The sequence below is a fragment of the Girardinichthys multiradiatus genome, chromosome 6, assembly GCF_021462225.1.
Source record: "Girardinichthys multiradiatus isolate DD_20200921_A chromosome 6, DD_fGirMul_XY1, whole genome shotgun sequence".
Classification (NCBI taxonomy): Eukaryota; Metazoa; Chordata; class Actinopteri; order Cyprinodontiformes; family Goodeidae; genus Girardinichthys; species Girardinichthys multiradiatus.
In genome coordinates, this window is record NC_061799.1 from 4,181,604 (window position 1) to 4,294,085 (window position 112,482).

General features: G+C 42.1%; 4 protein-coding genes across 10 annotated transcripts in view; 1 reads left to right on the forward strand and 3 right to left on the reverse strand.

Moving 5' to 3' along the window:
* LOC124870203 (pyroglutamyl-peptidase 1-like) overlaps positions 1-7,290 on the reverse strand; it is a 9,531-nt gene extending 2,241 nt beyond the window's left edge. Inside the window, exons 1-4 of one of the 2 annotated variants that reach the window (XM_047368736.1) lie at positions 7,272-7,290; positions 3,363-3,497; positions 2,943-2,995; positions 2,196-2,312 (exon numbers count right to left, since the gene is read on the reverse strand). In XM_047368736.1, the coding sequence (XP_047224692.1) occupies positions 2,196-2,312; positions 2,943-2,995; positions 3,363-3,393 (201 nt within the window). In that variant the 5' untranslated portion in view covers positions 3,394-3,497; positions 7,272-7,290. Of the gene's footprint in view, positions 1-2,195; positions 2,313-2,942; positions 2,996-3,362; positions 3,522-7,271 lie in introns of those variants that run through there. The other variant, XM_047368735.1, reaches the window with a different exon arrangement.
* A 3,774-nt stretch (positions 7,291-11,064) lies between these two features.
* Positions 11,065-12,856, forward strand: LOC124869702 (transcription factor JunD-like). Its single transcript, XM_047367751.1, has one exon. The coding sequence runs from the start codon at positions 11,337-11,339 to the stop codon at positions 12,228-12,230; it is 894 nt and encodes a 297-aa protein (XP_047223707.1). The 5' UTR covers positions 11,065-11,336; the 3' UTR covers positions 12,231-12,856.
* A 2,639-nt stretch (positions 12,857-15,495) lies between these two features.
* On the reverse strand, positions 15,496-38,320 carry LOC124869703 (ras-related protein Rab-3A-like). The gene is made up of 5 exons (XM_047367752.1): positions 38,148-38,320; positions 35,723-35,947; positions 30,488-30,606; positions 26,373-26,497; positions 15,496-18,804 (listed from the first exon to the last, which is right to left on the reverse strand). Exons 2-5 carry the CDS (start codon positions 35,945-35,947, stop codon positions 18,614-18,616), a joined length of 660 nt encoding a protein of 219 aa, XP_047223708.1. The 5' UTR covers positions 38,148-38,320; the 3' UTR covers positions 15,496-18,613.
* Positions 38,321-44,400: 6,080 nt separating this feature from the next.
* On the reverse strand, positions 44,401-93,995 carry pde4ca (phosphodiesterase 4C, cAMP-specific a). Of its 6 annotated transcripts, none has more exons than XM_047368976.1 (16): positions 92,963-93,995; positions 70,193-70,384; positions 63,749-63,793; positions 63,256-63,292; positions 62,516-62,589; positions 62,355-62,407; positions 57,520-57,632; positions 51,959-52,052; positions 49,348-49,514; positions 49,141-49,239; positions 48,825-48,989; positions 48,612-48,711; positions 48,341-48,495; positions 48,122-48,244; positions 47,571-47,753; positions 44,401-47,480 (listed from the first exon to the last, which is right to left on the reverse strand). In XM_047368976.1, the coding sequence occupies exons 1-16, from the start codon at positions 93,034-93,036 to the stop codon at positions 46,995-46,997; spliced, it is 2,160 nt and encodes a 719-aa protein (XP_047224932.1). In that variant the 5' UTR covers positions 93,037-93,995; the 3' UTR covers positions 44,401-46,994. The 6 variants fall into 6 exon arrangements, with proteins under 6 accessions (XP_047224932.1, XP_047224927.1, XP_047224928.1 ...); XM_047368971.1 differs by lacking the exon at positions 92,963-93,995 and adding an exon at positions 81,518-81,913; XM_047368972.1 differs by lacking the exons at positions 63,749-63,793; positions 92,963-93,995 and adding exons at positions 63,844-63,888; positions 81,518-81,913.
* Positions 93,996-112,482: the final 18,487 nt, after the last annotated feature.

Here is a 112,482-nt window from a genome sequence, read left to right on the forward strand (position 1 = left end):
GTGTTCCACGGCCGGGACGAAAACCACACTGCTCCTCCTGAAGCCGGGGTTTGACTATCGCCCGGACTCTCCTCTCCAATACCCTGGCGTAAGCCTTACCAGGGAGGCTGAGGAGTGGGATCCTCCTGTAGTTGGAACACACCCTTCGGTCACCTTTTTATGAAGGGGGACCACCATCCCGGTCTGCCAGTCCAGAAGCACTGTCCCTGACCCCCACACAATGTTGAAGAGGCGTGTCAACCATGACAGCCCCACAACATCCAGAGATTTGAGGTACTCAGGGCGGATTTCATCCACCCCCGAAGCCTTGCCACCACAGAGCTTTTTAACCACCACGGTGACTTCAGCCTGGGTGATGAAAGAGTCCAACCCCGAGTCCCCATCCTCTGTTTCCACCAGGGAATGCGTGATGGCAGGATTGAGGAGATCCTCGAAGTACTCATTCCACCGCCCGATAATGTCCTCAGTCGATGTCAGCAGCCACCCACCCCCACTATAAACAGTGTTGGCGAAACACTGCTTCCCCCTCCTGAGGCGCTGGACGGTTTGCCAGAATTGCTTTGAGGCCAACGGTAGTCCTTCTCCATGTCCTCACCAAACTCTTCCCAGGTCCGAGTTTTTGCCTCTGCCACAGCCCGGGCCGCAGCACGCTTGGCCTCATGGTACCCGTCAGCCGCCTCAGGAGTCCCACAAGCCAACCACAGCCGATGGAACTCCTTCTTCAGCTTGACAGCATCCCTTACTGCCGGTGTCCACCACCGGGTTCGGGGATTGCCGCCGCGACAGGCACCGCAGACCTTGCGGCTGCAGCTATGGGCAGCAGCATCGACAATAGATGCGGAGAACATGGTCCACTCGGACTCTATGTCTCCAACATCCCCTGGGATCTGGTCAAAGCTCTCCCGGAGGTGGGAGTTGAATACATCCCTGGCCGAGGGCTCCGCCAGGCATTCCCAGCAGACCCTCACTATGTGCTTGGGCCTGCCAAGTCTGTCCGGCTTTCTCCTCCTCCAGCGGATCCAACTCACCACCAGGTGATGATCAGTGGACAGCTCAGCCCCTCTCTTCACCCGAGTGTCCAAAACATGCAGCCATATCTGATGATATGACTACAAAGTCGATCATTAACCTCCTGCCTAGGGTGTCCTGGTGCCAAGTGCACTGATGGACACCCTTATGTTTGAACATGGTGTTCGTTATGGACAATCCGTGACTAGCACAGAAGTCCAATAACAAAACACCAAGAATCCTTCATGAGGACTAATATATTGAGGCACGTGACGTTGCCCGGTAAGGCGGAGCTGGGGTCGCACCCTGGTGCCAGGTCTGGGGTCTGGACTCGCCGGAAAGCGCCTGGTGGCCGGGTTGATCCTCGCGGGACCCTGCCCGGCCAAGCCCGTGACACCATCCACCAGTGGGCCTACCACCTGCAGGGGGAACCGTGAGGGACCGGTGCAAAGAGGATTGGGTGGCGGATGAAGGTGGAGACCTCAACGGCCCGATCCCCGGATGCTTAGGCTGGCTCTAGGGACGTGGAATGTCACCTCGCTGGGTGGGAAGGAGCCTGAGCTTGTGCGGGAGGTCGAGAGATATCGACTAGAAATAGTCGGGCTCACCTCCACGCATAGTGTGGGCTCTGGAACCCATCTCCTTGAGAGGGGTTGGACTCTCTTCTACTCTGGAGTGGCCCACAGGGAGAGGTGGCGTGCTGGTGTGGGTTTGCTTGTTGCCCCCCAGCTCAGCCGTCTCGTGTTGGGGTTTACCCCAGTGGATGAGAGGGTCGCATCCCTGCGCCTTTGGGTTGGGGATAGGTCTCTGACTGTCGTTTCGGCCTACGGGCCGAACAGTAGTGCAGAGTACCCAGCCTTCTTGGTGTCTCTGTCAGGGGTGCTGGATAGTGCCCCTCCCGGGGACTCCCATTATTCTGCTGGGGGACTTCAACGCCCACATGGGGAACGACAGTGACACCTGGAGAGGCGTGATAGGGAGGAATGGCCTCCCCGATCTGAATCCGAGTGATGTTTTGTTATTATTACTGGGGCTGTATATGTATATTTGAGCCTGTATTTATAATTTAGTATGGTCTTTGAGGGATTCCACCCTGAAAAAGGAATAGTTCAAATGTTCCATTAAAAGCCCAAAATAAATATGACAAATATGAGTGTATGAGTGTATTCTGGCTGAACCTATAGTACCTGGGGTTGATGTTCTTTCCACAGAGATGGCAAAATGTTCTCAACAGCCTGATAATCGACAGGTAACTCACACACATGAAGATCTACTGTCTCCCCCAGTCCTAATCGTTCCAGTTCCTATGAGTCCACCAACAATAAAACACAGTTTTACTGTTATCCAAAAACATCTCTGCCCCACTCACCACAAGACTACACAGGAAAACCTCATATTATTTTAAAAATTCTTCGTATTTGAAAATTGCAAAAGTGACAGCCTGTTGCAGTTTTGTGTCATTTAGAGATATTCTGGGGAGCTCTCTCCTGTTCAGAAATATTTTTTTTTCTGCTGACTGATCTGATCTGGAGATGTTGTAGCTTCCTTGTTTTCAAATGAAAATTCACATTGTTTTCAGATTATACTGCTGACTGAAACTTGATTTGCTTAAATGTTGCAAAACACATTTCACTATATTGTAAAAATTAGCTCAGAGCAAAAAACTGCATCTGCTAATAAAAACCTCCAGCAGTTTTAAAAATGATAATTTAATTAATATGGCATATAAATATGTAAAATAAATAAAAATACTAGAGCAACAAAACTAAACATTCATGTCACTGAAAAACCTTTGTTCACGACTTTGTCAGTTTTAACACTGTCTGTTTTTTACTCCCCTTCATGGATGAATAAATTGTGATCAAATTCAGATAAGCTGGGTGCACATAAATGCTGCCAGCTCGTTCAGTAAACACAACCTGATGACAGATTACCTGCACCGCCACCCAGCTGGAGTTCACAGCATGCTCCCCAAAGGGCTCAAACCCTGCAGGAAAGAAAGGAGAGCTGTCAGCAGCTGCAGGAACAAACAGGACGTGTGTGAGGTGTTAGTGTAAACACAGAGTCTGAAGTTTACCTCAAGTTAAACATTAATTGTGGCAGGGGCACATGACAGCTGATTTCTTTCTCACTTTTTAACATTTAAGCTAGGAAATAGCAGCGAAATAAATCTAATGTGTATCCATGTTTGAAAGCTGTGCCATCCTGTAATTATGTTGCCCTGACAACACCTAAAGCCTTTTTACCACAGCTCTCATATGCATATTAATTCAATAGCATTGTAGAGAAATGAAATACACGCATCTTGACAAATATAACTGTGTTGCACCTGTAAACCAATCAGAACATCTCACCTGTCACCACTACTTTTTTCTTATTGGCCATTATCTTCGTATGCTGTGAAAATAACTGTTATAGATGAATAATAAAGAGAGCCCGACCAGGAATCACAGTGTGGTTTATGCTCTCTGCTGTCCTCTCCTTGTTCACTGAAAAGAAAGAAAAAAAAACACACTAAACATGAGTATACTGCCATCTGGTGACTGGGGGTGCTCCACGGTTCCTCTGTAATTTAAACGGTGATTCCCAACCTCGTATCCCTAGCGGCATATGAGCGCATTGCAGGGGGTACGTGGAAACATTTAATATTTTATCTCTAAGATCACGGGTAAATATCATCAGTTAGTAGGGATAATTCTTGGATTCTTGGATAATTCTTGGATAGGAGATAAAGGAGATGGGAGTGAAACTGTCTTTTAGTTCAAGCATTTTGAGGCAAAACATTGTAACCAAAAGCAGCAAAAAAAAAAAAAAAAAAAAATGGGAGTAAAAGGCAAACATCAAGATGATATTTTAAAAGGAAGGCAAGTTTAGTTCTATAGAACCATTAATACACAAGATAGTTCAAAGAGTTCAAAGGAACTAGGGCACTGAGTGGCTCAGTTGGTAGAGCAGATGCACCATGTGCAGAGGCTATACAGGTCCTTCTCAAAAAATTAGCATATTGTAATAAAGTTTATTATTTTCCATAATGTCATGATGAAAATTTAACATTCATATATTTTAGATTCATTGCACACTAACTGAAATATTTCAGGTCTTTTATTGTCTTAATACGGATGATTTTGGCGTACAGCTCATGACAACCCAAAATTCCTATCTCACAAAATTAGCATATTTCATCCGATCAATAAAAGAAAAGTGTTTTTAATACAAAAAACGTCAACCTTCAAATAATCATGTACAGTTATGCACTCAATACTTGGTCGGGAATCCTTTGGCAGAAATGACTGCTTCAATGCGGCGTGGCATGGAGGCAATCAGCCTGTGGCACTGCTGAGGTCTTATGGAGGCCCAGGATGCTTCGATAGCGGCCTTTAGCTCATCCAGAGTGTTGGGTCTTGAGTCTCTCAACGTTCTCTTCACAATATCCCACAGATTCTCTATGGGGTTCAGGTCAGGAGAGTTGGCAGGCCAATTGAGCACAGTGATACCATGGTCAGTAAACCATTTACCAGTGGTTTTGGCACTGTGAGCAGGTGCCAGGTCGTGCTGAAAAATGAAATCTTCATCTCCATAAAGCTTTTCAGCAGATGGAAGCATGAAGTGCTCCAAAATCTCCTGATAGCTAGCTGCATTGACCCTGCCCTTGATAAAACACAGTGGACCAACACCAGCAGCTGACAAGGCACCCCAGACCATCACTGACTGTGGGTACTTGACACTGGACCTCTGGCATTTTGGCATTTCCTTCTCCCCAGTCTTCTTCCAGACTCTGGCACCTTGATTTCCGAATGACATGCAGAATTTGCTTTCATCCGACAAAAGTACTTTGGACCACTGAGCAACAGTCCAGTGCTGCTTCTCTGTAGCCCAGGTCAGGCGCTTCTGCCGCTGTTTCTGGTTCAAAAGTGGCTTGACCTGGGGAATGAGGCACCTGCACACGCCTGTGCACGGTGGCTCTGGATGTTTCTACTCCAGACTCAGTCCACTGCTTCCGCAGGTCCCCCAAGGTCTGGAATCGGCCCTTCTCCACAATCTTCCTCAGGGTCCGGTCACCTCTTCTCGTTGTGCAGCGTTTTCTGCCACACTTTTTCCTTCCCACAGACTTCCCACTGAGGTGCCTTGATACAGCACTCTGGGAACAGCCTATTCGTTCAGAAATGTCTTTCTGTGTCTTACCCTCTTGCTTGAGGGTGTCAATAGTGGCCTTCTGGACAGCAGTCAGGTCGGCAGTCTTACCCATGATTGGGGTTTTGAGTGATGAACCAGGCTGGGAGTTTTAAAGGCCTCAGGAATCTTTTGCAGGTGTTTAGAGTTAACTCGTTGATTCAGATGATTAGGTTCATAGCTCGTTTAGAGACCCTTTGAATGATATGCTAATTTTGTGAGATAGGAATTTTGGGTTTTCATGAGCTGTATGCCAAAATCATCCGTATTAAGACAATAAAAGACCTGAAATATTTCAGTTAGTGTGCAATGAATCTAAAATATATGAATGTTAAATTTTCATCATGACATTATGGAAAATAATGAACTTTATCACAATATGCTAATATTTTGAGAAGGACCTGTAGTCCTCGACGTGGTTGTCTTGGGTTTGATTCCCGATTAGGCCATTTACTACATGTCTTCTGTTTATTTCCTCACCCTCTTTCTTGTCAAATTCCTGTTTAACCAAGGCCACTAGTGCCACAAAAAAAAACATTCAATACAAGAATGTGTATTGTAAAAGAATAGAAACATGGAAACATCATACAAACAGAAAGAAACTGCTGATTTAACATAAGTAGATAGCTAGGACATGATAGAATATTTTTTACCTTTTTGGGAAAAAAAATTATAGTCCTGGGAACAATGAATGAACAGATCTGAGACCCAATGAGTCTAGATGGTTAATATCTGACATGACCGCTAAACATATTTACTATTGGTCCAACCTTTCAGGTCCTTATAAACCAAAAATAAGAGTTTACAATCATGCCCATTTACACGAGGAACCAGTGCAGGGATATAAGGACAGCTATTTAATGATCTGTTTTTCTGGTGTTGGCCAGGACTCAAGAATCAGTATTTGGCATAAGCTGATTCAGTGACACACTTCATGTAGATGTTGGAATTTAAGTCTGACTCCATAATTAGAGCTTTTGTTTTTGCATTCTTTGGTTGTTTTTAGCCTCATCTAGTCTAGTTGAGGCCTGATTTCTTGCCAACTTGCATTTTGGGTGCTAGAAACAACAACTTTGGCTTTTCTGAAATAAGTTGAAGGAAAGTTGGACACATTTACTCATTGATATTATGGGCATGCTAAGTCACTGTAAGAGACAGTGGTCATGTGGTAACACAGAACCATAAAGTTATATGTCATCAGCATATCTATGGTAATAGATGTTGCAGCACTGCATAATCTAAGCAAGGAGAAACATAAATTATAGAATGTAGCCCTGAGGAACCCCACTGGATCTTTGGCCAGTCAGATTTTTTTACAGCACCCTACCACACAATCCAATGAAGTCTATCGACAGTTCATGATCAGCTGTTTTAAAAGCAGCACTAATTTTCAGTAATACCAACATAGAAGTTGTAATTTCAAGCATGTACAGTCTTGATACTGTCATGTGGTCAAAAACCTGCCTAGAAAGAACTTAAGATTGTCTTTTTAGCACAAATGAGCACAATTATTGATAAACTCCCTTTTTATTGATCTTTGTCAAAACTGTTATAAAGGTTAGATATGGAGCTTTATTACTTATGATTGTGACATCCAGATTAAGGTTTTTAAGAGGTTTGAATGCTACGGTTTTCAGGCCAATGTGGAAAAGGGCCACAGTAAAAAGGAAACACAAGGTGATTTCAGGTGCAACACACCCACCAAAAAACATTTAAGAAAACTGTGAGCACCACATTAACATTGAATGTGATTTTTGTAGCTACTAAACAAGCACCTTTCTGTTAATATGAGGTTGTCATGGCAACCCAGCAGTGAACCATGCCAGCTGTTCCCGGTAAGCTATTAAGTGGTTTCACTGTGTGCACTGAAAGGGCGTGAATATAACTGAGGGCGTTACTACACATCCACAGCCAGCGACTTTCTCTCTCTAGAGAGAGAGCTAGAATCACATTGGACAGATAAAGGACAGATTGAACCATTGTTTACAAGTTCAGACACAGTCCATTACCTGAGTGTAAAGGACTACTATTCTTTGCACTTTGCTATTATCAAGTCACAGGTAACCTAATAAAATCTCACAGGAACAACTCACCTTTTATTCTCTGTGCACGTGGAGGTCCACACCCTTGGGCTGCAAAATGACTCACATATTCTGGACTGTGTGTGGCAGGCTCTGGGGAAAATACATAAATATACTCTGCATGGAGCTTCAGAGAATTTCTATCATTCATGTTAACAGTGATTAGACTACAGGATGGATTACTCCTCTGAATCACACCCTTTACACACCCACTACAGCTCCATTTATTTTAACCTGCGGAGAATCCCAACGGCCCATCCGGCTTCGGCCCAAACCCATTCACCTTCCTGCATCTATCTTACCTGCGTCACTAAGCATGTCACTGTTTCCATGGAAATTAATGATGCCCTCTCGACTCCTTGGTGCTGATGTAGACCATCTGCTGATGTCTTCACCCTGTACGGGTGGAATAATAATGTTTGGTGTTCTGACTCAGAGCATGACTCTAATGTTCTGACAATGTGGTGGATATCACAGAATCAGACACAGAGATGTGGCCCTGGTTAATACTGAGTTCTTTCATTTTATCTGGTCTTGACTAAATATTAGAATTAAACAAACTTAACCTCAGGTAAACCACAGACCATTAAATATTAATTCATGTTAAATGCAGGAGTAGCAAAGGTTTAAAGAAGTACATTTTTTAAAGTTTAAAATTCTTTTAAGTAGATGCGAGAAAATTGCTGCAGTTTTCTCTGACTGGAGGCCAGAGTAAAGCAGAGTTGCTCGGCAACCTAAAAAGCTGCTTCCTACACTCTTTGCTTACAATCACAGGCAAGTCATGCTGTAGAAACTAAAGGAGTGCCATGCATCACATAAAGGACATTTAACAGCTGTGTGTTCTATATTCTTGCTTACATCCATGTATCAAAACTAAAATGGCAATTATTAAATGTCATAGATTATTATAGCTGCATTAATCGATGTTTTAAATGATTCTAGCAATAAGGAATAATGCTGCTTTTCTAATTTAAATAAAAGGAATTAGATAATAACCAATTTCGGTTCAAAGAAGTGTTGAAATACAGTGACACAGTCAAATTGTGTTTTTGTGTCATGATCCAATAGCGTTTGGGTTTTAGTTTTTTTGTGTTTGTTTTCTGATTATTTCTTGGACTATTATTGCTAGTAATGTCTTGCCATATTTAGTTCATTTCTCTGTTCTTTATTGTTGTTGCTAGGGTGTTACCATAAGTTCATTCCTTTGTGTTTTGTTACTTGTTCATTTTGCTCTGTTCTCTGGGCATTGAGGTTATTCTCTTACCGTATATTAGAGTTATGCTCTTTCCCTTTTTGACTTGTAGACCCCTTTGTGTGTAGTTCAACTCCATCTGTGTTCTCTGTGCTTATTAGTCTCATTTCCTCAGTTACATGCTCATTACTCTCACTCAGCTATTCAGCATTCCCCTGATTAGACTCATCAGCATTCCATGTCACTAATCACACCACTTCTGTATTTAAGCGCCCTGGTTTTCATTCGTCCTTTCTGGATTCTTCTGTTATGCTGCCCTTGTCTCATGTCCTGCTCACCTTGTGTTCTCCCTGGAAATTTGCTCAGTTCTCTTATTAAATTCTGTTTCAACTCACCATGTGGCTTCCGAATTTTGTCTGCAATTTGGTCCTGGTTTAACCTCACATTGCATGACATATTTTTGCTTACAATGGGAATCTCATACCAGCCTATCCTATGATTCAACTGCTTGCTAAAGCATCTTTAGCAACAATAAAATGAAATAATGATCTGTATGATACCAAGAGCCTCTTATTGATGTAAGAAAATTCTGTTACAAAACTGTTTTTTAAATGTTCATTTCTTGAAGTTTGTTGGCTTTTTTTTATGCATAGCTTTCTTAAGCTTGCATCACAGCCTTTCAGTCAGGTTGAGGTCTGGACTTTGACTGAGCCTTTTGAAAATTTAAAAGCTTTTGTTTTTCAGCCACTTTGTTTTAGATTTCCACACCTGCTATTATGCAGCACTACGACTGGGATTAAGCAAAGCTTTAGAAGTCAGATCAGTGTCTTCATACTTGACTCTGTTTTGGTTTACAGAATATTTTATGGTCAGCTCAGCAGGAGGGGGGCGTTTAGCAGGTCTTGTAGTAGCTAAACCAGCTCAAATGATCAGCTTTCCCCCTATATGCTTTATAGTTGATATGTGGTGCTTGTGTTAAATTGCCTTGCAAAAGTATTAACTCTCCCTGACCTTTTCCACACATTGTCAACCAAGACCGTCAATGTATTCTATTGTGATTTTACGAGACAGACCAACACAAAGTGGATAACTCTGAAGAGGAAACAGAAGGATACATTAAAACTAACACTGAACCTCACTCTGAAAAAACTATCTCAATTATAGAAGAGTGGCAAGAAGAATGCTATTGTTGAAAAAAGCCCTAAGAAGTGCTGTTTACAGGTTTGCTACATGTCATGTAGGGGACTCATCTGGTCAGATGACCACCATGTAACATGCCATGTGTGAAGAACACATGAACATCATTTTAAACAGGCAATCTCCAAAGTGAAACATGGTAATAGCAGCATGATATTGTTGAGAAGCTTTTCTTCAGCATGGACAGGGAAGCTTTCTAATGTTGATGGAAATGTGGATGGAGCCAAATATAGGACAATCCTGGTTAAAAACCTGTTAGAGTCTGCAAACACCATGGAATTGGGTGGAATTTTACCTTCCAGCAAGACAACAACCCTAAACATACAGCCAAAGCTACAAAGGTTATAGGTTTAAAGTATGTTCAAGTGTTTGAACATCCAAGTCAAAGTCCAGACATAAATCCAATTGAAAAATGTGGCAGTTTTTGGAATCTGTTCACATGCGCTCCCCAACCAATCTGACAGTCTAAACAATGTTGCAAAAAATGGACAAAACTTTCAATCTGTAGATGTGCAAAGCTGGTTGAGACACATCCTAAGGAACTTCCAGCTGTAACTGCAGTAAGTCATTGCTAAAAAGTATTAGCCCAGGTGGTCCAAATACAAACGTATGACCCTCCTTATTTAGAAAAAATATTGAAACCTTATATATTTTCCTTTTATTTCACAATAATGCACCACTTTGTATTTGTCTATCAAATAAATGTGTTTACCCTCCCTTGTATTGTGGTAACAGTTGATCATTGCATTTGACGAACAACATTTAGACGATGATTACCCACTTGCTTAATTTCCTAATATGATGGTTGAGGATTCATTGTTTCTATTCTGTTTTGACTAATGGATGCTTTGAGTTGAAGCAGTTCTTTTATTTAAATGAATGCCGAGAAAACACAGGGGGTTTGTGGCACCTGGCAGCGCAGCAGCCTTTCCACAGACTGCTTTCCTCATCCCACAAAGTTCCCTTCCCCTTTTAACTTTATACCCACTTGAAATTTTAGAACCACTTCCTTTATGTTCTTATTTGGGCTCATTTTAAATGCTGAATATCGGTACTCAGTGTAACATGAAGGAGCAACAGGGCAGGAGGTGTTATAGACAAAGTCTGGCACATTAAGTCCTGTTTTTAATAAAAAGCAAAGAAGCCAGACCATATTTGTCTTGCTCTATTCTATTCTATTTTATTCTTCCGTGCATTAAGTTGGACAAAGGAACATTTTCGAGTCCGTTTCCCAGTTCTTTCTTCCCTGGGCCTTTGCCTCTTACACCTTCCCCGCCTAGTTCTCTTATGGCCACCCTGCGTTTTTTTGTGATATGACATCAAACCACAATGCATTGCACTGTTTGTAGTTTACCCAAAGTCACCATGGCAATAAAAACCGGCACGGCCCCTTATTTAAATTGAACCGGAAACCAAGATCATTTTGGGCCAATCTCTGCGCTTTGGAGTGACATAATGGAATTTTTGGGGGTAGAACGCAAGCAAGGTCTGGCGCTGCGCATAGCAGACGTGCCATCGGGAAAAGACAATGTCATAGGCGCGCAGAAGAACACATCAGAACCCCCGAGGCGTACGATCTGAAGTTCCCGGCTGGCAGAGAGGCTGACGGCACGGAGAAAGTGTCAAGATCGTCTTTTTTCCTCCTGTTTGGATCAAACGACCCACAACCCCTCATGTGAGGGTGTAGGATGGAAACAACCCTCTACCCGGTCCCCGCGGTGAATAGCATCAAGAGCACGATGATGAAGAAGGAGATCAGCCTAAACCAGGAGGACCAGAACTCAGAACTGAAACCGAACCCACTCCGGGACACGGGCGGAATTATAAACTCGCAGGATTTGGGACTCCTAAAACTAGCCTCTCCGGACCTCGAGCGTCTCATTATCCAGTCACACCCGAACTCCCAGTTTATGTTTCCGAAGTCGGCCAGCGAGGAGCAGGAATTTGCGGAAGGCTTCGTCAAGGCGCTTGAGGATCTTCACAAGCAGAACCAGCTTAGCGACACGGGGTGTGTCTCTGTGGACAGGCTGGATCTCCTCGGATCCCCCAGCACCGCCGGACCCACAGGACTCCAACCATCAGACCTACCCGTCTACACCACCTTGAACGGCTATGGCGCGGCTCCGCTGGGCGCCACCGCCATCAACTACTCCACGGACACCATTCCTTTCTCGACGCCAACCCACGCAACCAGCGCGCAACAGCAAGCGGCCGCCGCGGTGGCGCTGTCACGGCTCCAGCAGTCCTTCAGCGCGATGAAAGACGAACCACAGACGGTCCCAGATATGCAGAGCTGCGGGGACAGCCCTCCGCTGTCTCCGATTGACATGGACAACCAGGAGCGCATCAAGGCGGAGCGAAAAAAGCTGCGGAACAGGATAGCCGCTTCAAAGTGCCGCAAGAGGAAGCTTGAGAGAATCTCTCGGCTGGAGGAGAAGGTCAAAACCCTGAAGACGCAGAACACCGAGCTGGCCTCCACTGCCAGCGTGCTGAGGGAGCAAGTGGCCCAACTCAAGCAGAAGGTGATGAACCATGTCAGCAGCGGATGCCAGCTTTTACCAAACCAGGTCCATGCATACTGAAGTTCTCCAGCGGGATACTGGATCCTGTCCTATAACCGACATTAATCTTCTGTAACTACGGATCTTACAAGATACTGAAGGTGAGGCCGTTATTGCGCATGCTCCCTGATCTTGACAAACCAAACTTGCACGGCGACGCACAGACACGAACTATCACCTGGAAATAAAGCAGGTGTGGATCACAGACTGCCTGGATTCAGCAGGAACTGACTGTTGTTTACCAAACTTTTTTAAAGCCATGTAGCAAGCCTCTATATCCGCTGAACTCATGTGGAAGCTGGACAATCTCTGCCAGAGTACAAACAAAACCCAGGGTCTCACCAAGTGCTGTCATCCACAATATAATATCTTACTTGTTTACAAGCACTTAGTAATGATAACTATATTTTATTTACTGAAACTTTGTCTTATTTCCAACTTCTTTATTTGGTAAAAATAAGCCGTACCATGTGTCTTGTTGCATATGTTGACAGTAACCATTGTATTCTTCACTGTTGGGACTGCTGCTCAACTCTTCAATCTCCACACTTTTACGAATGTATGAATGTGTATGAACGGAGAAAGTCTCTACATGCGTGTTGGACTGCTGTCCTTCTGACATCTATTAAATTCACTACATTATTTAACCTCAAGCGTCCTGTGAGTCAGTAAGGAAAGAGTTTGTTTGATTATAGAAACAATGCATCATTTCTTGTCATTAAAAACAGGGGAGAGGCAAACCATAGATGGCCTACAAAACCGCTGGGCATTCCGCTTCTGTCCCCTGCTGGCTACAATAATAACTGCAAGTGGTTCTAAAACCTTTTAGAAAATATATCAACCATGTTTCCTAAGTACCACCATACTGACATTTTAAAGAATACATCAAGAAGTGGAGTTTGTGAATTTCTTCTATTTAGTCATAAAAACAAAAGAAAAGGCAAATAAATAAATTAAATCTTCTGGCACGTGAGGTTTGTTGAAGGGCGTAGTTTGATAATGTAATGTTTTTACTCCTAAGTCACAATTTTCTAACTTTTTAATGTGGAAAAATATGTCAGATTTCCAAGTGGGAAAGTTTGAGGTTTCTCATTGATCTGGACGTGAAAATCCAACATGGCTGCCATGCATTTAATTTCTAATAGCAGCAGTAAACAAACACTGAAGAAAATGTGACCACAGTGATAAAAACTGGACTTTTTATCAAAACGTATAAAATAACAAGCCTCTTAAAAAGTCCGACAGTAACACAGAGGCAGCTGTATTCTCCATATGTCTAATTAGAATCTTCCAAAACTTTGTGGGTGTTATGGTCTGAAGAAACTAACCTGGAAATTTTGAGCCACGATTCCAAATGTTATGTTTGGCAGTGAAACAACACTGGGCATAACCCAAGGAACAGCATCGTGAAACATGGTGGTAGTAGCATCAGGATCTGCAGTTACTTTTCTTCAGTGACCTGGGGTTTTTGTTAAGGCGCATAACATTGTGAGCAGTTCAGAATTTCAATTATTCTTGACAAACCTTTCAGGTATTTGCTAAAAAGCTGAAGAAGAAAGCAGGAGCTAAAGGGAGATTTAATTTTTCATTGTCACTGTAAGTAAAACTCCACAAAAATGGCTTCTTCAGACAAATGTTCAATTATGAAAATGACTTTCAGGAGTCCAGATTTTTATCCAAAACAAAATCAATGAAGAGAGTTGTAGAACAGATATCCTCACAATCTGATAGATGTGGAGAATTTTGCCAAGGCAGAGTAGGCAACTATTGCCAATTCATGATGTGGGATCCTGATAGACTCGGACCAAAGTCTGAAAGCTAAAATTAAACCAAAAGTGTTGTGTGCACATTTGCAGGCAGGTTATTCCCACTTTTTTCTTTTTTTATATTTCCTCCTTTAACAGATTTATCTGTTTTGCAATTGAAAAGTACAGCATATATATATATATATATATATAACAATAAGGGTAAAAATAGTTAATGTGTTTTACATTTTAAAAAATCTGATATTTTAACGGGTGTGTCCACTTTAAGAATTCACTTATAAACATTTTAAACTATATAAGAAAGCAGAGGGAATGAATCATCTAAAACACAGATTTGGTTTTATGTTCTTTCTTTTCTTTGCAGTGGATGAACAAGACAATTAAACTAATGAACAAGACAACTAAAGGTCATTTCAGACCTAAGATATGAGTGTATTTAAGACTTTGTAGAACTTAATATTCGTTTTTTTCCAGCAAAGCAGCAAAATCAATGATCTTTGTGAAAAACAACAGAACCAATAAAAAAGTCCTGCTTTTAGAATTGTTTATTGATTCCTTACTTTAGTAAACCTGATATTACAGAATTACAATTACAATTAATATCTGATGGCAAGGTTGTTCCCTATTTACAGTTGGGACCTCTGCCATGGAGAAAGGAAAGAAAACAGGACTCATATGTATTTTACTCTTCAGCAAGTAACTGTAGCAAAACGCAATAAATTAACAAAAGAATAAATAAAATAAAAATCAGTAAACAAGTCAAATGTGAACAATATTGTCAAAATGCCTTTTTGGAGTATTCAGTTAACCTGCAGAAGCAGATGTATTCATAATACTTCTTCAAAAACGTCCTGAAAGTGCATTTTATGCAGTTGCTGTTACTCATACGGTTCTTGCATTACAAATGTTGTGTGGAGGAAAAAGTAAAAGCAGTTACAAGACTGATATCATGGTCACATAGCTTTCTTGAGGAGTATGTTTGTCTTTGATAAGATCTCACACTGGAATGTTTTAATGCCTCCCCAGCCAAAGGAACAATCCTACATGTTGCTCTGAAAACAACAGGAAAACTTCAGGCTACTGAATACTGCCAAAGAGCTCTTCAACATGTGCACAATGTAATGCATGATCTGCAAATACTACAACAAACAAGTTAAGTCATAAATAAGACAAAATAAATAATTCAGCTGAAACACTGTAGGTGCCTCAGTGATTTTGTGAATGCATGAGTTGGAGAAGCTCAGTACTGAAAACAAGCGCAGACAAGTCCTTCAGCTTAGCATGAGCAAAAAGAAACAAGACCTGCAATCTGACATTTAACATGCTTAAAAATTCCCAACATGTTCTGCAAAAACCAAACAGATGGATCAGTTCTAATGGCATTAAAGCCAACCTGGAGGTAGAGGGAGATAGAGCTCACTAAAAACACAGTCCAGGTGAATGTGCCCCCTCACCAAGTCATAACCTAATGTTTTCCCCACCTACATTTATTTTGTACCAGTAAACAAAATGTCTGTAGGTAATAATGTGTTTTAAAGAATTATGGAGATAAGATAAATAAATAAAAAAAAGATCAAATCTCACATATAGTCTAATTTAACTGAGTTGTATTTTCAGAAGATTTTCTACGAAACCCGTGGATTCTAATTCTTCTCCGTTTGGACCACATGGCTCTTATGAAATATGCCAGATTATCACCTTTGATCAACCAAAACAAGTCAAAGTGACCTTCTTCTGGAAGAAATTATTTATAGAAGTCACATAACCACAATAGTTCCCTCCAGCTGGCTGTGAGCAGAATATAAAAAGTTATTACTGTTGACTGTTAGAGTGGGTACAAAATGTACCCAAGCGGGGGAACAGATTGATACAAAGTGTTCCGCGATACATGGATCCTCTTCATGAAGGCTAAACCTCCAAAACTACAGAAGTGATGGGGAGAAATGACCAACACTCGCCATATGCATTAAATAAAAGTTAGAACAAAGTGAGGGGTGTCAAGAGATAAACCTCAGAAACGTTTTACCCCATCTGGTTTTGGAAAGAAGTAGCAGAGTGGGACTGATGAGTGCAAAACCAGTAAAAACAGCTAATAAAAATAAACTACTTTCATAAACTAAATTAAAATAAGATTAAAAACATCAATAATGTGCAGCTCTAACTACAGCACAGGTAGGAATCCACCCAACCTTAATTATTCTTACCATTTCAGAATAATTTTACATGTAGACTGTATATATCTGCAATTTAAAATGCATACTTATTGACATTCAGATATTTATCCACTATCAAGTGGCCAGAGAGACTCGATATTCTCCTACTGTGATGTTTGATCAAAGACAGTATCAAACATCCAGGTTATGCTGTTCCTTCGGTAAGTCCAACCAAGATGCTGACTTTCATAGAGATTTATTATATACATTGGCTCTCAAAAGTAAAACACACCCATGATAAGATGCTAGGTTTTTGCGGGATAAAAAAATATGACCATGATTAATAAGCTCAAAACGTTTTCCACCTCACCTAATGTGACGTGCATCCTGTACAAATCAACTGAAAACAAATATGTAAGGAAAAAATGTGAAACGAACATATAAAAAGTTGCAATTATCTGGTTGCACAAGTGTGAACACCCTGATAAGCACCTTTTTATTTAGTTTCAGCATGCAGTCTTCATTAGTTCCTCCTATCAATTTTAGTGAATCTGATTAAACTTGAATAAAGCTCAGATGTCCTTAAGAGACTTTTTTTACCCAATGTTCTTATTGGCATATTTTGCTTTAGCTCTGTAGTTTACAGAGAAGTTTCAAAAGAGCAAATGACTCCATTTCACAAAGGTATCAGTCAGGAAAAGGTTACAAACAAAATGCACAGCATTACATTCAAACCTAGGCACAATGAAGACAGTTAATAAAAGAAGGGGCAACAGTGATGTTCTAAAAACTGGATATTTCTATAAAACCAATGAAAATGTGACACTGAAACAGGCCTGGTAGGCTGCCAGGAGACCAACAGCAACAATGAAGGAGCTGCAGGAATATCTAAATGTCCTGGTTGTGTTCTACATGTGATAACAAGCTGTTTTATTCTACAAATGTATGGGCTAGGTATGGTTGCAAGACAGTTCCTGCAGACATCCAGGCCTCTGAACCTAGTGGGAGAATATTAATATCTGATAAAAGCCAAACTGATTTTTTTGGGCCACAACCCAGGTTTGTTTGGCACAATACCACAGTTTTAACAAAACACCATACCCACAATGAAACATGGTGGTGGCAGCATCATGCTCTGGAATCAAAAGGTGCTTCAGCAAAATATTAGTGTGAAAATTTATGTATCTGGGCTCTGGGTTATCAAAACTTTCACATTTTTTTACATTTTTACCAAAACAGATTAGTTTGTTTCCAGTTGGACTGTACAGGAAATTTCTTTTTGAATATTTATCATGGTCTTATTTTTGTAAATTGCAAAAACCTGGATTTTTTAAACAGTGGTGTGTTCACTTGTTAGATCCACTGTAACTATGTGTCTTGGAAAACAAGTATTTAAATGAATTCAAAAATCTAATTAATAGAGGAGAAAAAAACATTTAAGAACAACTTTGCCTGAACATCAAACCTGGGTCCAAAACTCTTAAAAAAAAAACCACCAGGACACAGAAAAGAGGATTACTGGGGCTTCATTTACCAAAGAGTGCACTGCTTTCATACTAATAGTTTGCAGTAGATAGAATTTCTCAAACTTGCGGCGCACAACAAAATTCAGATGTTTGAGACCGTGCATAGACATGTCACTGCACATGTTGCCTTCAAACATCCCGATCTGCAGTGAATTGGGCACAGCTGCAGGTGGCGCTTGAACCGCCCAGAATTCTGCTAAACTGACACCTTTTTGTTTTTCAGTGAGGATGAAAGTGCCCTGAGCATTTCCATCTACAGGTAACAAAAGCAGAAGAACGTTTACAGTTTTGTGAGGTGTGTCACATTATTGTACGAGGCTAAATGTGATTCAGTTTCACCCCCTAGGAAGCATAAAAGCTCAAACTCCAGCCAAAACATCAGGTTTGATGCTCCACAATTTAGATAAAACTGAATGGAGTTTTATTTCTCTGTAGTTTGTTATTGTGGATTGAAAAAGTTTGCTTGGCTGATGCACATTCAACATTTATTTTTGTACATGCCGAGTTGTGTTTGAAACATTGCGCCTCAAGGTTTTGTGAGTATGCATGCTTTGTACACGAGGCCCCAGATCCTCAAGAATGCAGCCAAACTGAAATGAAATCAGCAACAAACAGCTTTTCAGAAGGACAATAATAATAATAATATAGCTGAGTGTGTTTCAGGACTGTGTAAAAGAGAAGCTGGGATCGTCGCTCTGAAATGTTCTTCACCACTCTGACATAATCTGGAATGAAAATCTTTGGGGAGAGCAGTGTCATGCAGACAAAGCTCTTGGTGTGGAGAATTTAAGCAGCCAACTGGTGTGGCTCTGTGCATGGCAGTGTTTCTGTGCAGGAAAGTTTTGCATCTGCATATTAAAAAGAACATAAACACAAAGATCCAGACCAAAAAAAGTTGAAAAATCAGGACAAGCAGTGAGCGTGTGTATGCGTGTGTGTGTCTGTGTGTGCGTATGCATTCAGCAAGCACAATCTTGGTGAGACCTCTTGGGCTGCTCATTCAGCTGTGGCCCCTGCTTAGCTCCGGTGACAGTTGGGTCGTTGTTATCCAGAGTCTCTGTCATCCTCTCACAGATGATGTCCACCAGTCGCTCGAACGTCTGCTTCACATTAATGTTGTCTTTAGCACTTGCTTCGAAGAACTCAAAACCTGTCAAAGATGGAGGACAAAGCTCTGGTTATATGCATTGCAATAATATGTTGGGACCCACAGCCATGAGTTACAACAGGAAATGGGGTACAGACTTTTCTGGAACTTTCAAAATAAATTGCATTAACCTACTTCCGGCATAACTTAGGAATTGGTGGTAACAGCGAACTTCCCATGATGCCACTGTCCACATAAAACCCCCACAAGTCTTTCTCTACCATCAGGACTCTGTACGAGGCTGGCCGGTGAGGCAGCGCGCTAATGTCTCTTTGCTGGCAAAAAGACAAACTCTTCAAACCGGATCCAAGGTTATCATACGATCATCGGTCATATGCACTAAGATAAGTACAAATGAATCACTGTCTGTGTATTAGAGGCTGACATTTTTTCGGGAGTCCCATGGATCAAGGGATTCCCATGGGAATCCCGCGAGACGGGAGACAGCATCAGTAAAGATCACGTGATTGGGACGGTACAGGATAAAAAATGAACAGGAGCAGACGGGAGCGGGAGCTAACTAATAGGAGGGAAAATAAACTAGGATTAATTGTCTTTGGAAATGTAAAACTGAGACTTTGTTATAAACTTTAAGAAAAAAAAACTTGAATCAACGCCGCCATTGTGTAGTTTTTTTCCAAGAAGCCTATACTATAATGCGAGTCAAACGAACTACACAACCCACAAGCCAACAGTGCTTCTGCTCGATGTTTTCCACCTGCGTTCAGGATGGAGGGAGCAAACGCAGGTGGAGAACTGGACGTGGTAAAATTGGATTTGTAACATAAAGTCAGAAATAAGGACTTATTTATTAAACTCATAGAGCTGACAGGAAAGTCACAAATATTACCGAACTTCAGGAGAGTTGAATGTAGCGGTGTTAACACGCAGTCTGCTGCTTGTTAAAACGTGTTTAGTCGTAATCAAGTTCACCAGTGATTAAGGGACACTTGTAAAACAGATTCTGGATTAAATCAGTCCTGCTTCTCTTCATTCATCAAACCAAAAGTACCAACATGTGTCAAGTCTCATCTGACCAACAAAATTGCTGCATGTGCACTAAAGATTTAAGAGGTAAGGTACGGAAGCCCGTGAGGGGACATGGGGAAATTTATTTATTTTGCGTCCCCACACAATACTTTTGCGTTCGGCATTTTGGAACAGCAGCCCAGATGACAAACTGCTTATAAAACAAACAGCACTAATATGACATTGATATGGTTTATTTGTCATATGCAGGTTAACACGCAGTAAACAATGCGATGAAATGCTTAGGATAAGAAGAACCGTTCAAATCACGATAAAAACAAAAACTAATGGCGTACAAAAAAAAGTACACATCATGCAGCAGTAATAAGCAAACAAAGTGTCACAGATGTGGTTTCGTGCAGTATTATTGTTCAGTAGTTTGTTTGACAGGTTGTGGATAAAAACTGTCTTTTAATCTGATTTGAAGATAATTTTATTTAAGGCTGATTTCAAAATAAAACTCAATAAATCTCAAAACGGGTGTAGTGTTTGTTTCATTTTTGCAGTTATCTGGTTTGGAAACTATCCCACAAAGTATTGCGAAATAACGCAAAGACTATTGCGTGGAGACACAAAAAAGAAAAAAATCCCCCATGTCCCCTCGCGGGCTCCGTATAGAAAGGATTCATCAAAGGAAGATATTAAATAAATATGTTGTGAAATAGAAAAAAATTGAATGTACCATTAAATGTACAATTTATTTAATACATCATTAAATATTAAGTGTACCACTAATTACGTCATGTCGTCTTTAAAATTATACTTAATTATTCAGTGGCACATTTAATTGCATAATATTCCATTTCATGATATAATGGTACATTTATTGTTTCTAATGATGTATTAAATAAATAAATGGTACCTTTAATTTAATGGCACATTTAATGTTACATTTCTTTCATGTTACATTTACTTCACTTATGGGACATTCACAATATTTATTTATTTAATGATGATTTTATTGTATTAATTTTGTCCAGTTTGACCTTCCATTCTTGATGCCTGTATAGGAGGTCATGTCAGAATTTGAATCAGGTGTTCTGGAGCAGACACACATTTAAAACTTGCAGGGAAGGGGTCCCTGAGGACCAGGGTTGTGAACCATTGAGGTACAGTTTCTAAATTATGAAGGTTTTGCCTTTTTGCTCTTTTGTTCAACAAGTACAGTTCTCTTACTAGGTGCATTTTTCTTTCGTTCCAGCAACTTGAAACATAAAAGTGATGTCATTGTTCAAAGGAAACAATCACTTAATAAATAAGTTAAATACAACTATGTACATTTTGTTTATTCAGCTAAGATAGGCATGGTCTGTTTCCTTGTTTGATATTTTATTATTTCTTCATTATTATTCTTTTTACTTTAACTGGCCTTTACTACAGCTAAAAACAGGGACCTAACTGGTCCTTCAAACAAAGAAATTGCCAAAAGACTAAATGAAGAAAACAAAAATGGGAGTGGCACAGGAGTGGGAGTCGTTCTGAATGGGAGCGGGATGGGAGTGGGAGTCAATTTACCAGGAGTGGGACGGGACAGGATTTTTTTTGTTATGCTGGCCTGGGATTGGGATGGGACAAGACATTTTTCTGTGGGAGCGGGATGGGACAGGAGAGAAAATCCACTCCCGTGTCACCCTCTAGTGTGTATCTGGTAGATTCATTCATGAACGGGAATTAAGGCATAAGCCTGGCTTGACTTTCTCTCTGAGGCCTGCAGAAACAAACTGTGTTCCAGAGAATCCTCTGTAGAGACGCTGTCTCTACGAAGCCGACTGAAGCAGTTTCCCGATCGGAAGGACTGCATCACCGTGGTTACGGTAATGTGCAGTTGGTTGGCAGACAGAACGAGCCATTTTTCATCCACAGCTACGGAGGTTAGCTGGAAGCTAACCCTTTGTTCACAGAGCTTTCTTCAAACTTCGTTGTTTCCCGGACAACTTTTCCTCAGCATGGGTCAGAGGTTAGGTTTGGGCAGAATAATAGAGAAGGATTTAGATTGAAATGATCTAAACGTTTTTCATTTTATGAAGTTTGGTTTTGTTTGCGTTGAACTCTGCTATCTTGGTGATAGCAGCATATCTGCAGCACACGTGCTCAGCTTTGTGTTCTTTGTGTGTTTTTAAAGTTAAGACAAACTTTATTTAAAGGGTGATTTTAAACACAGAAGATTGATCATAACACGCCGTCTGTGCTTATGCATTTTAACCCTTTTATTGACGGTATTTTTAAAGGTGTGTGTTTAATTCTGGTGCTAAGCTATCAGCTTCTTTGTTAGCTTCAACTGCTAACAAGCTAAGAACACATGCTTGCCTGCTAGGGAATATTTAACAGAAAGGTTGTTAGTTTTCAAGCTAGTGAATAATATTTCCCTAAACGTTATTTTACTAAATCTGGTAACTAAGTAAACACCATTAAGCCCCATTTCTCCAGAAAGATTTGGCTCTTTTCCAAAATATTCCCTTAGTAATATTTCTTTAAATATTATTTTAATAAATAAAGGCAGCTAATTAAACACTGTTGATAATTAGTCATCCAGAAGGTTGGTTTTATTCAGCAGATCATTCTTAAAACAATATTTTATTAAAATAATACTTTACCTGATCTTGCATTGTGAATGGTTGTCTAAACGTTTGCTGATTATTGTCTAAGTTGGTTCCAAGACTAACTTAACTTCCAGATTCTTCAAGATAATCCTTGGTTCTCAAACATAAACATTGCATGTTAATGTTGCATCACTCAGTCAACTTGTTTATATTGTACATAACCTATTAGTCTTCCCTGTTCTTTAATTCTGCTTGGTAGTTTAGTTGGATTGTTGTAGCATAGTAAAGAGTTTGTTGATTGAAATATGTTTAACTTTGAGTTGACTTATTTTTGTTAATAAATTCTTGTATTTTAAGAAATTGTGTGAATTCATTCCATGTGTGTTCAGAGTTTATGCTGTTCAATAATGTCAGAGCTTGTCTCACACCTTTCTATTTTATCCTAATACCATCGCCTTACTGGGCCGGTATTCACAGGACAACCCTTAACAGACGAAAATATTATTTGATAAAATATTAAAATATTAATATTAAATATTCTCAGATTCATAATCACAACAAATGCAAAGCCACTTCATCTTCTGTAGGACCCGTTAATGTAGACAAATAGGGGCCTTTGATTACCACAATGCGGAAAATCCGGACGGGATTGCAAATTTAACAAACAAAATGAAATCCAGTAAAAAAACGTGGAATCTCACAGAATTTGCTGATATAGGCGATCAGTTCAATTAGTTTCAATTCAAAAATACTTTATTAATTCCAAAGTGAAAGCTACATAGTAGTTTCTGAAGTATTTCGGCCGCTGCAGGCCTCTGTACCTGTCATTACCTGGTTAGACGGGGGTTGGCTCGGCTCTTGGCAGGAGATCTCAACACGAAAAGATTGACAACCATGTATTTCAATGGAGACATCTGTGACAGATGGCAGTAGGTCCTGCTCATTATGCAAGAGTGCAAAAATGACAGAGAAATGCTTTGAAATATGTTGCAAAAGCTCTGCTGGACCAATGGACTTTGATATATTTATAAAATTGGAGAAACAGGAAATTTGGAATTCTTCAGCTCTTGATTTGTTGAATTATTTTTCCATCACTCCATAATTACACACTTTTGGGGTTAATAAACAAAAATAAAATAAGAAATAAGAAAAATAAAAATAAAAATGGGAAAAGTGGAATTTGGGAAAAAATAAATGGATTTCATAAGGCCTTAGACATTAGGAGTTGGTTACATGTCTCTGTCAGTATGAGCCGGACGTTAATTTACTTCACCTTGAGATGTTAAACTGCAAGTTCCAAGCTCAACAAATTGATGTACGGAACTTTTTCATTATGTGTCAACCACAACCTTCAATGTATTGTTTTGGGATTTTTAAACCAACTCAAAGTAACAAAAAGGTGAAGTGGAAAGAAAAGGACAAATGGTTTTCAAACTCTTTTACCAATAAAAGTCTGAGAAGTGCGTTAAATTATAGCATCAGGTTTTTTAGGGTATCTCTCTACCAGCTTTGCCCGCCTTCTTATCCAAAACTCCTCAAGCTCATATTGGATGTAGAACATCTTGAACAGCATTTTCTACTCTTACCACAAACCCCTTAGATGTATATAGAGCTGGTCTTTGACTTAGCCATTCAACCCATGGCTATTTACTGATCTAAACCAATCCATTGTTGCTTTGGTTGTATGTTTAGGGTTGTTGTCCTGCTGAAAGGTGAAGTCCTAAGTTTTCTGTGCCCCCTTTAACAGTTTTCATCCTGGACTGGCCTGTATTCACCTCCATCCATTCTAAAATCAACTCTGACCTGTCTGCTAATGTAAAGCAGGATGATTCTGCCACCACCATGTTTCAACACTGGCATGGTTTGTACATGTTTTTGTGCAAATGTGCAGCTTTGGTCTCCTCTAGGCAGAACACATTCTTTCCAATTTTTTCTGTGTCCCCTTCATGGTTTATGACAAACTGCAAATCGGACTTTTTATGGGTTTCTGCCTGCCAACTTTCTCCCTGACCTGTCTGCAGTGTTCCTTGGTCTTCATGACGCTGTTTGTTTACTAATGTTCTCTAAGAAACCTCTGAGGCCTTCATAGAACAGCTGGATTCATACTGAGATTAAAATTACAAACAGACGAACTGTTACTTAGATGACCTCTGAAGGTAATTAGTTGTTGTAGTTGCTGTGTTTTATTTAGGGCTACCATGAATAATGTTTTTATATTCTAAAATAAAATGATACTTTTTCTTGGTCTATAACATAAAGCCCCAAAACATACTGAAGTCTATGGTTCTAAGGTGAGGTATTTTGTTATTTCTAATCAGCCAATCACATGACACCAACTCAATGCATTTAGGCATGTAGACATGGTCAAGATGACCTGCTGCAGTTCAAACTGAGCATCAGAATGAGGAAGAAAGGTGATTTAAGTGACTTTGAACGTGGCATGGTTGTTGGTGCCAGACGGGCTGGTCTGAGTATTTCAGAAACTGCTGATCTACTGGAATTTTCACGCACTACCATCTCTAGGATTTACAGAGAATGGTCTGAAAAAGAGAAAATATCCAGTGAGTGACAGTTCTGTGGGCGCAAATGTCTTGTTGATGTCAGAGGTCAGAGGAGAATGGCCAGACTGGTTCGAGCTGATAGAAAAGCAACAGTAACTCAAATAACCACTCGTTACAACCAAATCATGCAGAAGAGCATCTCTGAACACAACATGTCAAACCTGAGGCAGATGGGCTACAGCAGCAGAAGACCACACCGGGTGTCATTCCTGTCAGCTAAAAACAGGAAACTGCTACAATTCACACAGGCTCACCAAAGTTGGACAATAGAAGATTGGAAAAACGTTGCCTGGTCTGATGAGTTTTGATTTCTGCTGCGACATTCGGATGGTACGGTCAGAATTTGGCATCAACAACATAAAAGCATGGATCCATCCTGCCTTGTATCAACGGTTCAGGCTGGTGGTGGTGCAATGGTGTGGGGGATATTTTCTTGGCACACTTTGGGCCCCTTAGTACCAACTGAGCATCGTGTCAACGCCACAGCCTACCTGAGGATTGTTGCTGACCATGTCCATCTCTTTATGACCACAGTGTACCCATCTTCTGATGGTTACTTCCAGCAGGATAACGAGTCATGTCATAAAGCACGAATCATCTCAGACTGGTTTCTTGTACATGATAATGAGTTCACTGGACTCAAATGGCTTCCACAGTCACCAGATCTCAATCCTTTGGGATGTTGTAGAACGGGAGATTCGCATCATGGATGCAGCCGACAAATCTGCAGCATCTGTGTGATGCTATCATGTCAATATGGACCAAACTCTCTGAGGAATGTTTCCAGTACCTTGTTGAATCTATGCCACGAAGGATTAAGGAAGTTCTGAAGGCAAAAGGGGGTCTAACCCGGTACTAGCAAAGTGTACCTAATAAAGTGGCCCGTGAGTGTATAAGCTGGTTAATTAGTAAGGCTCTTTGCTCCGATAGAAAATACAATTGGCTGCTCAACAGACTTGTGGGTTTCAGGCTGCAGGTTAAAAACAGCATTACTTTTATAAGATTGATGAGTAATAAGTTTCAGTTTCTGCAGCGATGGTATTTAACACAACTATAAATATTTTCAAGCAGTCAAATTTGTCTTCTAAACTAGGCAAGAATGCTTTCATTCAGCAGAAAATTTATTCAGCAGAAAGTTCAGAATATTTTAGCAGTTTTGAAACCGTAGCTTCTTAAAACTGCAGTATACTTTAATACAGGTAACTGACCTACGCTTAGCTTACATAAAACAAGCCAACATCACAGAATAAACAAAATAGTACCATCACAACAGGACAGAATGCTGTGCTGCAAATACTGTCTTAGAAGGATAATCGATGCAGACCTTTCCTTAAACCTCTTTCACAGATAACACTGATGTGCAACAGGAGAACATTTAACTCACTTTGAAGTTCTGTGGACTAAAAGAGAAATTCCAACATTTCAGTCAGAGCAGACTTACCAAGTTGTTCTGACAGCTGCCGACCCCTCTCTGATGCCACCACCCGCTCATCCTCCATATCACACTTGTTTCCCACCAAGAGGACTTGAGCATTGTCCCATGAGTATGTCTTAATTTGGGTCGACCTATTAACACAAACAAAAAGTGTCTTTCAGTATTTCAATTACTTGCGTGACTTTTTTCACAAGGGATATGATAAAATGAATAATGACTCACTATGGGAGAGACACTGTGATTGTAATGTTATGTATTTTTACAGCATTCTGGAGAGGTTGACAGATATTTAGAAGAATTTAATGTCCTCAGACCAGGAAGGAGTTGAATGAAATGATTAAGTAGTACTACTGAAACGTTGGTTACGTACTGTAACCCCAGATTCTATGAGTATCGGCGCAGCCCTTTAAGGCTATCGCTAGTGGGTTTATCCCTTCGCGCGCAACGCAGCACTGAAAACTTTAGTCCACGCCCACCTGCTGTGTGGTCCCCACCCCGGTCCGTATAAATTACGGTGAGACAGTGCAGCGCAGTGCAGCCGTGCACGCTATGTAACATGAAAGCGCGCGCATGGGACAGAGGAGATGAGAGGTGGCCTCCTCTTCAGAGTTATGAGGAGGAGGATAAAAGCCATCCAGAGTTATCAGTCTCGATCTGAACGAACTCGTAATGTTTTAGGTGTAAAAGCAGGGTTAGGACGCAGCACAGCTGAGCTGCCGTCGGCTCGTATTCTGAGACATGAAGGAGCGACAGAGAGCGCAGATAAATCATTCACTCTCTTCGCAGATATCAGAGCTAACAGCAGGGCTGTTTTAAAAGACAGAAATTTAAGTGGAACCTGATCTAAGGGCTCAAATGGGGCTTTAACCAGTGCGCGCAGGACGAGCGCTACGAGAATCACTGAGAGCTGTTCCTCTCGGATTCGGTCCAGGAGCCACGGGATCAGCGGAACTGCTGGAAAGGCATAAAGGAGGGTTTTCAGCCACGCGCTTTGAGCAAAGGCGTCCACTCCTAACGGTGGATCCTTCCGTGGGCTCAGTGAGAACCACAACTGGCATTGTGCGTTCTCCCGTGTGGCGAAAAGATCCACTGCTGCTTTCCCAAATCTGCTCCAGATCTGAACAATCAGTTCTGGGTGGAGACTCCAGTCCCCCCCGAGGACCACCTCTGGACATGATGTCCGGTCCTCTGTTCAAGGCACTGGGGATGTACACAGCTCTGATGGAGAGCAGGTTCATGCGTTCCCAGCACAGCAGCTGCCTGGAAATGTTTAGCAGCTGGGCCGAGCGCACACCTCCTTGGCGATTTATGTAGGCTGCTGCCACTCTGTTGTCTGTGTGGATCAGAACATGCTGATCCCGCAGCAGAGGAGCAAAATGCTGTGTCACCTTCCACACTGTGAGAAGCTCCAGCACGTTTATGTGGAGAGACATGTGGTCTGGCCACTGTGCTCCCACCGCCTGAGACTGACACGTTCCTCCCCATCCCGACAGGGTTGCGTCTGTGAACACTGAGACGTGTGACGTCGGTCTGCTGAGGGGAATTCCCTCTGACAGGATGTGGGGATTTCCCCAGTGGGCCAGGTCGGGTCCCACTGAAGGAGGGACTGAGATCATCCGCCTCTTCTGACGCACAGGATCTATGCACAGGCAGATGAACCATCTCTGAAGACGTCTCATATGAAGCAGACCCAGCGAAACAACCACGTGAGCCGCTGACATCATTCCCAGTAATCGCATAAGTGACAGAGCTGTCACTACGCTGTGAGGTTTGACACGGAGGAGAAGCGCTGACAGCACGTCTGCTCTCGGCTGTGAGAGCTGGGCTCTCATTGTGGCTGAGTTTAGCTCCTGATAAGCGAAACGCAGATATTTGCGGTGTTTCGGGATGATGGGGATGTGAAAATAAGCATCCTTCAGATCTATGGAGGTGAACCAGTCGTTCTGGGGAACGTTCTCCATCACCTGTCTGACTGTCAGCATGTGGAAACGTCTCTCCATGACCGCTTTGTTGAACAGAGACAGATCGGGAAATGGTCTCATTCCTCCTGTTTTTTTGGGAGCCAGAAAATACCGGGAATAAAACCCCGTGTTTTCCTCCCTGTGAGGAACCCTGGAAATGACGTTTTTTATCAGGAGTTCCTGCAGTTCTGACATGAGAACGGAACTCTGCTCCGGGGAGGACAGGACTGTCTCCAAAATCCCTCTGAACGGTGGGGGCGGAGACAGGAACTGCAGCGTGTAACCTCTGCTGATCAGTCTGTCCATCCACCTGCCCAGGGAACATACGCGCCGCCACTCTGAGTAGTGCTCTGAGAGCGGGCGCGCATTTATCTGTGGTGCTATGGTGCTCATGGATACGAGCCAGGCTAGAGCCCCTACCGCCGTTACCCGACTCGGATTCTGATCGGAGATAACCCATGGGGGGGCTCGGATCGAAAGGGCTGTAAACCAGCCTCACCAGGGGGGTATTCACCCAGGCTCGCAGCTTGGTGTTGAGTGGGGGCATCACTGGTGCGCTGCTTTGTGGGGAGCTGCTGTTGTGCATCCTCTGTGATCTCACCCGCTGACAGCTGGGGAGGACAGACGGAGCAGTGGGCGGAGGAACTTGGGGAGCTGCGGCAACGGCCGTGGAGCGTCTCTGCTGATGCCGCTGATCACGGCGATCCCGCCAACGGCCGGTGGTATGGGACGAACGGAAGCCAGAGCGATTAAGAGACCCATGTCTCCTGACCCGTTCAAGCTCCTCTTGAGAGGTCTGCATCTGGCCCAGCACGGACTGGAAATGAGGACCGAACAGCCCATCCGGGCTGATCTGTCCCTCCAGTAACTCCCTCTTAAAATCCTCAGGGATGGAGGAGGAGAGCCGAAGCCACATCTGTCGCTGTAGCAGGGTCTGCCAGGCAGCGATGCGGGAGGAGCACACAGCCGACGCCGCACAGAGGTTAAGGATGGTATCAGCGAAATTGCAGAATTCCTCCACATCTTCCGAAGGCAGCTCCATCTCCCGAGCCTTCCTGGAGATGGCGTAGGCCAGGAAGGCGGTGTTGTTGGTCGCCGCAGCGACCTGAACGGCACATTGGTGGGAGCAATCTGTCAGCCTGACCGTGACCTGGGGGAGGGGGGCACAGGCTGTCATCCGACGCACCGGGCCGACCTAACCCCAAAAACTGCCGACAGACTGGGCTCCAGAGCAGGAACTGGGGGAAACCCCTGATCCGTCAGGGACTCCACCCTCGTGATGGGTGTGAAGGTGGAGACCGGTGCCTTCAGCTGAAGCGGCCGAGACCCGACAGGTAAGCGGTTACCGCCGGAAAACGGGGCCAAACCGAATCTCGGCGAGTTAGATGAGCTGGAGCGAATTTCCCCGCCAGGTCATCAGTCGGGAGCTGGGCTAAAGGTGCGGGAACAGGGACACCATTAGCCTCAGCTACTTTAGCGATGATGTCCGGCAGCGCACTAACAAGTTTACCCATCGCCAGAAAGGGGGTGGTCGCCGACATCGGGAGGCCCTGGGCCTGGACTGATTTGGCATCTGCCTCTGCGTCCTCCGTCCGGAGGAAGGGAGGGGAGATATCGGTCACTTTCTCCGGGGTGGAATCGTCCGATTCCTGCCCAACATCGAAGATGTCCAATGCCTCCTCGAGGGAGCATTGGTCCACTACAGGGAATTCCCCTTCTAGCGGGGAGAAAATGGCTAGCCGCTGCTGCTTCTCTTCCACAGGTAGACGCCTCTAGGAAGGGCAGGTGGACTGCGGGGTCAAGGCCAAGGTAATGTGATCAGGACCGAGGCAGCCCTCGCAGATGACCTGCAGGTCATAGCTCATGATGTAGACGGTATTACAAGCCGGGCAAAGGCGGATAGTGCCGACGCTAGCCATTGCTCTTCTTCCAGAAATCAGTGCTCTTAAGTCGCTGAAGAAAAAATGGGGGAGCCGTTTGTCCGGTCTCACCGTAATTTATACGGACCGGGGTGGTGCCCACACAGCAGGTGGGCGTGGACTTAAGTTTTCAGTGCTGCTCGCGAAGGGATAAACCCACTAGCGATAGCCTTAAAGGGCGAAGCCTATACGAAATAGAACTGAGTTACAATCTTCTTACACAGACTCAGCTAGTTCTTACCAGTCTTGCACAGCGTTAAAGGACTCCTCATTGGTAATGTCGAACATGAGGATGAAGCCCATTGCTCCCCTGTAGTAAGCTGTGGTGATTGTTCTGTAGCGCTCCTGTCCAGCAGTGTCCTGCACATACACATACACACTTGCTGAATTACTTTGAGTATATGGAGCTGTGGTTAGAAGAGGGTGACTGATTATAAAATAAAAAACATCTAACAGTGTCCAGCCAGCACCTGGAAAGAATTTGGCTCGGTGCATACGCTTGATAAATCAAAGTGTGACATTGAGCAAACTTGTCTGAGCATTACGTTGCTGTTCCGCTGCCTTATGTATAAGCAAGCTGAACCAGGGTCAAGCTATGGTGCCTGTTAGGCAAGCTTCACGGGTACTGGCAATAAACCTTTACAATGTAATTATTCTGACAACCAAAGAGGTACAAATTTAACAGCTGGAAGGCATTACAGAGGTGTAATAAGACAGCTTGGCTCAGTAACAGATGATTTGATGCCCTTAAAAATCAGATGTTCTTAGAACATTCAGTTAACAGCTAATGAGCACAATTATTAAGAATATTCTTAAATTTAGAGCTCTGTTAAATTTAAAAGCTGAAGATTTCTAGTAACTTCTGAATGTTTGGGAAAACTTCACTTTACATTATTGTCTGGTGAAAACATCTGTGATTGGAACAGTTTAATAAATCATCACAAACCAAATGGTTTGGGGTTACTGCCCTACATTCGACAAAGATCAATTCAATGTTACATTTTCATCAATTTCTTTACAATTAGTGACACAATAATGAGTAATATAACTCCTTACAGAATTAATGGATAGCTACAAAAGCATCAAAATATCACATTGTTACATGGGACCATTGACCTCCAAAAAGGTAAAGTAACAAATTCCCTTTTACTGAGCAGAGGCTATATTTACCTGTAGTTAGAGGTTAGTTACTAACATCACAAGGCTTATGCCCAACAGTCTCTGAATGATTCTGATTGATGATTCAGTTACACACACACACACAAAAAAGAAGTGTAATACCAGCTTTCTAGATTTCTAATGATAGCTAGCCTTGTCTCTGAACAAAGTAATGAGCAATCCTGCTGCTTTTGTGACTTACAGCTGGAACTTTCATAAAAATGAATGACATGTATATGTATTGAAGTATGCTGGAATCTAAGCTTTTGAACCAAGTCTGGGGTGGTTAACCGGGATCATAGAGATATGATATAGTTTATTCTAATTGCAGACACCCATGAGTGAGAAAGGGGGGGTTTCCACCATGTGAGCTCGTCTTCTATTGTATGTAATGGGATATTATTTAATTGTGTCGGCTGATTCAGCCTGTTAGAAATATTGATGGCCAGGTACCTGATGTTACCAATTTGTAAAGGAATGGTTGGAAATAATTAAATATGAGAGGAGATAGGAAGGGCCTTTGATTTGTTCAAATTCTGAAATAATTAAAAATGTATTAATTAGGTTATTGTCTCTCTTAGGGAGGGGTGTGCATTTCCCAGAATGTAATGTAATGCAACGTATATGCTTTAGAACTCAATAGCTTTACAGAGCAGTACATTTACACAGTACATTTTATCAGTGTAATTGTGTCCAGCTTAACCTACTCATTAATGATGTGCTAAACAATGCATTCTCAGTTTTAGGCTTAGATGGCATTGCATTTAGGCTTACCTGTTCGATAATATCTGCCTGTTTGAAAAATAGGAAGTAAATTCATGTAAACAGGCAACATATAAGCAAAACTAAATCCTCAGTTCTGGTGCTCACCACTGGAGGGACACAAAGGTCCTGTCAGAACAGAACCTACCATGTACCCTGGGTAACACTAAATACAGGTAGGGACCACATAGAGGTGGTCTAAGACAGGGTTTTTCAAAGTGGGGACCACCAGGGGGGCCTCAGAAATCTGGATGGAAGATAAAACAAAAAAATGCAAAAACAAAAAAATAGAATCATATTATTTTTTTAATAATTATAATTAAATATAATCTAAAATAATGTCATTATTTTTTAATAATTAATATTAAATATAATTTATAATAACATAAGCTCCAGGAAGGAGTTACATAAATGTTCTCTCACCAGGAGCTGCTGTCATTGGGATGATTAGGGCTCTATCTCCATTGATCCAGTCCCACCTGGAACACCTCCCAGGACTAAGACTATTTCCCTGAGCTCGAAAACACACATTTAAACAGGGGTAGGAACCCCTCTGCCCCCTGTGTTGGTTCTAATCTGGATTTAAGGCTGCAGAAGGAACTGACTGAGATGACAAACTTGGAATTTGCTATATATAAGAAAGGACTGTACCACCTTGGCTGACAGGGCACTGAAATGCCTTCTCCCTTTTGCAAAAACCTACTTGTGTGAGCCTGGCTTTAAAAAGGTACTCAAAACAAAACAGAGCATGACTACACATGGACAATGACATGTGTATGGCACTGACAGATATCCGGAAAAAAAATGGGGGTTAGATAAGATAACCTTGTCTTAAACCTTTCTTTCTGAGCTTCTACAGAAAAGGAATCTTAGCCAGAAGTTGCATGGGGTAAACCGCTTCACTAATAATGTCAAGTGAAGCGGTTTACCCCACAGCCTCAAGAAGGCTTCAAAACCCCATCTCTGCTCGCCTGATGTGTGCCAATCCAGCATAAGATACTCCAGCTTCAAATTAGAACCGGTGCCAAGGTTCTTTGTTCACCTTCCGCCACGTAAATAATCACCTTTGGAGCTCCCATCGTACTTTCTTCACAACGGCTCATGTATGAGTGTTTAGACAGAGAAAATTAGTTTAGAATGACACAATCTAAAAATTTGTCCATTTTCCATTGCCTGTTTAAAGCCCCAGGCTTTGTAAAGCCCAAGTTGCGTTTCAATACAAATTTCCCCAGGTAATTTTACTTTCCCGGGGCTTTACTTTCAAGGGTAAATGGTCCTACTGTGGAGATGGGCTTTCAGCTTTTCCTCGGATTTGTTAAAGGGGCGGAGTTGTGTGCAGTGAGGCTTGGCTCCAGCAGCTTCAGTAATGGCAGAAGTTACCATACAAATGAATCGTTTTTTTTCACTAGAGGCCTTTTATTTTTCATTTTTCAACAGTAGGTAGACAGGAAAGAGGGCAAAGAGAGGGGGAGACATTTGGCATGGGTCCGGGACTCGAACGCCTACACCATCAGCGCCGCACCCAAATTAATCGTTTTTATACCATTAATTTATCACAAAAAGTAGTTTTAGGATGTTTTTCAGCGAGAAAGTAGACCAAAACTTCATTTGTGCAGTCAGTTCATCAAGAATGATCCTACTTTGAAATGTTTTGTCTGAGTTTTCGGAGCACCGAGTTCCGTTTACAGGCTGGTCTGGCTGCTAAACTAAGCTAAGCGGGTGGTTGGACTGGGACTTCCCAACTAATCGCTGCCTGATCTCGGCCCGGCACTCTGGGATTTCCTGCTACCCGTTATCTGTTTGTGGCGGCTGAAAGAAAATATAAAGCATTTAGTAGGTATGTGGTGAATAACCGCAAGTACCAGAAAATTTATATTTTAAATTATTGTAAATTAATTAATTAATAACGCCACAGTTCTATAAGACAAATGTTTTAATGCAGTGCTCATGATAAGAGCACTTTACCTAGTAAAGCTTTTGTTAATTGCACAACCACTGACTGAATCCTGGGGCTGCGGAGACGCGCAGTTGTTAGCACTGTTGCTTTGCAGAAGGTGGATAGTCTCCCTGTGTATGCGTAGGTTCCCAACGGATACACCGACTCTACCCGTGGTACAAAAACATGACTTAGATCTTAGATTAATTGGTCACTCTGAATAATCCTCAGGTATAAATGCATGTGTGCATGGCTGTTTCTCCTGTGTGTCTCTGTGTTGCCCTGTGATGAACTGGTGACGTGTTCAGGGCGTACCCTGCCTCTCGACCAATGACTGCTAGAGATAGGAACCAGCCTCCCAGCAACTCTGCTAGGATAAGTGTGTATAGACAATGGATGGATGGATAACTGAATACATGTTAATGGAAAAAAACAATCAGAAGAATATTAAGCAGTGGATAAAGACCCATTTAGGTGAGCTGACTCTGCTCTTCAGTGTAATGTTGGTTAGTTGTTAGAGTTAAATGTACCCTAGAGCCAATCATATCCTAAAGTCATGTGCCGAATTACTGATAAATTATACAGAGGTAATAGGGAAATAAAGCATTTTGCTGTGTGCAACTGTTTTAACAGATAAAACTGATTAAACACTCCTCTGTATTCATGTTCACGATGAGTCTTCAAATATTCTGATACGTTTTTCAGTAGATCACATATATTTTGTTTAAATAGCTTAATAAAAACAGGATGCGGGGTCATATTTTTTCACAGTAAATAATGTAGCACTTCTGAAAACCTTTTGCCGCTTGCTTTGCAGACAATAGTCAAGTGCACTGAACAGCTTATTTGATTTCCATATTTGTATTTCACTTAGAGAAAACAACAGTGTCTGCTTACTGTTTGGGAGGATTCAGTGGATGAAAAAAAAAATACAGGTATCCTTCCACTTTAAGACTAAATGCCTGATGAGCCATTCTGGTGCACCACTGATGACATTATTTTGAAAAAATAATGAGTGCAACTTTGATATCACAGGAAAGAAATCTGTATAATCAGTCTTTCCCAACTGCCTTCATTGAGTTTGTGCTTTACAGGCTTTGGATAAAAACAGACTTTAACAGAGAACTCAGCTGGTGACCAGAATCGGCCTATTTTAAGTTTCACTGGCCCTGATCTGTGACTGGCCAAACCTAAACATTCAGCCTTTTTCTGATCAGGAAACACGGCAAACTTAAGTACCACCGGGTCATCTTAATAACAACACTCAGGCATAGAAGATGTAGGTTTTGTCGGAATAGCTCAAGACCCATGTCTTGCAACAAGAAGTAGACATCTTCTAGCAGCCTCTTAGTTAAGAAGCTAGCAGGTTTACAGTCGGTTCGATAGCAGGCTGTGAACTCTGCAATCATTTCGTCATCGTTTTAAAATATTAGAACAATCCTGTTTTACAGTAACTGCTCTCGTGTATACAGCCTGATTTTGCCTCTTCATGTTAAGAATGAATAACGTCTCACAGCAGGAAGACTAGAAAAATTATTCTAAATGGTTTTATTTAATGTTTCTATATATAAATATAAAGAAAGGGAAATTAAAACTGACTGCTTTACAAAAAATCCTCACCCAGATCTGCAGTTTTATCCTCTTGTCGTTCCTATAGATGGTCTTCACCTTGAAGTCGATGCCCACCGTGCTGACAAACGCTGGGGTGAATGAGTCGTCGGCATAGCGGAAGAGGAAGGAGGTTTTTCCCACGCTGCTGTTGCCAATGATGAGGATTTTAAACATGTAATCAAAATTCTGGTCCGATGACTCCTTCTGTCCATATGTTGCATTTGCAGATGCCATCTATGCATTAACAAACATCCAACAATTATCACTTTTGGTTTACATGCTTAGGAAACAAAAAGCTGCCCTTCAAACAGGAGCCTGAGCAACTGCATGATGAGAAAATACACCCCAGTGCAACAATCAACAACAACCATATACAACAGTCACAAACCAACCAGTGTTACATCAGCCACAGAAGATTCATTGACTGTTATTTGTTCTCCAATCTAGGATTTTACCATCTGAGTTCGAGGTAGGATGTAAAGTTATGAGCAAAAGCTTGTGCCTTTCACAACTGTTGTGCTCTGCAGGCTTTCCATGTTCACTTTTAGTGCTGACAATTGATATTGTTATTATATCTTTGTGCAGAGTGATGTATTTCAGATTCATTTATAGCAAATCTTAGTTTAAATATTATACTTTATAGCAAAAACACATCTTTACTGTCATTTCCCCCTGCTCCAAAGTATCATCTAATTGCATTTTAGTAAAGACACGGCATAACATTGTCAGCACAGATAAAACTAATTGCTATAAAAGAGGAACAAATATTCCATAAATCACTATCCTCTTCTGTTAGCAATGGTCTTCTCCAAAACAAAATGGTGAAGTCATCATTCATGTGTATAGAAAAGACCTCTCATGTAAGGAAACGGCTGATAAGAATATTCCAGATAAAATTTTCTAAATGATCAGAAATTTCCAAAATGATGGACTGAAGAAGGCTTTTGGATCCATGAGCGTCTAGGCAATTGCTAAGACATATTTCCTCCTCAGGGGTGCACTACAGAACTGTGTTGCCACCAGTGCAGAGCTTGAATAAATTAGCAGCAGAATGGTGTGAGTGCATTTGCACACACAGTTAAGCAAACAGTTTGGACAACAGCCTTATGACAAGAGAAGCAGCAAAGGCAACATTTCTGTTCAACAAATTATTAAAAACAGACTGAAGCTTTGCAGGAAGTACAAGGGTGGACAGCCAAAGACTGGGACAAAGTTATTTTATCCCATAAATCCTGCTTCTGATTCTGGACGTGTGAAATAGTTTTTCTAAAGCAGAAAACGAGTAGTGCACAAAGTGAAGCATTCTGATATAATAATCAATGTGTGGGGTTTCTAATCATTCAAGGTTGGGGGCTTACTCGTAATTCTGCATAACATTGCCATGAATAAAGAGTGGGATCATGTCATCAGACAGCAACTTCTGTCAACAATCCAGAAAGAGTATGGTGATGATCTGTGTATTTCCAGCATGATGGAGCACCATGTCATAAGGAAAAGTATTCAAGTGGCTCAAAGACCAGAATATTCAACTCCAAGCGCCAAGGAGACAAGAATATTTCGCCATCACTCAGGATTTGGTTCAGAAGCTGATATCCAGCATGGCACAAAGAGTTACTGAAGTTATAAAAAATTGTGATCAGCATTGTAAATACTGACTCTTTGTTGAAATTTGGTGTAATTTGTTAGAAAACAAACTTTGCTTGAGACTGTATTCTGGCAATAGGCTTATTGTAACCAGGACCCCCTAAACCTATGTTGGTAATAAATCCTGATAGCATTATCTGGTTTAGGGGAGCATAAACACCTTCTCTATAACTCCCAGTAAGAGCAGCCACAGTATCTCAGCGATCCAGAAGTCAGACACAAACCGCACACCTTCACCTCACGGAGGATAAGTGGGCGGAAGTAGAAGGGCTTAACAGACTAAGCATCGACTAAACTGGCTAACCTATCGTCTCCCATCCAGGGATGGCAGGCAGCCTGAGTCGGACAGGCCATGTCGCTGGTAACAATATGCTTCACAACAACCTGTGCATAGGAGACTGACACATGGTTAATTGATATTTGTCTCATTCGACTGATTCTTTCTGATTTTATCCTACTAAATAAAACGGCCTGATTCCCACAGCCATCCGGTAACGGAGCTTAGCTTGAATTATGTAGCTGTACTCTCAAAGTTAGCTCGACAAAAACCTTATGACACTATGCGTTGTTATTTCTTAGTTACCGCAGTTCAACTTAACTGTTCAGAATTAAGATAATATAGCATTAACTACTAAAAACATGCAAGAAGCCGTGCATCCATCCTTTAAAGGCTAATTCAGCACAGTTACAGTCACCAATATTTAAATATGACAGCAGGAGCTAGCTAAGCATCCCAGCTATGTCAAATGAAGGTTACGCTTTCTCATTAACAACTACCTAAATCACTGACCTCGAAATGGAAAAATAAGCTCCGTTCTTTCTGTTTCCCCTGTTATAATGAACACGGCCCCGCTACGCAGATAAGCGCAGGGTTTAGCATGAAACGGGTATTTTCCCTAAGCTTCCCTGCAGCGGCTAGTTAGAGCCCAGCGTTGCACCTGCACACAACCAGAATGTAAGAGTGATTGGCAGGACAGCTGTCCAATCATAGCAGAGACTTGAATGACTCACCTCTAGAAACGTCGCCCCATTCCTGGTGAGGTCATTATTTATTCATCGGGAGGCGTTAGTAAAAAGATCTCTTGAGTATAAATGACTATATACTTAAATCTAACACATTTTAAGGTCTAACATTTTTAAAATAGAAAAGATTGTTACAAAAGAACAAAACATTTTTTTGTCAAATTGCTCTTGGCATGTTAAAATGTGCAAGGTGCATGATTCCAAACAACCAGCATTAGGAAGAACATATCATTAGATTAACTTTGAAGAAACTATTCCACCTAAGTGCTCTTTTCAATTCAGTTTATTCATACAGCACCAATTCACAACAAATTTACCTTTAAGGCACTTTAAAAGAGAAATTAATTCAATTTGTATCCAGAAATATTTAATCTGATCAAACCAAAACATTTAGAAAAAATTTAATTTAATTACATACATCCCAAGTCGATCCACATGATTCTGGAATGCTGTCAAATTCAGTGTATGATGCCAATTGACCAAAATGAATCAATCTAGGAAACAAAGTCAACTGCATTAGAAATCCCTTAGCAGTTATCCTAGCAGTTGGTGGGAGTGAAAAGGAATAATTCCCTTTAAACAGGGAGAACCTTCCAGTGGAACCCAGCTACGTATTAATACGTAGCACCTACCATGATAGACATGGAGTTGAGCATACTCACAAAAGTCACAGAAGCACTGAGCCAAGTGGACTTTCTAAGAAACTGAGTACACATAGATAATGGCAGCAGTGACTCCTCTAGTGGCTTCACCTAGAGAGAAAATACTCAACAGAGAAGCTCTGAGCCACTTGTTCTGTCTGTGGGATGAAAAACTGAGTAATTATAGTTAGTTGGAGCAGTAGCTCCTTCCTCCAATATTAATATCCTTTCTTTTATATCCTACAGAGTGACCCTTTTTAAATGTCTGTTACTTACTCCTGGCCATGTCCTCATATGATACCAGGATCTCATATTCAGGTCCAAAAAATTGAAGAGCTATAGTATTTTAAAGCCGTTGGTGCTAAATTTTGCCGGGGCTAAAAAAGCATGTTCTAAAAGAATAGAATAGAATTGAAATATTTTTTATTGTCCCACAGTGGAGAAATTCAATAAAGCAAATTAGCTGATTTGTATTATAAAGGTACATTAAAATATGTACTTGCAGACTAATTGTTAAAAAAAACATCTTTTCTAAACTTCAAGATGCGCCATAGCAACGTGTCAAAACTCCCAAAATTCCATGTGCCTTACTAGTTGCACACTTACAAATTTTGTCATTTACTGTATTGTTATTTACTTAATTAATATTTTTTGTAATACTGTCTCAGGGAGTAAAGAAAAAGAACATTTATAGTATTCTAGTTCAAAACATTGGATTTGTTTATTGCAAATGTCAGGAATGCATACATCTCTAATTCAAGACAACAGTCAGGTTTTTCTCTACTCAGAATATAAACCTCTTGTTCAGAGGCAACCTGTAATTAAAACAACTGTGAGCAAATGGTAACAGGAAGCTGAAGAAGCTCTGCAAGGTTGCTTTAAGGCTACAGACTGGGACACACTGTGCCAGCCACATGGAGACTAACTGAGTGTGTCACTGACTATGTAAACTTCTGTGTGGATGACACCATCCCCACCACAACGGTGAGACGGGGAGAGAATGCCCAAGAGAGACTCCTGTTGGGCCACCTGAGTAAGTAAACAAGCACTTATCAGGACTCCCGTCAGTTTGCTCATAACTGTGAAATTGGAGATGGCCGAGTGTCATCTGGACAAAGCCAGCAGCACTGTGAGGATAATGTTCTTTGATTTCTCCAGTAAATTTAACATGATGACTCTGCAGTCATGGGGTGGATCAGAGATGGACAAGAAGCTGAATACAGGGAGCTGTTGGACCGCTTTGTGGCATGGTGTAGAACCTATCATCTCATCTTGAATGTGAACAAAACAAAGGAGATTATTGTAGATTTCAAGAGAAACAGGAATAGGTCAAACACTATTGTATTTATGGGAGAAGAAGTGGAGGTGGTGGAGGAGCAGAAATACCTTCGTGTTCACTTAGACAACTGACTGGACTGTAGATTTTACAGTGAAGCCGTCTACCAGAAGGGACAGAGCAGACTGTACTTCTCGAGGAAGCTTAGGACCTTCAATTTTTGCACAAAGATGCTACAAATCTTTCAAAGGTCTGGTGTGGAGAGTGCAACCTCTTTTACCTTAACATGTTCTGGTAACAGCATCAGAGCCAGTGACTTAAAAAAGCTCAACAAGGTGATAAACAATGCTGACTCTGTTGGGGGGACTTCTCGGAATCTCTGATGTATTGCAAATTGAGGTCACGAAACCTCTGACTTTTAATGATGGATTCTGAATTATAGTTAATTTCCACATGTGTGGGGAAACTAGCCATGGGTCTATAATCTCACGTAGTTACATTAACATGTATTGCCACATTTTTCTAAATAAACTGAACTGAACTTCAGTTGCAGTTCCAGTTGACTTTTCTGGTATGAAAATTCTTCACATAATGTGTTTGTCTAAGTCCCCAGATGGATATTCTAAAGGATTTAGGTCTGATTTTGCCAATGTTCTCCATTAACCATCTCTATCTTTACTGCTGTTCTGTCTATTTATAGGAAATAACTACTAATAGGAAATAATAAAAACTTCCCAAGGCAAAGTTTTTTTCCTTATGTTTGTTCATTGCGGTTATTTTCTTTTTCTTTTTTTTCTTTTTTTAACCGTGTCCTGTAAAGCAGAGTAGAGCTCAGAAATGCTGTCTGAGTCTCAAGAAAAAGCCCAACAGATTTACTTTCACAAGTGGAGCATTACAGCTAATGCTTTAAAGCTCTGCTTTATATTCATAAAAAGAAACTTTATTAGAAACTGCTTTGGGATTATTTCAGTTGTTACGGACACTGAGACAGAAATGAAAAGTAAAAAAAAAAGAAGCACGAAAGGGTGGGCAAAAAGGAAAAGGGGAGAGAAGGAGAATAGAATGGAGGAAAGAAAGAAGGATGGAGAGAATACAAGATAACACCCTGCTTGCTTCTACACCTATCACTCCCCAAGCAGAGGCCCGACAGAGCCAAGGGGTCCAGGCAAACACCATAGCACCCAGCCCCGGACACCGAGAACCACAAGTACACCGGCAGGCAGGGACACCAACCACCGGCAGGTAGTGTGGTGGGAGGGAAAAGGCCCCACATTTGATGGGGGGCCTAAACTGATCCAAGAGAGGGAGCAGCCCAAGACCCAACCTAACACAAAAAACAGGCACACACAGTCACAATCACGCATTCCCACCCTCATGCGTACACATAAAAACACTCACACCCACACACCCAAAGTAAAAACAAGCAACAATGGATGTCATACACCCACTACATACGCTATACTCCCAGGTCTAGGTGCCGATACCCCCTAGGGACAACCAGTCCCCGGACCCAGGAGGTGGTCCCCTTCCCTCCGGGGGTGGAGACAGGCAGAACCCCCAGCACCTGAACCTGGTCCAGGCTAGCCCGGGCTTGTGCCCGAACCTGAGTGACCCCCGGCCCAGTCAAACCAGCCAGCCAACCAGAGCCGCCACACAATAAAATAGTCCCAACCCCCAATGAATTCCGATTCCAACCCCATGAGCCTCCCACCCCCAATGAACCCCGACCTGAATTTCCCCACAGGGCCACCCCCAAACAGGACACAGATATCGAACACATACCCGAACCCGAACGTCATGAATCCCCTCCCCACAGCACATGGGCACACCCCCGCAGGTGAGTTTCATCCCCGAAAAGCCGACGAAGAACACCCACACAGCACAAGCTCCCGACACAGCCCCACTCCAAGCACCCCCGCCGCATCCTGCCCCAACCACACAGCACGCCGCGACAGCAAGGCAAGGGCCCCGCGCAACGCCACCCCTGTCCCTACCCACAGGTACAACAGGGCAGACACCGTCGAGCACCGAGCTCACAATGGAACCCCTAACCGTACATCAAGATGGGACAAACTCCCCTGGCAAGAGGTCCCCGGCCAGCAGAAAGCACTCACTTTCGTCCCCTACCACGTCCCCGCACCCACACAGACACACCACATCACTGCCACTCCAATGATAGCCCAGGTAGAAACATTATCCAGCTCAGCTCTACCATTGCCGCTCAGCCGATCCAGATGCTGGTGACACCACATCCAAGAAGAGGACACAACCCCTCCACCCCACACGCTGAAGCCCCCCACGCCACCCTCTAGCCCGCCGCCTCGATCCCCCCCCGGACACAACAGCCAGCACAGCAGCACATCGCCAATCCTGCCTAAACATTCGGCCAGCGCAATCACTTCGTGAGAGGGAAACATGCATCAGCCGAGTAACATGGCCGGGTAGGCCAACCACTCCAGGCCAACCACATCCCACCAGCTGCCCCAGTGCAGGCATAAGACACCCCACCCACCCAACCGCCAACCGTAGCCCTGCGCCTGGCCAGGGGCAAGAGCCACAGAAGGCAGCATTGGAGGACCGGTCACCCTGCCAACCCCACACCCAAACCCCGGAGGTACCCCAAGATCCCGGCCACCCACCCTCCCCTACGGCACACCTTGCAGGCTGGCCAGCCCCTCCACCAAAGCAAAGCCACATCTCAATCAACACTGCACACCGCCCGGCCAAGATCCCCTCGTCGGAGCCCGGCGCCAGCCCAACCGATGGACCGGGCACAGAAGTCAGGGACCAAGATCGAAGGCAATCCAAACGATCCTGAGAGGGCCAAAAAGCCTAACCTAGCACCAGACAACCCCCTAAGACCCGAACCCCAGCCCAGATCCCGACCAGAAGGCCCGCTCCCTCTCCTGACCCCAGACAGCAAACAGCCCTTAGAGGCGAGCGCAGCCACCATAGGTTAGGGTAACAAAATACCCTCCATCTTGATGCAATTGACCGCGCTCATACATGTGAATGCCATCAGTTATTTTCTTTAAATACTAGCCAAGAATCAGTTCCAAGGATTAAGTAGTTTTGGCACTAACATATCAACAAGGATACGTCACAAAGTCATGTCTTTATGACTCTTGTCCAAGGATTACTCCACTTCACCAAATATGAGTCCTCAGTTTTGGCCTTTATTTAATGAAACAAACAGGGAAGTCCAAGATCCATATCCCCACAACAGGGAAACAGGGAAGAGAACTGTTCCGTGTAACTAAACATTACAACATTTTCTTCTCCCTTTTTTTTTCTATCAACTACTTAAAAATCCAAAGCAGATGTTTAGCTGAAGATTTTTGTGCCAGTAAACTTAAACATCATAAATGTAAAGCTAAATGGGTTAAGAATCTCTATTCATGCTCTCAGTTTGCACTGGTTTTATAAAGTGGTCTAGGGAAGTGACAGAGGTGAACTGGTGACAGTTTCACAGGCCAAGGCTCACTGATGTAATGGCTTGTGCAACCCAATCCAGTGACCACTGTCCATTGCCAGAAACATTAACTAAGGAACTGGACCACAAAGCAATGGAAAAAGATGGCCTTGCCTAATTATTTTCATTTACACATCATGGATGGCTGAGTGCATGTACAGCACTTTGCTGGTAAACACATAGCAGTAAGATTTGCAATAGGAAAAGCTGGAAGAGGCAGTGGGATGTTGTAGGGAATGTTCTGCTGGGAAACCTTGGGCCCTGTCCCCCATGCTGCTGTTGCTTTGTCTCATATCCCCTACATATGGATTGTTGCAGATCTTGTACACAGGCTGTGGCCTGTTTTATCAAAAATAATCTGCACAAAATGCATTTGAGGTGTGGACATAGCCTCTGAATTCCCCAGATCACGATCCAGTCCATCTGTAGGATGTAACTTCATGGAGGCCCCATCCTTACAATTTACAGAAGTGGGGTCCATGCCTCAATGGACCAGTGCTGTTTTGGAAGCAAAACTGGGACCAACATGCTATTTGTGAGGTAGTCATAATGTCATGCTTTATTTATGCATTTACCCATATATCTATGTTCAAATATTTTGACAAAAAGAAAAAATGCGAAGAGCATGTCATTGAAGAGTTTTTTTTTTGTTTATTGGGAAGTTGTAGTTTAAAATTTAGAGGAGAAACACACCCAGAGTTAAACAGTAGAGTCTGGATTGTCAAAGCTGCAGCATTACATCATATCAGTTCTGATCTGTGCATAAACACAGGTCAAAGACAACTATATGTTTCTGCCTTTAATATGAACTGAGGTCTCTAATTAGCACAAAAACTGCATGGTCTTCATGAACCATAGGGTGAGCACAGGGAAAACAGAAAAATGGGACTGAGAAGCTTCAGAAAACACAGGAGATAATCTGTCACTCAGTTACATCTGCAGAAAAAGCTAAGATGTTGCAAATAAGTTATATTATTAGCAGATTTTAAAGAAACAAAAGAAAAGAAAATCTGAGTAATAGTCACAGTTTGTCTTATTCAACGCACATAAGCCTTAAGTAAGGCACTGTCCATTTGTCTCATCGTGCTAACAGATAGCACAGAAAAAAATACATTGCACATAGATCTCTGTGAGGAAAATACAAAATCATTTAGGTAGAAGACAGGCTAAGTTATTGCATATTGTTGTGCTGGTTAAAATGGGATTAAATATTCCTTACTGTTGAAGGCACCCTTGAAGTTGGAGGGTTTGGTGTGGTTTAGGATTTGCAGACAGAGAATAAATTTACCCAGAAAACTAAAATATCAAATAAAATAAGGCTTCAATAGAAATGTGTAGCTTATTCACACATTAAAACATAACTTACAATTGTAATGGTAATAAAATAAAACAAATGTAACACAGTGCTAATTTTTAAGTAATACATAATAAACTATTTTTGTGATTTGAATCTTTTAGCCAATGTTACACATTTCAATGAAGTCCCTGCGACATCAACACTAACACCTGTAGTGGTCCAGCCCTTGCAATTAAACCACCAACTGAGAAAACAATAACACAGTCATGGTATACATGTTTAAGTGCACTGGAAGTGCAGAACTGTAAAAGTACCATTCAAAGTGCATCTGGTTTAACATAAAAAAATCAAAATAGTCAACCCAATCCCTCCATCACAAAATAAAATGACTGTTATAAGACAATAGCAGATTCAGTGATCTGAATATAAGTTAGAAAAACATAACCACAGACACCAAAGTCCGGTTGGCACACAGAGCGGTACAATCAACCAGCTTTATCAGCTGCTGATGGAAAGTAGCCGGTGGCAAAATGGAAATTACAGTGCTGCTTGTGTCATGCTTGCTTGGCACTTGTTTAGTGTCATTGACTGTTTCCCTCCAAAGAGCAAAATATTGATCTGTGAGGGGAAAAAAAGAGTAAAAATGTGGCATAGGCAACTCTCTATTGGTACCCCGCTGGATTTTTACAGCTACATTGATTTTATCTGTGGAATCTTTTAAAAACACATAGCAGATGCCGGTGACTAAAATAGACTTAAATGTAGTGCTAAAAGTGTTCAAAGCTGGTCACATTTTTGTAGTTTCCGCATGACATTCGTGCTGATCGCTTTTTGTCACAAACAGATGTCAGAATTCTCCTGTTTTGGCGTAAGCCCTTAAAAATCATTATCAGTGCTTGTCAGAGTAAAAAAAAAACTAAACAAATGGGAAAACAGGTACAATTTCATCCAAACATAAAAGATGCAAAATTCTATATTCGAATAGGAAAATAGGAGCGAAATAAAATAAATTTAAAAAAAAAAGAAAATGATACATTTTGAATGCAAAACCTTGCCTCCGCAAAGACAATTATTTCCATTTTTAGACACTAGGAGGCAGCACCTGCTCTCCCTGAACTTTGGATGTAATTCCTCAACAGCTCAGGAATGCGCTAAGGCTGGCTTAGTTTTCTTAATTCTCGATGAAAATGTCCAAGTTTAGGATTATAAAAAAGAAAAAAAGCATAATTAACATCATACCTGTCTGCTGAACACAAAAGACAGCACTGTGCATCACGAGCAAAAACAAGTATTGGTGTACCAGTATAGTAACAGTAAAGTAGTCAGTCCAAACATTTGCTACTTTTAGTTTTCCGCATATCATATTCCACATATTAGTCTGCCTACATGTCCATTTATTCCAATAACTTCACTCATCTGTGTTCTGTTAGGACCTACTCTTCATTTTGTGTATAAATAAAGATAAGAAAAACTATAACATCCTGAAAAAATCAACCAGAATGCTGCTGTCTTCAAAATCTGCATGACAAGAAGTCTGAAAAGACCTTTTACAGTGAATCATCACTTTCTCAGTTTCATCACAAATCCTCAGAAGACACATTTTTTACTTCTTGTCTTCATTAAATGAAAACAAAGAACACTGCAGACAGGTACGAAAGTGTTTCTGTGTCTTTCATGGAACGGTTTTCAAACCTGTCAGTCTTTTTCAGTGCAAGTGACCATTGTGTAAAGCTGCAGACCCTCCTCATCCTCCTCACATCTATCTGGACAGTAGATCCAGCTTGAGTCTTACTGTCACTGTGTTTGAGGAAACCCAAAGAAGGATGGTGTCCATTTGAAGTGAGGGAAGAACAGTGACAGAGGACAAGGCACTGACATAAATCTGAATGAAACAAAGATAGTCTGAGGGGAAACAGCTGTGGCTGGTGCTATGTGCCAAGTCTGAAACGTGGGACCTCAGAGAGGCCTTCTTGGTCGGTTTCTCTGTCTTCTGCCATATCCTTCTCAGAGTCCAAAGAAAATGTCCTACCTGAGTCACCGGTGAGAATTTTGTTAAGCCGTCGAGTTGTGACAGATCCTGAATCAAATGCACCACTGTGTTTGGCTTTGCTCCTGCTGCCCTTCTCTTCTTCAGGTGAGCTATTTGTGTCAGACTCACCCTCTTCTTCTAAGGTCAGCACGAACTGGAACTTCTCAGCCGTAGTGGAGCTCGGGCCTCCGCTGGGTGCTGAAGCTTCCTCCAGAGAGCCCCTTTCTTCATGCCCATCTGTGCTGGGCGATGGGCTTCGAGGAATCATGCTCTGATACCACTCTCTGTTGTCCTCCAGCGTGTCCAAGATCTCCTGAGCATCAGGATGCACCAGATCAGCCCACGTCTCCCAGAGTGGATGAACAACGTAGTCAATGAAGCCCACCTGAAAAAGAACAGTCAAATGCTGTCAGTTTTCTGCACAGCCAAGTGTCCTAACATGCTTTTCTTTACTACCTGGAGTATGTCTTCATACCTGGTTCTTCTCTATGGAAGCATTGTGCTTGTCACACATGGGGCTTATCTCCATTCCTTTGTCTCTCTCCCTGTCCCCCTGAGTGAAAAACTCCACCATGATGCGATCAGTCCAATTACGGTACAGCTCAAGAGGTTTGGTCGGGTTGCTCAGGTCAGCACAGTGGACCATGTTCTGAAGAACCTGCATTAAGAAGTTAGCAGAAGATTTAATAAATACAGTTTGTTACAGAAGTATTCAAAACTCTTTAACTATTTTGTGACATTACAAGCACTAACTCCCATGGATTTTATTGGGATTTTCTGGGACAGACCAACACAAATCAGTGCATAATTGTAAAGTGGACAGAAAATTATACATTACATTTCAATTTGACATCACGGACGCTTTTGTGTCGTTATATCACACAAAATCATAGTAGAACACATTGTATTTACAGAGTGACAAAATAGGGGCATGAATTATTTGGAAGGACCTGTAAATTCACACATTCTGCTTTTCTTTTTTTCATTCTATTTTTTTCAATTCTGTTGTAAGACACAATTTCTCACCTGTATGCGATCTGAATAGTTGTCCAAGAGGAGGACACCCAGACTGGTTACTTTTTTTGTCTCCACCATGGTTTTTAAGTCTGCTAATAGGTTCATGTGTTTAGACATGTCAGTGGCCAGCACCTGCAAGAGCATCGGTCAGATTAGATTACAGCTGATGGGTGAAACTCAGTAAAAAGGCAGCAGTGAAACTGAGCAGGGTTGACTCTTTGGGATTACCATGTCGATAACCATTTTACGCAGAGACTGTCTCTGTTTTTTACTCAGGTTCTGAAAGACGTCACAATTATCTTCCTGTAGAAGCTTAAATCCCACAGCCAGGTGATGATTCTCCAGAACGGACAAGTCATTGTACATCAGGGCCAGCTCTGAGTCTACAGGAGACATCAAAGTGAACCATATTGATGTGTAACATAGCATGTTCTGCACCTTGTCCATTTACAGAACCAAATCAAGCTTACACAATCCTTGTGAAACAATGTAAACTCACTGGTGTTGATGAGAAACTGGTTGGAAACTCCAGGGTGATCTACATCATGAATGGAGCTTGCAAACAGCGCAGCCAAGATCTCCAGATCAGTAAATACGGCCTTAGAAACCCAAAAAAGAGGACAATCAGCATGCATTAGTTATGGGTGAAACAAGACTTTGACAGATCCTACTGCTCAGGTTTGTTCATTGTAAGACATTTATGTGCAGCTACCTCCAGAGCAGGTGTAGAAAGAAGCACATGCGTGGACTGCACCACATCTGCAGCGTGGATGTTGTTATGGTAAGCCACATCAGAGTGGTAATGATCCTCCAGTGTCATCATGAAGTTAATAAAATGGTCCACAGGAATCTTGAAGGTTTTCAGCAAATCACGTTCCTGCAGAAGCAAAACAAAGCAGACACTGGCTCAATGGAGATAAAGACACCAGTTATTTGTTAAAACTTGAAAGATGTTTCATTCATTTAGTCCACCATGTCATAATTTGATGTATTATTGTTTTGCCATAACCATGGTTCTAACAGGGTACCTGAAAGATTGTGTACATTGTGACTGTCAGTGGGCGATTCCCAGAGTACTCTGCTACTTTGAAGATGTCAATACCCCATCTATCAATGTCTTCAAGCTCCTACCAGGGTATAAACATGCGTTTAATAAATAACATACAATATCTAAGGTTCAGTGTATTTCCTCATGTTTATAGGAAAACAAATAAGTGACGAACTTGTCCATGTACCTTTGCGAGGAGCTCTTCCTGGCTGGTGTTGACCCCAAACCGAGGTATGGTGGAGGGGGCAAGACTGTGGGTGGCCTTCTTGACGCCACTAATCTGGGACATGGGACGCTTTTTTTTGTCTTTCTCCTTGGTAGGAGGAGACATGATGTCCATGTCATGTGGCTTCTCTATTAGAATAGGTCGGACAAACAGTTAACTCTGATTTCTCAGTAATCACGTCAAAAAAAATAAAAATAAAAATAAACAGTCACAGTGCCTTACAAAAGAATTCATATAACTTAAACCTTTTCAGATTTTGTCACATTACAACCACAAACTTCAACGTATTTAAATAGAATATTATCTGATAAAACAACACAAATAAACACATAACTGTAAAGAGGTATAACAAAAATATACAGTTTGGTGCGGCATATGTAGCAAGCCCTTTACTCTAATACCCCGAAATAAAATCTAGTGAAACCATTTACGTTCAGAAGACACTTACTTTAATCTCAGTATAAAAGCAACTGTTCTGTGAAGGCCTCAGAGGTTTGTTAGAGAACATTAGGGAGCAAACAGTATCATGGAGACCAAGGCTCACAGGTCTGGGAGAACATCGTGTAGATGTTTAAAGCAAGGTTAGATTAGAAAACAGTATGTATGTAACTTTTTTGAATACCTGCAAAACAATATAGGCAGTGTAAAACCAACACTGCACATCACCCTGAACACACCTCTCCCTCCTTAATGCTGGTGGCAGCATGATGCTATGGGGACAAGGAGGTTGGTCAGATTTGATGGCAAAATGGAGGGAGCTAAAAACAGTGTGAACCAAAATGAAAATCTGTTAGAGGCTGCAAAAGCCTTGAAACTGGGGTGAAAGTTTAACTTCCAGCAGTACAATGATCCAAAACATACGGCTAGACCTACAGTATATTGGAATGACCCAGTCAAAGTCCAGGCCTAAGTTCAAATGAGAATCTGTAGCTTGAAAATTGATGTTCACAGATGTCCTTCTTCCAGTTTGACAGCGCTTGAGCTACTTTGCAAAGAAGAATGAGCAAAAGATTTGAGTCCATCTCTGGTTCTATGAAGTATTGACCCAAATGGGCAGATTTAAAAACAATGTATTATTTTCAGCGATTCAAGGACTTAGGGAACTTTTATTGTCATATTACCTCACACTTACATGTTAAGGTACAGAACTCAGACTCAGGTCCCAGTTAAGAAGCCTAATACCTAAGTAAAAGAAAACCAAGTATAACATGCAAAGCTAAGTATAACAATAAAAAGACAAAATATAGTAATAGAGTAAAATATATGCAGCAAAGAGCAAAAACAATATACATAGGTAAATAGTGACTGAGTGAAATATTGCACCTTTGGTGGGTGAAGTGTTTAGTGCAGGTCAGTGGGCAGTGAGAGAGTCTACAGAGTGCAGCTCGAGTTCAGCAGTCTGACAGCTTCAGAGAAGAAGCTGTTTCTGGGCCTGGTGGTCTTGCTTTGAATGTTCCTTAGCCGCCCAGGGCCCAGTTCCCCAATGTGGGAGTCCAAGAGATGAGAGCTTCTGCACGAGGGTCTGTGGGATGATGGCTGAAGAGAAATCCAGGAAGAAGAGACAAGCATAGGAGTGACTGTTCCAGATGGGTGAGGGCTGTGTGGACCACCGATGAGATGGCATTGTCAGTGGAGCAGTTCTTCCTGTAGGTGTATTGATGGGGGTTCACAGTGACGTTGATGGAGTCCTTCATATTAGTCATGACCAGCCTCTCGAAGCACTTCATGACTACCGGGGTTAGGGCTACAGGTCGGTAGTCATTTAGGCATGCCACTGTGGAACATTTGGGGATGGGGACAATAGTAGCAGTCTTTAAGCAGGTGGGGACAGATGCCAGTGACAATGAGGTGTTGAAGATGTCCGCCAACACATCTGACAGCTGATGTGCGTAGTTCCTCAGTACCCACCCTAGGATGTTGTCGGGGCCTGTAGCCTTACAGGGGTTGATTCCCTGGAGGGTCTTCCTCACGTCTGCTGTGGTCACACTGAGGGGCATGTCACCAGGTGGTGATGTAAATCTGGTGCTGAGTGGGTGTCAAGGTCCTCAAAGCGGGCATAGAACCTGTTCAGTGCATCTGGCAAGGAGGAGCCAGGGATCGTTGGTGGTAAAGTGACCCTGAATTTTCTGGGCTATGTGGCTTTGGCCCTCGTGATACCTGCAGTCATTCCCTTTCTCACGCCCCTGGGTGCTAAAGCCTCCCCTGCCTGAACGCAGCATCCCTACCTTTCAGCAGAGCTCTCACCTCAGCATTCGGCCAGGGTTTCTGGTTCGGATAGCAGGTTACTGTCCTGGTGGTGGTGATATCACCAGCACACTTGAAGATGAAGCCTATGGACAGAGGAGGTGTATACCTCCAGGTCCACCTCTCCCTCATCTGTAGCTGCCTTTCTTTAATCTTCACATTTATGCACTACTAAGTATTGTTGTATTACATAAAATCCCAATAAAATATGCTGAAGTTTGTGGCTGTAATGTGACAAATGTAAAAAGGTTCAAGGACTATGAATACTTTTGAACTGCACTGTACCTGCACATCTACTTGGAGCGCCGTAAATAGAGGAGCCATTTACCGAGAAAGGTGCTGGAGATGAACTCAGACACCTGGTTCCCCGAGCGGCTGGTCTCTGAAAGCTGACTGAGCTCCCGGTTCAGCATTCTCTTGAACTGAAAACAAATAAAAGAAGAATGCATGAGGCTGATCAAACAGAACACAAAAAGTTGGTTCAGTTAGAAGCTAGAAGTCACAAATCGAAACGAAACTTTGGTGGAAAACTACTCTTTAGGCATGCAAACAACCTATAGGTAAATATGATCATATATGCGTAGCAAATGGGGGAAGAAGATCTTCTCTCATGTTTCATCCACTAGGTGCTTGTGTCTTCTCAGACTCTAGACAGGTAACACTAAACCCTGGTCCAGTCTCAGCCAAGTTGAAGGGGTGAGACCAGCCTCTTCTCACCTGAGCGAACATCCACGGCGCACAGAGAAAACAACTCACTTCTGGCATTTCAGCACAAAGATACTCATAGCAGTCAGAAAAATCAAAAAGGAATGAAAGACAAGACTTTCCTTGTTCTTCTGATCAGCACAGCATCCTTCTTAAATCTAATTCAATTAAAGAGTCCACCAATTAGTTTGGCCTTTCTACGAGCAGCCTTGCAGATGTAAAAGTGGTCCATGGCAGAACAAAAGGATGGAGAAGCAGTTAAGGCAATGCAAAAGGATGTGAGGCAGAAAAATCGCTGTGCCATGCTTCCCCGATCCCTTCTAATTTACACTGTTGCTGCCTGCTCACTATGTATGTAAACAGAGGCAAGAGCTACTCCAGTGTCCGCCTCCTTCAAAAAAAGGAAAAAAAGTCTAAGAATAGCAGCCAATCAGGCAGCAACTACAGCTACAGTTAGGAAATCAGGGTTGTCATTGGAGTGGAGAAGCACAGAGTAGGCACGGCAGATAAAAGCAGGGATTGTTAGATGCGCCATGTGCACAAAGTTTAAAGAAGATAGAAAGAGAAGACATTAAAGGAATACAAAGAAGAGTATTACCGAAACAGCATGGAATACAAATAAGACACCATGCACCATAGAAATATGCTTACTTAGTTATCAATCAGTCAGATACGAGATTTGTTACAAAATTTGAACCAGGTGAAGCTGGTTCTGGTTGCTCTGGATAAAGCAAATTTACAGACAAAGAAAGATTTTCATCTTAAATGCAAAATGGAAATATTTTTTGTACAGTCTTGGATTAATTACTGTTCCGAATTGGTTGTTATTTCAGCAAATGGCATGTTTTAGAGTCTGTATACTCTAGTTAACAATTATTCGATTTCTAAATCAGTAGACGATTATAACAATCGATTAATCGGATTAATCCGATTAACTCTTTCAGCTCTAGTAAGCATGTACAAAGAAAAGTGAAGTGTGTGGAGAAGCATGCTTTAATATGCGTTAAATGGGAGTGGTGTGAAGGATGCCTGATCAAGGAGTCCCAGGAGAGCTTTAATATGCGTTAAATGGGAGTGGTGTGAAGGATGCCTGATCAAGGAGTCCCAGGAGAGCTTTAATATGCGTTAAATGGGAGTGGTGTGAAGGATGCCTGATCAAGGAGTCCCAGGAGAGCAGCAGTCTGAGAGGAACATGGTGGATGAGAGGAATACATGAGCTGGAGCGATGCTATTTCATTCACAGCTCTTACTTTTCATGCAGATTTTTGTGCACGTGAGGTGAGGTAAAGGGGGTCTTTATAAGCCGTCATTTGTCAAATCCTTACTAGTAAACCTGATGTAGGAGATAGGTTCAGAAATCTGCACCAAGACAAGACCATATTCTTGAAATATAAGCAGTTCCAGTGGCATTACAGAGAAAACAGCCTGTTTATGTAGAGTAGGACATAGTTAGAATTCCTATTAAAAGACGTGTACAAAGCCTAAAACTAAACCAAAATGTTTTATTACAGTACCATAATTTCACAGTGGAAAGTTTAGGAACATCCAGCCTACAATTTGAGTACGTTTATTCAGTGGGGAGGAAATCCTACAAAAAGAAATGATCCGTATGATCACCGGCACAATTATTAGTATCCTTGGTGTCAATACTATAAAACTTTTTTTGAAAACAGCACAGCCCGTAGGCTTCTTCTATAGGCTTTGCTTACATTTAGCACGGGGATATTTGGCATTCCTCTTTGTGCAATCTCTCCAGATTATCCTGGATTCTTTCTCATGCTCTCTTCTCTTCTGCTTAGTTTTCTGTAGGTCTGGGGACACATGTAGCATACCAAAAGGTTGATTTTGTGTCTTGATTTTTGTGGTTTAGTCTCATCTGTCTAAAGCTCAATAGAGTTTAACCTACAATCCAGTTTAGTTTGTCAGATAAAATGAGACAGAAGCACTTTGAGAGAATTTCAGGACTTTTTAATAAGGCAAGAGTTGCTCTGAAACTACCTCACTATAATCCATTGCTGGAATCTGATTATTTTATAACAAGATGGACATGAACAAGACACCCTTATGAGGACCACACTATCGAGGCACGTGACGTTGCCCGGTACGGCGGAGCCGGGATCCCACCCTGGAGCCAGGCCTGGGGTCGGGACTCCTCGGAGAGCGCCTGGTGGCCGGGTTGCTCCTTGCGGGACCTGGCTGGGCCAAGCCCGAATGAGAGACGCGAGGCCATCCACCAGTGGGCCCACCACCTGCACGGGGAACCATGAGGGACTGGTGCAAAGAAGATTAGGCAGTAGATGAAGGTGGAAACCTCGGTGGGCCGATCTCCAGATCGAGGATGGCTCTAGGGATGTGGAATGTCAACCCCGCTGGGGGGGAAGGAGCCTGAGCTTGTATGGGAGGTCGAGAGATATTGACTAGAAATAGTCGAGCTCACCACCACGCACAAAGTGGGCTCTGGGACCCATCTCCTCAAGAGAGGCTAGACTCTCTGATTGTTGTTTAGGCCCACGGGGTGAGCGGTAGAGCCGAGTATCCAGCCTTCTTGGCGTCCCTGTCGGGGGTACTGCATAGTGCCCCTCCCGAGGACTCCATTATTCTGCTGGGGGACTTGGGACACCTGGAGAGGCGTAATTGGGAGGAATGGCCTCCCCGATCTGAATCCGAGTGGTGTTTTCATTATTTTTGGATTTCTGTGCTAGTAACGGATTGTCCATAATGAACACCATATTCAAGCAAAGAGGTTTTCATCAGTTCACTTGGCACCAGGACACCCTAGGCAGGAGGTCGATGATTGACTTTGTTGTCGTGTCTTCAGAACTTCAGCCTCATGTTTTGGACACTCGGGTGAAGAGAGGCTGAGCTATCCACTCCGCTGGAAGAGGAGAAAGCCGGACAGACTTGACAGACCCAAGCGCATAGTGAGGGTCTGCTGGGAATGTCTGGCAGAGCCCTCGGCCAGGGATGTATTCAACTCCCACCTCTGGGAGAGCTTTGACCAGATTCCGGTGGATGTTGGAGACATAGAGTCCGAGTGGACTGTGTTCTCCGCATCTATTGTCGATGTTGCTGCCCGTAGCTGTGGCCGTAAGGTCTGCAGTGCCTGTTGCGGCTGCAATCTCCAAACCTGGTGGTGAACGTCGGCAGTAAGGGATGCTGTCAAGCTGAAGAAGGAGTCCTATCGGCTGTGGTCGGCTCGTGGGACTCCTGAGGTGGCTGACGGGTACCATGAGGTCATGCGTGCCACGGCTCAGGCTGTGGCAGAGACAAAACCCGGGCCTGGGAGGAGTTTGGTGAGGCCATGGAGAAGGACTACCAGTTGGCCTCAAAGCTATTCTTGCAAACCGTCTGGCACCTAAGGAGGGGGAAGCAGTGCTTTCCCAGCAATGTTTACAGTGTGGGTGGGGAGCTGCTGACCTCGACAGGGGACATTATCGGGCGGTGGAAGGAGTACTTCGAGGATCTCCTCAATCCTGCATCACGCATTCCCTGGTGGAAGCAGAGGCTGGGGACTTAGGGTTTGATTTTCATCAACCAGGATGAAGTCACAGAGGTGGTTAAAAAGCTCCACGGTGCCAGGGCTTCAGGGGTGGATGAGATCCACCCTGATTACCTCAAGTCTCTGGATGTTGTGGGGCTGTCATGGTTGACATGGCTCTTCAACATTGCGTGGTGGTCGGGGAAAGTGCCTCTGGACTGGCAGACCGGGATGGTGGTCCCCCTTCATAAAAAGGTGACCAGAGGGTGTGTTCCAACCATAGGGGTATCACACTCCTCGTCCTCCCTGGTAAGGCCTACGCCAACGTATTGGAGAGGAGAGTCCGGCCGAACCTTGGCATCAGGAGGAGCAGTGTGGTTTTCATCCCGGCCGTGGAACACTGGACCAGCTCTACACCCTTTAGGGTTCATGGGAGTTTGTACAACCAGTCCACATGTGTTTTGTGGACCTAAGGAAGGCATTCGACTGTGTCCCTCATGGTGCCCCTGTGGGGGGTGCTCCAGGAGTATGGAGTCGGGGGCCCTTTATTAGGGGCCATCTGGTCTCTGTACAAGTGGAGCAGGAGTTTGGTCCGCATTGCCGGCACTAAGTCGGACCTGTTCCCGCTGCATGTTGGACTCCGGCAGGGCTGCCCTTTGTCACCGGTCCTACTCATAACTTTTATGGACAGGATTTCTAGGCGCAGTTAAGGGCCGGAGGGGGTCTGGTATGGAGACCAGTGGATTTCATCTCTTCTTTTTGCAGGTGACGTGGTCCTGCTGGCCCCATCTAGCCAAGACCTACAGCATGCACTGGGGCCTTTCGCAGCCGAGTGTGAAGCGGCTGGGATGAAGATCAGCTCCTCCAAGGCCATGGTTCTCGACCGGAAAAGGGTGGCTTGTCCTCTACAGCTTGGAGGTGAGTTCCTGCCTCAAGTGGAGGAGTTCAAATATCTTGAGGTCTTGTTCACAAGTGAGGGGAGAATGGAGCGGGAGATCGACAGACGGATTGGTGCGGCTGCTGCAGTAATGGGGGCGCTGTGCCAGTCAGCTGTGGTGAAGAGAGAGCTGAGCCGAAAAACAAAGCTCTCAATTTACTGGTTGGTCTACGTTCCTACCCTAACCTATGGCCATGAACTTTGGGTCATGACCGAAACAAAGAGATTCTGGATACAAGCAGCTGAAATGAGCTTCCTCCGTAGATTGGCTGAGCACTCCCTTAGAGATAGGGTGAGGAGCTATCCGGGAGGGGCTTGGAGTAGAGCCGCTGCTCCTCCACATCGAGAGGAGCCAGTTGAGGTGGCTTTGTGCTTCTATACCGGATGCCTCCTAGACGCCTTCCTCGGGAGGTGTTCCAGGCAGGTCCCACCGGGAGGAGGCCCAGGGGACGGCCCAGGACACGGGGGAGGGCCTATGTCTCTCGGCTGGCCTGGGAACGCCTTGGGCTCCCCCCGGAGGAGCTGGAGGAGGTGTCTGCTGAATCTGCTGCTTCTGCAACCCCATCGCGGATGAAGAGGAAAACGACGAAACGAAATGAAGATGGACATGTTTCGTGAGATCCTTTAGAGAATGTCTGCACTACATCTAGCTGCATGAATAAATTAGACCCAACTCTCTTTAACCTCCTGACAGGTATCTATGTTTAGTGTGTTAGGCTGTCCTCCTCTGTAGGCTGTTAGTAGTGTGTTAGAAATTCTGTTAACAAACCTTGTTAGAAGCCATCTCGCTGACAGAGTGTCGAGTTTTCAGCGTCTCTAGTTGTTCCAGACACCAGTCCAGCTCATCAAGAGTCTCCATAGCCAGCTGCTGGTGGGGCTCCTCTGTCCCAGATAAGAAGAAAAACACTTAAAGCCATGGAGTCAGCCTTTAGAAAGCACCACAAAACCAGCTACAATTAACTTTAAATAAAATCCTGCAAACTTGCTCATTGGGTTATATGTATGTACACAGATCTGAGATTGCATCAAGGGTGAGATATACAGTGCCTTCAAAACATATTGCATCAAACATACTGTTTGAATTTTTTCTCATTTTGTCTCCCTACAGCCCCAGACATGTCTATTTATTAGGACTTGAAGTTATAAAACCAACACAAAGTAGAGGATAATTGTGAAGTTGAACACATTTTTTTTTTTACAAATCCACGCTAAAAAGAGCAGCATGCATTTATATTCAACTCCTTTTATTCTGATACCCCTTAAAAAAAATTGAGCGCACCATGTTGCCTCCAGAAGTCAGCTAATTAGTAACTTCCCCTGTATCTCATTCATTTTAGTATAAACTAAGTAGTTTAGTGAAGGGCTTAGAGGTTTGTTAGTGAAAATGAGTCGAAACAATATCAAGTAGACCAAAGAACAACAGCAGACAGGTCAGGTAGAACGTTGGATACAAGTATCAATCATAAAAGGCAGCCAAGAGGCCCATAATAACTCTGGAGGAACTACAGAGATCCAAAACGCAGGTGGGAGAATCTGCACAACAAAAGGGGAAATGGAATCAAATCTGAAAAAAAATTATAGTGCATCAATATCATTGAGTGAAACACTTCCACAAAACATATCAGGGACTCAGTTGTCTTACCTAAACCTAATTAACTTGCTTTTAGCATTTTTGTCAATAACTGCCGAAGTGATTTTGGGGGACGGGGTTGCAGTCCTAGAATGATGACGTTTCTAGTGCCAATGCCAGCTCCAAAGGAAAGCTGAAGAGCCAAGAACGCTGTGCACTCAAAAAAAAAACTAAGCCTTTGTGGAAGACTGGCAAGAAGAAAGGCATTGCTGAAAGAAAGCCACAGAAAGTCCTGTTTGTGGTTTGCCAAGTCATGTAGGGGACACTGCAAACATGTAGAGAAAGGTTTTCTGGTCACATGAGAGCAAAATGTAACTTGGCTTAAAGGTAAGCCATATGTGGGGTATAAAACTAACAGTGAACAAGGCTCTCAACACATCATTCCTACTATAGAGCACAAGTGTCACCAAACTTTCTTCAGCAGGGACAGGGAAGTTGATGGGAATATGGATGGAGCTAAAAATAGGTCCATTCCCGAAGAAAACCTGTTCAATGCTTCAAAAGACTTGAGAGGTTCACCATCCATAGGGGAATAACCCTAAACATAGAGCCAGAGCTACAATGCAGTTGTTTAGATCAAACTATATTGATGTGTTAGTAGGACTCAGAGAAAGTTAATTCCCCAAACCAGTTGAGACTCTTTGGGGAATCCCTGTCCACAGATGGTCTCTGTCGCCAGTCCATCGCGGGGCAACACACAAACAACCACGCACACACTCATTCATACATCTAAGGGCAATTTAGAGTGACCAATTAACCTAACAGGCATGTCTTTGGACTGTGGGAGGAAGCCGGAGTACCCGGTGAGAACCCACGCATGCACGGGGAGAACATGCAAACTCCATGCAGAAAGACCCCTGGCCGGGAATCAAACCCAGGACCTTCTTGCTGCAAGGCAACAGTGCTACCAACTGCGCACCGTGCAGCCCCTCCTTGAACCGCCACCTTAACTTGGTGGATGGGTCTGAGTGCTCGAATGATCCTAGAGGCTATATTGTCTGGGGCTTAAATGCCCCTGGTAGGGTCTCCCATGGCAAACAGGCTCTAGGTGACGGGTCAGACAAAGAGTGGTTCAAGAACCCCTCATGACGACTACAAAATCGAGGCACGTGACGTCGCCCGGTACGTTCGGAGCCGGGGTCCCACCCTGGAGCCAGGCCTGGGGTCGGGACTCGTCGGAGAGCGCCTGGTGGCTGGGTTGCTCCTCGCGGGACCCGGCCGGGCCAAGCCCGAACGAGAGACGCGAGACCATCCCCCAGTGGGCCCACCACCTGCAGGGGGAACCGTGAGGGACCGGTGCAAAGAGGATTGGGCGGCGGACGAAGGTGGAGACCCCGGCGGCCCGATCCCCGGATGCTTAGGCTGGCTGTAGGGACGTGGAATGTCACCTCGCTGGTGGGGAAGGAGCCTGAGCTTGTGCGGGAGGTCGAGAGATATCGACTAGAAATAGTCGGGCTCGCCTCCACGCACAGCGTGGGCTCTGGAACACATCTCCCCGAGAGGGGCTCGACTCTCTTCCACTCTGGAGTGGCCCACGGGGAGAGGCGGCGGGCTGGGGTGGGTTTGCTTGTCGCCCCCCAGCTCAGCCGTCTCCCAGTGGATGAGAGGGTCGCATCTCTGTGCCTTTGGGTTGGGGAGAGGTCTCTGACTATCATTTCAGCCTACGGGCCGAGTGGTAGTGCGGAGTACCTGGCCTTCTTGGCGTCCCTGTCGGGGGTGCTAGATAGTGCCCCTCCTGGGGACTCCATTATTCTGCTGGGGGACTTCAACGCCCACGTAGGAAACGACAGTGACACCTGGAGAGGCGTGATCGGGAGGAATGGCCTCCCTGATCTGAATCCGAGCGGTGTTTTGTTATTGGACTTCTGTGCTAGTCACGGATTGTCCATAATGAACACCATGTTCAAACATAAGGGTGTCCATCAGTGCACTATGCACCAGGATACCCTAGGCAGGAGGTCAATGATCGACTTTGTTGTCGTATCATCAGACCTTCGGCCGCATGTTTTGGACACTCGGGTGAAGAGAGGGGCTGAGCTGTCCATTGATCACCACCTGGTGGTGAGTTGGATCCGCTGGGGGAGGTGAAGCCGGACAGACTTGGCAGGCCCAAGCGCATAGTGAGGGTCTGCTGGGAACGTCTGGCGGACCCCTTGGCCAGGGATGTATTCAACTCTCACCTCCGGGAGAGCTTTGACCAGATTCCAAGGGATGTTGGAGACATACAGTCCGAGTGGACAATGTTCTCCGCATCTATTGTCGATGCTGCTGCCCGTAGCTGCGGCCGTAAGGTCTGCGGTGCCTGTCGCGGCGGCAATCCCCGAACCCGGTGGTGGACACCGGCAGTAAGGGACGCTGTCAAGTTGAAGAAGGAGTCCTATCTTCTGTGGTTGGCTTGTGGGACTCCTGAGGCGGCTGACGGGTACCGTGGGGCCAAGCGTGCCGCGGGCCAGGCGGTGGCAGAGTCAAAATCTCGGACCTGGGAGGAGTTCAGTGAAGCCATGGAGAAGGTCTACCGTTGGCCTTGAAGCGATTCTGGCAAACTGTCCGGCGCCTCAGGAGGGGGAAGCAGTGCTTCGCCAACACTGTTTACAGTGGGGGTGGGGAGCTGCTGACCTCGACTGGGGACTTTATCGGCTGGTGGAAGGAATACTTCGAGGATCTCCTCAATCCTGTCATCACGCATTCCCTGGTGGAAACAGAGGCCGGGGACTCGGGGTTGGACTCTTTCATCACCCAGGCTGAAGTCACCGAGGTGGTTAAAAAGCTCCGCGGTGGCAGTCGCTTCGGGGTTGGATGAGATCCGCCCTGAGTACCTCAAGTCTTTGGATGTTGTGGGGCTGTCATGGTTGACATGGCTCTTCAACATTGCGTGGCGGACGGGGACAGTGCCTTTGGATTGGCAGACTGGGGTGGTGGTCCTCCTACATAAGAAGGGTGACTGGAGGGTGTGTTCCAACTACAGGGGGATCACATTCCTCAACCTCCCTGGTAAGGCCTACGCCAGGGTGTTGGAGAGGATGTATTTTTTGTTAGATATTTATGTTATTTATCTCATTGTTTACTTATTCTTAGATTCCTGTACATTTTGAATTCTGTTTAGATTCTCTGCTCATCTGTGTTAATTATTCTCCCTCCTTCAGTTGCCTGCATTTTCTCTCTCACCAGCTGCTCCTGATTTCCCCTGATTGGCTCCCATTGTTCATTGATCCATTCTCCATCCTACCTCAGTATATATATACTCTCTGGTTTTCATTGTTATCCAGTGGTTCCTCCTGTTTTCTGCCTGCTCCATGCCCATTGTCTCCATGATCCTGTTAACTTTCTGCCCATGTCTGACACCTGCCTGTGTTGCAGTTCCTGGTCTCCCTGTAAGATCATTTGTTATTTAACCTTTTCACCTACACCACTACACCCTACATTTGGATCCTACGTCTACACATTATGACAAACCTCAAAATATTTGTAGCTGTAAGAGCAGGGAAATAGACCAACACAAAGTACTAACTCAGGGGGCTCAATACAAATGTATGCCGCACTTCTCAGAATAGCAAATAAAAGAGAAAATTATGAAACATTTTCTTTCCACTTCATAACTATGTGCTACCCTCTATTGGCGTAACCATAAAAATCCCAGTGCAGTACACTGTAATTTAATTTGATGCGTGAAAGAGTGTGAAAATGTTTTTAGAGTGTATGGTTAGTTTTGCAAAGCACAGTAAAAGTGCAAATAGTATGTACTATTTATGTAGCTTATTGATATTTCATGTTAGTCACTGTCACTCAGTGTGTTTCCTCCACACTGGATCTAATCATTGGTGACATTTATTTATCAATCAAACACTATGACGTGGTACCAGTAACCTACACTCCACGACACAGATTCAGCCACATAATGACAGTATTACCAGCTTTATGTCATTCAGACCAATGTTAATTATTTAGGATTGGTCCAATCTGGCAGCAGCACAAACCTGCAAGACTGGTCTTACACATTGAGGGTGGATTGCTTCCTGAGGATCGCATCCTATAACAGGAAAACAGTGGCCAATGTTAAGTTAATTTCAGCATGATTATGAATGTTCGGTTTTATTGCAAAGTCACTAGAAAACAAGACCATAGGTTAAACACCTACTTGCTGGCTGCTCTGTCCTGCTGGCCAGTTATGATGGCAAAGTTACTTCGGACTGTCCTCAAGCTGGCGAGGACCTAAAGATGGGAACAGGAGGTTTATCAAAGTGGACCTGTGTAATCCTTATGCCAAAACTGATTTATCCCCTTTGGGTTTTCATTTGATGTATTCTTTTACACAATCTAATGTGTCTCCTTGTGAATCACTGAGCAGCCTTTGATGCTGTTGCTTTCATCCTCCAAGCTGACATGCAGTGCAGAGGCATTCCCCTTCTGATGTTTTCATAGCATAGAGACACCTCTGTGTTATGTCTGTCCTTCCAACAGGAGCCAAAACCTGACTCAGCGTGCAGAGAAGGCCTGCAGAGTATCGCATGTCCAGGCTTGACTCTTGTGGAGGGGTTACAGGCTGACATGTAAATCTGAAACAGCACTACCCTGCAGTATTCGATTCACTTCTTCTGTCAGAAAGTAAACTGAGCACAGGTGTGACGCACATCCCACACAAAAGTCAAGCAACACCAGCGGGATGTCTTGTCACAGAGCCAACCCAAAGCTAAGGGGCTGTTCCACTGCAGCGCTCACACACCATCTATGTTTTGTTTAATATTTTTAATCTGACTATCACTGCTGTACACAGCTTCCACGTACATGGCTTTTGAAGAAAAAAAAAAGATTCTCAGACAAATTTAACATTACAAACAGCAACAAAACTTAGAAATGTAAAGTCTTTGGAGCACTCACCTGTGCAAAAGGTGTAACAATCATGTCTTCTGAATGTCTGCAATCAGGAAAAGAGCACACAACAGCAAAATGTATGCAAACTATATATCATTCCTGCATTTTAAGAGTAAAGACTTAATAAATTCAAATACAGTGAACAACTGTACCAATAAATAAAACAAGACATGGTGCTCTTCAGTGAAAAGTATTGCTTCTGATTTTGGAAAAAATATTTTTTGAAAAGAACAAACATAACATGCACTACATAAATAGAGGTATAAGGGAACATATTGGGGTGAAGAACACATGTTGAAATGATAAATATTAGCAGGTGGCATTTTTATTACATGCAAGAATTAAAAGAAACAGAACCAAACTGGATGGTTAACAGGGACCAAAGGTGAGGTGTTTGTAGTTTAGTGGTGATTGTAGGGACAGAGCTGGGATATATCAGGCTAGAGACAAATCATTTAGGAGACAGTTTTATTTTCTTAATTCTGCTTGATCTTCTCACCGAGATGACAACCAGTTGACCTCCCAGTGCTTCAAGCTTTCTTCCCTTTAAAAAGAGATATGCAAGAGTGCATAAGGAGACCTGAGACTACTTACTGTAAATAATTGTGTTTAGGCAGTATGAACCTGGGGTTGTCTGATCTAAGAGATAGTAAACATAACAGATAAAAACAATTTTTTCTTTAAAATTGATGCAGTCAAAACTCAACAGCATGATGTATGTCCTGCTAGAATGACTTTGTCCAATGCTCAAAGTAGGATTTTTGGAACCTATGAAATAAAAAGCTGTAAGAAAGAAAAATAATTCTACTGAGAATAAATGAGGTACAGAAAGCTTCCCTCGGCAAGAAATGGAAAAAAAATATTATTTAATTTTAAATTTGCAAAGAGATACCAACATGACTGCGTTCTGTGGTCTTAATACAATCCGAAAATTGTAATCAAAGCAATCTTCCTATGTGGAAACTTTGCAGTGCAGAAATAAAAACAATAGTAAGTGAAGATGTCCCAATTCAATATCAGGTACTGGTTCATGGCCCTGATCACTGCATTCCGTATTGGGATTCATGAAGAAAAATCCAGATACATGTGTTTGGGAATTTGTCAGCATTTTCCTCAGTGAGCTGTGCATAATTTTTGTTGATTTATTTTTTTTAATATTTTGTAGCACCAGTGTCCTTTATTCTTTTTTTTTCAAAGTGAACAGACGGGAAGTGGGGTGGAAAGAGGGAGAAGACATGGAGCAGGGGTCTCCGGCTCAGGACTCGAACCCAGAATGAGACCGAGGCCTTCAGATCTGGGTCGCACACTCCACTGCTACACCACGCGCTGTGCCCTGCGCAGCTAATTTTTAACAATGACAGTCTACTATTGTGTGCACAGACACAAAACCTTTACAATATATCTAATCAGAGTGTTTCCCACCCTTTACAGTGATTTCCACAATGAAAGAAAAAGATGCTGTAACTTCTGTCTGTTTTGTGACTGTTCTGAGGCAGCTCTTAGAGCTGTGCAGAAAGCAGCTGAAACCCTAGTTACTAAATTTAAAAAGAAGTTTAGAAAAAGTTTATGAAACCGAACTTTTTATGTACGTTATCTGCACATGACTAACTGAACTAAACAAGATTACAAGCCAAGTTAGAAATGAGTCATTCAAGTCATTTTAGCCAACTTGCTAGAATTAGCCTAGCATAAAAAAACCTGCTCCAAATGAAAGCTGCAGGAGTAAGACGTGTTTATTGAGGACTGAAATTGACTGATCAAGCTGCAGTGTTTTAGATGACTGCTTCTACAAATATTTTTGAAAGAATGGGTCACTCTCAGGAAATCGGTGTATTCCAGTGTGGTACTGAGATAAGACACACAATAAGTCAAGACTGTCAGGATCTGTGCTTTGTGTGTCTGTTGGTGCTTTTACTGTGCTCAGCCCCTAGATGGCGTGGAATCTGGAGGAGAGGTGACAGGTGTTCGCTATTCCCCTGATTATTCTGCAGTGGACTATTTAAGGAGGAGGCTGCCAGTAACTCACTGCCAGTGTTGCCCTTAGTGGTACTACTCAGCCACGTTATCTTTGCCTTTGACCTTGCCGTGTACACCAAGTAACTTTGTCTTTGTAACCTGCGGGTTTCCTGAACCTGATTTTGCCTTGCATTGAATCCTGCCTGGATAAACCGTCTTCTGGAAGGAAGTAATCCAGTTCCATGAACAAAGACTCAAGTCTCTCATGACTTCGTTGGATCACGCCGGCTGGCAGCTTGCTGATTCCTGCGTACCTCGGACCTCCATCTGCGAACTCTGTCCACCCTCCTCCCTCCATCACACCTCATGGATTACAAACTCTCCTGGCTTACCATATCCAAAAACTTCAGTCTCACCAGCAAACAATCACTTGGTTTCTCCACGTCCCCTCTGGTGGATCCCTCCACCATTCTTTGTAAGACAGATTTATTATTTTAATGAGTTCAGCCCCAGAGTTATCCCTGCTTACCTTCTTGTTTATTTCTACAGTTTGCATCCTGGTTCCAGTTCCCTGCATTATTCACCCAGTTGTAAATAAACACTTTACCGAACAATACCGTCTCCTGAATTGCTTTCTGCATATGGGTCAAATCCTTTAAATTAAATATGACAGAACACTCTGGCCAACCTGACCCAGCAGAAGCATTCAGGAGAACTTTATCTGAACAACACCAGTAGATCACTACTCATGATTCTTCTCTCCGTTCTCTTTTTGAACAACAGAAACAGACCAATCAGCAGATCAAACAACTCGCTTCCTTGTTTCAGCACACCTTGAGCAATTTCACCAATAGAGGGCGCAGCTGCCTCTCCAGTTTCTCAGCAACTTCCGCACTCACGTGAGGTCACTTCCCCGAATCCAGAAACATTCTCCGGTGAGAAGGGAGATTGTAAGGGTTTCCTTCTCCAATGCACTTTAGTATTTAATTGCTCCCCACAATCTTTTCCTCATGATGCAGTAAAGATTTCTTTTGTACTTGGGCTGCTAACAGGAAAAGCCCTGAGGTGGGCAGAGGCCCGTTTTTCAAACTGTTTAGATTTTGGCTGCACATTTTCTGAGTTTGAGGAGGAGTTTCGTCAGGTTTTCTCCTGTGAGAAAGATTTAGCCGCCAATGCTAGTAGCTTACGGTCTATTAAACAGAGAGATCAGTCAGTTGCTGAATTTTCCACAGATTTTCGCACCCTCGCTGCTGCTTCTGGATGGAATGACTGCGCTCATTAAATGATCCTTTAAAGGATTAATTAGCTTTAGTCGACGAGTCTAAGACTTTGAATGGTTTAATCAAGTTAGCCCTTAGATTAGATAACCGAATGAGGGAGAGAAAAAGATCCAGATTAGAACAGAGTGCAGTTAGGGCCCATCTCTATAGCCCTACTCCCGAAACTGGTCGCCCCACGCCTGCTTCACACAATTCAGGTATTGAACCCATGCAAATCGGGCGTACCCAGCTTTCCCCTGAGGAAAGACTAAGACGCCGCCAAGCTAATCAGTGTTTTTACTGTGGCTCACCGGAACACCATCTTGCTAACTGCCCTATTCGTCTTTCGGGGCCAAAAGGGCAGGTCTGCCAGTAAGTGACTGACGGACCGTTTCCTTACCCCCAGACTTAGTTTACCTGCCACGTCAATTTCACACCATCCTTTTCAAAACCTCTCTGCTCTTATTGACTCGGGTAGCGACCAGAACCTCATTGATCCGAGCTTAGTTAAAGAAGCTCAGATTGAGACTGAGCCACTTCCCACGCTTCAACCTGTTTCTCCATTAGATGGCAAAAAATTACCTCAAATCACTCATAAAACCAAACCTTTGACTTTAATCCTGTCAGGTAATCATAGGGAGGAGATGACATTTTTTGTGTTCCCTATCGCTTTGAACTCAATTGTTTTAGGTTTTCCCTGGCTCAAGAAGCACAACCCCCACGTGAACCGGACTGAAAGCCGAGTTGAATCTTGGTCCACCAACTGTCTTCTTCCTGTTTGCAGTCAGCCATTGCTTCACAACCTTCCGAGTCAGCTCCTACTGGAGATGAGATTTCTGACCTCGCTAACGTTCCTCCAGAATACCATGATCTCAGTTTGGTTTTCAGTAAATCTAAAGCCCTATCATTGCCCCCACATAGGCCCTATGATTGTGCCATAGATTTGCTTCCTGGTGCCCCCCTGCCAACCAGTAGACTCTACAACATTTCTGGACCTGAAAGAAAGGTTATGGAAGATCACATAAATGAGTCATTAGTAGCCGGGCTAATTCGTCCCTCTTCATCTCCACTCGGAGCAGGGTTTTTCTTTGTGGGTAAGAAGGATGGTTCACTCCGCCCTTGTATTGATTATAGGGGATTAAACCAAATTACTGTTAAAAACAAGTACCCTCTTCCACTCCTTTCCTCAGCCTTTGAACCAGTCTACGGTTCCACTATATTCTCCAAGCTAGATCTCCATAATGCATATCCTTTAGTTAGGATCCGCCAGGGAGACAAGTGGAAGACCGCCTTCAAGACCCCGTTAGGTAACTTTGAGTACCTAGTCATGCCTTTTGGACTAAGTAACGCACCAGCAGTATTCCAGTCACTCATCAATGACCTACTAAGGGACCTTTTGAATATTTTTGTTTTTGTTTACATTGATGACATCTTGATTTATTCAAAGGACATTGAAGAACACACCTGTTACGTCCGCCTGGTGCTACAAAGACTTTTGGAGAACATACTGTTTGTTAAAGCTGAAAAATGTGAATTTCACAAGAAATCTGTCACATTCTTAGGATACATCCTGGAGGGTGGACAGGTTCGCTCGGACCCGGAGAAGATCAAGGCGGTTCTGGAGTGGCCTGTCCCGGACTCCCACAAGCAGCTACAACGGTTCCTTGGATTTGCAAACTTCTATCGTCAATTCATCAAAAGACTTTTGCCTAATAGCCGCACCACTCACAGCCCTGACCTCCACAAACATTGTGTTTTCCTGGACACCTGAAGCCAACAAAGCCTTCCAGACATTAAAGGAGATGTTTTCTCAGACACCCATATTGGTTCATCCTGATTCCTCCAGACAGTTCATTTTGGAGGTCGACGCCTCGGATACAGGAGTTGGAGCAGTACTTTCTCAACAGTCTACCACCAATGGAAAACTCCACCCATGTGCCTTTTTCTCTCGTCGTCTCACAAGCACGGAACTACGATGTGGGGGACAGAGAGCTCTTAGCTATAAAGTTAGCTCTCGAAGAGTGGAGACATTGGCTGGAGGGTGCTAAGCATCCTATTTTAGTATGGACCAATCATAGGAATCTGGCCTACTTATGATCAGCCAAGAGACTGAACCCACGCCAATCACGTTGGTCACTGTTTTTCTCTTGTTTTGATCTTTCTATTTCTTACAGGCCTGGCTCCAAGAACGGCAAGCCGGACACTCTTTCCCGAATTTACTCGTCGGAATCCACTGAGAAGGAGGCAGAACCCATTGTGCCGTCCCATTGGACTTTTGGGGCCCTGGTGGAGAACCTTGTAAATAATGCCCTACAAAACGAACCGGACCCAGGTACGGGTCCCCCCAACAAGAAGTATGTTCCCACTTCCGTGAAGTTCAGGCTCATCCGCTGGTTTCACTCAGCTAAATTCTCAGGTTACCCAGGGGTCAGTAGAACCACCTCACTCATCCCTAGAAGATTTTTGTGGCCATCCCTCCACAAGGACGTGACTGAGTATGTTCAGGCTTGTTCGGTTTGTGCCAGACAAAAGTCGAGCAATCAGCGTCCCTATGGGTTACTTAAGCCGCTCAGTGCGCCTAAACGCCCTTGGTCTCATATCGCTCTGGACTTTGTAACAGGTTTACCTATATCCAAAGGGAATACAGTCATCCTCACTATAGTAGACCGTTTTTCTAAGTCCTGTCATCTTGTGCCACTAAAAAGACTCCCTTCTACTTTTCAGACTGCCCAGCTGTTGGTTCAACACGTGTTTCGCCTTCATGGCATTCCCCAGGACATCTTGTCAGATCGTGGTCCCCAATTTATCTCTCGTGTTTGGAAACAGTTTTGTTTGGCTCTTGGAGCCAAAGACTCCTTGACTTCTGGCTACCATCCCCAATCTAATGGACAAACTGAATGTATGAACCAACAGATGGAGTCCATCCTCAGATGAATGACCGCAACCGAAACTCTTGACTGGAGTGTTTATCTCCCTGGCTTTTCAGCAGACGAGAAGGACATAGGCGTAGCATCCGTGCGGCACCATATACGCCATTGTAAACGGATCTGGGCAAATGCTACAAGAGCTCTCCTTCGAACAGCTGACCAGAACAAGAAGTATGCTGACCGCAAATGGCGGCCAGCTCCTACGTACCAGCCTGGCCAAAAGGTTTGGTTGTCCTCTCGAGACATACCCTTGAAGACTATGTCTAAAAAACTGTCTCCTTGTTTCATTGGCCCCTACACCATTGACTCTGTCATCGGTCCATCGGCTCTTCGCCTACGCCTGCCTTCCAGTCTACGCATCCACCCTATATTTCATGTCTCTCAAGTCAAACCTTCTGTCTCCAGCACATCCTGTGGACATGGATGAGCCAGTTTGGTGTAAAAGAACTTGACTGATTTCTCTTAAATGACCCAGATTGGATTGGGACATCCCCAATAGAACAAGAAAAAAAGGTCTTGCATTTAGCAGGCAACAACCTTGCAAACACTTCATCCTAATATCCCAGCATTAGGACATTGTGTAGAGGAGCCACGAGGAAATCATGGAGTTTTCAGATTTTTAGATATAGAAATAATTGTTTTTATGATTATCAATAAAACAATGGAAGGAAAGAAAGGGAAGTTCCTCAGGAAAAACAGCTTAGAAATGTGACACAACACAATAAGCACAGCAGATTTTCCTGTGAAAAAATAAGGGATCAAATATGTCATCCAATGGAAGAGTGAAGGAAATGAACTTACAGATCACTGGCTGAAGACGGATTCCTGGAGGAACCTTTGGGTGAAAGGTCAAAGTCAGAGTCAGAGCGGTACAGGAAGGATTCCCGCCTCTGACTGTGGGGATAGTTGGCCTGTAGGACCAGACCAGAACCAGAGCCGCCCTGGGCATCCAGGGGGCTGCCTCCCACTGATAACCCATTCTCCACATCAAAACTAAGAAAACAGAACAGAGCAGAAAATTAAATGGTTGGACATTTAAATCACAGCAAAGAGATTTTAGGAAACAGCATGAGAAGAAAAAGAAAGCAGTCGGATCCCACAGACAGACATGTAAATGAGAAACGCGAGTCAAATTATCATGTTTCAGTTTGTCTGATTATGTTGACATACATTATGTCGAATGTATCTAGAATCTGACATAACCAATTGGAAAACAGATGTCAACAATGTAATAAGAAGCATACAGACTGGTGTTGGTCAGTCAGCACGCACTATGTTGTCCTCCTCTTCAAATTAGTTTGAGTGAGTAAAATGAAGCTGTGAGCCGTTTTCTGCTTATACGGAAACTCCAGAGGACGCAATCTGTTCAAAATAAGTGAACTATTTTAAAAAAGAAAAGAAAACAAAAGGGATGGGCGGGGGGTGGGGGACTTATAGCAATAAAACATAAACTAACCTACGTCTAAACATGTCACAAGAAAATGAGATAAGATTGTAAAATATGTGTGAACCGAGTCATCAAAATAATCTCAAGAAGTCAACTAAAATCGGCTCTGCTTTATTATGGCTGCTAAGAAAAAAAAAAACCTGTTATATTAAACTGTAGTTGATATGAGGAGGTGTTGAGAGCCACAGACAAAGAATGGCCTCCAGCTCAGATGACAGCATGAGAGCAATGTGGCTGATTTACAATAGAACCAAAAACTGCATCTTGACAAAAAAAATGAAAACTGATGACAGAAAAAACAACAAAAGCAAAGACTGGGTGGGTCCGTCTGCAAAAAGATTTCCTGTTCAACATGCTGGAAAAAAAACAAAATGTTCCTTGGTGTTTGGGTTTTGAATGTCTTTTTCTCAGTTTTCACCATTTCCCTGTTGTTTATTTTTGGTCCAAATGGTGTTTATGCAGTTCTTTGAGTTTATTAGTATCAATAACGTCATGCAAAATGTATGCATTTTTATTTTCTGTTCTTTGTGCTTTTGGATTTATTTCTCTCAAAATTCTTTTTGTTTGTTTAGATGTTGCCATGACAGATGATGTGAAGGTGATTTATGTGCTGTGTGTAGAAGAGCTGTGGGTGAACAACATGGTGTAAAAATTAGTATGAAACTACTGACGTGAAGTCACTTGAAGTCTAAAAATAGCCTGGTGTTCAGGTAAGGAAGAGTTCCTCCAGATCAGACAGTCTGGCAGCAGGCAGATAAAAACACCAAATCACAGCACAGCTAGGACCTTCTTTACAGTCTGACCACGTCTCTGCGTTGATCGACATCCCTGCTTTCCCACAGCCCCTCTGCTGATATTTAAAGCCAGGGAGACTTCATCACCACATAACTGTTTGCCAACACAATGTCCTGTGAAAACAGTCTGTTAATAGTTGTTCTGCAGTCATAAGGAAACCATGCAGAATTTTGAAATGGACCGCTCAATAGATATTGAATTTTTTTTAAATGTAGTTGCAACACAAACCAAAAAACTCCACAGATTAAACATGCAGGGAATATTAAAACTAAACACTAGAACGCCACTACTAATATTAATCCATCACAGATCAGAGCATATATTCTTGCTATAACAAACCTGCTGAAAATGCCATCTGTCCGTCCATCCATTCCATCCATCCATCCATCCATCCATCCATTTTAAAGTATGAGCAGCACAAACGTAACAAACGTCATGGGCCCAATACTCCAATTTCCTTGTACAGATTCCTTTACCTTTACAACTGACAATTTCAAACCTCTACTTTTGTGCACACACATCATCTGTCTCAATGGATACAGACTCAGTCATATGACTATATGCACTTACAAGGTGCATGCAGCAAGTGAGAAGTTTTTCCTCTCTGTCCTTTCTGTCTTTGACATTTTATAACTGTTGTGGCCCACCACTTTACTGCCTGAACCTGTAATGACCTGCTGTGGCAATAATTCAATATAGTCAACTATCCAACATGGTGAAGCTGCTGAGAAAATACTCACACAAGCACCTATAAAATAAATTTAATATTTGCCCTGATGAGCTAACATATTGTATCTCATTTGTTGGAACTGAAAAGGTCCCAGTCTGATAGGCTCAGCCCGGGCCTTTTGACATTTCCTCCACACAGGGGAGACAGATGGATTTCTCTGAATCAGAGGACGAACTGCCTCAGATTGATGTATTTTAGCTGCCTGCTTGCGTCTCCCTCATTTAGATGCTCTGTATGCACTGTTCACAGTTAGGGCTTTTTACTAAGTGTGTTCCATTGCTGATCATTAGCAGCAGAAGGTTCTTAAGGATAATCAGTATATCTCAAATAACACGCTTAATTCTGACAGTCATAACAAAGAGTGTGAATACATACAGTAGGTACCCATTATGTTCAAATGTTTTTATAAAAATTGTTTAACAGTAAATCGAAATGTCAGAGAATTTCTTTTTAACGTCATCATTTTGGGCTAATTTATGCTGTTTTTTTTTTTTTGTTAAAGAAAACTATACTCAAATAGGTCTGAAATGTGGAAAAGGTCACTGGGTGTAAATTCTTTCTGGTGGATCTGTAGATTTTTTTTATAGGTCTCAATGTGAATACTGTTCATTCTGATTGACCATGGCACATGGGTGTGAACATTGTGGCACAATAAGGTTTACATATAAAGCTATTTGAGATGACTCTAGGGGTGAAATGAAATAAAAGCCTCAAAGTCTATTTTGAAACAACCTTGCACAAATGCAGCAAAATATTGAAACTATTGTCTGCTTTTAGATCACTAATAATGCTACACATAGGAAATAGTGACCTGTAAGAAACATGGTGGAACACATGCCACTTCTTTTGGGCTGGACACAAACACATTTGTCCCAATTAGACAACTACACCTCGAAACTGGAATCCAGTCAAACTGGCCTAAAAGGCAACCACAGCAAGCACACATCCTAACCAGACACACAAGCACAGAAATTGAATTACTGTCTCACCCAAAAACTACAGCTAATATTCCAACAAATAAATCATTTTGCTTTAGAACAGCGAGGGAGGGTTAAAGGAAGAGCAGGTGATATATGTTTTTTATTAAAGCGTCTGGTGGTGAGAACTGTGATTGATGGTAACCTGTCGACCTGATACTCGACACTCTTTCTGCGTCACTGCATGTCATGGCAACATCAATCCCATCTGGGGAGCATTAAAATACAGGAGCTACTGGGCAGAGTGAGAGACGGGCCTGTAAAGCGGGACAAGTTGTCATTTGAACCTCATTCATCATTCCCAGACCTTTGCTGTGGCACAGCCAGAGATTGAATTAGTTGCATACAAGTCAACTTGCCTTACTGGTTCAGCCATTTAATCAAAAGAGACTTAAATGATCACAGCAAGCATTTATTTACTACTCACTGAGCTCAGTGAGGTGGGACAGAATCTAAATCCTTACGCTGATTTAAAATTATTTAGGTTTTGTTACACTGAGTCACAATGTAAACACAAAATCAAAACGTTTGCCAATTGGTGTGATTTTTAAGAATTATAATCAAGATGTATTGCATATACAGTAAATCACCATTGAACAAATTTGGATGCCTTGTGGTTGTTTATTTGCATGAAAACACAAGGAGCCAAATAAACATTGCATCATTATTTCTGCTCTGCTTATGATCGAAATCCTTACTTATGGAAGAGGTAACATTCATTCCTTACGTATCTCTACTTTGCCATAAAACTAATGTTACCTTCTATACAGCTGCCTATAATGGCTTGGTGTTTATGTATAGACAATATGCAAGCACTGATTTACAGTTGCCTTCTGTCTTTGTCACACTGAATTAACATCCTGTTTAGCTGACCACAGACAGAAGCTCAATAGGTTTTCACTAGACATGCACCAACTAAAGGGTGAGTAACTGGAATCAGTGGTTGGAACCCTGATCAGTTTGAAACAACATTTTTTTAAATTGTATTTTCTGATCAATGAATGTACCATACCAAAGAGTAACCAGTGACACTGAAATGAACACATTTCAGTGTCACTGAAATGTGACATTTCATACTAGCCGTTACCAGTATCAATGAGGTGTTAAAAAAAAATGAAAACAGATGAAGGACACAAGGTATTAGAACCTCCTGGAGGCATGTTGATTGGTGTTGTTGATTGATGATGTTACATTTAAACCTAAGCAAATAACACAATACAGCAAAGTTGCTGTTTTATCGTTTTTGCCGAGTCCATTTCTATTTGTCATGGAACATGCTGGATTAGGAAATGTTGTCTTCTAATTTTACATCAAATGAATAAAGTGATTGAATCTTTTAAGTTAGTGAAAACAATTCTTGCTAATTTGGCAAATATAATTGGAATAACACAAGTGGACTGAATAAAGGTAATTAGAGCAGGGAGTAGTAGCATGAAAGCACAACCAATATGAACATAAACTAGATCTAATTGAAACAACTCAAAAGGTACTAGCAACATAACTAAAGAATTGCAATTCAACATGAACCAAGAGAAAATGCAAAAAAAACCTCATGAGAAAATAATCAAAATTTGGACACAAATGAAAACAAGAACCCAAAGCCCAGAGCTGTGATTGTCCTCTTGACAATAATTCCAGGCGGACTAGAGAGCCAGGCAGGCTCGGGCTGAATAAACCAGTGGTTAGGCTGAGGCGTAAATCCAGAGACAGACACAGGGTCGAATTCCAGGGCTAGAGGCATCTGACAAGGGGCAGGCAGAGGCAGAAAACCAGAGGCAGAAAACAGAGTCGAAATCCAGAAATCCAATCCGTCAGACAAGGGGCAGGCAAGAAGGCAAATCCGTGAGGCAAGGCAAGGTCAGAGAACAAGATCAGCTGGATAACTACTCACAAATGTTTTCGAAAATCTGGCACCGTCTGCCTGTCAAATGGCTGTATATAACTGCAGCTCCACAGGTGAGTGGAATGACGGTGAAGCGCAGCAGCAGACAGGTGAAGCAGATGAGTTGATTGCATGAGTGAGAGCAGAGCAGAGCAGGCAGACGGGCCAGAATCATAACAAGGTCAGCTTTAGTTATTGTTTACATCTCGGTTTGTATTTAAGTCCCGACATCCTCTGCCTCATTTCCCTGGTTGGTTCTGTCAGTGTTTGTTTAGTGTTGTTTACTTTGATACTTCGGGTTTCTTTATGTTTTCTTTAGATAGATCTTACGTTGTGATGTTCTCTTGTTCCCTCTAGTTTCTCTGTTTTCTTTAGTTAATCATTATCCTAGATTCTTACGTTTGTCTGGTTATTTATCTCTGTCCATAGCTTCATTTAGATCTGGATCCCTGATTCCTGTTTATTTAATTCTTTGCTTATAGTTTTGTTTTTGTAGTCATGTTCCCTTTTGTTTTATAGCCTGGTCCTCTTAGCTACCATTCATATTCCCTCTTTTCTGTATCCTGGTTCACACCTGTTTTCCATTCTCCTCTGATTACCTGCCTCTGTGTCTCATTGGTTCATACCTCACTCCCCTCTGTTTATAAGCTCTCTGGTTTTGATTGTTCTTTGCTGGTTCCTTTCGTTCACTACCCTCGAATATGTTCTTCGTATTACCATGTTCCTGCAGAGTATACTTTTGTGAGTTTTTGGATTTTCGGCTTATTGTTTGTACCTGCAATGTTTTTGCTTCGTTTTTTGGTAACCTTTGAAGTAAAGAATTGAAGACTTTTACAACATGCTGCTGCCGAGCTCTTCTCTGCACTTTGGTCTGACCCAAAACCCCATTTTGACCGTCAGCCTGTACCTGCTGGCAATCAGAATCAGAATCAAAGTTAGTTTTAATGCCAAGTTTGTGAAGACAAAAAAGGAATTTGACTCTGGTACACTTTCCTCTCATTGAGGATTTCCCCTTTTTTTTTTGTATATATAATAGTGGCAATAAAAATATATTTTTAAATGTGCATATATACATAATTGACTTTACAATGGAATATAATGTGAGATCAATTTCAAGTATGCAGGGTGGTGTTCTGGAGCTCTGACTGTCAAATGTTCATCAGAGAAACAGCCTGGGGGAAGAAACAATCTCTAGCGGCTGGTTTTAGCAGACAGCGCTCTGTATTGTGGACCTAAAGGCAAAAGCCTAAACAGTTTGTGTGTGCAGAGTGTTGCTGCCCTTTTCCTGACCCTAGACCTGTATAAGTCCTGGATGGAGAGAAGGTCAGCCCTGATGATTCTCTCTGCAGACCTGATTATTCGTTGCAGTCTGCACATGTCCTCTTTTGTGGATAAGCCAAACCACACTGAGATGGACGAAGACAGGACAGACCAAATTATGGCAGTGTAGAAGATGACCAGCAGCTCCTGTGGAAGGTTGTACTTTTTGAGTTGCCTCAGGAAGTACAGTCTCTGCTGGGCCTTTTTCCGAACAGTGTCTATGTGTGAAGACCATCTCAGGTCCTCAGAAATGGTGGTTCCTAGGAACTGGAACTGGTCTACAGCAGACACAGTGTTGTTGAGGATGGTAAAGGGGGAATGTGGGGGTGGTGTTCTCTAAAGGTCCATCATTTACACAGTCTTGAGTAGGTTAAGTGGTTCTGACCACACCAGCGTACCAGCCGATCCACCTCCCGTCTGTTTGCAGACTCATCCTGGATCAGACCAATAACAGTGGTGTCATCTGCAAACTTTAGGAGTTTCGCAGACAGGAAGAGAACACACCCATGGGGGTTGCCAGAGCTGATGGTTCTTGTTTTGAAGAAGATGCTCCCCTGCATCACCTGCCGGTCCTTCAGGAAGCTGGAAGCCGGGACTTTGAACTGAATGAGCTTCTGGTGGAGGATGTCTGGTCTGATGGTGTTGAAGGCCAAGCTGAAGTCCACAAATAGGATCCTGGCTTACATCCCTGAGTGTCCGAGATGTTGTAGGATGTGTAGTGTAGTCCCAAGCTCACTGCATCATCTGCCGACCTATTTGCCCGGTAGGCAAACTGCAGGGGGTCCAGCAGGGGGCCTGTGATGTCTTTCAGATGCTTCAACACCAGCCGCTCAAGGGATTTCATGACCACAGACGTCAGGGCAACAGGCCTGTAGTCATTTAATCCTGTGATGGTGGGCTTCTTGGGTACTGGGATAATGGTGGAGCTTTTGAAGCAAGAGGGAACCTCACACAGCTCCAGTAACTTGTTGAAGATCTCAGTGAAGATGGGTGCCAGTTGGCTCTCAGGCGGGATGAGGAGACATTATCAGGTCTTGAGGCCTTCCTTGTTTTCAGGCCCTGAAAGATCCTATTTACATCTTCCTCTGAGCCCCTAAGTGCAGGCAGGGGGTCTGAAGGAGGGGGTGGTTAGTGTGTGGGAAGAATTTGTGTCTGAATGGGATGGGTTGGAGGAGTTGGGTTGAGATGTGAACTGCTGCTTTTCATACCTGTAGTAGAAGCCTTTCAACTACTTTTGCCAGGTGAGGATTCTGCTCAGGGTTGGGGGAAGGACTCCTGTAGGCAGTCGGGTTTTTCAAACCATTCCAAACAGCCGAGCCGTCTCCATGTGAGAAGCTTTTCTTTAGCTCCTTACTGTAGCTTCTCTTCTCTTTGATCTTCTGTTTCTCCTTGGTCAGTTTGTTCCTGGCCTGCTTATACAGGGCCCGGTCCCCAATGCTGTGATCTTCCTTATCCCTGTGCAGCTGCCTCAGATGTAAAGTGAACCAAGGTTTGTTGTTGTATGTGCAGAGGGTCTTGGTCTGCACACACATGTCCTCACAGAAACTGATGTATAATGTCACCACCTCAGTAAGTTGGTTAAAATCAGTGGTTGAAGTTTCAAAAACAAACCAATCTGTGCAGTCAAAGCAGGCCTGTAACATCTGCTTTTGACTCATTAGTCCACTTTTAACACTTCGATCAGTAGCAATTTTAGAACAGTTTCTGTGACGCATGGATGCAAATGCAGTAAATTTCCATTTTTATAAAATCTTGATGTTGCTGATCTCTTTAAGGAAATGTTCGCACAAAGTAAAGGTTTCCACTGTATTCCTGTGTGGCTTTTGTTTGGCCTGCTTGTGTCTGCATGGGTTTTCCACAGTGCTTCTGGTCCACCTGAAGTGCAGGATTGTTAGTTCAGGTGTACAGACTACATAGGAAATCGTAGTCTTTATACAGTCAACAGTGCACCTGGAGCCACAAAGCACGTGTCCTTTTGGGCCCATGCCTGCAGCTGTTTTTCAGTTTGTACTTCATAATTATAAACATTTACAAAATAAATGGATGACCAGGTTACTGTACTGTACTTTGGCTGGTTTGTTGGCATCAAAACTCCCTGACCTATACCAAACCGTTCAACCTAAATTGATTTTAAAGTGTGACAAAAACATACCAAAGCATACTTGAAACACACTTTACTTGAATTCATATCTAAAGAAAAATTCATACTAGATTCCAACAATTGGTGGTTCTTGCACAAAGACTGCCCTTGGTGAGACCCACCTTTTCCCATCACCACTATAGGGCCAAAATATCATATTGATTTCTTTCATGTTAGGTCTTCTGCTTTTTAAAGTTTGAGTTTTTCACGCTGAAAGCAGGAAGAGCTAAGTTTCACAGACATGAATGTAGATGTTCTCTACATAACATGATGTTTAGATGAGTGTATAAGGCACTTCGCTGTTCCTGCCACAGAATGGACATAGATGTGTTGACTGACACGCCCCCCCTACTCACATTCAGCAGTGACCCAGCCACTGGTATTTACTACATAGTTTACAACAAATTTGTCTTTGACTCTGCTGCTAAGCAGATAGGTTTATGACCAGAGTGTAGGAGCATTTTGTATGTACTAATATATATATATATATATATATATATATATATATATATATATATATATGTATGTATATATATATATATATATATATATATATATATATATATATATATATATATATATATATATGTGTGTGTGTATATATATATATATACACACACACACACACATATATATGCATATATACTCTGTTACTCCTTTACAAATCCTGTGCAGAGTGGACTCTGGAAACAGGACATCATCCAAGTCTTTAAGAGGGTTATTATGTCATTCACTAGACTGCTAGAGTACATAATGACCACTTTTCCTCTGCTACATTCTCTTACTACTCTCCAATGTTGCATGTTTGCTGTTGTTTTAGCTTTTAACACAATGTTCTCTCATTTTACTTTTTGTCAACAAAGAACGTACTCCTGGATCAGTACATGTCGGTGTTTTAGTAATCTGCCTGCATTGTTTGATAACTGGGATCAACAGGAATGTGTGTATTGTTTCATTGAATTGACTTTTATTCAAAGTGCCTTGAGACGATATGTGTTGTGATATATAAATAAACTGAATTGAACAGAACTGAAATATGGCAAATACGTTTTATGGGAAATTGTCACGATCTAGAGGTGTTTAGGTTTTGATTTTTGTTTGTTTCTGTATTTTGATCATATCCATGTTATGTTCTTTAAATTCTGCCTACTTCAGTTCATTTCCCTGTGTTCATCATTGTTAGATGTTTTCCATATTAGTTCATTATATTGTGTTTAGCTTCCCAGTTTATTCCAAAGTTTTTTGAACATTTAATTATTTCCAATTTGATTTCTGTTTATCTTTTCCCCATGTCTTGTAGATTCTTTGTATCTCTGTTCAGCTCCATTCATGGTAATAAGTCTCTCCCCCCTCAGCCACAGCCACCATGCAATCAAGTAGATTCTGCTCACCTGCTCCACCTCATTTACTTCACAGCCTTCACTTGTTCCTTCGCCCATATAAGCCCTCTGTTGGTCATTGTTTTCTGCTGTACTCTTCCATTACTGTTCCTGGTTTTTCCACCTCTTCCCCTGTCCACACTCCACGTCCTGAACTGATAAATTCGTTTACTCACTAAGCTTCTTCCCTATTCCTGTGTGTGTTCGGGCCCTACTCCAAAAACCACAACCTGACAGGAAATGCTGATGTGGAACATCTGATGAGGACTAAAGGATGTTTTTGTAAGTTTTGGAGCTGATAAAAGTTAGCAGTTTGTAAAAGTTCTCTTTTAAAAAAATGTGGAAAAAAGTTAGCATTTTTATAAAAAGTAAGAAAGCAGGCTTTTAAAATTCCAAAACATGAACAACTGCCTTCCTGTTGACAATTAAATGCAAAAATTATTACCACATTATCTGTACTGTATAACAATCGGGGAAACAGTCCTCAGACTCCTTAATTCATTCCCCCTTAAAACCATTTTTCACACTCCGCTCTGAAGAAACAAGATCAAGTAGATCTGTTTTAAGAGGAGACTGCAGCATTGCATAACGAAAAACATAATTTGGGAAATCATAGTTATTTGTAGCAATAAATTAGTGGAATGCCCTCCCAAATGCCCCAGTTTCATGCACAGACATCTGGTCTTTCTCACGCTTAAGAAAGTGTTAGATTCCATTAAAGTAAATGTCAGCTAATTTATAAACTGGTGTGTGAGTAAATTAATGATGGACATGACTGATCTGTAACTGGAGTTGAAAGGTTTTTAATTATTTGGATGCTAAACTGTATTTAAAGCTTTAATTAACAGGCCATTTGGTACATTATTTAGATGTCCTGTTGGCTTGAACTAGGTGGAAAGGAGCAGATTGACCAAAACCTTATGCAATGTATCTTATCCTCAATTTCACAAGGTTAGTTTTTATTTTGCAATTTAAATTCTAAAAATAAACTGAGAATTAAAGTGTCATAGCTAGAGCAAAATGTATCAAATAACAGGAAGCTTGTGTTTCTGTTGGAAATAAAGTAGCATTTAGGAAACCATCACTGAGAAATTATTTCAAATCAGGGTTATATTTCAAAAAGAAAATGACCATTGACCTCACCAGGAACCTTTTTTTCACAAACAGAACCAAGTGCAACTTCTCATAGCATAATGGAGAATCTGTCCATGCTTTTAAGATCACAGAAACCAGAAGAAAAAAATGGAAGATTAAATGAAGTTAGTGAGAGGGAGTGAGGTAGCTCTTAATTACCGCCTGCGTTTGTGTAAGATGTCTATGGGCCTGTTGACAGCACACGGTGAGCCCCGAATGTTCCCAGTCCGCATAGTTACACTCCGCTCCACAGAGTAAAAGAAGCCGTAGTTTGCCGGCACACTCATCTTTTTTTAGCCTACTTTCTTTAACACGTCCTCACCCTCCTCTTCTCGGCCGCTCTGCTGTTCTCCCCCTCTTTGTGCTCCTCAGCTTGTGGCCACTCTCATCCGTGTAAAACCCGGCACGCTTCCTTGTCTGTCTTGTACTGTCAGGTCGTCCAGCTCTGCATGTCTTCTTTAGGGTTCTCATTCCCCCTGGCAGGAGTGGAAGGCAACTCTAAGACAAGTGCGTCTGACACAGAGCCAGGATAACTAAGACGAACCAATATGCTGGTAAAAATATGTTGCTTCTCAGTTAAGACGTGCAGATTTGGAGTTTATGCTTTCCTGAGACTAGATTCCTCCAAGTCGTAATCTACTAGCAGTTTGTCTGATAGCCATACAGGCTGAGAGAAAGCTTTTATCGCTCTAAGCAGTAGTCTGCCCCACATGTACATCTTGTCTTTGCCCTGAGTCTAAATGTGGCTCAGTCTCTACCCTCTCTCACTTTCTGTCTGCTCCCTCTCTCTCCCTCTTCTTATGTTTCCCTCTGGTCTCTGTTTGCTGCACCTTTAATCACAGAATAAATACAGACCTTTCCATGTTGCCGTAGGCCTGTGCTCTGTATTATTATTCTTTGTCAGACCCGTTAGACTGTGCACGGATCTGTCTAACCTGTTTGTGTGTAACAGTGTGTGTGGATTTTTTGAGCGAGTGTTTCTGTGTAGGCATTTGACTGAGCAAGTGTGCATCACAGTAAAATGGGAACGGGTTTCAGAGTGAGGCTGGAGCTTAGGAAGGGGGTTGGGATCGGACCTTCAGCTTTCCTTGAATATTAAAGTTCCTGCAGCCTGTTCTACATTCACGCTATGTCTGTCTTAGGTTTTGTTGTCTATCTCAAACACACGGTGGATCCCAAAGCAGTTTCAGGACATATTATCCTCTCCAGATGGACTGTGTCCTGTATCTGTGTTAGTGCGTGTGTGTGTGGCAGTAAGCCTCGTGTGTGTTAAGTAAAGAGGGTGAAGACAGAAGGAGTATGATAGGGTATTATAGTAAGCAGCTCTGAGGACTCAGCTCACTGTGAACTAATTTTATAATCTAAAGGAAGATTTTTGTAAGATACATTGAACATGTCTTAACAATTCTTTTTCTGTGAGATTGAGGGCTCAACCCCATTTAAACACCAATCTGTTGTGCATACCTGATTTGACCATCAGACCTCTACTTCAGAGTGATATTATGCAATCATATACCAACCAAGAACGGGCAGACATGTCCACCCATTCCTCCAAACTGAAAACCAATTTGTTCAGAACAGGAAAATGCAAAACAATCTCAGTTTCAAGTTTTTGTACAACCAAAAGCACAAGCACAATCACATTGATTTACATAAGTATAAATATGTTTTTCACATTTTTTTACATTATAACCACAAACAAATGTATTATTAAGGGTTTTTATGATATAGACCAAGGCAAAGAATAGTAAGGAATCTATTACATAAAATCCTGATAAAACACACTGAAGTTTGTGGTTGTCACATGGCAAAATATAAAATGGTTCAAGGGGTGTAAATACTTTTGCAAGGCACATTATGTTGTCATGACATCCACCACTGGTCTTTCGGTCATAGTTGTGGAGCTTGTCATAATCTTGAGAATAAAACAATAAATATAATTTAGGTCTGGCTGTGAAACCAAGCACACAGGTTGTGCTTTGCAGGCCAGGGACTTGTCAGTCACATGGTAGCCACACCCAAAGGCAGGCCCTCCATTATTGGAATCTCTTTTTGCATACACAGATGGCTGAATAATGGAACTAACACAAGCCCTTTCTTATGCCACCCTGTTCAGTTCTATTTGCCGAGGCTGAGCAAACTAAGTAGAAGTATTTTGTATATGACTCCTCTGCTTCCTTTTGGTCTTTTTACTTAGTATCTAATTCAGTAGTCTCCAAACTTTGGGTCATGCTAAAATCATCAAGCTGGACGTATTCGGGCCCCAATTTATTTGTTTTTATGAAAAATGGAAAAAAAAATTTTTTGCGATTTAAAAAAAAATTTCATTTGCTTACCAATAAACAAGGCATGCAAAATTTTAATGAACAAAGTACTTAGATTTCTAAAACAGGAATCTAATAATCTTTGTAGATCTAAAACATTAAAAGGATTTTTTCCCATTTGAATTATCCAAAACAAACATTTTAGTGGGTTATTTTTAGGTTTTTGTTTGGTATAAAAATTAAAAAAATCTTACTCTATTCTTAGCAATAAGAACAAGATATGGCTCACTGTCATGGGAACCCTTGCTGTATTTAGGCAAATGTTTAAGGAATGGGTGCACCGATGTCTGCACTCGGTGTTTGCTTTCTCATTTATATAACATTAAAATAAAAGCAAAAAAGGTGGTTTTAATGAAAGAGAATAATTAGGCCTAAGCAGTGAAGTGCTGCGAAAGCCTACTGTAATTCAAATGTTTCATATTATTATTATTATTCATCTGGGAAATTAATTGCCTTTTTGGCAGCTTTAACATATTCAAAAAGTCCCCAAACTTGTGAAATATTTGTATTTTTTAATGGAATTGAAAGTGGGCTTGGCCAAACAGCCCTATCACGCCCCCTAAACTGAAATAGGCCAACTGGTAACTCCTACAGATTTAAAATTTGGTACATAGGTAGATCCCTTCAAATCACGAAAAAAAGTATCTTAGATGTACGCCTTAAAACCTACAGGAAGTCGCCATTTTGGGTCAAAGGGTCATTTTTGCCCGTTTTTTTACTTTTCATGCATGTCAAACTTTAACGAACTCCTCCTAGGGATTTTGAGCTATCAGTTTCATCTTTGGTCAATATGCCCTTAAGGCATGGAGGATTAAAAGTTATCAAAATCGAGTTTTTTGACATGCTGAAGGGGCGGGGCCAGGCCTCAAAGTTTGCCTTCCCGCCAAAAAGTTTGGCATGCTTTCATATAGCAAGCCCACGTGCTACATGAAAGCATGTGGGCATGGCCAATACTCAAAATCTGACTTTTCACCATAAAAGACAAAATTGTTATAGCTCCTACAAGGAAGGTCACAGAAACACGGAACCTTCTGGAATTGATCCACATCAGGCACCAAAAAAAATTCAATGGTCAAATGCTGACATCATCGAACTCCCGCTCCCTGACAACAGGAAGTGTAATGTTTTACTTCGGAAGGTCCATATTTGACCCACATCATGCCATGACCTTATGATTGGCTCTAAATTACACATGCATGATCCGATTTACTCCAAAGTGAATATGGTTGATCTTTGTCAACCCCCAAACAGCTCTAATGGATTACATTGAAGTTTGGGTCAACTCTGCCCCCTGGGAAACTTCAACCGCTCTATCTCCCTCATTCATCATCGCATCCACTTCAATTTTGGTATGCATCATCGTGGTCCAATGCTGAACATGTTAGCACAATCAAATAATGACATCACTTCAACCCTGCCTACAACAATCAAATGACTTAGATTTTTAGCTGATTGACCTTCCTTCACTGTCTCCTGGAGTTTCAAACTTTTACCTACAAGCCATACTAATTTTGGATGACACTTTCATAGCATGACAGAAAGTTTTCATTTATCCTTCGCCACCAAACAGGAAGTGAGCACAGATTCTGTCATAAAGGTCAGATTTCGGCTAAACTTTCAATGCTTTTCACCAGAGCGGAACTCTGCATGACCGAAGATCATATGAAAACTTGCTCACAGTAGCAGCTAGTGACAACGTGTGGAATTGAGTGCCGGCCTCGACACAGCTGGATCAACCACCTGTGCAGGTAGGCTACATTTATACTATGCTAGAATGGCCATCACGGGCCAAACAAAGTCCTTCCAAGGGCCCCTTGTGGCCATCCGACTGGACTTTGGACAACCCTGATCCAATTGCTAGCTTAACAAGCCATGTTTGTGTTACCTTAAAGTGAACTATTTTTGTACATGTGTAATCCAAAGGAAAGAATTAATCTTTAGGAAATTTTCTCATTGGCTTTACTTTTTAAGCTTAAAAGCTGTGTGAGCCGTTTTACACAGTCACTGAAAGCTCCTAAAATGTGTTATTTGCTCATTAGTTGTAACCTATCATTAAAGCAAAAATGGTAACCGTTATCATGTTAATTTATAACCAGTCCTGACACCCTGAAAAACTAAACAGCTGATCATTTTTTTTCCAGAAAGATGCAAACTCCATGCATATTTTACCTGGCTGGAATTGGGAAATTGGTATTTGAAGTTTTTCAAAACTTGTATCTGTTAAAATATACCAGTTATCTCCTAGCTTTACCATATTCAGTCACAGGAGAACTGTCAACTGGCAAAACAAAGGGGTACAACATCATGTGGCTACAAACAACACAATGCAAATGGCTGTATTTTCTTATTGTAAATAGTTGCTGTAACTGATAACAGCTATACAGGATTAGCAGTGTTGTCAAATAAGGGTTTGGTAGAGTTAAACAGCACAGCTCTCTACCTCTCATTATTCATCTCCTAATATAAGAAAACTTTATTTTGATATAAAAAGAACAGTAACTGATTGCTATATTCCTTGTTAACATACTTTAAATGTGGAAAAATAAAAAGATGACAGGAAGCCGCTAACTATGTAGTTCAACACAAAACATATTTCCAGAAACAGAGTTAACCAGTCAACAGCATCATGGAAATCACAGAGGAAACAAAAACCACTCCAGTATAAAAACGTTACAGCAGAGAAGTCAAAATGTCCCTGACTTAAAACAGCTGATAACATTGGCTGTGACATACATAACATGCAATATGAAGTTTTTAACTACTTTTGGTATTTTCTGTAATCCTATTTTGTGATGCTGAGCTTCTGTGCCTGTAGTCTACAAGGAAAACTTCTATTTAAGGAAATGTAAAGAGGCTCATTAGCAGGGTCCATCAAAGTGGCAACATGATATCCAAGCCTGCAGTAAAAGGGCTTTTTGGAGACTGAATTAGGAATGGCAATATTTTATAAATCTAATCAAACTCTGGTTTAACTATTGCTTCTCTTGTCTTGGACTTGGACTGAGAGGTTAGGGTTAGTTCTTATCTCTTGCTGTTCAGCATATGTTAATGAAGGAGTTTCTGATTTTGTTTACTCTCTATACCGCAACATAGTTAACTTCTGTAAACCTATCACAGAGGTGAGAATATATGTGACCTTGGACCCGACTGTTGTAATGGGGATGGGACAGAGAAGAGGTTTTAACTTAACTTTGCAGTTCTCTGCTGTTTTGACCTGTTTCTATGAAAGGATTTAATGGAGCAGACATGCACACATACACTTTGCAAATCGCCACATTGAAACACACACTTGGTTGTACAGCAAAGGGGTTCTCAGTGTTCCAAGAATCAAAGTCAGCATGATGGAAGACATTGTGATATTTGAGGAAAAACAGGCACTGAATGTTTGGTTCTGTTCAGTGTCTTCACATCACACTTAAGACAGTCAGTCTAAAGTCCTGGTCAGTTAGGGCAAAATTATTCCACATGGAACTTTTTAAAACCCATAAAATGACAAGACATAAATTCTGGATGTTGTGGGTTCACTAGCCCATTCTTGGCAAAGGGGCCTCATGATATCATCTGCTGGCCATGGAGGCTGGGTTAGCATTCCTGAACAACAAGCTGTTTTATGGTTGTTGAGGAGTGGTCAGTGTGTGTCAGAGTTGTTGACTATTAGTCAACATCTTTTATTTGTGGTTTGTCTGGAAGGCACTCTCACCCAATAATTTACACTGAAATATTAATTTCTACTTTGACTAATTTCATTTACGTGTAAAACAAACATCCCTTCTCAAAATCTAAGACGTTACTCATTGCGGCACTGTGTGAAATGACTCATTTTGACATGAAAAATTTTTTGCCTTTTTATGCTTCAGTCAGTCAATATTATGTATTGACATGGATTCTTCTGTTTGGCTGTATGATCCATGCCGGATTCGCTGCCTGTTCTTCATGACCTGTTCCCTCTGTGAGTTATCTACTGGTTTGGTGATTGTTTCATCTTTAAAAGAAATGTCCTTTTTGCCACAACCTCTCTCCACTTTTGGGTCCTTTACAACCAAAAATGTGAAAAATGCACTCATCAATAGTCACAGTCACTCTATGTGCACATACAACACAGAAATCCCAAAATTCAAAGATGTAAGTAAGGGATACAAATATACAAACACAGTGGCACATTCAAAGCATACGTTCAAGAAGTTGTCAAGCACAAATGGACCCGTCCATGTGGCCAGCACCAAAGGCCCCAACACATCATAATCTCATCACTTAAACTTAACTTGCATAAATTAGTAAGGTTTTATGCTAATCAGCCCAGTGTCATGTAGTGCTGTTCCATTAAATAAATATGTAAATTTTCTTCATCTTTGGACAATAAATCTGATTCTAATAAAACTGAAATCTGCAACAGTGAGAGGAGACATTATTTCCCACATGCAGACTACAACGTGCTACACTCAAATCTGACTTTTTTATAAATATTTAAGAAAATTCCAAACTTTTTCCTTTCACAGCTAGGTTTGGTAGGAAGGCATAAAATAAAACAAGTTCAGAATGCAAACTCCAGAGTCACCATGCAGCAAACTAAAACAGTGTTAAGGAATTAGTCACTGTGACCTAACTTTTGTCAATTTAAGCAGGCCTTTGCAGAAGTATATTGTGCCTTCAAAAATGTATAAGCAGAAAAGGTTCTTGCCCCCTTGGTAAAGATGTGTAAAAATAAAAAACTTAACTAAATAAAATTATGTGCTATTGCAGCAGCATAATTTCACAGTGAGACTTTTAAAAAATCCAGTCTTTAATTCGGTAAATGTATTTAATGGGAAACAAATCTCATGAGAAGAAAAATTGACAAAATTTAAAAATGGGCAAAATTATGTCTCCATGCAGCTAAAAGGTCCCATCTGGCAATATCATACAATAAAGCTATTTTCTGAAAAGGTAACAATTTACAGGGAAAACAAATCTCTTTGTTTTTTGCTTTAATCAAAAATGGCATGTTGGAAATTATGTAAACTGCTCTCAATAATCACCAGAAATATGTTTTCTTCCTATTTAACCAATTAATCCCTTTTTAAATAGGTTAGCACCTTATTGCCAGTTTCCTCTGGTATTATGAACATTTATCTTTGGTGATGAGCTCCGAGTTTTTACGGTTTGAAGGCCTCCTTGCCATCACTCTAATCTTTTGTTCCTTCCACAGATTATCCTGGGGTTTATATAATTATGGGCTTAACTGTAAATATGACACAGAGACCAATTTATTTTAGCCACTAGCCAGTAGTCTGGATCATGTACCATATTGTCACCCCTCAGTGAACAGAATCATGTGTAAAGTAAAAAAGTATCCAATGTACAATGTAAGAGAACTACCCCATTGAGTGGCATCTTCATATCACCAAGCCTTCATAACAACTGTTTAGATGCTATCTACCTGCTGGGGTGTGATGCCAGTAAAACCCTTTTCTGTTCTACCATCATTAAGTGTGATGTGCAGCTGCTTTCCAACAGCAGCCACTCCATTCTGGAAGAAAAATGCCACAACATGACCAACGTTAAGCATGGCGGAGGATCTGTGATGCTATGGGCTTGTTTCTCTATTAAAGTATCCAAGAACCTTGTAGAGTCAATGACATCATGAACTTTTTACGATACCAGGAGATTATAAATAATAGTCCGGTGGGCTCCAACAGTAAACTGAACCTCATTGTTGCTGGAACTCTCAGCAGGGGAAATGATCCAAAACATATGACCAAATCAACAGAGAAACGGTTCAACGGACACATAATCAACCTTCTTCCCTGACCCTCACACTTCCCAGACCTAAATCTGACAGAAAAGCTGTGCAAAGAAGACCCAGGACTCAGGAGGATCTAGAGGAAGAATAAAAAATTAAGGTCAAAGTTCCCTTTCTCTGTATGTTCTAACTATGTGAATGTTTCACAGGACAGGACCCGGTGCTGTCTTATTGTCTAAGTATTCACAGGGGTACCAACCATTGTGCCAGTGGTGATTCTGTGGAAAAGTTATTTCTCATTTTCTTTCAAACAGAGGAAATGTATTCAACCTCTCTACAAACATTAAATGGGTTTTTCTGTTTTTTCATTGTGAGATTGTGCTACTGGAATAAAATGTGAATTTATTGAGGCTTTTTACTCATCTGTGCCAGGGGTGCTAACAAATGTGTCTGCATCTGTATAACTTTAAATTCAAATATAAAAAGGAGGAAAACAAACAGTTTAAATGTGTTCTATATGTCCTCAAACAGATTGTACGTGTGTTACAGATGGCAGAATGTGATGACAAATAACGAGACACGATGCAAATGTATAACAGATAAAGAAATTATTTTTTCAATCACAACACACTGAGTTCCTGACTTCAGTTATTTTAAATAGTTACAAGAAGTCAAATCTTTAGAAGCCAAAAAACAAATTCAGGATTTATTTCACTCTTTGTTTATTTGAATTCCAACTCTCACTTGGTCTGCAATCTCCTAGTATCTGCCTATACCTTAGTTAACTTCTCCCTCTAGTGGTAACATTCCATTCATCCTGAGGCAGTGAAGAGCTCATGCCTAAATACATGGCTCAGCTTTTCTGACCAGATGTCCTCACTGATGTGATGTGATGCTATCCAAAAAACTGGACTTTGAACACAGCAGTCCTGCTGCTTTTCTCACACAGTGAGCAGGGAATACAGTAAACGAGTTGTTTTGAAGCAGAGCATAGTCACTGCTGTCCCAGACTGCCACTCAGGAATCGATGAGGCTCTGAAGGCAATTGGGGAAATCAGTCATGCTTAAAATAGGGAGTACAGCTGTGACGCATGCGGCTGCCGAGCCGTTGTAGTCTCACACAGGCCTTATTGACTGATCTGGGACTGGGCTTGGAGGGTATGTGTCTGTGTGTGTGTGTGTGTGTGTGTGTGTGTGTTTGGGGGGGGTCATGAAGACTATATGTAAGAAACTGCGAGGGATATAAGACTGAGACTGAGGTTGACCATCCAACAGGTCAACAATCTTAAACATGCACCCAGAGCTAAAAAACATATTCATGTGTTAGAATGACCAATCCAATCTTGTTGAGGCTTAAGCTATTCTTAAAGAAAATGTTGGAGTCTGTAGTTGTGTAAAGTTGATAGAAATAAAACCTGAAGCATTTGCAGGTATAACTGCAGCCAATGGTGGTTGTGCAAATGGGGGGCTAAATGCATTTGAGAGCCACCCTTTTCATGTTATATTTTCCTTCCTTTTCCCAATTATGCATTGCTTGTGTTGATCTGTCACATGAAATCCTAATATACACAGACGTTTGTGGTTGTGAAAAACGTTCAAGGGGTACTTTAGCAATTTATTGTGGAGGTTTGGATGGAATGAATAGTGTCTTGGTACTGCTGGTACAACTGAGAATAGGAGGTGTCACAGTTTGATCACAAACAAAGCTTTGTTCCTCTGTGTGTGTGTGTGTTTGTGTGTGTGTGTGTGTGTGTGTGTGTATATGAGATGATTATTCCAAAAGAACCTAATATATGCAAACTTTCTGTGCTTACAAAATGTCTTCAACAGTTGTTTACCTCCACCATACCATGAGTATAGAATTAGATGCCTGCATGAGAGGAAAAATTGATGTGGCTAGTCAAGCTTTGATTGCTTCTTGTTTTTCTAGCTAGGATGCAATATCTACCCATCAGGTAATGAGAGAATAGAGGCTGCTATTGTTGCCCTCTGCACATCTGGATTGCTAGATGTGGTATAAAATCACCTGCTTTGATCTCCTCATATGATCCAAAAAGGCTCATAGCTGGAGGAGTTCTGATGACACTCGAGAGCCACATGCCTCAGCCCAAGGTTCAGAAATTTTTGCTTCACCACAAATTGCTCTAAAATTACAATAAGGACATTCAAAACTGGCAATGACACTTTTCTTTCCCTTTTCAGTTTGTTTTTCTTTGTTACCTGGATGCAGTTGTTGTTAATGTAAAAATGTAAACAAGCCTTTCAATAAAAATTTGTGTCAAAAAATTACAAAAACATGTTTTTTCTTCCCCTTCACAGTAAAAGGGGTTGATTATCAGTTTATGCTGCATTTACAGCCTTTTCTTATAAGATGCTCCTGTTGTGATGGAGTTATCACCTTAATAATTTTGTATTGTATATTGTGTGATATCATGTGATATGCATCTGTATGGATCTATGCAAACATTCTAATCATCTGTAAATGTCTGTAGCAACCGATGCTGCTGAGATTTTTTTGATTACTGTTGATTAGTCATTTTATCATGTTATACACTGGGACAGTCAATGGAGTCAGCATTAACCTCCTGGGATTTAGGCAACTTGTCTGTTTTGCTTCCTAGACCACAGCTGATGAGAAATGTCAGCTTGTCTCCTGCTCTAATGAACCCTTTCCTGTAGAACACTAATTCTTCCCTACTGAGCACCATAGTATTACCAGGTATCTGCCATGGCATCCACAGCCTCAGCTGCAGGCATCACACAGAGGGACATCAGTGGACATTTGACTGGACCATTCTAACACATGACTGCTTTTATCTAAATCATTCCATTGTAGCTGTGGTTGCATGTTTAGGGTTGTTGCCCTGATGAGAGATTAACCTCTGCCCTGATCTCAAGTCTTTTATAGCCTCTAACAGGTTTTCTTCCAGGATGGCCCTTCATTTAGCTACCATCTATCTTCCCTTCAACCCTGACTAGCTTCCCTGTTCCTGCTGAAGAAGTATCTCCACAGCAGAATGCTGCCAACACCTTACTTCCTAACGGGGATTGTGTGTTCAGGGCAGTGTTGGTTTAGGATCTAAAATAGAGTTTTGCATAAATGCCAAAAAGTTTAATTTGACCTCATCTGACCACCTTCTTCCACATGTTTGCTGGGTCCTCTACACAGCTCATGGCAAACTGCAAACAGGACTTCGTATGGCTTTCTTTTAACAATGACTTTTTTTTTGCCACTCTTCCACAAAGGCCAAATCTTAAGAATGATTCATAGCTTCTCTGTTTTAAATGTTCTTCTTGACCTGTCTGCTGTGTTCTTTGGTCTTCAAGAAGCTGTTGGTTCTCTGATGTTCTCTAAGAAACCTCTGAGGCTTTCATAGAACAGCTGTATTTTTTTTTTTTTTATTTGCAAGAAATGTCATAAACCGTGTATTATTTATATGCCTGTACTGCCTACAACAACATGCCAAAAGAAACATCCACCGGCTTCATCACAGCACACAATCATCTGAGTTATTTGTTTGAGGCTTCATGTGGGGTTAAATTAATCCTGCAGACTTATTGCTAAATTGAGATTTTACTGCATCTTCAACAACAGATTTTATTGTCTCTTGGACAAGAGAAGTAACTATCTAATAGGAAAACAGAAACAAGCTCATTGCTGTTCTAAACAATTGCTGACAATAACCTCAATCAAACCACACCTCATGCATGGTAGGATACATACCCAATGCAGGAGTGCCTGCGTGTGGAGAAGTTTCCGTGCATCTTCCTAGAAAAGCGAGAGTCTTTGTTCATCATGTTATCTGCAGGTTCAGAAGGATTTGGGCAGAGTGTAGAAATTCATCGGTAAAGCATCTCTGGGAGGTGAATGATTAAGCTGGACCTCTGCGGCATAACCAATACTTCTGTAGTGTCATGAATCATAAGAAAAATCAGTTCGAATTGCTTAATGCAGCCTCAGTCCCAACTTATGACAACTATCGGCGAAGTTCCACTAATAGGAAGGTATGGAAAAATGTGAAGCGAGAGCAGCAAATGCAAAGCAACCTGAAGATGCAAAACAGCAACATGCAAGAGCTCTTGTCATGGCTGGTGGGAGTAAAAATAAAGGTGACCACAGTCCTGTTGAGGCTGTGAGTTTATAGCAAACAACAAACCCAGGTACATCAAATGACAAGTTAGATTTCAGTTTTCAGTTCCAGCTGTAAGTGTGCATCCGCTTGATTTGATAAGATCCCCTCAGACTGCATGTGTGCACATGTGTGGATGATGCGAAGCCTAAAAAGGCAAAGTCTTCACTGTCAAACCCTGACCACAGAAAGAGCGGGCAGAATGTCTCAGAAAGGATGAGGTAAAGGGCCTGAGGATGGTGTCAGCTGTCAGAGCTCATTTGGGAGTAATTCCTCACTCATTCTCCTTTCAGCTCACCACAAGCCCACCAAGATCAAGTATTTTTCTCCTCCTTTCTGTGCTCTTAAATGGAAAACAAGCTTGAACACTTCTGGATGAACTTGGAACTTACAAAAACTGTATCCTTTAAGAATGTTCCCTGGGTTTCCTTTCTCTGCCAAAGTCAGGTCCTTGACAAAAACTAGTCGTTCTCAGCGTAGACTTGCCTCTGTAACGCTACACCATGAGCTGAATGTGCAGAGTTATTCTTAGTGGGGAAAAATTAACTGGAAAGAGTGTTATAATCCCATCAGATGCTCCATGAAGTGGGCCGTCCCATGCAGTCTCTGTCAGTGGGCCATTATAGGCTTCTGCCCTCCCTCTTGACTCTCCGGAGAGTGGTGGGACCAAACTCGGGCTTGAAACAACAAACAACACTATCTCCCCTGAGAGAGAGAGAAAGAGAGAAAGAGATTGTGGAAGGGGGGTGGAGGGGTGGTGTGCCTGCTGCTCTGAAGAGAAACACTGAATGTGAGCTGATGGTATTCAGAGAGCTAAGGAGCACACATTTTAGCTGTGCCAAGTAGCAAAGGTGAGTGGAAAGGAGACAAAACTTTTCCACATTTTGTGAAATTACAACCACAAATTTTTACAAATGTTCTGTTCTGTATAGTTATGCAGAGTATTTACTTGTCACCCTAAATCAATAATATGTTGAACCATCTTTTGCTGCCATTTCAGCTACAAGTCTTTTGGGGTATGTCTCTACCAGCTTTGAAATTTGTATTTATTCGTCTTTGCAAAACAACTCAAACTCAGTCAGACTGGACGGGGAGCACCTGTGAACAGCAGTTTTCAAGTATTATCAGTGATTAAGAAGGGATCTGGACTTTGATCTAAGTCATTCCATAGCAGCCCTGGATGTATGTTTAAGGTCATTGTCCTGCTGAGAGGTCAACCTCTGACCCATGTTCAAGTTTCAACTGATTTTTCTTCAACAGGCTGAACAAAATCAGCCCCCAGCATGCTGCCACTCCCTTGTGTCACTTTGTTATCTAACCTGTCCCTGCTTTTCACAACTTCCTCCCTGACCTGCCTGCTGTGGTCTTTGATCTTCATGATGCTGGTCGTTCACAGATGTTCTCTGACAAACCTCAGAGGCCAGAAACATAACAGGTGCATTTATAACAAGATTAAAATATACAGATTTGGACTCTATTTACTAATTAGGTGATCTCTAAAGGCACTTTTTTAACACTTGATTTTATTTAGGAGTATTAGAGTTAAGGGGGCTGAATACAGATGTAGCCCACACATTTCAGATATGTATTTGTAAAACATGTACGATTTTTCTTCCATTTCACAATTACTTTGTGTTAATCTACAACATAAAATGAAACCTAAAATCCACTAAGGTGTGTGGCTGTAACATGATAAATGTGGAAAAGTGAAATAGGGTATGAATATATGTTAAAGGCACTGTACCATACCAAATGGCAAAACTGTCTTTTAAAAACAAAATCTAAACTGTATGTATGCATGTATGCATGTATGTATGTATCTACACACCTGTCATTTTAGTGTGGGAGGTTTCATGGCTAAATTGGACCAGCCTGGTAGCCAGTCTTGATTGATTGCACATTGCACCAATAAGAGCAGAGTGTGAAGGTTCAATTAGCAGGGTAAGAGCACAGTTTTGCTCAAAATATTGAAATGCACACAACATTATGATTGACATACCAGAGTTCGAAAGAGGACAAATTGTTGGTGCACGTCTTGCTGGCGCATCTGTGACCAAGACAGCAAGTCTTTGTGATGTATCAAGAGCCACGGTAACCAGGGTAATGTCAGCATACCACCAAGAAGGATGAACCACATCCAACAGGATTAACTGTGGACGCAAGAGGAAGCTGTCTGAAAGGGATGTTCGGGTGCTAACCCGGATTGTATCCAAAAAACATAAAACCACGGCTGCCCAAATCACGGCAGAATTAAATGTGCACCTTTCAGAGCCACCTAGCCAAACCTTTGGTCACTCATGCCAATGCCAAACGTCGGTTTCAATGGTGCACGGAGCGCAAATCTTGGGCTGTGAACAATGTGAAACATGTATTGTTCTCTGATGAGTTCACCTTTACTGTTTTCCCCTCATCCGGGAGAGTTACGGTGTGGAGAAGCCCCAAAGAAGCGTACCACCCAGACTGTTGCATGCCCAGAGTGAAGCATGGGGGTGGATCAGTGATGGTTTGGGCTGCCATATCATGGCATTCCCTTGGCCCAATACTTGTGCTAGATGGGCGCGTCACTGCCAAGGACTACTGAACCATTCTTGAGGACCATGTGCATCCAATGGTTCACACATTGTATCCTGAAGGCGGTGCCGTGTATCAGGATGACAATGCACCAATACACACAGCAAGACTGGTGAAAGATTGGTTTGATGAACATGAAAGTGAAGTTGAACATCTCCCATGGCCTGCACAGTCACCAGATCTAAATATTATTGAGCCACTTTGGGGTGTTTTGGAGGAGCGAGTCAGGAAACGTTTTCCTCCACCAGTATCACGTAGTGACCTGGCCACTATCCTGCAAGAAGAATGGCTTAAAATCCCTCTGACCACTGTGCAGGACTTGTATATGTCATTCCCAAGACGAATTGACGCTGTATTGGCTGCAAAAGGAGGCCCTACACCATACTAATAAATTATTGTGGTTTAAAACCAGGTGTTTCAGTTTCATTGTCCAACCCCTATATATATATATATATATATATACATAAACTTTAAGAATCTGAAAATATCTGAGGCGTTATAGAGTCAGACAAATCAAAAGTTGCTGTGCTGCAGTCAGAAGCAGAAACAGACACCACGCAGCGGCCTCTGGTGGTACAAAACAGCAAATGCATGATTTTGTACATACAAAGTGCGCTGTTGTTTTTAACTCCCATAGACCTCCACCAGGAAGTCTGATTCTGCGTTTTAACTCACTCACGTGAAAAAAAAAATCAACATTACGGACAACTTTAGGCAACATTTAATTTAAGTACGAAAAAGTAAAAAAATAAAAAAAATTGCAGTAATGATTTTTTTTAATGGATATGTTTTAGTTGAAATTGCACAATGCCTCTTTGAGCTACAAGGTTTTATTCATCAAGGGAAACAAAAATTGGTTTCTCACTGGTTCCTAAAATGGAGCAAATGCAATGCCATATTAACAAAACCTAAGCCAACATGCAGAGGCAGTGAGTGACAAACCAAGCCATCTTTATGGCTTACGTAGACGAACTTTAACAGTCTGTTAGTCAGATGTGAGCACCTGTATTAAGCAGGAGTTTGGGCAGTTTGTGTTAACACAATACCTAGATGGAAAGAGATCAGCAAAGAGCATAAAGAAGCGATTGTTGCTGTCCAACAGAATGTTAAAAAGGCTGTTTCCTAACATTTTGGACTTTATTTATAAAGATTATGTGCAACTAAAAACATTCAAGAAAGACAACCTTCCTGGGTTCAGCACAGTTTAGGTTTAATAAGTTAGTATCTGAACAACTAAAATCTCCTGAAACAATGTCCTGTGGACAGACAAGACCAATACAGAGATAGCTAACCATAATGCACATTGTCATGTTTGGCAAAAGCTAAACACAAATCAGCACAATTACCTCAGACCATCGTCCACGCATGGTGGTAGAGGGGTGATGATTGGGCTTGTTTGGTAACAGGACCTTGGCACCTTGCAGTGATTGAGTTAAGCATTAATTTGGCCCAAATTGAATAATTAAACATCACTATGATCCCAAACATAGCAGCAAATACAGGTGTTGGACAATGAAACTGAAACACCTGGTTTTAGATCACAATAATTTATTAGTATGGTGTAGGGCCTCCTTTTGCGGCCAATACAGCATCAATTCGTCTTGGGAATGACATATACAAGTCCTGCACAGTGGTCAGAGGGATTTTAAGCCATTCTTCTTGCAGGATAGTGGCCAGGTCACTACGTGATACTGGTGGAGGAAAACGTTTCCTGACTCGCTCCTCCAAAACACCCCAAAGTGGCTCAATAGTATTTAGATCTGGTGACTGTGCAGGCCATGGGAGATGTTCAACTTCACTTTCATGTTCATCAAACCAATCTTTCACCAGTCTTTTTGTGTGTATTGGTGCATTGCCATCCTGATACACGGCACCGCCTTCAGGATACAATGTTTGAACCATTGGATGCACATGGTCCTCGAGAATGGTTCAGTAGTCCTTGGCAGTGACGCGCCCATCTACCACAAGTATTGGGCCAAGGGAATGCCATGATATGGCAGCCCAAACCATCACTGATCCACCCCCATGCTTCACTCTGGGCATGCAACAGTCTGGGTGGGACGCTTCTTTGGGGCATCTTCACACCGTAACTCTCCCGGATGTGGGGAAAACAGTAAAGGTGGACTCATCAGAGAACAATACATGTTTCACATTGTCCACAGCCCAAGATTTGCACTCCTTGCACCATTGAAACCGACGTTTGGCATTGGCATGAGTGACCAAAGGTTTGGCTATAGCAGCCCGGCCGTGTATATTGACCCTGTGGAGCTCCCGACGGACAGTTCTGGTGGAAACAGGAGAGTTGAGGTGCACATTTAATTCTGCCGTGATTTGGGCAGCCGTGGTTTTATGTTTTTTGGACACAATCCGGGTTAGCACCCGAACATCCCTTTCAGACAGCTTCCTCTTGCGTCCACAGTTAATCCTGTTGGATGTGGTTCGTCCTTCTTGGTGGTATGCTGACATTACCCTGGATACCGTGGCTCTTGATACATCACAAAGACTTGCTGTCTTGGTCACAGATGCTCCAGCAAGACGTGCACCAACAATTTGTCCTCTTTTGGACTCTGGTATGTCACCCATAATGTTGTGTGCATTTCAATATTTTGAGCAAAACTGTACTCTTACCCTGCTAATTGAACCTTCACACTCTGCTCTTATTGGTGCAATGTGCAATCAATGAAGACTGGCTACCAGGCTGGTCCAATTTAGCCATGAAACCTCCCACACTAATATGACAGGTGTTTCAGTTTCATTGTCCAACCCCTGTAGGATCACACAGTGGAACATATTTGTGCCTAGGTTGACATTACAAACGAGAACTAGTTGTCAACCATCCCACCTGGTTAAATAAAGGTTAAATAAGGATAAAAAGCAAAATTTCTTCAAGGTGTTAATGTTCAAGGTGCTATCATGGGGTGGGCCATAAATGGTACCACAACTGAATATTGTTGCCTATACAGCAGGCGTATCATCTGTTATATTTACCTCTGGAACTAAATAGCCTGATAATCTGCAGAGCTAAGGTGCTTCATTACTCTGCACTGATACCATTACATATTTCTTATATAAAATATATGATCAAAAATAACTGAGCCATTCAGTGATGACTTTCACTTATACCAATTATAAAACCATTTACCTACTTGAGATATATATATAAAAAAAAAACAAATGTAGTCTTTGTATCAGTTTCTAACACTGAGGGACAATAACCTCATGGGTATGCTCTAAAACTGACCTGACTTTAACATTTATTTTCCACTGGAGGCCCTGTTTGTTTAATTCCTCCTCCTTGCAAGTCATCCTGTAATAACTCATCCTCTCTCATTTATCTAATGCCTGACATTATGGGACACTGCTGCACAGAGTGTGCAGAAGGAAACTTCCTAAATGGCCGGACCTTAGAGCTGTGTAATATGAAAAGCTGTCATGTTAAATATCTGCTCTGCACTGCCAACATCTGGCTTCCCAGATTCAGCTGTGAAAGTCCCTCTGCTGCTCAACTCTGGCTTGCTAATATTTAGATTTTCAACAGACACTTGGAAAGTAATGAAACTGTTTCGAAATAGTTCAGTAAACTTTCAAAGAAAAACGCATCTATCAATCCCAAAAGCAAGGCCCGGTGTGAGTTTAAAAGGTGAATGAACTTGTGGGCTTGTCTTAGAATGTTAAAATAACTTTTTTTGGAGGAGGAAAAGTCTGTTTCTCAACCTTAATTTCTGTTTCTCAACAAGGGGGACAGGTAGAAGGCCCCTCGCAGCAACTCAAACACATTCGATGCCCACCTCTGAGCATGTACAGTGAAGGTGAACATGTTTGTGTCTGTAAAACTAGTTTTACAATGCATAAAAAGTTTCCACAACTTTTGCCTCTGCATGTAAGAAAGCCAAAGGCATCCCAAGACAGCCCAGTACTGGCTGTAAAACCCAAAGAACATTATTATCCACACATGGTTTAGCAGCCTTCATCTAACAGTAAGCTATGATCAAATATGTCCTTGCTCATCATACAAGTCTAGCCTTAACATTGTTAATCAAGTAACTGTTTAATTTGCAATGGAAAAACAGACATGATGCAACAGTAGAAAGGATAACCGACCACTGGACTCTTCACCAACAAGAGTTATGACCAATTCATTGGATGAAAAGATCTAAAGTGTTCTCGTTACACAGGAAATATTAAGTTCATCTGTGGCATGACCTAAAGGAAATCAGGCACTAACACTGACAGCAGGCTTTGGATCTTTTCCTAGGGTTAGCAGTTTCATGCCAAAGAACAAGGAAATGTTTTCCTTCTGGTTATTATCTGCTGTTTAAGGGCTATTTGAGGGCAGTTCTCTGTACTTTCTGGTGCTTGCAGAGCATTTGCTAATTAATAGCTATATTGTTCTAGCAGTGCTCTCTTCATTGTTTTAGTTTAGGCAGTTATGGCAACTCTGATCTCAGGTTGCCTCTCCTAGTTATTGCAAACAACTGTAATTTGATGGGTTTTAGGAGCTCCCTACACAACAAACCCACACATTGGGTGAGAAATTGTTTTATATTCCACAGATTTATAGCTAGTCTCAAAACAGTCTAATTGGCACAATTGGTCTTTATGGCACATCAAGTGGTGAAAGGGGTGTATCACTATCACGCTTTACAGAGGGAACACAGCGGCACCGGTGAGGATGGATGTTTAGAGATTTTTTTAAATGGTGGACCAAATGAGTCTTTGTGAGGATTTTAGAAAGAAGGGTGCGATTAAGAGTCTTGGATGGAAAAGAGAAAAAGCAGGGAACCAGCTCTTTACTCTCATAAGGATATTCAAGGCAAAATGGGAGTTCAGTCTGTACAACCAGAGATTGGTTCACAACGCCAATATCAAGACAGGGTCTCTCCCTGTGTTCACAAGTTTTATGAACAGAATTGAAAGGTGCAGCCACAGACAAAACCAGATCCAGCTTCGAGAGGTTGTGGTTTGAGGAGGCTCAAATGCTCTGGTCTTGTAGGTTTTACTGAGTGGGGAGAAGGGGGAAGAAATCAGGAAGTATCTCAGTCCTGCTGAAGACTAGGGACAGAATAGAGCAGGAGATCAATAGGTAGATTTAGACAGTGTACAAGTCTGTTGTGGTAAAAAGAGAGCTGAGACAAAATCATCAGGGTTCAGTTTACATGTTCCAACTCTCACCTATGATCAGGAAGATTGTCCGCTTCTTTTGACTTCCTTAGAGTTTATCTTAGTCAGAGTTGTTTCCTTAGTGCTTTCTTGTGTTTCGTTGAGGTTCCACTGATCCCTCTGTCTAATATTTATGTCCCCCTAGTTCTATATTCACCTTCAGTGCCCACAGCTGACTCTCCCTGTCTCCAGCCTGTGTTTGGGTCCAATTCAAAAACCAATCATAAAATTAAGCTGCGGTAAATGTTGTGAAGTGGAAAGAAATTGACACATGGTTTAGGGTTGTTTATACAAGAGTCCACCTGTGTGAAATCTGACCTCAGTATAAATACAGCAGTTCTCTGAAGGACTCAGAGGTTTGTTAGAGGGCATTATTGAACAGACATCATCATGAAGACCAAGGACCACAGCCATCTGATGATGGAGAAAGTTGTGTAGAAGTTTAAACCAGGGTTAGGTTCTAAAACAATCTTCCAAGCATTGAACATCTGGATGTTGGCTGGACTAACTGCAGACCTATGGAGACATGGATGTCCACCTAAAACTGAGAGGCTGGGCAAGACCAGCATTACCCAGAGAAGCAGTGAAGAAGCCCATGGTGGCTGGAGGAGCTGCTGAGATCCATAGCTCCGGATGGGAGCATCTGTCGACATGACAACTATTAGTCCTACACAAATCTGTCCCATAAAACAAACTTGACTGAACTTTATTTATATTGCACTTTCCAAACAAAAACAACATAACCTAAAGTGCTAACAAGGGGAGGTACATTTCATTTAATTTGAAAATCTGTTGCACTTTGAAAGGAGAGCATCTGTGACTATCAGTTTTTATCAACCTGATTGAGCTCAAGTCATTTTGCTAATAAGACTCTACAAAGGAGGTAGAGACATACTCCAGATGCCCTGCAGTTGTAACAAAAGGTGCTTCTACAGTACCAACTCAGGGGGGAATGAGCAGAAATGTGCACCACCATTTTCAGACTTATATTTATAGAAAGTTTTAAAAAGGGTGACAAAACAGAAAAGTAGGTGGAGGCCAATTGCATAAATTGATTCGACAACACCTAAGTTCAGCTGCTGTACTGTAAACATGTCTTCTCTTTTATTTTCATTGATAACAACAGCATCGTAATGATCCACATTTTAAGTAATATGTTTCTTTTGGTCTGCTGCCAATCTTGGGAGTATTGTAATCTATATGAAAAAAGATGCAGAAAAAGATCAACCACTCTATGTACAACCTGGAAAAACATGTGAAAATGATTAAAAAATTGTTTAGGAAAACATTTCTGACACTAAAGACTAATTTTTGTGCTAAAGAACTGTGTACATAAAATAGAGCAGATCCCCTATTTTCCATCAGTGTTTATAACACATGCCACATCTGAAGCTACATGGAGATACATACATACTTTGATAACAAGACAAGAAACATTTTTATTGTAAGAAGCAGGTGAACAGCGTTTGAACAAGCCTAATAACCTAGAGACTATAAACAGTTTTCAGTTAATGGGTGGAAGATTTTTACATGCAATTTGAATAATTGTTCTAACAAATAAATTCTAATTTCTGGCCATTTTGTTTGTCATAATTGAATGGATTTTTCTCACTCATCTATATAAAGTTTGCTCAAACATGTCTGGTTTACATGGTTTACTTACAAAAACTGTCAAGCTGCTCTTATCAAAATATTCTTCTTCTGTTTAAACTGCTAAACAATGAACACAACATCTAAGAGGCAGAATCCTGGCTTATGTGGCCAAAATAAAGGCCAGTTAACGGATGACATTGGCTGCTCGAGCCAGTGAAGTAACAATGTTATGTGTATTACATAAATTTTTTTCAATAACTGACAGAAATGAAAAGAGCTCTCACTAACAATAACACTATGGTAGAGTTATTTTCCTTTGGTAGTACAACAAGCAATCAGTGTCAACAGTAAAAGAAACAGATCAGATATTTATGTTCAGAGTCTCCTAATACAAACATTTCTTGTTTTCTGCGCACCAGCCAAAGCAGTGATACTTTAAGTTGGTTTTAAACGCATTAATTAAAGGTTTTGTATTGACCCAGTAAGAAAACGGAGATGAAATGTCCCTGAAAACTAGTAAAATATGTAGGTCCATTTCAGACGATATTAACCGTCTACATCAAGAGATAAACTAGCGTGGAAAATGTGAAGTTCTGCTTCTTCTTCTCTATATTTAAGAAAGCCAAAATCACATATTTGAAAGTGACAAAGCAAGAGAACATGACGTGTAGCGCCATTCGAACAAGCATGATGGTATTCATTCAGTGTAGAAGATGGCAAGGTGGCAGCCATCTTGACCTCATAATTAAAGACTCTACCTGGGAGTATGAGCCAGCGTGAAGCGGCGTCTCTGGAGGTTGATGCTGCGGTTCATGAGCAGCTTTCTGAAGAGCAATGGGGAGTTCCGAGGAGAGCCACGTGGGGAGTCTTTAGGTGACACCTTAGGGGATCCTGCAGCCGAGCACGTTTTGGACCTCGGAAGGAGCTGGACGATGGGTAGCCGGGTGGCAATCTGTTTCCATGGCATCTCATTGACTTCAGCCTGCTCATCTTCAGAGCTCTCGGAGCACAGGTCACTCATGGTGGATGGTAAACTGTCAGGCAGTTACACCCTCTGCCTGCTCTGTACTAATAACCTCTGGATAATAATTTGTCCGTTTCCTTCTGTTTTAGAGCCCTTTTTGGGAAGCTTTATGCAGTAGTAGTTCTTTGGTTCCCACGGCTGTATCTCTTCATTTTAAGTCCAGGGTATACTTCATGCCTCATGGATAACGCTAACCCAAGTGTGTTCACAGTTAATCCAAACCTAATGATGTAAGATTCCTAAAAAGCTCCAGCGGCTTTGCAAACCCAATGAAAAAGAAACACGAAAAGACAAAAAAAAAATAAACATGGTAACTTTCCAATGATCTAACTTTATTAGAAAGCACTGGATTGTTGACTTTCTAGTCTCCTCCTAATGACCGGTACCACAGCTGGACTGGGTAATGGACGCCAGTGTTGGTGTTGATGTAGTCTGTCTGTCTCCCGCCCCCAGGCTCTGTTTACATTACTGCTAGGCCTTCCCTCTCTCCAACTAAATATGGATGTCTGATTTACCATGAGGGGAGCCATAACAGAATAGCTCCTTCTGCTTCTCTTCCCCTTATTCCGACCCTCTGACATCCCTGGTTCAGTCATTTGTAATCTTAAGGAGCAGATTTTTCATCAACATCAAATTGTGTCCCATTATTACTTCCTCTCTGAGTATATCCATGAGGCCACTGCCTCAAGCTTACCCTCCTCACCCTCACTCAGATTCCAACTTCCACCTTTCTCACTGTCATCCCATCTTTGCAAACTCAGGTTTTTCCTCTGCTCCCTGGGGTGCTATTTGTTGTGAAGCTGCCCATTTCCTCATGCTTTTCACATGCTCTGAGTGCACCGGGAGGAGTCCCATGAACAGCCTCTGACTATAAAAAGCAGAGGTAGATAAAAGCTATGGAGAGCATGGGTGCTGTCACGATGGCGCTCTCTATCTGTGACTGGAGGCAGCTTCATTTTCACCCAAACCCAACGTCTTTGTTTATGGAAGGGGAGGGATAAAAGCTCTTCCTGTGATTAAGGATACACAGCCAAACACCAGGGCTGTCTTGGGAAACTGTGATAACCTAGGGAGCTGGAACATCTGACACAGGACTGAACCTATGACCAACGGCTGGTAGAAACAACTAGAGAAAAATATTGTTTAGGTATAAGCTTTATGTATGAGATCTTTTTCTGACAAACAAGTCATGGAAAATTAAAAAGAGAGTGGTGGGTCTATTTGCCTTGCAGTGTCAAATCTGTTCTAAATGAGCCAAAATAGGATATTCCTCCTGTTGCTCAGATGACTTTGTTAAATCGACCCAATAAACTGCATCTGGCTCAAGCAGTGAACTAGACAAGCCACAACAATTCTAAAGATAAAAGTGAAGAACCAGGAAAATGGGTGCAGGTCATTTCACTGCTCATTTTGTAAGCAACTTTTTCTGGTATAGACGGGCTTCTCACAGGACGTTTTGTACTGTTCCACTTTGTACCCAACCACTTCATCGTTTTGCACATTTCAAACCCCTATCCAGTATATCTAGTGGTCCCTTCTGCATGTCCGAATCTTCATAATAAACTAATCAAGCTTACTATACTACAGTAGATACACAGAAAAAAACTAAAAAGGTGTTTAGTTATTTTATTATTTTACTTTTTTGTTAACCTATATCTTATTTTTCTTAAATCACAATGACTGCACAAATGTGGTTACAAATGAATTATTTTTAAATTTATAACATAACTAACCAAAATGGCCAGCCTGGGAAAACAGAAGAATATATATACATATATATATATATACATTTATATATATATATATTTATACATATATATATATATATATATATATATATATATATATATATATATATATATATATATATAGCCACCTTTTGCTTTGATTACTGCTTCGCACACTCTTGGCATTCTGTTGATGAGCTTCAATAGGTAGTCACCTGAAATGGTTTTCCAACAGCCTTGAAGGAGTTCCCAGAGATGCTTAGCACTTGTTGGCCCTTTTGCCGTCACTCTGCGGTCCAGCTCACCCCTAACCACCTCGATTGGGTTCAGGTCCGGTGACTGTGGAGGCCAGGTCATCTGGCGCAGCAACCCATCACTCTCCTTCTTGATCAAATAGCCCTTACACTGCCTGGAGGTGTGTTTGGGGTTGTTGTCCTGCTGAAAAATAAATGATGGTCCAACTAAACGCAAACCGGATGGAATACCATGCCGCTGCAAGATGCTGTGGTAGCCATGCTGGTTCAGTATGCCTTCAAATTTTGAATAAATCTCCAACAGTGTCACCAGCAAAGCACACCATCACACCTCCTCCTCCATGCTTCACGGTGGGAACCAGGTATGTAGAGTCCATCCGTTCACCTCTTCTGCGCCACACAAAGACACGGTGGTTGGAACCAAAGATCTCAAAGTTGGACTCATCAGACCAAAGCACAGATTTCCACTGGTCTAATGTCCATCCCTTGTGTTCTTTAGCCCAAACAAGTCTCTTCTGCTTGTTGTCTGTCCTCAGCAGTGGTTTCCAAGCAGCTATTTTACCATGAAGGCCTGATTCACATAGTCTCCTCTTAACAGTTGTTCTAGAGATGTGTCTGCTGCTAGAACTCTGTGTGACATTGACCTGTTCTCTAATCTGAGCTGCTGTTAACCTGCTATTTCTTAGGCTGGTGACTCGGATGAACTTATTGTCCGCAGCAGAGGTGACTCTTGGTCTTCCTTTCCTGGGGCGGTCCTCATGGGAGCCAGTTTCTTTGTAGCGTTTGATGGTTTTTGCGACTGCACTTGGGGACACTTTCAAAGTTTTCCCAATTGTTCGGGCTGACTGACCTTCATTTCTTAAAGTAATGATGGCCACTCGTTTTTCTTTACTTAGCTGCTTTTTTCTTGCCATAATATAAATTCTAACAGTATATTCAGTAGGACTATCAGCTGTGTACTGTATCCACCTCCTGCACAACACAACTGATGGTCCCAACCCCATTTATAAGGCTTGAAATCCCACTTATTAAACCTGACAGGGCACACCTGTCAAGTGAAAACCATTTCAGGTGACTACCTCTTGAAGCTCATCAACAGAATGCCAAGAGTGTGCGGAGCAGTTATCAAAGCAAAAGGTGGCTACTTTGAAGAACTTAGAATATAAGACATATTTTCAGTTGCTTCACACTTTTTTGTTCAGTATATAATTCCACATGTGTTAATTCATAGTTTTGATGCCTTCAGTGTGAAGCTACAATATTCATAGTCATGAAAATAAAGAAAACTCTTTGAATGAGAAGGTGTGTCCAAACCTTTGGTCTGTACGGTATATATATATACAGGGATTGAACAATGAAACTGAAACACCTGTCATTTTAGTGTGGGAGGTTTCATGGCTAAATTGGACCAGCCTGGTAGCCAGTCTTCATTGATTGCACATTGCACCAGTAAGAGCAGAGTGTGAAGATTCAATTAGCAGGGTAAGAGCACAGTTTTGCTCAAAATATTGAAATGCACACAACATTATGGGTGACATACCAGAGTTCAAAAGAGGACAAGTTGTTGGTGCACGTCTTGCTGGCGCATCTGTGACCAAGACAGCAAGTCTTTGTGATGTATCAAGAGCCACGGTATCCAGGGTAATGTCAGCATACCACCAAGAAGGACGAACCACATCCAACAGGATTAACTGTGGAAGAGGAAGCTGTCTGAAAGGGATGTTCGGGTGCTAAACGGGATTGTATCCAAAAAACATAAAACCACAGCTGCCCAAATCACGGCAGAATTAAATGTGCACCTCAACTCTCCTGTTTCCACCAGAACTGTCTGTCGGGAGCTCCACATGGTCAATATACATGGCCGGGCTGCTATAGCCAAACTTTTGGTCACTCATGCCAATGCCAAACGTTGGTTTCAATGGTGCAAGGAGCGCAAATCTTGGGCTGTGGACAATGTGAAACATGTATTGTTCTCTGATGAGTCCACCTTTACTGTTTTCCCCACATCCGGGAGAGTTACGGTGTGGATAAGCCCCAAAGAAGCGTACCACCCAGACGGTTGCATACCCAGAGTGAAGCATGGGGGTGGATCAGTGATGGTTTGGGCTGCCATATCATGGCATTCCCTTGGTCCAATACTTGTGGTAGATGAGCCACACTGCCAAGGACTACCGAACCATTCTTGAGGACCATGTGCATCCAATGGTTCAAACATTGTATCCTGAAGGCAGTGCTGTGTATCAGGATAACAATGCACCAATACACACAGCAAGACTGGTGAACATTGGTTTGATGAACATGAAAGTGAAGTTGAACATCTCCCATGGCCTGCACAGTCACCAGATCTAAATATTATTGAGCCACTTTGGGGTGTTTTGGAGGAGAGAGTCAGGAAATGTTTTCCTCCACCAGTATCACGTAGTGATCTGGCCACTATCCTGCAAGAAGAATGGCTTAAAATCCCTCTGACCACTGTGTAGGACTTGTATATGTCATTCCCAAGACGAATTGACGCTGTATTGGCCGCAAAAGGAGGCCCTACACCATACTAATAAATTATTGTGGTCTAAAACCAGGTGTTTCAGTTTCATTGTCCAACCCCTGAATATATATATATATATATATATATATATATATATATATATATATGTGTGTGTGTGTGTGTGTAAGCATTTTTATAATATATAGAGTCAGGGGAGAGGAAATGCTCCTAACTTCATATTTTGTTTTTTGCTTTTACTAGAATCATATTCAAACATAGACATTTCCATTTCATGAGAGGTATAAAGAGTTAGGTTTGGGGGCAGAGAACAGAGTGTACCTTTGTATGAAAACACTTCTCGAGGTTAGGGTTAGGGTTATTCAAGTTCACCAAAAAGCAGCTTCAGCAGGTTGCATTGAGCAAGAGGTCATAGGTAAGTTCTAAGATATTCCACAACAATTCCATTGCAGAGACATTATTAAAAAAACTCTTTGACAATCTCCCTTTTCTGTAAAATGTAAAAGTTCTCCTTGTTGTAAAAAGGGTAGCAACATTTCTCATCCTTCCATGTTTGATCTCTACACACCAGTTTATTAATTTCTTTGAAATTTGTAAACCACTAATAAAGACCCAAACAAAAATGAGCAAAACAAGGCTTTTAGAGAAACTGCGGCTAATTCCGAATAATTCATATGGAGTAAGGTTCAATCTATTGTGAGCACAGTCCAATCAAAGGATGGTCTATGCATGTTGCCATGATTCCACCTGTAGAGCTGTATTAATAAATATTTGCAACTGTATCCATTTTCTTCTTCCCCAGAAGAGAAATAAAAGGATGTATGATGCAGCTTCATTTAATCCATCTGATTTTTTACAGTACATGAATAGCAATATTATCTGTAGAGTCCTTTTCAGTTTATAGTCTGACCATCTTCAGAATATTTTTTTTGACCTGTGATCACCAAAAAAAATATAATCTTTTTATCTTCTAGTCCTGGTGAAGGTTTATGTCTGGCTTTAGAAAGTTCCCAGAGAAAATTCCCATGAACTTCAGGTGTCCTCTACAATTGTGCATCAGGTTCTCTATGATTCATGTTAAACAACAAATCATAATAGAAGCATCCAGTAATAAAACAATGCATTGCCACAGAACACAATCATATCTGATCACCTCGCCCTATGACTGCTGGAGATAGGCACCAGCTCCCCCGTGACCCTGCACAGACAAGTAGGTATTATTAATGGATGGATGGATGGATGGATGGATGGATATTTTTTCCACAGATGATTGTTTTTGAGGAGTGAGAAATTTCTGAAGCAAAACTCTTTTTATCAGGAAAACTATTTTTGGCCATATCTTAAGAACAGTGCAACATCATTATCCCATTGAAAGCTGCAGGAAACGTGCCCAAGTCTCACATTTCCTGCAGTCTCTAAGAGGTTTCTTCATGGACTGCCTTGTATTTAGCTCCATCCATCATCTGTGACCAGCTTCCCTTCGCTGCTGAAGGAAAGCATCTCCACAGCCTCATAATGGTGCCACATTCAGGTTAATGATGAGTTTGAGTTATCCCCCACACAGAGTTTCACATGTAGTATTTTGCGTCATCATTCTTCGGACGCCAGTTGGCAGTACTGAATTTAGGGGTATCAGATTAAAAGGGTTTGGACATATAGTTTAGAAGACATTTTTCAGACTTTTGTTTTAGAATAAAATTATTCTAAATGTGTCATTTTCATTCCAATGTTTTAGAAGCCAATGTAGTATATCATAAACAAGGTCTGGATTGAGAAAAGAATTCTGTGAAATCCCCTTAGTGATGACAGTGTAAAACAAACTTGTGTATTTATAAGTAAATCTAAATAAGAAAAATGACGAGAATGTTGTTGAAAACATGGAAATCACCAACTCACCAGCTGGTCAGAGTCCCCAGGCTCCTGGAGTGTCTGATGCTGCGTGTAGGAGGGGCTGGTGGCTCTGGTAGGGCCCCATCTTGTGGCCTCTCCTGGGCAGAGGGTCTGCAGGAAAGCCTCGGCAGCTGCACATTGCCTGAGAACACCCTCTTCACAGCATATCTGACGTCAGGGTCCTGGAGGAGCTCGATGCATGAGGCCTGCTCCGAGGAGTCCCAGTGTCTCTGGATGGGAGAGGACAAGCGTGCGAAAGGGGTGAAATGGGAATTCCACAGGGTCAGTTTGGTCAAAATTATAAGTTCTGATCTAAAGAATAATGGCTGATCACACAATCATAAACTGAAACCAGATGCTCCATGAAAAATAATTTACCAACTACTTATTAAAACAATTTGGCAAAATAACAATTTTCCATTTTGAACATTATTCAGGAAATAAAACTCAGCTTTCAGTAATCCTTTTAAGCTGATACGGGCTACTTCAGCTGTTTTGGAGAGTTTAAGTTGTTGCAGATGTTTACATCTATAAATGACAATTGTAAGTTTTGAACAACACAGTCAACATTCCAAAATAAACTGAGCGGGAAAAAAAGAGTACCTGCATGATTGTCTCGACTTTATTAGCAGCAGAAAGGGTTCATATTTGAATTTAACAACTTAGAAACTCCAGAGAAATACTTGATTTTATATATTACAACTCTTGTAAAGGTATGCTGCATACAGAGCTGGTTTTGTGACAAGCCTTTCAGAATCCCAGTCCAGCAATATTTTTGGAAGCTTTATCTGATTTCAGGTCCTGAGACCCACATGCTCTTCCCTCAGACACAATAGAAGCTTCTTACGCAGAGCCAGGGTTTGGAACTTGGCTTTCAGGGCAACTTTCTCTTACCGCCTCAGTCCTGAGAGGGCCACAGAAAACAGCCTGTGTTTTTGGCTGCATCCCATGACCTTATCTGTTCATCTGCCTGGATGTTTCACCTTTCCATAAACAAATGTCAACACAGCCCACTTACTTTGTTCACCATCTCTAAGATGAGAATGACGGGGAGCTGTGCTCCCTTTCCCCATCATTTATTTGGCTAACCACATAACTTAAAGCATGACTCTTAGTACTACACATTTAAATCGAGACACACGATATTTTGCCATTACTATTGCCTATTTTGACAAAGATGGTTATTTAGTCAAGGCAGAACGCTGAACAATAGGTATAACTATTAGAATACAGTACAAATCCACAAATAAAATCAGATTTTAGCTAAGACCAATAGATAAGAGTAAATTAAGTTTACTAGTATGTGTTCTTACACAAATAATTAATAATTTGGTTTTAGAATGCTTTAAATGTTTTCCTACCTCTGTAAAGTTAAAGAGTCTGGAATTATTTCTTCTCATTCTTTCAGCCACTCTGTCATGGGAACAAGACAGCTTGGAAGGAAATACCAAAGAGGAGGATACAGGAACCCCATTTAAGATCAGATACGAGGCTGTCTGTGGCACCAATCCCTCTTCTGGTTGTCACTCAGCACGTCATACTGTCTCCGCCTCCTCAGCTGTCATCTTGTTCTCTGATAAACACCTAACACTCATAGAACTGCTTTTGGCTCAGTACTTCACAGCAGCAGCTCTCAAACTACAGCTTCACTAGTCTTAGAACAGGCAGACATTTAAAAAAAGTTGATTCTGTGTAGGAAAAGTGGTATTGAAAAACTTCAGATGCCACTGTTGCTGGAGCAGCCTGCATTTACAGGTCCTTCTCAAAATATTAGCATATTGTGATAAAGTTCATTATTTTCCATAATGTCATGATGAAAATTTAACATTCATATATTTTAGATTCATTGCACACTAACTGAAATATTTCAGGTCTTTTATTGTCTTAATACGGATGATTTTGGCATACAGCTCATGAAAACCCAAAATTCCTATCTCACAAAATTAGCATATCATTAAAAGGGTCTCTAAACGAGCTATGAACCTAATCATCTGAATCAACGAGTTAACTCTAAACACCTGCAAAAGATTCCTGAGGCCTTTAAAACTCCCAGCCTGGTTCATCACTCAAAACCCCAATCATGGGTAAGACTGCCGACCTGACTGCTGTCCAGAAGGCCACTATTGACACCCTCAAGCAAGAGGGTAAGACACAGAAAGACATTTCTGAACGAATAGGCTGTTCCCAGAGTGCTGTATCAAGGCACCTCAGTGGGAAGTCTGTGGGAAGGAAAAAGTGTGGCAGAAAACGCTGCACAACGAGAAGAGGTGACTGGACCCAGAGGAAGATTGTGGAGAAGGGCCGATTCCAGACCTTGGGGGACTTGAGGAAGCAGTGGACTGAGTCTGGAGTAGAAACATCCAGAGCCACCGTGCACAGGCGTGTGCAGGAAATG

Coding starts and splice junctions, on each gene's coding strand:
- LOC124869702 (XM_047367751.1), top strand. CDS start 11,337: ATGGAAACAACCCTCTACCCGGTCCCCGCGGTGAATAGCATCAAGAGC.
- LOC124869703 (XM_047367752.1), bottom strand. CDS start 35,947: ATGGCATCTGCAAATGCAACATATGGACAGAAGGAGTCATCGGACCAG. Junction 30,607..35,722: donor GGATAAAACTGCAGATCTGG/GTGAGGATTTTT, acceptor GTGTATGTGCAG/GACACTGCTGGACAGGAGCG. Junction 26,498..30,487: donor TTTAACGCTGTGCAAGACTG/GTAAGAACTAGC, acceptor TTGTGTTAATAG/GTCGACCCAAATTAAGACAT.
- pde4ca (XM_047368971.1), bottom strand. CDS start 81,666: ATGAGAACCCTAAAGAAGACATGCAGAGCTGGACGACCTGACAGTACA. Junction 49,515..51,958: donor CATCTCCAGCACCTTTCTCG/GTAAATGGCTCC, acceptor CTATTCTAATAG/AGAAGCCACATGACATGGAC. Junction 48,496..48,611: donor CCAGTTTCTCATCAACACCA/GTGAGTTTACAT, acceptor TGTCTCCTGTAG/ACTCAGAGCTGGCCCTGATG.